Source organism: Coloeus monedula (genome assembly GCF_965178545.1).
Source record: "Coloeus monedula genome assembly, chromosome: 25".
Taxonomy (NCBI): domain Eukaryota; kingdom Metazoa; phylum Chordata; class Aves; order Passeriformes; family Corvidae; genus Coloeus; species Coloeus monedula.
Genome location: NC_138805.1, coordinates 4,715,658 through 4,857,399, shown reverse-complemented (window position 1 = coordinate 4,857,399; position 141,742 = coordinate 4,715,658). Strand labels below are relative to the sequence as shown.

Here is a 141,742-nt window from a genome sequence, read left to right as displayed (position 1 = left end):
AAACAGCTCTCATTTCCCTGCTGGAATCTTCCCAGCTAATTCCTGATGCAAAGCAAAGCAGATTCAAAACTTCCACTCGGAGCAGGGCTTCACACCCGGGGTCCCTCTGCCATTTTTATGAGTTACCTCACCTAATGAACAGATTCTGGGAGAGACAGAGAGCTCCCAGACAGGCAGGGAAGCCAAATTTGGAGGATTATTGATGAATTATTCAGCCCTCTCTGCCCATCACACTGACATGTGAGCAGGAGCTTAATGCCCTAAGGCACCATTTCATTGTGGGAGGATAGATCCTGGTTTATAATCAACATATTGCATAAATGCCCTTTATTTATGCGTGCAAAGCAATTTTTTCTGGGTCTCAGGCCTTAATCTCAAGTGTCTCCTGTTTGGGAACAAGAAATTAAGTTGTGTGTGAGGTTCATTTCCTATGGACCATGTCAAAAGCTCTTACGGAGCAAGGAAGCAGGAAAACTGCTTGGTTCATCACTTATTTATTTCTAATGAATGGGAGAGGAAAAATGCAGCAAGACAATCCAGGTGAAGTCGAAGGGAAAGGTTTTTAATGAGGAGTGAGGAAGGAGTTATCCAGGAGAGTCATTGAATCCCCTTGCAGGAGGTGTTGGATATCTATGATTCTGCTCCAGTGAAAGGCAGAGGGATGCAACTGCACAGGTCTAAGACAGAAAGGAAGAAAATTAAATTGCAGGTCAGCTGAGACAGTTGTGATGAAGATGTTCCAGAAGCATCGCTGAGCGTGGGAGCCGTCAGCCTTGGCAATGTGCAGATTCCCCAGCATGGATAAAACCTGCTTTAATTCCAGCCACAGGCACCTTGTCCTGCCCAGCCATCAGTGCTGAAGGTGACTTTCTGTTGAAAAGCAGAATGGGAGAGAAGAAGAGGGAGTTCAGCAGATCCTGGGAGGCTTCCCCCTCTCTCCTGTCCTTGGAGTTCAAGTTGCAGGTCCAGCAATCGCTTCAGGGACTGCTTCTCCCCTCAGCCAAATTAAATCTGCCCCAAAGCCTCCAGAAATTACAATAGCAATGCCTTAAAAAAAGCCAAACCGAATCTAAACCAAAGCACTGAATTTGTGTCACTTTTAGACCTGCAAGTGAGGAATTTAAAGCTGTTTGAAGTGCCCTGTTCCATCTCAGAAGGAGGGGAGTCAACCTTCCCCTCTTCCTGCCCTCCTAGATCCTGGACAAAGCTTCCCACATGCCACTAATCCAGCTTATGTTGCCCAGGGGACTCTTTTCCTGTCTCAGGAGGGACCCAGGGCTGTATTTTGATGCAGCCCCCTAAGTGCCCTGCAACACTTGGACTGGAAGGCTCTGTGTAAACGTTAACCACTGTCATTAATCGCTCTGTTGTGTCGCTGCTGACTTTTATGGGGCAGGCACTGCAGCCTGGAAAAACATCCCTGTACAGGGAAAATATCCCTGTACAGGGAAAATATCCCTGCTGGGGCTGAGCTGGAAGGCTGAGCAGGAGAGGGGGAATCAGGATCTGCAGCTGAGAGGGATGAAGGGAGGATGCTTTGGCAGAGGTAAGGGGAGAGGCCAGGCTGGATGCATCCGTGGGGCTGGGGCTGCACCAGGCAGTGCTTCCAGGAGCTGGAGTTTGCTGCAATAACTCCATCCCTGAGTGCAAACACGGCAGGGTTGGCCCTGAATACCAATGGGCTTCGTGGCTGTGTGGGCAGGCTGAGAAAAACCAGCCCCACCTTCACCTGCAAAAGTCGCCTCAGTCCCCAGCAGACACCACGGGCACTTGTGGTGACTTCCAGCTAAATTTTGGGCAAGAAGGTAAAACCAGGGGTGGGATACTTGGGTTTGAGGGATGAAGAAATGGTGCCACAGGGCAGGAGAGGGCAGGGTGCCCCATTCTAGGGGAGATACGGGACAGTGGGGCTGGGGGTGAAAAAATGAAGTGCAAGGGCCCTTTGGGGTGCAGAAGGCAGAGGGTCCCTGCCAGGCAGGCTGAAACAGAGAGTTTCAGGGAGTCACTACACGCTACCAAAGAGCTCTTCAGGATGCAGGTGAGCTGAACAAATGGAAATTGCGTGTGTCCAAGGCCGAGGAGAGTGTGACAGCTACAACTGCTTTTGGAGACAGCCCTTCCTGGCAGGCAGCTCCTCTGAGCTGCACAGCACGGAACAGTGGTGTGGCTGCATCCCTGTGCTCCCACCTCCTGTTGAAAAGGGGGTATGATCCCTGCAAAAAACCACAGCCACTTTTGTTTGTCTTGCCAACAGAGCTGGTAACAGATTAAAGGATTTATTCGAGGAGAAATGCTCTCACCCCTGGCAGTTTTAATAAACCAATAATCAAATAAAGAAGCAACTACAATAAATTAACATCTTTTACCAGAATCCAGGCAAGACTATCCTTTTAAAGCCATTGTCAGAGTTGTAACCGGTGAGACGAGGGAGGGAGGGGAGAAGAAGGAGCAGCAGAGGGGAAAAGCAGGGAAAAAAGGGAAAAAAAAGCGTTTAACCCTGGTTGTTAGACATGCGAATCCCACGTCTAATTTCCAGCGGCCTTACAGCGTGTGTGAGTGCTGATAAGGCCTGTGTGAAATTGCCAGCTCGGGCTGAGGCGTGGATGTGCCATAAACCATTTCTTTATTGAGCAGATAAAGGAGCGAGGCCGGCTGAGCATGACTGAGCCATTAAACTCTCCAGCCGAGCAGGAGGGGTGAAGAAAGACACCCACTGCCATTAGGAACACCATTAGTTAATGAGGAAGTGTGTGTGTGATCAGAGCGGGTTCTCACACACACACCTGGGCCCAGGTTCTGTGTGGGGGGAGCAGGATGTGGGGGGAAGGGCAGGAGGGGTGGCGGGGACACTGTGTGACCCCTTGGAGAGGTGTGCAAGGGACTGAGCGTGAGGAGCAGGTAAATAGGGAGAAATCCAGGTGCAAAGCACATTCCAGGGGAGTCTGTGAGGAGCTGGGGACTGGGCCAGGCAGTGCTGCTGCTGCTGCCTGCTGGAGCATCCCCCTGAGCTGGGCTGTGCTTTGGGTACTAAGATTTTTTCAGCTTTGCTGGGTGGTTTCCCAGTGTCTGGTGTGCTTCCTGAGCATGTTAGCCCCACAGTTTTGATCACAGAATTGTGGCATAGGATGGGATTGGATTGGAAGGGACCTTGAAGCCCATCTCCTTCCACCCCCTGGGACAGCTTCCACTAGACCAGGTTGCTCCAAGCCCCATCCAACCTGGCCTTGGACACTTCCAGGGATGGGGCAATGCCTGGCCACACTCACAATAAAGAAATTTTCCCCAGTATCTCATCTAAACCTGCTCTCCCTCATTTTGATGCTGCTTTACATGCAACTCTACCCCTGGTGCACTCACTGGTGATCAGTAGGATGAGGAGAAAGGGGAGAGATGTGCAGCCCTCAGGCTCTTCCAGCTATGGATTCCTCTCCTTTCCCAGCCACGGAAGGTCCCATCCCAGCTCCTGGCAGTGTCTAACGTGGCACCGTGTGGCAGACAGCTCCTGGCCCTGTGCTCACTGCTAATGGGAACAGCGCGCCGGGGAGCAGGGAATGAGCGGCCGCGGGGCTTGGGAACACTTGGGCTAGAGCAGACCAGTTAAATCAGAGCAGATGGCCACATTAGCCCTGCAAAAGAGCAGCCTCTCACTCTTCCCGCTCATCACAGGCCTCCCATCCAGTCTCAGCCTTCCAATTTTCTCGGCGAGCCTCTGACAGCTGCTCCAGGGGAAATTGCGCTGCCGGGGCACGAGGAGCAGAGCCCTCACCTACTTTTCATTACCCACGAGCACCAACTCCCTTTGTCTTCCAAAGCAATTTCATAGCCGGTGCACAAACACGGAGCCATCAAAGGAGCCTTTCACTGGGCTGGCACGGGAGACAATGGGAAGCAGATACACCTCCATCAACAAAGGGCTGCATTTCCATTTTGATAACAAATGTGCTGGCTCCCTGTCGAACACCAGCGTCTTGTTTTCCCTCTGTTTTCCCTCTCCTTCCCCCAGCCAGCCCCAGCATGCTGTGTACAATAGCACTTCCCTTCCCTCCCCTCGCCACTTGTCGTGCTGACAGATCTGATAGTCCTGTGTGCCACGCTCTGCCTTTCCTTCCAAACAGCAGAGAGACAGAAGAGCAGGCCTTGTTTTCTTCCCTTTCAGCGTTATCTCCCTCTTTCATGTCCTCATTACGATGCCACCGTGCTGATGGGACAGCAGAGATTTAGGAGCTGCCAGAAGGGTGTTTTCCTGTGTGTGCCCTTCTCCCTGAGTGTGTGCACTGGGGCATCCTCGCTCCAGAGCTGAGTGTGAGTTGTTATCTTAGCTGGATCTGAGGAGGGGAGGAAGGAGAGGGCTGCACTGGCACGGGGTTTCCAAGTGGCTGACACCTGCCAGGTACAGGGATGCTGTTCCTTTAGGATCCCTAAACATGGTCCTAACAAAGACAAGCTAGCATAATTAGGGGACTCCACCCATTTCTAAATTATTCACCTGTTTTACCGCCTCCCTAAAGTGATTATCTCAGGCAGATCTCAGCCATGTTGAGATGTTCAGCAGAAGATGAACAATGCTGGTCCCTCTTGCTTTGGCAAGACTGAGAGAACCAGGCACTGAGTTTCCACCCATCTCCCCACCTTGCCCAGTTGCTGCTGTGTGGTTGAGGTGTTTCCACCAAGACCAGCACCTTGTGCCTGTCTGTGCTGGTGACAAGGTGTTGGATGCTGTGTTAGAGGGGAATTATCAGGGACAGCCCCCCCAGTTCACTGCTGGCTCCCAGGCCCTGCAACATTCATGTCCCCACGGCCAGGGGAAATGTGAGCACATCCCCCTGGGAGCAGCTCCCAGCTGGGGTCTCCTGGCAGAGGAATCCATCAGAGTGAAACTCAAAGCCACTGGGGACAGGAGGAGGAGCACTGGGAAAAATTTTTCCCTGAGCACTCAGGCTCTAAAACAGCCCTGCTGTGGAGCAGCCCAGTGGGTCTCAGCCACTGGAATCCTGGAGAGGATTCCCAGGAGAGGCAGGAGAGGAACAAAGAGCTCCAGCTGCTTGTCCTCAGGGGCCCTCCGTGACAAAGCACTGGCCGAGCACAGCTCACTGCTGGGAGAGGATCTTGAAACGCGGCTGCAAAGACGTGACTCAGGTTCCTCCCTTTGCTGCTATCCAGTGGCAATCCAGGGAAGGGCTCCGGTTCCAGGAGCTGTCCAGAGCCCCGTGCCTCCCTCTCCTTTATCTCAGTCTCCCGTAACAAAACCGAGCAGTAGCAACTCCCTCTTGTGATGGGTGAACACCACAGGCACTCGCTGCTGGTCCTCACACATGGGTGGGCTTTACTCCCCAGAGGTTTTTAGGGTCATTATTTCATGCACCAACAACTGACAAAATGTTCAGCCACAGCAGAGGAGCAGTTTCCTTATCAGGCTGATCCTGGGAGGACGAGCAGGTGCCTGGGCTGCAGGACCTCCTGGTGCCGTGGCACGGAGCAGGGGCTGGGAGAGGAGCAGGGGTGAGAGCTGAGGCTGATCTGGAACAAAAAAAGAGAGAAAGGATGAAAGACAACCTAAGGAAACAGAGTGGGGTGTGAAGAGGATGAGGAAATACAGAGGAGACCTTTCTAAAGGAATGGAAAACAGAAAAGAAGCCTTGCATTCAGTGGATTGTTCACCCAGATCAAAATGCCAGCTAAATTAGGATATTATAGGTCACTGAACAGGGATTGCACAATGGCCGAGTCTCTAACAAAGGTTAAAACACGGAACAAAGACAAATAATGACACAACCCAGAGCCAGTGACCATAAACTCCAAACAAAAAGGAGGGCAGCACGCAGAGGATGTGAAAGCAGAAGAAATCGTTGTTTGCAATCAGTGCTCAGTGGGTCAGACTGAAAATAAAATGGCTTTGCAGAGCCAGCATCCGAGATGGGGACACAGAGACAGCTTTGACAAGGTCTTTCAATAAAATTAATACACTTCAAACGCTTGGTAGGAATGAAAACCCCGCATCAGCTCGCAGACAGACAGGAACATGTTTAAAATGTGCAATGTATGAATGTCAGAATGAAGGAAAGAAACCCTGGTTTCTCTGAGCTGCTCGGTACAGCTGTCTGGGAATTTTTCTGTGAAGTCTTTGGTTGGAAAATCACTATTTAGCTAAATTGAAGCTATTTGCAATGAAAAGGGCAGTTTTGCTAAACTTCTGGGTTTGAAAACATTCACAGAAAAGCACTGAAATGGTTGGATCATGGCAGTTCTTGCCTGGTATTCCAAGGAAATGGAGTTATGGGATCACACCACATATGGCATCCGTGAGAAAAGGCTTTTCTCTCCCCTCCTACAACTCCTGAACCCTCTGAGACATTTTGTTCAGCTGTGACAAAGGGACAGGGGGTCTCAGTGCTATTAAACTCTACAGCAGAGGGACTTATACCGTTGGGGAAGCTGCTGGGTTGTGACAGGAAACACCAGCACCCATTTTCAGGGCTGGTTCCTCTTTTCTGTCCCCCACTGCCCTGCTTTGGTCCCTGGGCTCTCACACCCTCCAGCTGGGCCCAGAATCTCAGAAATCCCTGCTTCCCCATATCTCATACAGAAACCATCCCTGCTCTCCCAGACAGGCAGCCCTCTAGGTGACTTTTGGGGTTGCTATGGCAGCAAAATTGATAACTCCCATCTAGAAAGGCAATTCGGTGTCGCGGAGGATGATCAGCAGCATCCATCACGCCCATACCCCATAGGTGCTGGGGTAAATGACCACCACAGCTGCTCAGCTGTGTTTTTCACAAGTCCTCGTGGCTCTGTGCTGTCACTTGGGCCATCCCAGCACGTGGAAAGTGAGTGAAAGACACAACATTCTTGCTTTGCCACAGATATTTTAGTTCCCCTCAGATGAGTCTCGGGAGAGGGTGGCTGCTGCTCTTTGGGGGGATGCTTTGGGTGCTGCGTGCTCTGACAGATGCTCCCTCAGCTCTGTATCTTGTTCTGCTGTGAGGCTGAGATAGCAAAGTCTTTGCCAGATTTCTTTAGGATCCTCTTTTTAATACCCCAGATCTGCCTGGCAGCCAGGGAGGTTGTACAAATCAGAGGAATGTGGGGATGCAGAGGATGGAAAAGGCAGGGCTTGTGGTCTGTGACATCAAACCAGTCTGTTATCTCTGCCTCCAGACTGAGGGCAGAGCTGGGAGTAATCCATCCTGCAGCTGTCTCCAGCAGCTGGCTTCAGATCTGAGCCTGACAGCTCTCCCTGCTGCTGCAGGGACAGAGACTTTGTCCCCTCAGGCTGTTCCTTTTCCCTGGCCCTTCCCACAGCCCCGGATCTGGGAGGCAAAGGTGTGAGCACATGGCAAAGCCGAGAGCACAGACTGGGTGTAAAACCTCCTGGCTCCAAGGGATTCAGGTGACAACAGCATGGGGAAGACCCTGTTACTGTTCCAGACATTTCCGGGGTCACCACATCCCACCTTCTTTTGTCACAATCATGTCCCTGTGAAGTAATGTTCAAATGTTCATTTTTGACAGTAGCGTTCAAAGCAAACACTGCTCCTTTCCCTTCCAAAATCCCAGGCAAAAGGACAATGATGAGATCCAGCTGCTTGTACTGCAGCACTTAATAAATGCTGACATTTTTACAGGGAACACCAAGTATTTTGTTGGTGTTAATATGACCCACACAGGGTTAACAAGACCCCCAAAATTGTTCCCTCACTGTGCAAAAAAGGGCAGATTTGCTCTTGCCTCTTATTTTATTATTGATTTTACCTGTCTTTTCCTTTGACTCTGAGATGCTGCAGCAGAGAGGGGATCAGCATTCCGCAGCCCTCAGACCTGGGGAGCCCCAGTGCCCATCCCTGGCATCAGGGCAATCAAAGCAGCCACTGCTGCTGAGCTCTGCTCTCCCTCCATTTCCCTTTTGACCTGCCTTTTTTCTATTTTGTTTTTAGGCTGTTTCTCAGAGCTCTCTGAGCTGCACATTTCCTCGGCTTTTATTGTAGTGGCTGAGGTAGCAATAGCAAGTGCAATTTTTGAGCTGTGTTTCATGGGTGGTTTAGAATAAAGCCCTGCATTAGCCTGAGCAGGCTCCAGAATGCTCTCAAAGCCACTGCTTGTCACACACACCGTGCCCTGCCTTCTGTCCCCTGCTCACAGGAGTGACACCGTTAGCAGGACTGGCCCAGGGCTGCCGTTTCCCACTCCCATCCTCTTCCTCAGTGGCCCTCCAAAGTGACAAAACAATTGTTTTGTTGCTCCAGTGATGGAGATGAAGGCTCCTGCTCTCCTGTGCTCCATCCCACGGGGGTGCCACACACCCAGGTCCCATGTGCCAGGTGCTACAGGGTCCCTCCAGTGAGGGCAAGAGCTCCAAATCATCATTTATCCCTCTGAGGATTTTCCAGCCTGCACCTCAGCCCTCCTTTCTGATGGAAGGATAAATAACCATGACAAGCTCCAGGATGCTAAGGGCAGGCTCTCCTTCCCTCCTAGGACTCATCCATGCAGCTGCTGTCACCTTGCCTGCATTAATCCCATGGCAGCCCAGCACACTGCTGCTCCAGCACTGCTCAATCTCTCCCTGGCTCACAGCTGTTTCTTCCCCGGTTGGAGCAGCTGGGATTTGCAGCTCCATAAAAGTCTCTGAGCACCCCCGGGGCCCCGGGCACCCTCATGAATACCAGCACTTGGTATGGAAGTGATCTGCCTGGGCAGGGCAGCAGGCACAGCCCCTGGGCTGCCACTGGTGTCTCTTGGCTGAGGGCACCTCATCCCTCGGGTGTCCCTGTCACCCTCACCATGGATTCGGATGGAAAAGCTTCACCCAGCACACGGGGATGAAGGGTGTCTGTCACAAGAGTCCAGGCACATGGCAGGCTGCAGAGGAGGGGATAACACAGCCCCCAGTCCCTACGTTCGCTGCCTGCCCACAGCCAAGCACAGCCCTGAGATGTTTCTCTGCCAGCCCTGCCGCTCTCCCGCTGTTCCCAACACGTCCAGCACAGCTCGTGCTGTTCCCAGTGACTCACTACCAAGATATCTGGTAAATACACAAAAATCCTCTGTCTCCCCGTGTTACCCTGAGCCTGGGGAAAAAAGCTCTGGGAGGGAACACTCCTTCCGACATGTCCTCTCCTGGCCACCGCACCCAGCTGCCTTCAGCAGCTCAGGTTCTTGAGTGGGTGAGCAGGGAAGGGTTTGCCCAGGACCTTATCAAAGCTGGAGTCAGGGAAGCAGTGAGGTCTGCACCTCACTGAATGGAGTTAGGAGGTGTGATGGTGCTGCTGGACAGCCGTGGTCTGCAGAAGGAAAAGTCTTGGGAGCAGAGGGAGAAGGCCTTTGTGTTGAGGAGCAGCAACAAAACTCAGATAAATGGCAAGGCCAGCTCTGTTCATGGCCTCGAAAGATCTCTGTGAAATTGAGACAGCTGGAAGACCTTGGTCCCAAAGCCATGGAGCCGTCCCAGAGGGCCGGTCCTGGTGTCAGAATGGTTTATCCAGGAACTCTGCCCGCCTCGGGATCAGGCAGCTGAGCTGAGATTAACTGGCCCCAGGGCTCCCTGTGCCCATTGCAACACCCCTGGCACCACACCTGCCTGCCTTGGCACCCGGAGCAGCAGGACAGGCTGTTGTTGGTGCCACCAGGTCACACATTTTGGCACCGAGATCGCTGGGTGTGCAAAAGGGGACCCACCAGCTGGAGAGGGGGTTTGGGCCAGATGGTGGCCAGGATTAGGGGTTTTTCAGGATGCATCAGAAACCTCGATGATCTAATATTGCTCCAGATGTGAAATGCCTTAATCCACAGGGAGGAGGTCTTTTTTTGGGGGGGAGGGACAGTTCCTGCCAAATCCCTTCCTGGAAAGGAATTCTCTTGCCTGGCAGGGGGTGGTGGTCTGGGAGTGCATTGAAAAATGACAGAACGTAGCTGGCTCACCACTCTTCCCTGGCAAGCCACACACAGAACCTCCCTGCACAGCAGCTCCCATTCCTTTCCACACAGCCGTTCGGGCTAAGAGATTTTTTTTTTTAAATGCCTTTATTACAGGGATTATTACCGTAAGTAGGTTAAACCATCATCGACAATGCCAGCCATCCTGAGGTGAAAAAAAATAGTGACTTGGAGGCTGGTGATTTCAAGCAGCTGCCCACCTCCCCTTCCAACCCCACTCTGACTAATTCAGACCTCAGGCAGATGCCTTTTGGCTATGATCTCCAACGCACACAGAAAGCCTTATAAACAACCACCATTGTCCCGAGATTGCCATCTCTGCCTCTCCGTTGTCACCCTCTCCCCGAGGCAGAGTCGGAGGCTCCCATTTGTGCTGAGGAGAAGCAGGGCAGGGCTGCATCTCCCCTCTCTGCTCTGCGCTTTCCTCCCTGTGCTCGTGGCTTTGCTGCAGCACAGGCACAGAGCTGTGCCCACCTCCTGCTCCCAAAGCGAAAGGCAGGGCTCAGGTTTGGGTATCTTCACTTCCCTCCTGCATGAATTGGCCCCTTTGATTTTTCCCTATTGATGTCACACCTGGATTGGGTTCATCTCCGTGTTCCTGAACACTCCCAAGTGAAGGAGGGTTTTACCATTTAGGAGAACACGTGCCTGAGCAGGGTTTGTAAATAAGGACTGAGAGCCTCAGCTGCACTTTGGCTTCCCAGCTGGACTCCCAGAGGATTTCCATGTGCCCCCCTGTGCCTGATGTGTCCCTGCAGCCCTCGGGACCTTCATGTCCCCTTTTAGGACAAAGTGTAGTGGAACACCAACCCCAAAAGATGGATGTTGAGGGAAACTGAATGTAAAATTCTGTACCTGAGCAGGGTGACAGCCAAACCCCTCCCTCCCAGATTATTTGTGAGTGATTAGGCTGGGGCAACATCCCTGTTACAGAGGGTTTTCTCTCTTAGATAACACACCCAGCCAGCCTCTATTCCAAATTAACTTTATTCCTTCTAGCCTGAGGGGCTTAACACAGATGGAGAGCCTGAATCTTTGCTCCCCCAACCCCAGACACCAAGGAGCTGGGAGGAGGATGGAGCTGGATTCTCCCTGTGTGAGGGCAGAGCTGCTCCTCCCAGCCTGATGGGGAAACACCAGTGCCAGGGGGTATTTTCCAAGAATAGATAAGGGAAGCAGAGCGTTTCCTGGAGCTGGTTTATGGTAGTTTTCACACTTACCAGCTGTTTGCACATGAAATTGTTTCACACGATTAGGCAGGTAACAGCACCTCTAAGCCCTGTGTCAAATATTATTACGCAATAAAATAAAACCCTGAGGGAAATCGTCTTGACACACACCCTGATTTACACCCTGCACCGTGAAGATAATTACATTTCAGTGTGATATATAAAAGGCAACAGAGGAAGCTGGTGGGGAAGGTACAGCTCTCTGCAGTACCTGCTCAGTCAGAAGTGTCTTGTTAGTAATTGTTTTACAGGAATCAAAACCACCGCTGGAACAAGGAGGGACTAACAGGCTGATCCCCAGGGTGGCTGTGAGGAGGGCTGGAATTAGGGCTGATGGGGGAAGACAGCTCTTGCTGAACAGGTAACAGGGAGGGGGAGCAGCCTGACCTTTTCCTGCCTCTTCATTTCCTAAACAAGTGTACGCCTCCTATTATTACAATTTTCTTGTCCCCACTCCCAACAAGAACAAAAACATGGCTGAGGGTGAAGCTGTAAATGCATTTGGAGGTGTATGAAGCTGGTAGAGAGAGGGGCCTGGAAGGATGGATTTGCTTGGGAGGGAGCTTAATGTCTCTGAAAAGGGAATGGATCCCTATTTGCTATTCCCTGTTCCCAGGAGAAGGGTGCTGGGCTGTGTGGAAGCTTTGTTCTCTGACCTGGGCACGGGAAGAAGTATTGGATTCAGTGGTCACTAGATCTTATCTTCAGCCCATCCTCACCTTGCCTGAGTGCAGAAAGATTTTCCTTCTTTCCCAGTTAAGGGGAAGGCACTTCATGGGGAAATCCCAGGAAGGAGTGAGATTTAACCTGCCACATTGCCCAAGTGCTCATGCTGTGAGTTCAAGAATTTTAATGTCTTTTTTCCTTCTCTTTCTTGGAGATTGGTGAGACCAATCCTTTCAGGAAGTGAAAAAGGGACCTGAAAGTCTCAGTCCTCACCTCCTTTCCTGGTAAGAGAAGTTGTGGCCTGCAAATGCAGCTGTGGAGGTCCGTGGAATTTGCAGGTGAAGCCTGGGATGGGGACAGTGGATAAAATGAGCAGAGGAGGCCGAAAACTGGGATTTACTGAATTGAGTTGAATTGAGCACTGACCCACCCTCACATTTGTGCCTTTCTGCTTGTCTGAGCAAAGGTGAAATCAGCACTTAGTGATTAGAAAAAGAAGAGAAGAGAAAGAAATTAATTACTCCTAACAAACTTTTAAGATCATGGGTTAGGCACTGCCTTCTGAAAAGTCTCCAAATCCCCTCGAACAGCCAGGTCCGTGCAGTGCACTTTACATGCGAGCAGAGTCTAATTCCCTGTCTGATAAAAGCAGAAGGAAAGATAAAAAAGCCGGCAGGCAAATAGGATTAATTGTGTGTCAGAGGTGCCTAATTAGAAAGAATGATGGACTGGAAGGCAACACACAGGAGGCACGAGCCAGCCCAAGCTGCTCTCAGTGGCCTCTTCTGTTTCCAGGAGCAGCAGCCCTGGGCAGTGTAACTGCTCCAGCATCAGCAAGTCCCTTTTTCCCATCTGTCCCCTCCATCAGGGATCTGGGAAGCCTTTCCCTGGTACTCCTCATGTGCCAGCGTGACGCCGGGACGATTTCATCCCATCCACATGTTTATTTACTCCATCTACCTTTCCCCTGAAAAATCAATGTGTTAAAGAACCCTTGTTCCTTCCCCCCTCTCCATTTCAGGGCCTGTCTTTCTGAGCCTTTTCTCCTGTGAGGATTTTGAGCAGCTGGACTGTTTGAGGCAAGTGTTTCTCCTCACTTTCAACCTCGGGGAACCTCGGAGTCCCTGGACACAGAGCTGGCTTCGTTAGGATTTCTCTCTGCCCAGAGATGGAGCCTGGGTTGCCATCCTAAATGGAAATAAATAGCCAGCAGTGTTGCACTGGAATTTTCCATAAAGAAGAGCAGCTGGAGGGGATCTGGTTATTACACGTGATGGGAGGGTGCCAGTCTCCTCTCCTGCTTGGAGGCTCAGAGAGCATGAGTGGGACTAATTTCATTTCACCTAAAGCATTCAGCGAATCCTTTTCACCATGTAAAATCCATTGCAGTTTTCTCATTAATCCTCCAAAGTACAGACACTTACTCCAGGCCTAATCCCACTCTGCTATTGTGTTTCTCTACTGCAGCCTTCCCTCATCAGCTTAACAAATTCCCTGATTTCAATGGAAGATCCAAAGCTGAACATGCCGGGCATAAAACTGAAACCGTCTCCCAAGGGCTGCTGCACCTTCCTCATTCCCCAGCCTGAGCGGGGATGAATCCTGAAAGAAGGCAGCAGAGGTGAAGGTCGTGAGCTGTGACATTCAAAAATTGCTACTCCGAGCCCGTGTCAGGTGAGACAAAAAAGTGTAACGCGTCCCAGGCAAATTGGAATTGATCGCAGCCGGGTTTGGGGGCCAGCTTGTCCCCTTCCCTTTGTGTCTCTTCTGGGAATGATCCCAGTTCATGAGGGGAAATAGATGGAAAGCCCGTGCTGGTGATAAGGCGCTGGATCTAATTAACAACTTTGTCAAAGGGCTTTGTTTCAGAGGCTCGGCTCCCCTGCCAGCACCGGCATCCATCAATGCTGAGCAGCCCTATCTATGCACAGATAGTGAGCAATGGCTCAGGAGCTGCTGCACCCCCAGCCCTTCTGCTGGACCAGCCGCCCCCTCAGACAGAGCTTCTGCCTCCAAAGACTTGGATTTCTTCTCACTTTTGTGCCTGCTTTCTCTCCTTGGTGTTCATTTTGCTGTCGTTCCCTCTTTCCACACAGACTCCCCGTTCCTCCTTCCCCTTTGCTATTGGGTCAGGATCGAGCTATTCCTTTCCCTCTGTGCATTACTCTGCCACCTCTAAAATGGGGAATGCTGACCCTTCCATCTGCTTGGGGTTCCTAAAGGAAAGGCTGAAAGATGGCTATAATATAATATTTTCATCTCCAACTGCTCGGCTTTGCTCACCCGTGTCATTTGAACAGCTGTTTCCTTAATTTACACCACGAAATCCCAGTGTTTTCTCCCAGTCCAGGCTGGGGGTCCCCTCTCCAGTGTGAGTGATAGCAGGGAAGTGTTGCTTTATCTGCTGGGTGATTCCCTAATCGGGGTGGGGTTTGCACAGAGGATTTCCAGCCAGGAAGAGCTCAGAATCTCCCTGCTCTGGGTGTCTGTCAAGTTCTAGGCTGCAAAGGGCCTTCTCTTCTCATATGGCTGTTCATCTACAAACCAGTGACTGCAAACACCTGCTGTTGCCACAAACCTGACCTTTCCCAGCTCTCCAACCTCTCACAGCCCACTCCTCATTCCATGGGGACCTCAGGTGACCTCCACAGCTCAGTTTTCCTCCTCCTCCTGGCCCTGATTTCACTCTGAGATGCACCTAACACCTCAGTAAGTTTCTGAGACACATCTGCCCTTAGACCCCCTTGACACAAATCCAGGCTGATGCCATTTGTTCTCTTCCCATTTAAAAGGTCTGATTCCCATGTAAATGTTTCATTTGCTTCCGAAATTACTTTGATCTCTTCTGAATTTTTTTATCTCTTTTTATTGCACTCTGTGATCATAATCCTGCTTTATGTCCTGCTATCTTTTGGAGAGGCCAAATGCCTGCGCTGCATTTTGTTTTTCAGGCTGGCATTTTCACTGTGCAATTGGCTACATGAGCACACTTCTGAGGGAGAGATTCACAGTGGAAATTAAGCATAAAAGATGAAATGCTTCTGTTGAGCTATGAGCTGTTGTGTTGTTTTGTTAAATTTTTAGGAGTATTTGGATGGAAATGGTCCCTTTTTTTGGTTTAGTTTTTACAAATCTTGGAGAAACTATGGCAGCCTTCTGGAATATGCAGGGAAGACTTGTCTGTTTTAATAAAAGTGAGAAGGGGAATCAAAATAAACCCGGAAACAGTGATAGATCCTCTAAAATTAGCAGCCTCACAAGCATCCTAGGAGAACTAACTTGGGAATGATGGTGTGACATGCACGGAAATGGCGGAGAGGCTTTTTGGTCTCCTCAGCCAAGCTCCAGGCACGATGTTGGGTGGAAAAGCAATATTCTGACTCGATCAAAGGTGTGATCTCCTCGGAGAACAACCTGCAGCACTGCCCTGAAGGAGCTCATGCTGTTTTGGGGAAATGGGCATTGTTGGCACAGAGCTTGAGCCAAGAGAAGAAATGTAAGGAGCAAAAGGGGTGGGAGGGGGAGTGTGAGTGAAAACCCAGGCTTGGAGGAGATGAGCAGGGAGCAGAAGGGAGGCTTTTGCTGTGGGAGAACAAGGTTCTCCATCTTCAGAGCATTCTGGTTTCTACAGTGAGCTCCCCCGGCTTCTGAACAGAAAGAAAACAGCAAGACCTGTCCATAAAGTCTGAAATTCCCAGCATTAATTTGTTGGTGCCTCACATTTCCATTCAGGATCTCCTGTGGTTTATTCTCTTCCATTAGTGAGCCCCTTCTGCTGCCTTGGGTTCAGGAGGGGTTTGCCCTGCAGTGCTGATGAGGTGGTGCCCATTCCATCTGCATCTGATCCCAGTGAGAGCTGCATTTCCACCCCCAGCCTCTGATCGGCTGGCCTTGAGGCACTCCTGGAACACAAAGCACAGGCCAGGCCTGGGGAATCCTAAAAGCAAAAGCCTGGCATGATCAAACCCTGCTACACTTCAATCCTGGCTGCCTGCAGATCTCCCAAAACAAAGTGCAGCCAACAAGACAATCGTGGCCTGAGACAGACGAGGCTGCCCCTGAGCACAGAGTTGGATGCTGATGCAACATTCAAAGAGAAATCACTTTTCCTCAGCCCCAGCTGGATAAAAATCCTCTGGCAGATGGGGCTTGGGCCAAACCCCTTTTTTCCCTTCACCCCCTCCTTATCCCTGCAGCAAGTGAGGTGTTTTCACTGCGAGTTCCAGAGTTATGGCTGTTATTAAGTTGGAATATTTTTATAGACTTCTCCACTTAGAATATACAGGCGTGTTTACACACACAGCCCTTTTGCTTTAATTTAGTCCTCTCCTTCCCTGCACCCCATCAAGTGACTTCTAATAAATGACCGAATAAATGCATTCAGATAATGCAGTAATGGAGAAAAATTCAGTGTCTAATGAAGAGATTGTTCCTACCCCGGGACTGTAAAGATGAATGATGGTGACTGTGGTTTGAAAACTCCTTTTAGTTTAAAATATTGCTCCTTTGTAAGGAAAAAAAGAAAGCACAAAGGGAAAAAAAAAAAACACCCAAACAATTCTGTATAGTTTTTACCAGTCAGGAGCTGCTTGCACACAGAACAGAAACTGTCGCAGCCAAAATTGCTTCATATATCATAGCCCAGCACCAGGCAGATAATGGCAAAGCCAGTTCTGATCAGAGACTGATTATTGCTCCATGCTCCGAGCACTGATGTGCAGACAACTGACTGCAGCTTGATTTCCTTGAACTGGATTGATCTTTGCAGGCTGAAATTAAGAATGTGATCACCCTGATGAGGTGCCGTCCTGAAGGAGAATTCCTAAAAGGAGCCAATCCTTCCTCTCTCACACTCAAATTTTCTGTTTGCAATAGGGTTGTCTCTTTTCTGTAGCTCTGGGTGCTTAAAGGGAAAAAAAAAGGCTTTTTGTCTTTACCTATTACTGGCAGACATCAAATTATCTCAAGATCATCTTGGACCTGATGGAAAGCTGTGCTCAGACCCGTTACCAGATTGCAGAAATAGGAGGCAGAGCAGAGGGGATTATGATGAGATCATTTAGTTTGGTGTCATTTTGCTCTCCCCCAGCTCATCCAACGTGATCCTGGAGCACCCACACTTTCTCAGGCTGTGTGTGTGTGTTTGCTGATCCCACAGAATGTCCCTTTTCCCAACATTTTTGTCATTGTTTCAAAACAGGGACATTTCCCACTGGTGCAGCACCAGCCAGGGACAATCACAGCACAAACAGTGATAAGAACAGCAACTAAATCCTGTCCACTACAAGAGCTGTGGCCACCTCTCCTCCTAATTTATTTTAGAGTCTCAGAAAGGACAGAAAGTTGGGAGAATCCTGTGTTTGCCCACATTTGCCAGTTCCCATGTGCCTGTTATTAACATTTCACTGCTGCAGAACAAGCTGGGAAAGGCATCCAGTGGCCAAAGGATCTGGATAAAGGAGCAAGCAAATAACACAACAAGGAAAGCCATGCACTGATGAATCCCCTGCTGCTCAGACAACAACAAGTCAAACTTCCACCTTTCATGGCTAAAGCAGCACATTAAAATTAATTGAATGAGCCTCAACGTCCATGAAAAGGATGTTCTGTGTCTGTTCATCTGGATCCTTGCTTCCCTCAGAGATGCTTTTTTTGTGTCATTAATCCAAATTCAGGCTGTAAATTCTCCTTGTTGTAAAGCACAGTGAGATGCAGACCCAGGATCTGCCAGAGTTTGTTACTGAGTTTGTAATGTGCAATTGTGGCAATGATTATAATATCAGCAACTGGATTTCATCTGTCCCCACACATCGAAACAGGCGAGCTGAAATGAGCAGTGACAGGAAAATGGTCTTGTTTGCACATAAATCCTTTAATAACTAGCAATTTCAGAAAGAGAAAAGTAGGAGAAAAAAGAAGTTGAAGGACAAAGAACTCATATATTAAATTCTACACTGAAGTTAAGTCTTAAAAACCGTATCATTAAGGCTTTCAACGTGCCTTGAAGAGTGGTAAAAGCAACCAAAAAGGGTTAATTCTCCCCCTAAATCTCTCATCCAGCGACCACTATTTGCATGCCTTTTAAGGCAGCCAGGAAATTACATTAATTTCTCTAATGTGTGCAGTGCCATAAGTTCTTTTTTTAATTACAATGATCAAAATATTGCTTAAAATTAAAGGCAGCTGCATTTGTTTCTGACGGATATCATAATTGCAATTGTAAATTGGGAAATGCAATGTTTCCTGGTGCTGCTGTGAGTAATGGCTCTGAAATCATTATAGATAGGTGGATATAAATAAACCAGGAGATCTGTGAAAATAGAGCAAAAGCAAGCTAAAAGGGTAATTAGCTGAGCGAATGGGAACAGAGGAATCTGGTGCTCAAACAAAAAAAATCTAAATATTCTGAGGAGCTCTGTGACTGTATTTGTATCATGTTGGGGGGAAAAAAATCCAAAAAGGAGAAAAAAAAAAAAACAAAACACAAAGAAAAAGAATGAATTTGAGCTCTGAAGGTTTTTTTTTTGCTGTCTTTCTAAATTGCTCTGCATGAGTGAGAACGGCGCAGAGCCTGATTCCTGCGGGCTTCTCCTACCCTTGGGCTTGACTGGGAGCATTGCTCTCATCTCCTGCTGATCCCTGCTTTTCCCTGAGGACCAGCAGGTGGAAAAGTGGATGGTCCTGGGGCTCTGAGGCTGCTGGTGATGAAAAGCCAAGTCACATCTTTAAACCAGCTCAGGGGAGGATCAGCTCCCTCTTTTCAGGGCATGTGAAGCCATTTTCAGGCTCCTTGCCTCAGGCCCATCCCAACCCAGGATGCTGCTGCCCTCCCGGAGAGGGATGGAGCTGTGGAAGAGCTGAAAGTGCTCGGAAAAAGCCCTGGAGCAGCCAGCAAGGTGCAGCTGAGCCCTTTGTGTGTGCCTAAAAGCCCTTCCAGAACCAGAGCCAACTCAGGATGGGTGGAAATCCAGAGGAATGCGCTGCCCATCAGTTTGGGTGTTTTAGGGAAAAGAAAAATGAAGTTTTCTGGATCTGAGGCCCGGGCAGCTGGGAAATGGCCAGCTCAGCAGCAACATTTATCAGCAGGCCCTGAGATATAACAGGCAATCACACTCCAGCTGGTTTCCCATCAATAAGCAGGGATGGAATATTAGTAACAATTCCGTGGGATTTGGAAGGCAAACACTGGAAAAAAGGGAAAAAAAAGAGCAGTTGCAAATGGGAGAGCTCAGCCTGGGCTCCCTGCTCTGCTAAACTCCCTTCTCCAACAGCTCCAGGTGGTGCTGCCATGCTGGGAATGGTGGAATGGACGGATGAGTCAGGGAGGAGACAAACAGATGGAAAAGGGGAGCAGTCGACAGCTGTACAAACCCCTGGAACATCCCCAGATGGAGCAGCTGACCACGGGGCTGGAATTGTTCCTAGCACAGGCAGGACACAGACATCCAACACTGGCTTGAGGATACCTCCTAGAGATAAAATTAGAGGCACAGGAAACAGAAGAAAAAGATTAAAAATAAAAATTATTATTAATTATAATAAAAAAAAAAAAAGAAGTGGAGCTCTGGTGCTCTGGGGCAGCCCGAACTTGGCTTTCAGTGTTGTGCCCACAAAATCTGCAAGCACAAGTAGAGCTGAAGTCATGGAACATCTGCTGAAGAAATGCATGTCCTTGCATGTGTGAGAAGGCACTTGGAGCCTAATTGGAGCTAAACCAAGCACCAGAATTTGACTATCCGGGCAAAATTCTGAGAAAAGCCAGTCCATCCCATAAAATTACCAAGAAACACCTTCCCTCTGCTCTGGGCAAGAGCGGAAGCCTGGAGACTTCTCAGGCTTCATTAAAGATGTGGGGATCATTATTTTCCTTCTTCAGCTCGTAGAATCACCTCCTGAAAGGATCTTTTGGCAGCCAGAAAGGAGCCTAACAAGGACAGTGACCGATGGGAGGGCCTTTGTGGGTTCTATAAACACTATTGATTTTCACATTCACAGAGAAATGAATTAGATGCCAATTGTGTATGAACTGAGCCCCTGTCTCCTGTACTGTGAGAACAGAGCTGCAAAACACTGGGTGCCCCCGAGGAAAGGAAAGGTTGGGAAGGGAGGGAGGGAGTGCAGATGTGGGATTGAAAAGGTTCTCTCCAGTGTAGTCCCCTGCTACTGTCAGCCAGTGCCTCAGGAAAGGCCATTTCCCAGCTAATCAGGCTGATGTAAAACCATGAGGAAATGGATTTAAACTCCATGATCAAACCTGGTTGCTGTCTAATCTCAGAATTCCTACCTAAAGGGGACCAGAAGAGAGAGAAAATGGTGGCTACTGAGTGAATAAAGTGAGAATGGGCCTCTCTCTGCTCCTCAGGACCTGCACAAATCCAGCTGTACATTTACACCCTCGTGCTTGACAGATGGCAAAATAGACAAGCAGGCATCATCTCTGTGCCAGTCACAAGGAGCTCACCCTCCCAGGGCTTCAAATCTACTGTTCCAGACAGTCCTGCACCTCTGGGAGCTGCAGGGATGTGGAGGTCGCAGGCAATGACAGGATGCTGTGACCCCAGAGCCGTGACAAATGACACGGCCCCGTGTCACAGAGCTCTGTCTCCTGCTCTAACCCATCATCACCACGACAGAGAAGAGCTCAGACCCTGGAGATGGGGCTGGTTTAATCTCCTGCAGGGCTGTAACGACTCTGAACCCCATGTCTAACATCACTCAGCGTGACTACTTAATTACAGTAATTAGGGAGCGTGGTAGGAACCTGAGCAGTGTGAGAAGGAGGGACTGCACTCAGGACACGGATTCCGTGTCGGTCAGGTCCATTAGGAAGCGATCCTGCCCATCCCTTCCAGCTCCTGGGCTCAGTCTGGGACTGGGGAACCCTGTCTGCTGAGGAGCCCGAGGCAGGGCATGTGCAGCTTCTCCTTGTTCCTCCTTCCCTGCCATTCCCAGCTCGGTTTCCACTCTCCAAAAGTGGTGGAACATCACTCCTGGCTGCTCTTGAGGAGTAGGGCAGGTGCTGGTTAAGTAGAGAGGTGTCCCTGCGAGGGGAGGAGGTGACACCATCACCCAGAGAGTGGAAGTGCTCATCACCTCCGGGTCTCAGGGAGTGCAGGTGGGATAAACCCTCCAGCTGGCAAAAGGCACGTGGCAGACTGGCACTTGCCACTGCTGTCACCCCAAAGGCATGGCCAGGATGGCCTTTCCAGCCCATGGCACTCGGAGGGAGTGGTTGGACACCCCTGAAATAGGTGTGAGGTCGCTCTGGAGAACATCTCACTCCTATTTCAGCCTCCTGAGTGCGTTGCCTTAGCTCAGGCAGAAAATCCTCTGTGTCCTGTGCTGAGAGTGACTTCCAGAGGCTCAGGGCAGCTCTGCACCAGACATGGAGCTGGATCTCCTGAGCTACCAACCCTTCCCCACATCCCGCTGCACCTTGGATCACCCTGCCTCAAGCACTCCCTCGGCTGCTCCCGCTCTGCTCGTCACACCTGGTGTCCCCTGAACTGTAACAAACCACATTTCACACCAGCAGCGCTGACCTTTCCAGTGCTCCTGGGGTTCAGAGACACCCCCCTGCCTGCTGTGACACCCCTGAGGTGGCACACACGACTTTGGTCGCACTTCAGCAGGTGCTGCTGAGCGTGGCCAAGGCAGACACGGGTTAGAACCTGCCCCCAGCCAGGACAGAAATAATCCTGACCCCACAACACTGCATCGAGGAAGAACCCTGGCTCTGACTTAATGAACCGTAAATTCCAGCTTAATGAGTTTTATGCTGAGGAGAATAATTAATGTAATTAGTAGTGATATGAAAATGATGGCACTTGAGCCTGGATTATGAGGGGGAGGGGAGGCTGGGGGTGGGAGGCAGCTTGGAGAAAGTTCATTCCGTCTATGGTGCTGTTCCCCCAGAGGAGCAGGGCTGGATGCATTCTTGGCAGCCTTTAAAACCTCACCTCCCATCTGCCATAAAGTGGAAGAAAATAGAGCATGACAGTAGAGGGGAAAAAAAAGAAAATAAAGAGCTCAGCCTGCCCTGTTTGCAGCTGGGATGTGAAATCTTCAGTGCAGCCCTTTCCTGTGCTGGCTTTGAATCTGCAGCTCCCCCGCCCCACTCTGAACATCCTCCACCCTCCATGGGGACTCTATTTTAGTTCTAGGAGAAAATATCTTTATGAAGGTGATTAGGTGGTAAAACAGCAGCTCTTCACCTTACACTTCATAAGTACCAATTTACTTATCCTGCGTAAGTGTTTTGATAGGTTTGATATACTTAGTGCAGTCCAAGAGCTGTACTTTAGTTTTACACATATGAATAGATGCATAAATTCCTGTACAACCCTAAAATGACCCAGCAGGAAGTTTTCTGTTCTGAGTGTGGCACTGATCAGACATCCAGCACTGGAGAAAGGGACCACAAAACTCAGCGCTGACCCTGACAGCCATGAGGAAATAAAAAAGGAGCCAGAATGGATGTGTTTCCCAGTGCCCCTGTTGGAGTGGGCACCTTTCACCTGTGCATGGTGTTTCTGATGCCCCACTGGGGCTTTGGGTGGCTTTTCAGCTCAGATGTACCACGTTTAGATGGGCATTGGTGGCAGTCTGTGGGCAAATGTGTTAAAAACTGCCATGGAGGAAGTAAATCCAGACTCTTTTCCCCTTTCTGGGAAGGAAGCACAGTCCTGGGGGGAGATGCCAGGTTCCAGAAATACAGGATGAACTCGTCTTTGTGCAGACTGAGGGGAGCATTGCCAGCACTCTGCTCCCACCATCCTGTGTGATATCCTGGCCCTGAGGAGAATTGTGTCTCTCCTTGATATTTCTGAGAAACAGCCCAGAGAAACACCGGAGTTCTCAGCAGAATTGTGTCAGCTTCTCTCCCACATCCCAATAAACCCTTCCCAGTAATGACCAGCTTTGGCCACTGCTGGTGCAGGCTGCACTCAGACCCTTTCACCCTCCCTCCATGAACCCCCACCCCGTCCCTCTGCCATTTGCTACCCCAAATCCGTGGCTAAATTGTTCCAAAAGGCCTTTATCCAGAGGCAGAGGCTCCATCCTTGTGCAGTGCAGCTTTGTTGTTAAGAAATATCCTGGGGCTTTTTCGCTCTCAGAGTTAATGCTAAAAATTCCATCAATAAACGGTTTATTGATCAATTGTGTCTGATAGGGAACCTCCTGAGGAGCTTCTGATGTACTCAGGGACCATTCCCCCCTCAGTGCAGGTTCAGTGTCCCCCTGCCTCTGGAACCAGGGCTGAGTGCCTGCACAAGGAAATCAGGCCACTGGCATCAGAAGTGGGCTGGAGAGGAGGAGGAACCCCCCTTTTCTTTCCCTGAATAGCTGCTGGCCCCGAGGACCGGCTGTTTGTGACTGATTCTGTCCCACCCACGTGCAGGGGGAGGCTGGGAGGAGGATTCCCAAACAAAATGAAGTGAGATTGGCATCTCTTGAGCATCCTAATTGCTCTGGGGGCAGAGCCAGGGCAGGAAAGTGCAGCAGAAATCGCCTTGGAGGTTGCTGAACCCTGCTCCTCTGCTTACCTGTGAGTCCTGTGTCCCCTGTGCTGCAGGCAGGGAGGGATGCAACAGGAAAAGTGGGATATTCCAGTCCTGAGGAGCCTCTGGAACAGGCAGCAACCCCTGGGAGAAGGCAGGAGTACATTTTGGGGGGTGTGGGTACGTTTTGGGGGGTGAAGTGCAAGGGATGAGGGATGTGGGGGATAACTCAGCAAGAAGCCAGCCCTAGGAGCAAGGCAGACATCAAACACCCCCCACAGGTCCCACAGGCAGGACAGGAGTTGCTGTAACTCTTCAGCTCACTTTTATTTAAGTTCTGTGATCAGTCTTTTCCATCTGCAAGAGCTCTGGTGTCAGTGCCACCAACACTTGGAACAGAAACCGTGACATTTCACCCTGGTAACAGGAAGAACAGCTTCATCTTAGAGGTCTTTTCAACCTAAACGCCTCTCTAACCTACAATACCAGTTCCTCCCATGCACTGCCAGCCCACTGGATCCCACTCCAGCAGTTTCCAGTTGGACTCGTTCAGCAATGAGCTGGATGGCTCAGCCTCCAGAGCAGGGACCTTTTAAAGTCAATTGGTGCCATGCCAGCAGAAGAACACCTCCCCTTGGCCCTGATTTCAGCACCTGCAGCTCCCCCTGGGCATGGGCAGCCTTATCCTGGAGCAAAGTGAGGATCAAGCCCGTGGCAGCAGGAGCAGGGAAGTTTGGAAGGAGCCATTGGGCAAATGCTGTGCGACCGTAGGGAAAGGGAGCGAGGAATAAGAGCCCTGAATCAGAACCATTTCCAAGCACAGATTTGTAAAACCAAAACAGTGGACTCATTATTTCTTACTTCAGGGTTTTCCTGCAGGGTTTTCCCCCTTTTCCTAGGGTGCAAAGGAACTTGGTGGCATGTGGCCAGTCCCTCTTGCCATTTTTTTGAGATCAACCCAGCTCTTCAGGAGAGGCAAAGAGAACCAAGCCATTCTTAGACTAAATACACGTGCTGGCACAAGTCAAACTGCTGCTTTGAGCTGAGGCTTCTCCTGCCTTTTACCTTTTTAAGGAGGATTGAAATCCTTTTGCTTTGCTGCAAGCCCAGTAAAACCCTTTGTGGCAGACTTCTGTGGGCAGCTCAGATTCAAAGCTGCTCAAGGCAAGCAGAGTTTCTCTATAATGCTGCAGTTTGTATCCCTGCCTTCCCCTTCCTCGTCAAAGGATCGTCGTCCCAGACATGGGCAGCAGAGAAAACCACCTGCAACGTGTTCTCTGCCTCCTCTGGCAAGCAACCATTTTGTCTGGCTTCTTTCCTCTTGTATCTGAAGACCTGAACATATTCCACTTCTCATTTAAATTCCTGGATCTGTCTGAAACTGCATCAGGTGAAGGCTCCAAATCAGACCACAGCACAGGCAGCACTCTGCTATTCCAGGCATGCAGGTAGGGAAGTTTGGAATGGATTCTTCCTTGCTTTTTCCTCATGGTCAGTGGTGCTGGGTTGATCCCAGGATGTCAGAGACCTGTGAGTTTTCCAGCACCTCCCCACATTTCCAAAGAGAGGGTGCAAAGGCAGATTTGGCAGACTTCAGCGTGGGGTGAGTGTGATGGCTGTGCCTTCAGTTCAGAGCACGCCCAGTTTCCATCTCTGTGGTAACCAGAAAGTACCCAAGGTGTGTTGGGGAGAAAACCAGAGGGAAAAATGCATTGTCTGAATAGAGACATGGAGCACTGGAGTCCTTTGGTGTGAGGGAACGACCGGCTGAGTCCTGCGGAGACTGGCAGAGGAAATGTGAATCCAAATGGTTCCAGAAAGGGTTGCATCAGTCAGGACTGACAGGATGGGATTGAAAAGTCATGTGGAGTGCTCTAAGGCTGTGTCCTGATGACACTCCCCTGATCCTTTGGGAATGAGAGTGCTCTGTGCACCGGCATGTGGCAAAGCTGCTGTGCCCATTTCAGCTTGGCCAAAAAATGCATCGAAAATGCCCCTTCATCCACTCCTCAGCCAGACAAGCACCCCCAGGCCGCTCAGCTGATGCACCCACCTGTCATTTCGTGGGAGGTCACCTCCCAGCAGGAGAACACCTCTCCAGGTGCAGCAATTCCCCCCACAAACCTTGTCCTTGTGACCAGCCACCGTCCTGTCTCGAGCGCAAAGTGGCAGCGTGCACTGGGGAAGGGGTGGGAAGGGCTGGGCGTGTTTTTTGCCATTCAGGGGCCAGGGGATCCATGCATGAGGTGTCATCCCCCACAGGGCTGTGCTGCACGAGTGACCAGAGCAGAAACTCCTCTCCCTCGTCCAGATGTGTTTGTCAGCCTGCAGGGAATCCACGAGGTAGAGCGACACAGATGCGCTGCTGTGGGGAGGAGGAGGAGGGACAGGCAGGGTGAGGCTGGAGGCGATGGGGACACAGAAAGGGCAGAGAACAACCAGAGCTGCTGAGATCCAGATACACAGAAATAAACGGGTGCCTCAGTCTGGGTGGCAGGGCAGGAGCTGGGCTGGGACATCTGTGTGGTCACACCTCCCCTGGCAGGGGGCTGTCACCTGCTGGGAGTTTCATTTCTCACGTGCATGAGCAGCACTGACAGGTTTTGGTGCCTGGGCAGCGGGATAACGGCGTGGTGCCCACCTCTCCCTCCCACATGCCCTTAGCTCGAGCATCCTCACGTTTTGCAGAGGGATTTTGATGTCTGCAGAATGCCAAACTCCCAGCCTGAGCCAAAGGAAAGGAAATGCCTTCTGGCCACAAAGCTTTATCCCCTTGTTCAGAACCATTCCAGCCGTCACCTCTTCCATGCCATGGGTGGAACGGATGGAAGTTATCCCTGAAGCCAAGCTCTTAGGCAGGATGTTCATTCCTTGTCCTCCTCTTCCTCTTCTTTGTTTTTATACACATTGTAGTGGACATCAATATTTATTTTTTGTTTTCCTCTAATACAAGTGAACACAAATGTGATGTGGAGATAAATTCCCTTCTCTAAAACACTTTGTGGTCACAGGAATGTACACGTTTGGATTTACACACCCACACACATTCCAATATCAAAAAAAGGTGTAGTCCCAAAACTAAGATGCTTTTATAAAAGTTAAAAGGCCAGATTCCTCTGTTGGCTTTTATCCTTCATTAAGAGCAAGGAGATTACCTGAAATCCTGATTTATTCTTCATATTCTGCCTGAGTTAATTTTAAAATTCCAATCAACAGATGCAAGGAAGAGAGGGGGGGAAAAGCTCGTGGGGAGCCACGTTAGGCTTTGAAAGGAAAATTAGAGCGAATGTTTTCCTTTATAATTATTTTCTCCTTTGGGTTTCAGGTTATCAGACCTGTTATTTAAAGGATGGTTTCTCCAAATGTGTTGACTCCAAAATATGTCCCCTTTAAAAGAGTCAATCCAAGAGATTGGGAGTGGGAGCAGGAAGGGAAAAGGAACAAAACAAACCACCTAAACCAAGTCCTGATCTCTATTTTGGGGTTGGTTTTGAGCATCTTTCATTATAAGCATCTTATGATTTGGTTCAGCAATCTTGGCTGTTTAGCTCTTCACAACGGGGATTTGCTATCCCCACTTCCGAGGGGGAAAAGGAGCCAGGGGTTAAAAAAAAAAAGAAAAGAAAGAAAAAGCCACAGGCTCAGATGTGAGCGCTGGCTGTGCTGTAAAACCTCACACAAGCTGGAGCGAGGGCTGTGAAGAACCCACACCCGGCTACTCCGGTGCAAAGAGGGCGGGGATGGACACAGGGGAAAAACCTACGGACACTGGAGCGGGTTGGGCACATCCCATCCACCACGGGGCAGCTGTCACCCACAGACACATGCACACACAGAGCCAGGAGGAGAAAAGAAAGATGCAGGTACTGGAGGAGACGTGGGAGAAGGCAGAGTGTTCCCTTGAGCATTAGCAAGCCAGGCAGACGCTTTGAACTAATCATGGCAATTGCACCCGGATTTAAAATCAATCGATAAAATGAGCAATGGCAAAGGGAGGGTGGCTGGAAGGCCTTGGTTGTTGAGCGACAGGAGAGGTGAAAATCATGAGTTTCTTCCTTTTTTTTTTTGCTGTGTTGACACTTTACACATACTGTTCCTTAGGACAGATGTAAGGAGCCCGGGAGCCGGGAGGTGGGCAGCAGAAGGAGATGTCGGAATGGTGAGGATAAAGATCTTGTGGGAGGTCTGACAAGGGGGCATAGACATGAGGGATCTTCTCCAGATATCGATCTTCATGTGAGTAACAGCGGGTCAGGTAATCACTCGCATTCGATATCTCTGAGTGACACTTTCCAAAGTTCTGCAAGTAGAGACAAAAGTCAACGGGTGAAAACTCCGGGATCACCGGCCAGAAAACACACACAGCTCTTCAGTTCCTTGCTGAGACACACGGAGAGCAAGCAGGGTGGAATATTAAACAGATTACCGAGCTCACTGCTTCAGGAAAATGGAAACCCAGGTGATAAATCCTCACACTGCAAAGTTTTGGTCTGACTCCCTGAAATATCCGGATTGTTGATGAATATGGATGGACGGGGCACGGTTTGTCCCTTGTCTGTAAATACTCTGCTCTCTGGACAAAACAAGCAGCCAGCCAAGGAAGGGCAGTTTATTTTCACACTTTCTAACTCTTTCCACACCTGACTTTTGGAAAAGCAGTGCTTGAAAGTGTCATTAATCTCAGCCAGCCCCCTGCTTTTCCATTTAAAGGGCACCTGTGTCCTACCGGGGACTTGGCATGCAAAATAAGGTTACTGTGTCTGATGTTTACATGGGAGACAGGAGTGCTCGGCTTTACGTGTGTGAACAGCTCCCCGAGAAGCCTCGGGGCCGGTTTTGTGAGTCAAATCAACTGCAGAGAACATAAAACCACTTTCAAACCAGAGGCTGCTCTGTCGGGCCCGTGATTTTGCCGGGGTGTGTGTGGGTGCTTCGCTCTCCTGGGGTCGAGGGAGCATCACTCCCACAGCCCAGGGCTGCGGCTCCCCAGAGGGTGGCAGCAGATGGGAAGGATTCCTCCCTACTCCCAGACCCTTTCCTGCTTTGGAAACCCTGCAGGATGACCCAAGCAGGACGGACATTTAGCGAGGCTGTTTTTAAAGCCAACCTGCGCTCAGGGGTGCTCAGCCGGAGATAATTTCTTCTCCAAGAGGGAGCAAACAGCGCTGGAAAACACTTGGATGCCTGTGGTTTGAGCGGGGGCTGTTTGAAGCAAGCAACTTGCCCTTGAGTCCTTCCTTGTTGCCTTTCAAAATCCCAGGAACAGTCATTTTAGTGGAAAGGACAAGGGTCTGGCCCTCAGGAGGAACAGCCGGAAGGAACAGAACAGCCCACTCGGGTCATCTGCTGCCAGCTCCTGGATGAATATTTCACCAGGATCTTGGAAAAAAAAAAAACCCTATAGAAAACAAGGTGTTGAGAATAATTTATTGATGGCTCAGGCCGCTGGGAGAGGAATGAAGGCAATTTTGGGAACAGCTTGGCTGAGCCCAGTGAGGGAAATTTTGCCTAAGCCCCAGGGAAACAGCAGCAGTGCTGAGGTCAACCTCATTTTCATTTCCCTTCCACTGGCAAAACTGTTTATCCTACAGAATGAGCTTTTAAAAGTCAGTAGTGGAACTGCTGTGCTGGTCTCCTAAATTTGGGAGGGCCATTCCCACAGCTTTGTCCACTTCAGCCTTTTAATTGCCAAGTGAAAATGTGGACAAGTGCAGCATTACAGCTCTTTAACTGGAGGAACCCAAGGCAGGGGCCATGAAAAAGCCCCACTAACTCTACCTCAACCTTAAATAAATGTTTGCTGTTCTTCTGATGGCCCCAGCTGATAAAAAGAGATAAAAAAGGGCTCACAGACAGGGAGAATGGGAGGTGCAAAGCCCTCTCCCTGTACAATCTACTCTCAAAAACTCTCACACTCAACAAAACCCTTTTCCACACCTGCGAGGGGGAAAAACTGTATTTAGCCTTGCTCTCCTCCTGCTTTATAGAGATCATTAATTTTCTGCGTTAAGCTAAGCTGAAAGGGAAGTTGTCTTAATTACAGAAATTTAGTGAGACAAAGCAGGCGAAGGGGGTTTCTTGTAATTTGTTACCAATTAAGTGGGAGGGGAGGTTTATGTGCTTTTTGAGCGTGCCAGAGAAAAGCCGAGGATGTGATAGTGCTGTGTGCAGGTCTCATGGACAGAAAGGTCTCCTAGGAGAGAGACCCCTGGGTGTGATCAGGGGGCAGCAAGAGGGGTTGTCAGACGCTCTTTATGGGCTGGCTGTGACAATATGCTGGGTCAGGAGAGTGTTTTTCTTCCTGCTTATCTCCCAGTTCATGTGGCCACGAGACAGGAGCCCGTGAAGCATTGCCAAAGACACCAAGTGCAGTTCTGTCAGCCCTTCTGTTTGCACAGGTGAGGGCAAACAAATCCTTCTTTTCTTGCTGGCCCCTGTTTTGCGCTCACTCCTCACAGGTGGGGGCAGCTGGAGAATGTCAGGGCCAAAGGAAGGGAATTCCCTGTCTCCTTTTACCTTTCCTCAGCACCTGAACCAGGAGCTGCTCTGCTCCTGCTTTGTTCCCTGAACTCATTTCTAAGTGGCAAAAGGGAGGAGAACAAAACCAGCCTGGTGTTTTTTAACATATTTAGCAGCCGGTGCCCTTTGACTTCCTTCCCCAGTCCCACTGTGACTTTTCCCCAATCTAATTTATCTTTAACGAAGTTTGAAATTAAATTAGGGATAATGAACTAATTAAATTGAACTGGCACACGATTCTACCACCTTCCCCCACCTGACTTCTCCCAATTGCCTTCGTCTCCAGCATGACTCCATGCAATTCTTCATTATCTGGGTTACACCCTCCCCTCTCAGTTTTATTTCCAAGAGCTTGATTAAAGGGGATGTCAGCAATCTATCCATTTCAGACAGCCTGGCAGATTACCTTTAAACAGGCTTTATTTGATTGAATTAGGGAGCTTTCATTTCTGCCATGACTTACCCTCAACCCTTCTCCATCCCTCCACACCCAATTCCATCTTTTCTCCTGTTTGCAGAACAACTCTTTGGGTAACAGGAGGTGTGCAGCAGCTGACCATGTCCTGTACTTTTAATCATCTCAGAATAATGAGTTCTTACTGGTCTGAAAGTGAAAAACTCCTTCTCAGTGACCCGAGCATTTCTCTGCTGTGTTTTTTGGGAAATCTGAAGATTTTACAGGTGAGAGTTGGATGGGTAATGGTTTTTTCTCTGCTTGGCCAAGCTCAAGGCAAACACATTTTTGCACTCATGGAATGTGCTCACCTGTGTTTTCCTGGCTGGGAAAAGGCCCTGCTGCTCAAAACCCCTGAAATTTTGGGCTGCTACTACCCTGACCCTCCTCAGCTGCTGGTTTTGAATTTTGGGATGCAGCAGCACAGGCTGATGGCCAGGAAGAAGCAGCTCTGTTGAGTGACAGCCACACAAAGCTGCTGTCCCACTGTGGAGCAGCCAGTGCAGGGGCTGTAGGTGTTGGGGGACAGAAAATACACTGGGAACCCAAAAAAGCAGCATTTCCTCATGGTGTTGGGAGCCTCACATCCTCTCCTCCCCTGGGTCTGAACTCCCCACTCGGGGCATTCAAGCTGGTTTTCCACTTCCAAGCATGGCCATGACTTTAGGTATCCCTGGGCATGTTCCTGCTCTGTTTGATGCTCTATCTGTGAGGGAGTTCTTGGATAATCCCCATCCTGAGTGAAGAACAAACACTGATGTGTCAGGGATGAGCAGGAACCAGTGATCCTGAGCTTGGGCTTCTGTGAGGACAAAACTGAGGGCACGTGGGACAGAGGGACTCACCCCTGGGTTCAGGAAATAAAAAGATGGAGCTGAAATTCCCAAAATACAGAGCAAGAACCTATGAAGAAGGGTGCATTCAGACACATGCAAGTATTAATTATGCAGAAAACTTGCTCAGAACGTTGCATTCCTTCTCACAGCATGCTTCTCTCTTCCCCTGCTGCCTCTGGTACGTACCTGGTCTGTGTTCCTACAGCACCTCACACCATCAATCACCCCAAACATTTCCCTCCTCGCTGTTTCTCTCCCAAATCCTCCTCTCCACCCTTTTGGAGTCAAGGCAGGGCTGATATCCTCATTTAAAAATGGGAAACTAATAAGGGGCCACCTCTTTGCTTTACTTCTGCAATTTGGAAATGGGAACCTGAACTCTGGTCACTGATTTGTTGTGCTCCTGATCCAAGTCTGATGGTTTCCAGCTATTCTTGCTGCAACAGGGACAAGAAATTCCCAAGCAAAACCGAGAGCCAGAGTGTGGGGAGGTGAAGGGGGAGGAAATAATTAAAAAAGCATCAAAAAAATTGAAATTGCCCTGATCTGTGGTGTGTCTTAGCAGGGAGATTACACCTTCAAAGCGCCATATGACTGGCTTTATTTTTACTTCAGAGAGACTGGGAGGATTTCCAAATTTGGATTTGGAGGATTACTGTCCTTTTGCTGACAATAAAATTCCCCTCCCTGGGGAGGACGAGGCGAGACCTCCCAAGATGGATTAGGGAGCTCTTGCCTTGTTTGGAGCAGTGGGAGCAGCCCAAGAATCTGTTGGGAACGGGAGGTGAGGACATGAAGGAGAGTGGCTGGTTCAACCACCCCTTCCTCAGGGCTGGAATTCTCATCTGAGACAGGATGCAGGAGGCTGGAAGTGCCTGGGAGCTGCCCAGCCCCTCTGTCCAGTGACAAACAGCCCCCCACACGCAAATGGAGAGAAGGAAAAACCAAACCAGTCCAAAACTTACTGTCCACTCTCGCTCGTTACGTCTACGAAGACCTTGATCCTCATTCTGGGAGCAGGAGTGGGTGAGACACCGCAAGAGAGAGAGGTTACGGATCTGCTCCGGCCGGGGCTGCTGCAGACACTCACCTAGGAGGGCTTCAGCTACGGCAGGGGAACTACAGGGCTGCTTCCAGCACGGGAAAACCAGGGAAACAGGGATAGAGGCAAACCGGAGCAGCCCCCTGCACACGTGGCACCCGGGGGTGTGTGTGCTGCACCCTCACCCACCGAGTTCCTCATCTCAGGGACACCCTCAGCAACAGGATTGTCCAGGGGGCTTTGTAGAAATGCCATTTTCCTCCTGCTTATCCTCGTTTCCTTCCTTCCCTTTATCTTCTCCAAGCTGTCCCTTTCCAGCCCCAAGCTGCCGCTTCTCTTGAGCCTCGTTTGGTCTACCTGGGGTGACCAGGAGGGATTCAGGGACCTGCAAAGCACCTCTACATTTGCCATCTGCCTTTTCTCTTCCCCTTTACACCCACAGCCCCTTCCTGCTGCTGGAAAGGCAGCAAAATAAAGGGGAAGGAGCAAGGCAGAACCTGGAGTCACCACAGCTTCGGGAATACGCGGGAGTGACGGAGAGCTGGAGCCAAGGAGAGGGGTACCAGTGGCATTTCCTTGGCCAAAAACTCTTCTCATCATCCAGCAAAGGTGGGAAAGGAGAGATGTCTCCCTTTCGGGGACCTGGTGGCTTTAACAACTGAGAAAAAGCTGTGATTATGGGGCAAGGGAATGTAGGAAGAGCTGAAGTCACCCCTTTCGACTAAAAAACCAGCATTCAAAGGGTCACTGGAGATGGTCCAGAAAAACCAACTGAGCCCTAATCACTCCCTGCCACAGGACCTGAGCTTGAAAAAGTTTGGTCACACTTGATCAGGAGAACAGGGCTCAGTGTGGGTCTAGTTTTGAGAAGGAGAACACCAAGGGAAACAATCTCTCTCCCAAGCACCCAAACTTGCCGCCTGCACCAAGGCCACGCCACGCCAGCCCTGTTCCTGTCGCATGCAGTCGCTCTCTGCCTGCCTCTTATCCAGAGTCTCTCAGCTGCAGGAACCTTTAGGTGTTCCCATATTCTCTCACATCCTCTCCCACCTTGTTCTTTCACACATGCACATATGCTCCGTCTTCTCTACAGTTACTTCCACATGCACACAAGCTCTTTTTTTTTTTAATTTCCCCTTTCCACCAGCCCCCTTTTCCTTTCCCTCCCCTCCTTGTCCTGGCCTGGAAAAGCCCTCTTAGCATCTCTGACTCCTGATTCCTCACAGGTGCTGCAGAAATTCCCCGAACCAGAGCAGGAACTTCCAACCCACCTGGAGCCGGGGGCAAACCCCTGCTCTGACACGAAGCCATGAACCCTCTGCCCCTCTCACACATGCCTGGCTGCAGGAAGCGAAGGGAAACACAGAGAAAAGAGCATGCAGAGAGACAAGGCAAGGCAAAGGCATTCCTGGCAGCACCCCCAAACACCAGGGCAGTGGAGAGAGAGACAGAGCAGGCAGGGAGGGACAGACGGGACGCAGAGGGAGCGCTCCACAGGGAGGGAGGAATCCAGGGAGAGGGCAGCGGTGACTTTGAGGGGTGCAGTGAGGAAGGCAGAGTGCCATGTGTACCTTGAGGCCAGAACTGAGGGGAAAGGGCCTAGAGTGACATGCGCTAGCGTAAGTTGGGCTGGATGGTTGCATACTCGACTAGGTCTCCGCCAGCATGGATGGAGGTCCGAGGGCTGGGTGACGCGGCCAGAGCGGACGTGTCCAGCTCTGCATACTGGACATCACAGTCCTTGTTGCCAGGGTTCTGGAGAGAAGAGAGCAGCAAGGCGGTGGGGGGACACGAGGGAGGAGTCGGGGGGAGGTGGGGAGTGAGGACAGAGGGTCCGTGCAGATGGTGAGGGGTGAGACAGGACACGGGGGGTGAAGGGGAAGAAAGAAGAAAAGGGTGAGGAGGGAGAGGAGGAGGAAGAAAAAACGGTTAAAAAGAGGGAGGTAGGGAGGTAATGAATAATCAGTCAGGTAAAATCCCAAATCAAAGCAAAAGTCCCGAAGGCACTGCTCCCCCAAATGCAGAGCTGAGTGACCCAGCCCCGGCTGGCAGCACTCCCAGCCACTGCCCCTTCCCTGGGGCTGCTCCCAGCAGCATCTCGCTGCTCTCGTCTTCCACTGAACCCCTCTGGGATCAGCATTCTCCTTAGCTGGGGCTGGATCAGTGAATTCAGACCTTATTACGCACCTGAGCTCTCTGTTTTGACCCAAGAATTTGGGATTCATTGCAAACTCAGGTTTGGGGACATGAGTGAAAATCATTGGTTTGAGTTTGGGGGTTTGGGAAGGAGATACCAGGAGGGAATGGCTTTAGAGCCAGAACTCCAAAGGCACGGCCACAGGGCAATGACACTGCTTGGCCACCACAGCTGTTTTGCACCGGTGTGGGGACTGTGGAGTTCTGAAGCGCCTCTTTTAACAGGAGGCTTGGCTGCACAGCTTGGCACTGCAGATTAACTCTGCAGCACGGTTTTGTCATTGTAACACGGCCTAAGAGATGCTGAAAGCATCCTCCTTTGGCATGGAAATATTTCTGGGTGTTCCTTCCCTAAGCAGGCTTATCAGCAAGAACTGCATGAATGGAGTATTATCCAATTTGTCTGATCATTCCTAGCCGGGCATGCTTCATGCAAATACTAACGGGAGAAGCCTGGAAGGCAGGATGGCCCAGAGAGCTCGTGGCTCCGTGGGGAATACGGATCACCAGGAGGAGCCTCGGTGCCACACACCCACGGTGTGAGGGGGATCCTGGCTTCTTGCCCCGTGGAGTTTCTTTAATCCTCACTTTTAGGGCTGGTTTCGGTGCCAGCATTAGCCAGGCATCTGCTGAGCCTCTCTGAGAGGAGAGAGTTGTCTCATCCAAACAAAACAGCTTTCCAGGCTCTCTCTCCCCTTTCCAAAATGGCTGCACCACATGGCAATGATGCAAAAGGCGTTTAATTTGAAAGTGTTTTTCTCCTCTTTGTTTGGAAGTGTCCTCAGCCACCCACCAGCTGTGGCTGAGCCGTTTTCAGAAGTTTATAGCCCTGTGATGAGCTGGTTGAGTGCCTGCTGCTGGAAGGGGTTGTTCAGTCAGTGATTATCCCTGCCTGCTGCGCTGGCCTGTGCCAGGGCTCGGCTCTCTGATCCTGCCCCTCAGCCACGGGGATGAGGGGAATGATGGGGAACGGGGCTGCAGCAGCATTCCCAGTGCTCAGCAAAGCTGGAGGCTGGAGGAGCAGAGGGCTGGAGGTCACCTCTGCCCTGCCCTTGGTGGCCAGATGGCAGTGGCGTGTTATTGGCATGAAAGCTGCGCGTCCTATGGAGCCTCTGCCTCGTGTCTGGACCCAGAGCTTGGCCATTTAGGAATATCAGCAATGCCAGCTCCAGTCTCAGACCTAAACCTAGGCCCTGCAGAGCTCTTTCCCCCTGAATTTTGTATCTCAGTACCTCCCCTGCTCCTGGAGAAAGGCAGACTAAATCTCACCTCCTCACTCCTATCCTGTCTACTTTGCCTCACTCCTCTCCCGCTTTCTCCCCACAGGAGGTGTTTTCTCCATGGATTTCTCTCCCTTTCTCCCACTCTTGGGCTCCCTCCTGCTCCTTGCTGCCTGTTGAGAGCAGAATTTATTACAATATCAATAATGTGCCTTGTATACAAGGCCCGGCACTGCCTCACGCAAGCGCTCGGTGTAAATCAGCGCCATCGGCACCCCGGTAATTGCCCTGCAAACCCAGAGGAATTATTTTGCTGTCTGCAGCAATGAAACTTCCCCTTCTACCTGTGCAAATGGGCCCTGCTGACACGGACACTCATCACAGCTCTGCTCCTCCACTCACTCCTGCCTCCACCTCTCTCTGGCTCTTGCTGCCTCTCACACACGCCCGGAGCATCCACCTGACACGAAAGCACAGGCAGAGCACACCTGCCTGCACCCACACACCTCAAACACACTCTCCATCCCCTTCCTGCTCTGATATCCTCGCTGTTACGCCAAAATTGCTCCAAGAAATCACTGCAGGCAGCCCCCCCACCCCTACACGCACTCCTGCAGCCTCAGTGTCCACGCCGCTGTCCTCGGGCGTTTTGGGGCTGTCAGCTCTGTGCTGGCTTTCCCACAGCCTGCAACACCTGAAAATACATATTCATTCCCAGTTCTGCTCCCTCCTGCAGGTATCCTGACCCTGCTGACGTGCCCCAGCCTCTCCCTTTGTCCTGGTCCCCTGCCAGCACACGTCCACACACACGTCCCTGCACACCCTCTCTGGAGGTTCCTCCTCCACCTGCCTCTTTTATTTTCTCCTGGCACCTCTCCCATTCCCCCCCTCCCTCGCTCTTTTCCATCTCTAATCACTCCCTGACTCCCGTTCTAGTGCTGTGAAATCGCCAACCCCAGGCAGTGCCTTTCATGCCGCCTCGTGATAAATCTGGTTTATCCCAAATTACGAGGTTTTGCACAATTCATTTAAAGCTGAGTGCACCCTCCCCGTTTTCCTGCAGAATCCGCTCCCTTCCACTCTCATCTTCTTCACTCCCCTCCCAAGCCAAATCTCCGGATGAAATACAGGCAGAACAAGAATATCCTGCCCTTCTGCTGTGCCTTTCCCTCTCAAGGATCCCAGAACCATGGATACCCCAGAGCAGCCGCCTGCATCTGCATTTTGGGCACGGTGGGAGCAGGGCTGTGCCAAAGCGAGCCTGGCAGAGACCAGGGATGTGCTTCCCTCCTCATCCTCCAGCTGACCCAGCCCTCGGGTGAAGGATTGGGCAGCTCTCGCTCCATCCCGTGGTGCTGGTTTGGTAACCACCACCATCCCTACTGCTGTTCCCTGGAGGTTCCCACTCCTCAGACTCCATGGAGGCTTCTGCAGTGAAAAAGGGGTGAAAAAAGTGATGCAGGTCACTTTTTTCCTTGCAGGGAGGAAAGCAAAGCTTGTTCCTTTGCAAAGCGTGGCCGGGCAACACCACCCACCCCTGGCCTGGCTGTGGCAGCGTGTCCTGCCTGTGTGATCTGGGAAGAATCCAGCCAAATCAGCATTCCTTGGCAGCCAAGGACACCCTTCTCTCCCTTGCCAGTCCCAAACTGGAACAGCCAGCTGCCTGCCCAAAGGATGCAGTGGTTTAGCAAGGAATGGGAGCAAGCTTCATCCTGCTGCTGTGGCAGAGAGCCAGAGCACGGCACAGGTACGTGATGGGCGAGCCTGACATGCTCCTGGCCAAGCTGACCAGGGACAGGGCTCATCCACAGCTGTGCCAGGCCCGTGCCAAGAGCTGTGGCAGCAGCTGGAGTGCCCCAGACACCACATCCTCACTGCAGAGCCAGTTCTTCGTGGGCCAAATGAAACGAGAGCTCCACAGTCCATCACCTCCTGGCTGAATCCATGGGTGAGGAGCAGCCAGTGCCAGGTGTGGGACATGGAAATGCATCTTCTCCGGCCAGGACTGGGAGCAGCAAACTCTGTTCCCATGGTTACAGAGCAGCAACCCATCAGGCCCCATCTCACATCACTAACTCTGCCACTTAATTAACTGACTGCTCGTTATTTCCCAAAATGAGCTCCTCCATCCCCCTGCTTGCCTGAAATTCAGCTTCCAGATGCTTTCCAAGCAGTTGTCTTGCTCCAACATCCTGCGTTTCATTTAAAACTCAGCAAGGATTAGAAAGAGCTGGGGACCAGCCCCAGGACTGAGGGAGGGCTCCAAGGGGGAGTTTTCCCTTAGGGATGAGGTAAATAGGATCACATCCACCCGGCTCAGCACAGAGCTGGGGCTTTTGATTTCCAATGCCCTCGGCACCTGCCTCACTGCAGACTCGTGCCAGCTAAAGGGCACTGGGCCCTGTCCTTCCATTATCTGCACAGGAACACACCTGGCAGGGTCACACCGGGGTGAACTGGGTTGTAATTAGTGGTGTTCATAAAAAATTACTCCGGTCTGGGCTGATGTTTATACACCTTTCTCCAGCCAGGGAGTTGACGCTGCTGAAGCACCAGGCTGGGCGTGCAGTGCTCTGAACTCCTTGTGAGGAGGAGTTTGGGAGAGACCTGAAGGATTTTCACTGGGATATCTTGTCTCCTATGGATAAAAAGACAGAGCATCCCCATGCCACAGGGTGAGGGAGGGAAAGGATATTGTCCAAGGCCTGGGAGGAGGATGGTTTTCTGGTTTCTCATCAAAAAACCACTCAGATCTTACCTGTTTTCTGTTCCCTGTGCCTTTGCATCTCACATTGCCTCACTCCTTGCAAACCAGCCTTTCCCATGTGACTGCCAGCATCTCCTCCTGACCCTTAATCTCTCCCTGCTGCTGCTGCCTCACATTAACATCTCCCCATCTGAGGCTGAACAAATCCACACACCAGAAAAACAAAAAAAAAAGGGTTTAAAGAACTTGTTGTCAAGTGAGAGTCAAACGCTGGCACACTCTGCCCTGCAGATAATTGCTTTGTGAAGCTCTCACTGCTGCTTCCCGCAGCTGCAAACTCTAACAGGGGCTCCTTGCAGGAGGTGAGGAGTGGCCAGGGTGGGGTAGATGGCTCTCAGGTAGAGAATTTGGGGTGGGCAGGGCGTTTTACTGAGGGATGAGCCGTAAAGGCACAGCTCTGGGACCTATGGACAGCTGAGATCAGAGCGTGGAGGCTGCTTTCCTCCAGGACAGGGCAGTCCTGGGCTGTGGATGGTGGGGATCTTTCTCTTTTAGGGTGAGAGGTCCTGTGAGCCAGGTGGGGCTGGGGTGAGGTGCCACCCTCGGTCCTTACCACTTTGTCACTGTAGGGAGAGGGCTCAGGGGCTGCCATGTCATAGTAGGGAGTCTGCAGAGGGAACTTCTGGATCTCCTCCTCGTGTTTCATGTTGTCCAAGTGAACAACCTGGAGGGGAGAGAAGAGGGATGAGAAGAGCCAGGGTTATCCTCTGGCACAGCTTGGGGCAGCCTCGGCTTCAGGTGCCACCACAGCTGAACGCCAACCCGTTCAGAATTCAATATCCACAGAAGGGGCGCAGCAGAATCCAAGGTACAGCTTTCAATTAGTGCCAGACTCTGGGAATTCTGGGGGGACAAGTCACAGAGTCACTGAACCATAGAACAGTTTGGGTTGGAAGGGACCTTAAAGATAATTTAGTCCCAACCTCCCACTAGACCAAGTTGCTCAGAGCCCCATCCAACCTGGCCTTGAAAAATCCGTACTTTCTGCCCCTCAAACTCACGCCAGGGACTTCTTTGCTCTTGCAACCCCCATTTCCCAAAATCCAAGCACTGTGGACACTGCTTGGAATCAGATTTCCATGCCAGAGGCAGGAATTTGCAGGTTTTTACCTGGATGTCTTCTGGAGTCAGGTGGCTTTTCATGTCCTGTTTCCTCTTTGGTGGAGGGGCAGGTTTGTGGGACGGAGGCAGGTCAATCCTGCAGGGAAAGAAGAGGCTGCTGAGCAGAAAGCAGGAGAAAAGGTTCTGCTGCTTTGATGTGCCCAAGGGTCTGATGGTGTTTGTCACCAAAGTGCCAAGACAATCACATAGATTATCCTCAGGCAGCCCCCCGTGCCCTTTGTCTCACCCCAGTTAGAATTGTTAATGGAAATAAACTCCCTCCTAGCATTCTGTGCCTATTCCAGGCAGATCCCCATGCCAGGCTGCAGATCCCGAGGGTGCAGCTGGGATACCTGCTTGGGAATGGCTCCACATCATCCCATGGCACGTGGTTTGTGCTGTGGCTGGGAGGTGCCAGAAAGTGGTAACGAGGCAATGCCAGCCCCAGACTGGCAGTTTATCTGGGATGGTAGCCCTGCCATGGGCTTCCCAGTAGGAATCTGAATCCTCCTCATGGGCATGCTCTGCCAGGCAGGGACATCCATCCCTGACCCTCGCCAAGGATCGGCTTTTACCCCAGAGCATAGGGATTGGCAGCCACGATAATCCCAGCCTAGAGACTGTCTCTGCACATTCTGTTCACATGCACAGATGTGTCTAATCCTTTTACAAAACTTATTAAAACCCTGATCCACTAATTAGCTGGCTGCCCCCCTCCCTCCTCTCCGTGCAGACTCTGACGGGGATGGGCGCCTTCCCTTGGATTCCAGCGTGGGACCGGAATGTGCTGGTGGCAGGGAGGGCAGAACAGGTCCCCGGGGCTCTGTAGAACATTGACTTCATGGCTCTACAGAAAAGAAATGCTATTACCTTCGGGATCAGCCTCCACAATAGAGGCAGCACCTCTGCAGAGCAGGGCACGGCTGTGTTTCTATTCTCAGCTGAAGTGGCTCTTCCCCGAGCCTGGTGGAGGGCCATTGTGGGAAGTGGATTGTCAGAATGCATCTCCATCACAGGCCTGCTGCTGTTGATGCAATTTCACCTTGTGGTACAATTTTTTATTTGTTTGTTTGTGTGCCTTTCTGCATCTCCTGCCGCTCCCCTGCTCCTCTCCCCAGCCTCTCCCGCTATCCTCCAGTGCCCTCTCTCAAATGGGATTAAATGGAGCACAAAATGTGCCCAAGGTGTAACAGCAATGAGGTGGGGGGTGGGGAACATAAAAGCAACCTCTGGGTGCTGGGCTTTCCGTGCGTCCCCTGTGAAGTGGGAAGGGAGGGAGGGAGGGGGTGAGGAGCTGGTGACAAGACAGAGCTGCTCAGCAGAGCCCAGGGTGAATGCTGCTGAAGAGGTTCCTGCTGCATAAAGTGACATCCACACCACTCAGTTCCCTGCTGGGATCTCTGCTGCCCTGTGCTGGGCAGAGCAAAGCAAGTCCTGCCCAAGAGGAGCCCCTGTGGTGGCCTCTGTCCCTGCCATGGCCTGAGTTTGTGTCACCCATAGGTCCAAATCTGCAATGCTGGTGGATGTGAACCCATTCCAGACTCTTTGGGGTGCATTCAGAGGAGCTCAGGGTCTATCAGAGACCCCTTTCTGATGGCAGGATGTGATTCAGTCTCACTCAGGAGCCTGAAGGCATTGAGAAAGGAGGAACAGGATTCTCTTTACGCATGGAAGGGACAGTGGCACTGAGCCTCTGCCCCAAGGACGTGCCACAGCAAACCCAGCACCTGGGGGGCATCCCTGTGATGGAGAGAGCAGGATGGGAAGCACCAGGAAGCCCCAAGGAAGGGAAGCAGATCAGAGGAACGAGACAGAAACAGCAGGAAAACGTTTTGCTGCCAGGTATTCCCCTTGTGCAGGTAGAGGAAGGGCCAGAGGTGCTGTCCCCCAGCCCCACAGCACCACCACCTCGGTGGGCAGGGATTCTGCTACTCACAGGTCGTTGTCAGTCCCGGAGCGGTTCTTCTGCTGCCGCCTGTAGACGATGATGACGGTGACGGCCACGCCGATGATGAAGACGGCGGCAATGACGCCTCCCACGATCCCAATGATGCCTCCGGGGGCACTCTGAGGTAGTGGCTTGTCTGCAACACACGGGGAAGCACAGGGGAGAGGGTTAGAGCACCAGGAAATCCAGCTGGTACCACCAGGGATTCCAGGAGCAGAGGTGAGGATGAATTCCGAAGCTTTCCCGAGTGTCCCTGTCTGGCAGCTCCATGGAGGGAGCCAGATCCTGTTGAAACGCAGAGCTCAGAGCTCAAGAACAGAAATTGTGGCTACAATTGTGTCTCCAAGAGTTAAACGCTTCCTCACTCTGCTCTGCAATTTCATCTTCAGGTGTTTATTCCTGGATCCGCTTTTCTGCCTTTGTTCAGGCCTCAAAGGAAGAAGGGTTTAGGGAATAAAGGTGCTTCCAAGCATTCATGTGGACCTGCTGCTTGATACTGTTGAAGTATTTTGAAAGCCTTCTGCTGGGCTTTGTCACAGCATCCTCACTGAACTCCTGGAATGTTCTTAAAATGAGCTAAGGAGCAATGCTCAATTTATTGAGGTGGAACAAGGGTTTGCACACCCCAACTCATTCCAAAAATGATGTCCTGAGCGCAGGATTTAGGGGCAGGAGGGAGATAGACCCAATCTTGTATTTCATGCCCTGCTCTGTGACCTGGGCCAGTTCCTTGGTGACAAACACCGGCCTCATCCAAAGGAAAGCCATCCCGTGGGCCCGATGGGAAAGCGCTTTGAAACCTGCGATAAAAGGATTTAATTTGCTCTACCTTCCAACCTAATTAAACTTGAAAACTAGCTAATTGGTACTTTGTACTTACAACTCCGGCAGTGATGAAAGGAGGAGATAATTGGGATGGAGGAAGAAGAAGGAGGAGGACGAAAAGATATTCAGGGGAGGGGGGCAAGACAGGGATGAGGGAACAAGGGGCTTTGTAGAACTCGTCTGTCACATCTAATTTTTGTACTTTTCTTAATGCCCTGGCTACTGGCTGCTCTTGGAGACCAGATTGGGCTCATGGACCTTATTCTGCAACAATTATGGCTTTGGCTACCACAGTGAGAGCCAGCATCTCCCCTAAACTACCCATCCCCAAGGCCTCGGAATTAGGCCCACTTTCCTGTGCAAAGTGATAAAACAAAATGAGTGTGGCTATAAAACATCTGCACACATTCCCAAACCACACAGGACAACGAATACAGGACTTTTCAGGGTGAAAAACCTGCCTTTTACTCCCACTTCCCCTCCACGGATCCAGCACTCGCTTCTCGCCCTGTGCCGGGTGCAATGGCAAAAGGGCTGTGCTGGATCATTTCCAAGAGAGTATTCCCAGATCTCCCCTCCCAGCCAGCCTTCCCCAGCTCTCAGATTTGCTGCTGCCATCCAGGAGTGAACTGAGGTGTGCAAACCTCTCCCTGGGAAGCTCCCCCTGCTCTGGTCGATCCCGAGCCGCAGCGCGGAGCTCTGCCGCGGTGGCTGTGTGGGTACAAAGCACCGCAGCTCCCAGCGCTGCTGCTGAGGAATTCTCCCCAGGAATTGCTCTGACCCCGACGCCCCATCCTTTTTCCCACACCGTGCTGCTTTTCTCGTGCCAAACTGTGCCACCCTGGAGCACCCATCGCTCAGCATCCACCCCCGCCCTCGCCCGGTCCGTAATGAAGAGCTCCGAGCTGTGTGTCTTTGGTGGCAGCGTGCTGGAGTCATCAGAACTCACGGTGGCAGCCACTTTTCTTCCTCTTCCCTCCTCCATAAGCCACACCACCTTGTAAATAATATTGGTGCCTCCAGACAGCTCCCTCAGAGCTGACACGCAGCCATCCAAACCCCCTGGCCCAGCGTTCGGGGTTGTGGCTGTAAAGAATGTCCCAGTCACAGTGGCTGGGGCATTTCCGTGATGGATTGGCCCCTAATGGCTCTGGGGATGGCAGGGACTGAGCAGAGAAGGAGCAGAGAACATCAGCCTCCTGCTGCCACTGTAAATCGGGTGTGTGCAGGGGAGTGAGAGGAGAAAGAAGGAAAGGAATTAAATAAAATGGATCTCCAGGAGCTCAGGTGAGGCTGGGTGATAGCGGGAAGGGGCTGAGAAAATGCAGAGAGGGGGAAATATGGCAGAAGAGGGAGAGGTAAATATGGGGCAGTGGGTGAAGACAGTGAGGGGAGGAGGAGAATAAGGAATGAAGGAGCACAAGGAGAACTGCAGGTGCTTTGGGCTGCTGTGAGAGCCCCTCCTCCTTTTCAGTCTCTCTGCATGAACATCCCGGTGTCAGAGCCCATCCCAGGGCTGTGTGGCCTTGTAGGGGCAAGAACCAAACCCTGGGACAACAAACCCTGCCCCTGCAGGTGCGGCTCTCCTCACTGAGGACAGTCTGAGCCACCCAAAAGCGTTGCAGGGGTCCAGGCAGGGAGATGTGAGAGGTGACAGGGCAAGAAGAGGAAACCCCAGGAGATGGGGAAGATAAATGAGAGAAGAAAGTCCCAAGAGAGCAAGAAAATGCAAAGATTAGAAGAAAATGAGGAGTAGAGAGAAACCTTCTTTTATGCTTGCTCTTCCCTCTTTCTTTTATTTTTTTTTTTCCTTTTTAACCTATTTTTTCATCTATATCCCCTGTTTATTTCCTCCTGGGGAAGAGCTGTGGTTGGTACAGTTTGGAGGGCACCACCAGGGCTTTTCTGGAAGTCAGGGTGGCTGCAAGAAGGGGCGTTTCAAGTCAAAGAGGAGAACACCAGGAAGGCCTCAGGAGATGCCCACAAGTGCCAGCTGAGGATTCAGTTCCACTGACAGGGCTTTTGGGCAGCCCTGGGAAGATGTTTGCAAGGCTCGTGAATCAGGATCAGAATAAATTGGCAGGACAGCTCAGGGGCCTCCAGACGGGAGTGGGAAAAGGCTCTGCCAATTAAGAATGCAAACCCCCGTGCTCTGTGTCACGCTTGAATAATTTAAAACTCTCCAAAAAAACCCCAAACCCCACAACTTTGTATGAAGCAGTTGGCAGTGAGGCAGGTACCAGAGAACCCAGAGGGGCTCAGCAAACAGCTCAGCCTTATCTGGATGTCTGAGGGCTGCTGGGAAACTCCTCGTTCCTGCTGGAAGCTGAATTAATTCACAGTATTACAATTAAGGAGAAAAGAAGGGCGTCCCACCCCCAGTCTCTTTCAGAGCTGTTTTGTTCATTACTTTGTTCTCCCACGGCTCTTCTGGAGATGGAGGCAGACCCGGGAAGGGAGGGAAGTGGTTATCTCTCCACGATGCATCATTCCCAGTCACCTGATGGCGTGTGCGTGCCTCTCCAAAAGGAGCCGCCAGCAGAGGAAGATCTTTGCACCAACCAGCCCCACTAAAACGTTCTGTGAGGTGCTGATACCGCGATTCACCAGCCCCAGAGCTCAGTTAAGCCACATTCCAACGCTGCCAGTTGCTCCCAGCTCCCAGAGAATGAGGGATGCCCGCTGGACACGGATGTGCGTCCCGGCGGGATGCGGTCACGGCACAGAGCTAAAGGCGATGACAAACCCTTTGTCCCAACAGCCCAAACAGCCCCGGGGCTGGTGGCTGTGGCTGTGACTCGCTGCCAAGAACCAGGGCAGCGTTTCCCGGCGGAGAGACAAAGGGACAGAGCCATCCCCACGCGGTGACACGGTGCAGCTGCGGGGAGCAGCCGTCAGTAATCACCGAAGCACAGCGGGACAAGCAGCTTGCGGGAGAGCCAGAGAGATGTTCCCCAAGGCAGCGTGCAGCCAGGCAGAGATGGATCCACTGGAAAGCATCCAGGGAAGGGTATGGCACAGCGGGAATGACTCACTGGCTCTTGGTGTGGAGGAATTTGTGAAAGGAAAGGAGAGATGGGCGTCACAGTTTTGGAAATGAGGTCTCTTCCCTCAGAGCTGCTGGAGTGGCTGGGACGTTTACTGGGACGTTTACTGGGACATTTGCTGGGACATTGGGGGCGTGAAGAAGCCTGGCTGTTCCTGGGATCAGAACTTGGGAATGGGATATGCTACATCCCCACCAAGGCTCTGGGCCTGTCTAGGATTGGTTTTGTAAAGCTGGGCTCAGACAGCTCATTCTGCACTTGGTGCACCCACAGTGACATCCTGAGCAGGTGGGGAGGAGCAGAGCCGTGGGATGGGGTCTGGGCAGGCAGGAAGGCTCCATCTGGGAGAGAGGACTGGGTCTCTGACATTTTCTCTGTTCTGAGTGTCTGCCATGAATTCAGCAGCCCCAAGGAGAGCCTGAGCTCTCTCTCATTGCTGAGGCGCTGACCAGCATCCCCCAGGTGAATCTGGAAGCTGGGCCAGTCTCAGGGCTGATTTACAGCAGCTGTGAGTGGAGCTAATTTGCTCCAAGAGAGCTGCACACCCTTGTCCTGTCTTTGCCCCCTCCTAAATCCAACCTGATCCCTCTCTGCTTCCCAGCAAACCACCACACAGCACACAACACCTCTGATAAAGATCTGTCTGCACCCATAGCCAATTCCAAAGCAAGGTTCCCTTCCCATTTATCACCTCCCCACACCGAGCAAATCCCCATCTATTTTATGGCTGGCTGAGGCACTCAGCAAGGGCCTGCCTTGCTCACAGCCACGTTGCAGAGCCACGGGAAGGGATTGTGATCCTTCTCTTCTGTGCTGGCAGCTCCGAAGCTCCTGGAGCAGCCAGCCTTGCTGGATTTAGTGTAACCTCGGTGCTCCATCCATCCCTGCTCACAGTATTTACAGCAAAGCACCCTGTCCCTGTGCAGTGCCAGCCCGAATTAAGCCTGTCCCCAACCTGGATTGTCACCCTGACCTGCTGGAAGGAGTCTTTGCCGGACTCTTTCCGCCTGCTGCTCCTTTGAGCGAGACAATGAGCTCAGATGATGCATATTTATAATACACCCCACCTGACACATTCCAGGGAGCCTGAGACAAGTTCACAGAGCTAAATTAAACCGAGTTGAAAAGCTTGGCAGAACAAATACTTCCCCGGTTTGGTTCTGAAGGCAGGAGCAGGATTGGCTAATTTGAGACACGCTCCAGTAGAACACACACCCCCAGGCACAAGCTGGTCCCCAGCCGTGCTGTGATGCCTTTTGTTTGCAAAGGGTTAATGGAAAGCTGCTCCCAGGAGAGCCCGAGCCGAGCTGGTGGAGCTGATAGGCCAAAAGGGAGGATAAACAGCAGGGCTGGCAAGGCACTGGGGGTTTTAAAGGGATCTGAAGTCTGAGGGAGGAGAGGTGGGGTGGGTTTCTCTGGGGGCCGCTCTCTGGGCTGTGCATGTTCAGTGAATCCCTTCCAGGGACAGCCAAGCAGCCAGAGGATAAAAGGGATTAAGGAGGTCAAGACTCTGCTGGGAAAGCTGCTCCAGTGGCACTGGACCATGAGTGTGTGAGGCTGAAGAGCCTTCAGCAGCAGCATTCCCTGGGTCCAAAAATCCTCACAGCCCTTGCTTTGGTCCTGGTTTGAAGCAAAGAGGAAAACGGGAACAGAGCAGCTCATTCTGCTCCTACCCAGGCCCCCTCAGACCCTGCTCCAGCTCAAACCTTGCCTCACTGCAGGGAGGTGAGCAGGCTGCACTTGACAGGGCGATTCTGCCCTGTGCAAGCACAAACCCACACTCCACGGGGTTTGCAGCAGCACTTCCCCCCTCTGGATCCAGACCCAGCTCTGCCACCAAGTGCTGCTCGTCTGGGGAGAGACACAGGGGCAGCTGGACCTCAGCTCAGGGAAGGTGAATTATTTGGTTAGGAAAGGTGGCTGGCAGGGTTTTCTGAGCAGGAGGAGTGTCTGGGCTTCACCTGGAGAGAAAAGCATCATGTTAATGATTCCCATGCGAATTGTGCGGCCCCAGCAGACTTCTACTCATGCTCAGGGGGAAGGTTTTCACCTGGGCAGGGTCTTTTTGATGTGATTTTCAGATTTATAATTAAGAAAGCTCAGCTATGGGACACACAGACCTCGAATAATTTACCAAGTTAGCAATGTACACACAGACATCCATCAACATCTTGATTTAACACATCCTTAAGGCTTTTAACTTCCAGGAGGTCCTGGAGAAAGGGATGCTATCTGCTGTCTGTTCCACTGATAGACAACAACATCTTCATTTACCACATCCTTAAAACTTGTTATTTCCAGGATGTCCTTGGCTGGGGGATGCTGCCTGTTCCCCTGATTAGGTCTCCTTTCTTCCTGATTAGGCTTGAAAGCCTACAAAGATCTGACAGCAAGGAACATCCTGACTCGAGATAATCTTGACCTATTCCACATTTTGCAGCACAGCCAGCTAAAGGTTAAACACCAAAATGAAGGCAGAGCTGCTTCTTCTGCCTCCATGCCCTGATATAAGTCAAATGGAATTTTCAGAGCCATCACAGCCTCTCCCATTGGGGTGTTTGTTGATGTAACTCTCACTTACACAATCAGCCACCACACAGGCGAGTGCCAAGGCATGGCTGCGATCCTGAAAATGCCTCATGTCCCTGGAAATCCCCCTCTGCACAGGCTGGGCCCCCAAAATGTGCTGCTCACCTCCCACATGGTGCTGCTGGTCCCTGCAAAGGGGTGCTGGGAGTGTCCTGGTTTTACTGTGTGTGATGGGGACAAAAAACAGTGTCCCCAAGGGTGGTTAAAATAATTCCCCTGAGCCCTGTGCATTGTCCTTTCTCTCCCTCCCACAAGCAGGGATGCCTCTATGCCCTCTCTAATTCCCCTCCACTGAAGCCCAGGAATCTGGGTATCCCCTGGGCCCTCAGCTCGTTCCCAGCACGGCCACCCCCCTGTCTGGGTACTGATCACAGCATCCCTTGAAGATCCCTGACCACTTTCCTTCCCTCTGTCATTTTTGCCAGCCCAACTGCACTTTGAGGCTTTTCAAGCCACTCTCCAGCCTCTGATGAGGTTTTGGGAGAGCCTGGAAGCGTGGTGAGTGGATCCAGCCCTCCCTGGGGTGCCTGCTTTGAAGTGGACACTGGGATGTGCTTGGCTTTAGCGGGGATTTCACACACATTCCAGCCAGGGAATGGCTTTGCCATGCAAGGCTCTGTCCAGTTGTGACCAGTTTGTCCCTCTCCTCTCCTCCCCTGCAGGAAGCACCATCCTTGGTCAAATAACATCTGGTTAAAGAGCTGCTGGCCGCAAAAACATGTCTGGAATGTGGCCCTAGCCCCCGGTGACCTCCCTTTTTGTGCTGCCAGTGGCCACTGACAAGGATGGGGTTTGGCTGCAGCAGTGGGAGCAGGGTGTTAACCCCATGGGATCCAGCAGGGATGAGGATTCTGCAGAATTCTTGTGGGAGCTCCAACAGAGATTCCTCTGCCTGGGCTGGTTTTTCTTCTCTGTGCCACTGTAGCAAAGAGGGGGCAAACATGACCTTGCTGCCACTAATCCACCCCAACCCCCCCTGCCCTCTCCGCACCTCGCTTGGCCAACCCCACAGACCCCCCTGCCTCCCACAGCCAGGGCCTTGCAGGATGGGGAGCACCCCAGCCTGTTCTGGGGGAGAAGATGAGCCCTGGAGAAGAAGGGAAATGTTCTCTGGTGTTTCCTCTTCCTCACAGCCCTTAATTTTAGTTCTGCTTCATTTCCTTGCAGCTTGGCAGAGTAATGAACAATCAAATCCCTTTAGTAATTTATTTCTTCTGCCGCACAGTTTCGAGGAGGTGATGACACTTGAAATTGCCTCTCCTGGAAGGATGGAGGGGCCGGATCCTGCAGCCCATTACACCAGAGCGTGCCTGTCCTGCTCTCAGCAGCCTGCCCAGAGCACAGCGTGCTCCCAAACCCGTGTTCAGCCACAGATCCAGCCCGGCTCCCTCGATGAGTCCATTAAGGTCACGCTGTTACAAGCAGCCACCAGATGAATTCTGTCAGATAGAAGGCCCAGGAACTGCAGCTCAGACTCTCATCATTTGTGTTAATAGAGTTAATTTGCTCAACAATCGCCAGCAGCACTCCTGGGAACGTCTCACTCTGCCTGGCCGTGTGCCCCGGGCCGTGTTTGTCTCCCGTTGCCGTCGGGGTGTTTACAGCACCGGGCAGCTGTGTCCTGGATGTCTCCAAAGGATGAGCTCACCTCCCGTTCGCATCCGGGCGGAGGCACCCAGGGGATGCAGGGCAGGGTGAGGAGGAGCTGCTCTGCTTCCCTGCCACCTGGCCAGAAGCGCAGGGACAGGGGACAGTCCTCCTGCTGTCCCCTGGCAGCTGCAGCAGCAGGGAGGGCTCCAGGCTGCTCCTCACACCCCCTTCCTTCTCTCTTCTCCCCAAATCCCCTGAGAGCTGCAGCAATCCAGACTCTGCAGCCTCCTGGAGCAGGGAGGGAGCTGCCAGGTGTGAGAGGATGGAGCTGCTGGATGCTCCTGTGGCTCTGACCTGCTGCCTCCCCTCCTGACCCCCCACACCTTCCAGGACTCTCACTGCCCCTGCCCTGGTGCCCCCAGCTGTCCCCACCCAATCCTGCTCCAGGAGAGTGACCTGATGCAGAAAACAACTCAGACTTCACATTCCCGACCCTTTTCCTGATGTCTCCCTCCCGTTAAGGGCATTGGAAGGCGCCTCACGCACCTCCCCACCTCCCCTCACCTAATGAGCCTCACTCAGCGGGGTGTTTGTCAGCTCAGACACAGGGAGCTTCCCCCTTCTCCAGAATGGATCGAATGGAAAAGCAGGAAAGGGAGCAATCAGTCAGCAGGACAGAGAAGCTGACGGACAGGCCCTGGGTACAAAAGCCAGGCTTACCCTGGGGATACAGCAGGAATAAACAACATCCCTGCACCGTTCATAGGCACTCCAGCAGGTGGACACGGTCAAGAGGGCTGCAATGATTCAGAAAAGGCAGAAGATTTGAATAACTGCTCATGATCTGTCTCTGGAGACCGGCACACATTTGTTCGTGGCTTCTGAGACGACAAAACAATTTCCCTGTGTTTGAGGATGACAAGGCTGAGGAGCTCGCTGGACACCATCTCCTTGGATACTCCACTTATTACGAGCAAACAGAGGGGCTGGAAGACTCAGCTGAGGAGATTCCTAACTCACTGCTGTTGGTTTTTTACTATTTGTTAAAATAGTTAAATTTGAGAAGGTTAAATTCTGGCAGAATGGAGGAGGGCACAGAGAATGACTTGAATCCTACGGGGTGATGTCCTGGCACCACAGAAAATGCAAACACAGGCTCCAGTTAATAAAGAATTAAAAGGCAGGAATATAATCAATGCCAGTCTAAAGGTTCATGGGAAATGGGCCTTGTCAGTCAAACACAATGTCACTTTTTGCCTACTAAACCAGTCAAGTCATCAAAGCGAGCGTAGAGATGGGATGGAAAATAGATTTAGAATGACTGACAGGATTTGGGAGTGGAACACAGAGGCTGCCAGAGCTGCTCAGTCAAAAGGTCACTCCCCAACCCAGAACAAACCCTCCCCATCTCTAAATCTCCTTCTCCCCACCCCAATCCTCTGCTGGGTGGCAGCCTCTGGGCTCAGCTGGGTGCCAGGAGAGGGGAGGTGACCCCTCTGTGACACAGGCCCTTGAGGAAAGGACATCCTGGGGATGGGACCGGGGTCTCAGGGCCTCTGTGGAGGGTGCAGAGCTGCCTGTGCACATCCCTCCTTTTGGGGACAGGCTCCAACACCCTCCTCTTCGCCTCCCCCTGTTCTGTTGCTCAGGTAACACTTTTAAGGTAGGTCCTCCAAGCAAATTTTTAGGTCAGCTATAATTGGGGAAGCTCACACGGAGCTATAAAACACCCGTTAATGTGCTGGAACTATCTAGTTAAATGCCAATTATAAAACCCCATAAGCTCCTCAACTCAAATATATTAATAACATAATTAAACATTTATTGCTTATGCAAATTAAAAGTTCAGTTAATCGGACGTCAGCGAAACCCCAGGAAGTGACCGTTTAAGTAACTAATTTCTATTTAATTACGATTCCTCCCCGTTGCAAAGCCCCCCATGCCATTATTCCTGGGCAGTGTTTACTCGAGCCATTCCGACTTGGCATTCCCACCCCATCCCCATTCCATTCATAACCCCAGACAGCTGCAGCATTCAGAGCACAGCTGGCAGCAGCTGGGCTGGGCACACTGGGGCAATTATGGACCTTGGGACGGGCGTTTCAGGGTGGGATCAGCTCCCTGGGTGGACAGAGCTGTGTGCCAGCAGAGAGACTGTCCATTGTTATGGGGACATGGTCACTGGAAGGACTGGGAGCTGCAGCAGGACAGTGGGATGAGGCTGGAAATGAGGCATTGATCCCTCGAGGAGTGGAGGAATTTCCCCCGGCGAGCGGAGCCATAAGGATGGACTCCCTCCTCCCCTCCCTCCCTCCCTCCACGCCACGGGCAATCAGTTAAACCTGACAGGTGTGAAGCTGGCAAATTTCTTTTCCAAACAGTGAGGAAATCAGGCTGGCAGGAGTTTGGCAGGGACAGGGGGAAAAGGGAGAGATGGAAACATTCCCTCACCCTCCCTCCATGGGGTGAGCAGTGGCTCGGGGTGGGCGGAGGGAGGGAAGGTGCACCTGGGACTGAGGGGTGGCAGGAAAAGGACTTGAAAACCAGGAAAAAGTGAATCCCCCTCCTCTCACAACTCCCTTTGATCCATTAGGATTTGATCCCTAATCACCTCCCTGGATTTTAGCCAGCGCTGAGCTCCCCAGCAAACCACAGGACAGTGTCTTCTGCACAGAGGCAGACAAACACCATTTACTGCTCACATTCAAGCCATTTTCCTCCCCAAACTCCAAACCATTCAGACAAAACCCTCTGCCTGCTTCCTACCAGGACCTGGGTCTGGTCCAGCAGTTGTGAAATCTGTGGAGGAGGGAGCGTCCCTAACTCACCTTGAGCCGGGCTTAGTCACATCAGGCCACATGCACCTCGGCTGCCGAGGTGAAGGGAGCAGCTCGGATGGCAGGTATCCATAAATCACTGCCTTTCAATAACTCGGCCCCTGGAGGGTGATACAACATTTTTAACCTACATTTCAGGTGGAAATATCAGCCTGGCTCTCTGATTTCTGCTCGCTAGGATGTGAAATTCCAGCAGTGCAACACGCATCCATTTTTTATTCTTTTTTTACAGGCTGAGCCTTGTTCTGTGAATGCTCTCTAAAGCCAGGCTGCATCTAAACATGTCTTGGGAAGGCTGTGAAATGCCTTGTTTGGAGGAGGATGAGGAGGAGGAGGAGGAGGAGGAGGAGGAGGAGGAGGAGGAGGAGGAGGAGGAGGAGGAGGAGGAGGAGGAGGAGAGAACCAGCCCCCCTCGCCTTCTGCCAGGCACCACTGAGGGCATCTGAGGCTCAACAGCACTTCTGGTGTCACAGGTCCCTCAGCTGGAATCCATTTGCATAAAGCAATTTCCTCCAACAAATATGTTCATACAAATCAAACTGGAGATTGCAAATAATTTGAAAATGAAAAAATAAAAAAACCACCAACTCTAATCAAACATATTTGTTGCTACAAGTAATTCAGCCTGCACCGGGAGTTTCTCTTGGTTCCATTTATCCAGCAGTAGCTGGAGGAGATTTAATGGGCTGTGTGTGACCTTGAGTGCTCTGAGCTGAACTGGAGCAGGACTTGCCTCTCACCTCACAAGGAATTTGGGATTGAGGGTCACATATTTCAGTGACCTGACCTGTTTCCAGTGCCCCTTCCCTGGTTTAACATCTCCCAGTCCCTGCCTTTCCCTCAGTCTGCTGGAGCCCTTTGGCTCCTGCACTTCCAGTTCTGATCCTGTGGATCCCTGGGAGATCCCCCTGGTTTTGGGTGTTGTGCAAGGTGTTAATCCCAGGTCTGTGCTGGGAATATCGGGCAGGTTCCCTGGAAATTCCCTGACTACCCTGGGCAGTCTCTCCCTCACCACAAATCATTCTCCAACTCCTTTGTACGGGCAGAAGTAAAACCCCATCGCACCCAGGAGAGCTGATGGCGTGCCCAGGATGGGACCCTGGCTCTGCACCTCCACCAGGGACATTCCAGCCCTGAATTCATCTCCCAGTTCCAGGGAGCCAAATCCCACTCTGCTCTGGCCCACACTCGGCACTGAGCACACACCAGCCACAAACCTCTGCCTCATCTCCTCCTGCCCTGATCCCGCTCCTGCCTCGCCCCTCTGCCGCTGCTCAGGGCTCTGCAGCCCCTTTTGGGGCCAGCAGGGCTCTCCTGCGGGGCTGTGGCTTGGAGAAGGGATCCAAGCCACGCTGCCATGTTTCCATGGGCTGCAGGCACCTCTGGCACTCCCACACCCCCAACGCGTTTCTGTTTGGTTCCAGAGAAACCCAATCCTTGGGGGCACTGCCTGGGGGGCTGCTCCTGCTGCCTTCAGCCCCCTGCAACCTGAGCTGCTGAGAAGAGGCCCCAGGCCATGGGTTTTATCCATCATCGCTGAACTCTTAAGGCCTGGCCTGGGAAATCGGAGCAGCATTTCCCAGGGGTTCATCCCAGCCAAGACAGCCCCTCCTGTCCTTCTTCCCATCTTAGCCCCAGCTCCCCAGTGCTCCTTTTGTCCCTCCCCACCCCCAAACTTGGCTGCAGTGGCTGAGGCAGCTGCTGGGAGCTGGTTCTGTAGGAGCCGTGGTCGCTCCTGAAGGAAAGCTGCACTTCCAGCACTCGCCATGGCTAACGGGGAAATGAGAGGGGGAAAATAGGAGGAGAGATGGACACAGCCCAGAGAGTGCTCACAACTCCCCATGTCCCCTTAAAGCCTGGCTTTTCCTCCTCTTTCACAAGGAAAGGATTCCCAGTGCTCTCTCCAATGCCTCCCAAAGCAGAATGACTGAGACCTGGCTCCGTGAGCAGCACAGGGGCTGGAGGATTCTCCTGCCAGGCTGCACACAGGGCACTGATCACCACCCTGGTCCCGGCCTCCTGCTGCTCTGGCACAAGCCCCAGGGACCAAACCATTCCCTCCCAGCCTAATTCTGAACACTTCCCACTCCCTCCAGCTCATGGAGATCAGCTCAAGTCCGAATTTGGGTCAGCATCCCTCTCCCTCCGTGATGGGGAACACTGGGGTTTGGGTCAGATTTAGGTTCAGGCCTCCAGCACATCACCCACGTGCTCAAGTTGGGTGCAAAACCCCCTTCCCAGGGAGTATCCTGCTTCCCCAGGGCAATGGCAGAGGGTCTGCTGGGCTCAGTGCAGGGACAGCACGAACGCTCCCTCTGATCTCCCGCCTGCCTTGTCCCTCCCTCCCTGACAAAAGCCCGGCCTTGATCTCTGGGAACAAGGATTCCTTTGTAGCATCCGTGCACAGGCAGGGAGCTGGGGAAAGGAAAGGCAAAGTGTCCTTCCCAGGGCAGGGAGCAGTGACAGGGACGCGGGGATGTGCCGTGGCTCCGCTCACCCTGAGCCCCCCTGAGCCTGCAGAGGGTTTGGAAGCACCATTGCCATGGCAGGCACGTGTGGCACTGGAAAACATCCTCCTGTGTCCCTCCTGTGTCCCTGACACCAGCTAATTCCACATTTCTAGGGAAATATTGACATTTTCCCAATAGCCTGTCCCATCTGCTGCAGCCAGCAGTGAGAACTTCCTCAGCCACAGACACTCGGCCTCACTCTTCACAGATTTTTGGATGGATTTTTCTGCCCTGTTTTTCTAACCATTTATTTTTTTTAGCTCAGGTTAGCTTTGGGCCTCAGCCAAGCAATTTCACTGTTTACATCAACAAAAGGAAGAGCTTCCAGCCTCCTTTAGCCTATCCTGAATCTGCTGTCCAAGAATTCCACACAAAACCACCACACCAGTGGCAAACCCACTCGTTCCCAGTCCACCTTCTCCAGCTCATTGCTGTTCTGGAAATCTCTCAACCCTTAACCTTCAGCCTTCACCTGCAAGCAACTCCCATTCCAAAATACAAATACAAATATTTGGAATTTCCAAAAAATACAGCGTATCCTGGGATATTTCCAACCCAAACCATTGGAGAGCAGGTGCCATTCCTGCTGCTGTGACTCCCCTCACAGCTCTCAGTCACTGAGTGCATGACGACGCAGCCACAGATGCACCAAAAAGGAGAAGGTCTCTTTTTTTAAAATTCTTTATTTATAAAAAAGTACATTTTTTTTTCCACAGCTGAGCCACTATTTGTTTTTTGTACAAGTAAAAGGAAGGGTGATGCAACACCCTACCCACACAAATTATAACCATGAAAATACCCCCCCCCCCCACCCCAGGACTCCAAATGAACAAATTACAAAGGATGGAAAACAACAACCAAAAAAAAAAAAACCAAACAAACAACCAAAAAAAAACCAAAAAAACCAAACCAAAATCATAAAAGTCCATTACATAATTATTATTATTATTTTTAATTTTTGTTTTTTACAAAAGCACTTACAACACAGATTACAAAAAAAAAAAAAAAGAGAAAAAAAAGAAAAGAAGTGGGGTTGGGGTTGGTTGTTTGTCTGTCTGCAGTTTTAATTCCACAATGATCATTACAGCCAGAGGACGAAGAAAAAGAGAGAAAATCACTGGAGCTGAGGAATCATGTTTTAAAAAAAGAGAAAGGCCAAAGAAAAGAAAATCCAGATCCTCAGCGAGAGTCCCTCCACCAACACCAGCGTCTGCTAGCGGAGGATCTGACTCCGTGTGCTCCTTACATTCACCCCCGGGGAATCACATGGGGAAAATCTCCCTGGTCCCAAATCCAAGCTCAGCCTCCTCTCTAAGGCTTGGCTTTCCTTCCCTTGCTGATGGGCTGAGCCCCACCTGCTCTCCCCCAGCCCCTCTGCCCTTGGTCCCCCACCCCTGGGGTGAGTTTGGGGGTGATGGGGAGGGACCCGAGACCTTCACAGCCTCCCCTGTCCCAAGGAGTGCCCTGCTTCTCCCAAGGAAAAGCTCAAACCCACAGCAGATTTCCTTGGGTGTGAAGGGGATGGGAGGAGGGCAGTGAGCGCAGGGTGGGGAGGGTGAGGTGCTGCTTCACACCTCAGAAAAAAGGGACAGGCAGCAGCCACACGGTGCTGGCAGTGTCCCCTGTCCCCACAGCCCGCACAGACCCAAAACTTCACTGGTGGAGGCAAACTTAAAAGTGGATTTGAACCTGCTGGCAACCCGGGATCCCCCTGTTTCCACACTGGGAAGCCTCAGAGCCTGCAGGAATGACACATCTGACCCCCACAAGGGCAGTGGGGTTTTCCCCCCCACCTCATCGGGTACCCAAACCCCCAAAAATCTGCGTGTGCGTGGCAAAGGGGAACGGCCAAGCAGGGCAGCAGCCCCCGTTCCAATCTCACTCCCTTCTCTAATCGCCTCGAGATCAATCTTTGGAATCTCTCTCTCCCTGACCCGCCGTGATTTTTGCTGAACTGTTGTTGTGTTTCTTTTTCACTCAACATCAGGAAAATGGCTCCCTTTGTCCCTCAAGTCTTTGCAATCAATTTGGTGCAACCATCTCAGTTTAGTTGATTTATTTCACGTGGAAATCTTCAGGTTGTTTTTTCCTTAATTTATTTTCTCCCCCCCCCTGCTTGAATGAAAATGATTTAACAGGGGGAGAAAAAACAACAAACCTGGTAATTAAATAAGGGAAAATAACATCACTAGGGTGAATTGCAATGAATAATCCTGGAGTTAAGCCCCAGCAGGGAAAGAGCTGCGGTGTCTTTGTACATAAAGCATGGGCTCGTTGTGGGTTGTGACACGGATATATTTGCTTGCACAGCTCCCTGAATTCACACCGGGAAGGACATGGGGGATTGGCCCAAATTCACCTGAATTTCGGGTCGCTGACCTCTCTCTCACTGCCTGCTCAGCTTCCCCACCCACCCTGAGGTACCAGAAGCTTTGCCATCCAGGATGAGGGCTGGGAAAAGGAAAAGCACCATGCTGATGTCTCTGCTCCCTGGCAAAACCCAGCGCAGGGATCCCTCCTGGACAATGATCCCTCGGAGGGAGGAGATGAGGCACTGACACCCAGCCCTGAGCCATGTGAAGGCAGAGAAGCAGCCCAGGCACAGCCAGTGGGGCAAACCAGTTTGGGACTGGTGTGAGATGGGACATTTCCTGGGGAGCAGCTGCTCCCTAGCACCGAGGTGGAGGGGAGGAGGCCCCTGGACAGCTTCCCTCTCCCAACTGGAAGCTCCCACTCCTTTGCCAGGTCCCACAGGGGCATTTTCCACCTCCTTAGCACCTCTGATGCCAGGGGGGTGGAGAAGCAGGGGATTTTTCACTCGAGGCAGCCTGAGGGTCCCAGAGAGGTGGCCCGGCCTGGGAGCTCATGTGTGGCACTCCAGCCTGACAGAATCTGCCCACTGAGGGACACTGGGGCACAAAGGGACAAGTGACACCATCACCAGAGCACAGAACAGCCCGGGCTGGCCCTGCTGGTGGGCCCTGCACGGTCCCAGCACATTCCCCTCCTGCAGAAGCTCCTGGGAGCAGGAGCTCCTGGGAGCAGGATGCAGGTGATTCTTCACTTTGGCCTCTCTCCTGAGCTCAGCCCTGCACGCAGGGAGGGACAGATCTCACTTTCTGCTGGATGATGGTGGAAAATCTCATCTAATTCCCTTCAAGGGCCCCCTCAGAGCAATTCAACCCAGAGAAGGCAGCGATGCTATTACTGGACCCAAACAGCCCTCAGATGAAGCATCAATCTGATTTTCTTCCCCCACACTTCTTTTTTCTTCCACCTTGCTATGGATTAATGGCTAATCACTCAGCTAATTACCACCCCAAGAGTCTCTTGGCCATCTAGCTGACCTTGCAAGGGACAGCAAGAAGCAAATGACGGAGCAGAGGTGGCATTTCTCCGTGGCTGTGGCGATAATTGCACCAGGGGAGCAATGCTGGAGAGCTCAAGGATGAGAGCAATGCAGCACTGAACCTTGAACTCGCAGGGTGCCTCGCTGCTGTGCCAGGCAATGCTGTCTAAGGACCTTCCACTCCAAGCTCTGGATGAAAAATGATCATTTGACCCCTTTTTGGAACCACTCTGAGGAGGTAAGTGGCTGAGCTAAGTCCTGATTTTGGGCTGGTGCAGTACTGGGCAGGAAGAAGTGCTGCAGCAGGAAGGGAACCGTGCACAGGCTTTAGCTTGGAAATTCCACATTGCTCCACTCTCTCCTTTCCTTTCCCTGGATCCCACTGGCTTTTTGAGCCCCCACGAAGTGGGCAGTGTGTGAACAGGCAATAAATAAGCCAAGGAAGCTACAGCTCAAAAAATGACACCTTCAAAGGCGAAGTAATAACTCCCAAAGCAGATTTCTTAGGGTTCCTTCAGTCATCCCTGAACTTGGGGACAGCCACACCATCCTGAACTCTCCCAGGCCTTCTGCCCCATTGGCTTTGCACCTTTGCTCTTCAGGACACAGAGCTGTGGGGTCAGGGTGGTGGGAATCTGCCAGACCTGAGCAGTGGCCCCTGCCTGCACGTGAAGAATCCCTGCCGGACCCCGCAGGTTTTATAAAAGGTTGTTTTCTTCCAAAGCCACCTCCTCCCAGGGTGCTGGGGGAAATCTGCAGGGGAAGGTCTGTGCCACTGATCTCACTCTGTGCCTGCTGATGACCACCCAGAATTTGGCGTTGCAGGCACTGTCACCGTCCTGCTCGGAGCCTGGTTGTGGGATCCAGATCTGAAGGATTATTCACTTCAGAGATGGACTTTGTTGGGAATTCTCCCTGCACCACACACTGTGCAGGCTCTGCCCTGATCCAGATTACAGGCTCTCCCTCTGGGGAATCAAAGCCCTTTGTGTGCTGCTCTCCCAAGGCACTGCAGGGAAGTCATTCCCACCCCTAATCATCAGTAATCAGAGATTTGGAGAGATGTTAAGAGGTTTTATTTCCTTTACTGGGGGGGTTCTTGCTAGCAGGGTGCTCCCGGTGGCAGCAGACAGACCTGGGACGGTTCAGCCTAAGGGATCCCGAGGGAATCTCTGCCTACCCTGGCTCTGAGAGGACACTGAGCAGCCTTCCTGTGGCATGTGGCTGTTGTGCCAGAAGCCAGGAAGCCTGAGGGGCTGGCAGGAACCGCGGAGAGATTACAGCCCTACAATTGGATTGCCCACTGCCCTACCCCACTAATGCAATCACAGCAAACTGGGCATGGCTCAGGCTGAGCTCCCCAAGGTCTGCACCGAGCACCTCACGGGGAAGGAAAGCTTTGGAGGCTGCCTGGATCAGAGATCTGACCTTGACTCATCCGTGTGGGTCTCCCTCTGCACCCTCCTCCCTTCTGCAGCAGGATCGCCGCTGTGGAACAAAACCCAGCGGGTAAGGCAGGAGGAGAATTAGTCCTGCTGTTTTTAGATGTGCATGATAATACAAAAAAACTGGGGATTTCTTTTCAAACAAAAGATTTATTTATACATCAAATTAAAAAAAAAAATATATAACCCACAAGAAGAAAAATAAGCCCCAACCCAGTGAATCTAATTTGGAGATGGTCGGTGTGAGACAGAGGGCCCTGAAGTCTGGAATCCCATTTATCCACAGAGCAGAGATAGCAGCAATCCAAACCTCCCCAGCACAACGCCGTGGCTCAAGGCAAGGAGGGTGAGATCAATACCCCAAGCTCAATCCCTCCTACCCTGTCTGCCAAGCCCGTGCTCAGGAGAGGGATGTGATATTGGAAAAGTGGCAATCAATGCCAGCTATGTGGTGCAGCCACGGGCTGGGGTTGTTGCTAGGGGAGAGAGAGAGAGAGAGAGAGAGAAAGAGGGAGAGAGAAGCACCCCCGTGCTCTGACCAGAATAAAAAACAAAGTGTAAACACATGACAATTAAGTCTTAGTGGTATAATAAAATAAACCTCGGGGGCTGGTCCTGCCCTGGCAGGGTGTGCAGAGCAGAGCTGAAGGCAGTGAATGTGTGGAAGCAAAGTGTCCTCAGTTGGTCCCTTCCCCAGTGGATGTGCCCTGGTGAACTGCTCTGTGGCTGGTACCAGCGACAACAACAGCAACAAGAACAAAAAGAGCCAGCCTTTCTCTGAGCCATCACAGGGGGAAAAATGTCAGCAATAAATACTCCTTTTCTTTCTTTTAAAAGCACACTCAAACAAAGACAGAAAAATGAAAAGCCAGGTGATAATAAATTGTAGGAGGAAAATGGCAGTTTTGTTTCCCTGCTCTGCTATCAGCCCCTGCACCTGGGGTTTGGTCTAGGGCTATTTTTCCCCCCTTTCTCCTCATTTTCATTTCATTGAGTCATTAAAAACCGGGTGTGAATCTCTCCAGGTGTGCAGCAGGCAATGGGAATGTCACCCAGACCCCACTGGAAAAAAAAAGTAATTAGGGGAAAAAAAACCCCAAAATCCATTCACCTGATAATGGCACCTATGTTTCCATTGCCATAAACTCTCCTGGCCCCTGTCCTATGGACAGCCCACCTGCCCCCCTCCCAAGGTTAAAAAACAAACAGAGAAGACAACATACAAACAAATTTCCAGTGTTTCAGGGGGGTGGGAGTGGGAGGAGGGAGCCTCGGGGAGGGAAGGGCACTCTGAGACATGAAGACACAAACAGAGTGTAATATACAGGCTGGGCAACAGTCGTTAAAGCAAAGAGTAACACCTAAGCCACCGACCAATACAAACACCACAGAAGGGGACGAAAGTCGTCGAAGAGAGAAATTAAAAAGCCAAACCAAAAACCGAGAGAAAATAATTACCCGACCTCCCACCCTCCCGCACGAGCCCCACCCCAAAAAAAATGATCCGTAAGCAAAGCCTGCCGCCCTCCCTCCCCGCTCACCCCCCAGCCCCACCCGATCCTGCTGGGAGCATCCGAAAAGTCTGTGCGGGGCCGGCCGGGGCGTGCGTGGGTGTGCCGGGAGGGCCGCGGGGGAGGGAGGGCACCGCTCGTGAGCGTGTTTTTTGTGAGCGTGAGCGTGAGTGAGTGTGAGTGTAGCGCAGGGGCGTGGAGCTACACGTACCACTCCTTTTTGGAAATAAAAGACCCGTCGTTCTGCGACACCATGTTCTCGGCCAGGTCGAGCTGCTCGGGGTCGTACTGGAAGCCGAGTGTCCTCTCGTCGTAAGGTTCGGGGTGGGCCTTGCCCTCGTCGACGGTGAAGTAAGGCCTCTTGGCATCCTCCTCGTAGGCTTTGGGGACGCCCAGCTTGCGCTCGCCTCCCGCGTCCTCGTCCTCGTCCTCGTAGGTGCTGCTGCCCAAGGGGCCCGGCTTCTTCTCGTCGTCCGAGTCGTCGGGGTACTGGAGGTTCTGGGCCATGGGGGGGTGGTGCTGTGGGATGCCAGCCTTGCTGTAGCCGTTGCCGTACACGTGCTTCTTTGTGCTGTAGTCACCCTTGAAGGTGTGACGCCGGCGCCGGAGTACCACAAAGAGCACCACGGCCACCACCAGGACCAGCGAGACGCCTCCCACTATGCCCCCAATCACCGGTGTGGGGATGTTCGGCTGCACCATGGATTTGTGATCATCGATTGGAGACGGGGTGTAGGGAAATTCTGGGTAGGAAAAGACAGATGGAAGGGGGAACAGTGTCAAACCATGCGGAAACGCGCCCTCCCTCCATGCTTTCATTGCCAGTTTGGGGGGAGTGAGGGGGTGGGAAGATGAGGGTAAGGAACAGGGAAGGGAAAAACTGGGGAAAGGGCAAGAGGGGCGTCCTCACAGGGGTCAGCTCTGCCTCAGCGAGGGGAAGGTGCCGTGCCAAGCTGGCCAAGCCTCATGCAGGAGCCCAGCAGGCTGGAAGCAGTGATCTCCCCTCCCCAGCCCTCCGGGTGTCTCCAGGCGTGCTCAGATCCCACCAGCCCCGTGGCTTGAGTCCAGACGCGCTCCGTGTTACCGGGTGACAAAATTCCAGTTCCAGTTTCCCAGAGAGTGCTCCTGGTGAGGAGCAAGACCCCAAACCCCGGCCGAGGGTGGGCACCGAGCTGCTCACAGGAGATGCCACGCTGGACCCACCAGCTCTGCATCCCTCTCCTCACATCCCAGCCCAGATGAGAACCAGTTGGGGCCAGAAGGCAGCAGCACCTTGTGATCCTCCACCCACAGGTGCCCTGTGGCTGCTCAGAGCCCTGCTGGCTCCTGACCCCGTGTGCTGACCCTGCAGCACAAGGACACAGCCCTCCCACTGCTCCTTTCCCTTCCCTGGCCAGCACAGTGCCACTCCTTCTGCTAATCTTGCTCCTATAGTTACCCTGACCTATTTAAAAAAATAAATAAATAACTCAAAAAGAGGCAGAGAAAAGAGATGAGAAAGCAGCTCTCTCCTCTTTCATGCAGTTCAACACCTACACTTTGGCACAGATAAAGTTTGAGGCAGGACTTCAGTCAACCTTGCTGGGCACAGTTACAGCCCCTGGCCAAGCTCAGAGCCTGTTGAACACCCGTGTCCAGCAGGTATCAACACCACATGGTTGTCTCAGCCCTTCACCTGCCTCCCAGTTCAGGCAGCAGGCACCTGGTTAATGCCCGGTGGCAGCCTTGTCTTTGCACGTGAGACCTCTCCCAGTGCTCCTCCCACCTCCAAGGCCTGGCTGCCAGCCCTGGAGCTTCCTGGCCTTCACTTTTCCCCCCAGCAGCCAAGGAGAGGTGCAGACCCAGCAGCAGAGTGCAGCCAGGGTGGGGTGATGGGGAAAGGGGGGCTCGAAGGCAGCAGATTCCAAAGGGATGTGAGGCATGGCTGCTGCCCACCCCCTTCCATGTCCCTGCTGGCAGGAGTGGGGTTCCTGCAGCACGGCTTAGCCCAGACACTGAAGAGAGAAAAGAGCTTCCCCCAAGTGAAGGCACTGAAACAGCTGCAGGTTTTGGACAAGGGCGCTGAATTCGAGCAATTGCTGGCCTGAGCCATAAATGTTCTGGGTTTTTTTGTGCCTGAAAGATGATTAATTCCTGCCTTTCGTGAAACATCAACCCAACAACAGCGTCTTGGTTTCTGCAGTGCTGACTTGCCTGGAGCGAAGCCTTCTGAGGCTGAACCCACACAGAGAGCAGCCCACTGGGCAGAGTGGGCTGGGGGACAGATGGAGGGGCCCTGCTGGAGCCAGAATGAGGAGCAAGATGCTGTGCAGGCAGGAGACAGCATTTTATTCCCAAAGACAGCCCTAGAGAAGCAGCAAGGGCATGTCTTGCAGCTTGGGGAGCTGGGGCTGGGTTGTGGAAAGCCAAAGCCACATGTTGCATCAAGAGAAGGCTGTCCCAGCCAGCTGGTTCATGCAGAACCTCTCTGCAGGGACACCAGGGACAGTCACGTCCATCCCCTCGTAGTCCTGCCTGCTGAGGGCTCAGCTTCAGCCACACAACATCCACATTGTTCCCTCTACCCCTGCCTAAGCCACCTCCCCGGGGCTGCTCCTCGCTGTTGCAGCCTCTGTGGTGCCCAGTTCCCAAAGCAGGGGAGCACCTGGAGGCTGAGAGGGAGCAGGGGAAGCCCAGCAAGCTGGCTCAGGCCCCAGGGGCTCAGTTTTTCATTCTCCCAGAGCTCTGAAGCCTCCTCACACCCTGCTGTTCCCTACAGCAGGGCTGACTCAGTGCTTGGCCCCACAGGTCCCCAAACCCACCCTGCAAAGAGCCAGACGGGGTGTGCAGATCCCTCAAACCACACTGGTCCCTCTGCCTCCCAGCTCTGGAGAGCACATCTGACAGGGGAGGGCTGTGCCTGATTTCTAAAGGAGCTTGGCCCACTTTCCTGCTAAAAGCCTCATTAATAGTCCAGGTTGGACGCCTGAAGTGAAAGGGGGATGTTTTCCTACCTTTCTCAGGAGATAATTTATTTTTTCCCTGCTCTTTGTGCTGCCCACCCTTGCGGTAGCCCTCGCCACCCCCGTGCCACGCCCTGGCACTGCCAACGCCACGGACACGAGCAGGAGCACATCCATCCATCCATCCATCCATCCATCCATCCATCCATCCATCCATCCATCCGTCCATCCATCCATCTGTCCCTGGTGCATTTCACACATCGCTCAGGCAAGGAACTGTTTTCTCCCCGCATCCCATCCCCATCCTCCTCGCCGTGGCCCTGTTCCCATGCCAGAGAAAACAAACCCAGACTGTGGGAAGGGAGGCAGAAGAAAGACAGGGGGAAGATCGCCCGCCAGCAGCCCCAAATCACCCCCTCCTCACCCACAGAGCTTCCTCCCTCCTCATCCTCCCTCCAGAGCCGGGACAGGGGAGGCTCTGGGGAAGGTGGGTGACCCTGCCGGGGGGGTGGTCAGTGTCCGGAGAGGAGAGGGTCCGGCCACTCCAGAGCCCGGCACTGCCACTGGATGGCGGCACAGACCGGCGCTGGCTCCGGAGCAGGGTGGGCACTGCTGCGACCCTCGGGATGCGCCGGGGTGTGAGTGGTGTTCCCAGCCTTGTGCCAAGGTGCCTCGGCACTGGCAGGTGGTGAGCGGGGACCAGCCTGTCACCTGTCCCCACATCCAGGTCCATTAACCACCAGGCCACCTGCCAGCCCCACAAATTGGGATCCACCCCTCTGCCCACCCTGTTTCACGTGCGGGGTGCAAACGGAGCAGCCCCAGGGAGAGAGAGGGGGAAGTGTGGGAAAAGGATCCCCTTTTTTTTGTGTCCAAGGGGGGGCGTGAAATTTCTGGGAACCGGTGCGATGCCTGAGCGTGCTCAGGGGCCCCACGTGAAAAATCCATTAGGAAGAGTCTGGAGAGAATTAAAGCCGCTGTGAAAAGCGGCCTGGAGAAACAGGAGACAGCGGAGCCGAGGGAGGGGGAACAAGCCAGGCTTTAATGCCAGCATGAAAAGCCTCCCCCCGCCTGCCACCCCCCAGCCCTTATAAAAAGAGGGAGTGCTGTATGAATAGGAATTAAAGCAGCAACACTATCTGCCCGTGCCCGCCTCTGCCAGCTGTTGCATTCAGCCCAGCTTCCTGTCCCCGTGCCAGCAGCCGGACCTCAGGGACGGCAGCTGGGAGAGCAGGGAGGCAGGAGGTTACCCCGGGCTCAGCTTGGCACCTGGCCCAGCCCACAGGTTCTCTTTGATCCCTTTGCAAGGCTCTGGGCATCTCCTGACATCTCCCTGCAGCACCCCAGGGCTCAACAAACATCCCCAAACCTTCCCCATCACAGGAGTGGCCTCAAAAGTACAGGTTTTAAAAAAATCCCATCTTTCTCTTAATGGCTGTTTTCCAGTGAAAATGAGGCGCATGCAAATCATCCCAGCTGCCCATCAATCCTTGATCTGCTGCTTTTTGAACCTGCTGGCCCATTTTAGTGCTACCTGACAGAACAAGCTGAAATTATCCCTATCAGGAAGCTCCTGGAGAAGGCTGGAGTGGGATCCTTGGTAGAGGTGGGAGCTAAACCTCATTAGACATCAGAGAACCCTGAGGGACAGGAGGCTGCTCCCAGGGGCAGGAAGGGCCCTGATCAGAAAAAGAGTATTTTTAGACACCCAGTAATTCCTCTGTGATATGCAGATCCACAGGAAACCAGCTTCCAAAAGCCCTTCTGCTCATCTGCTGGGATATTTTAAAAGACTTCCTGTGGACATGTTTTTCCTTTAAGGCCCATTACCATCCTTTTCCCCTCAGTCCTAAGGACCAAGGAAAAACCCAGCACCAGCCCAAATTCTCCCTGTAGCCATGGGCACTGAGGAAAATGTCAAACCCCATCAGGAATTACCTGCTGGACATGTGGCAGCCCAGCCTCTTCCAGGAAGGCTCTGGATTTCCTTCTACCTTGGAAAACCAAACACCCACTGCAATGTGAGCAGCAGCTCCAGGGAGGAACAGGAACCTGAATTCCAACGTATTCATGGGGCTTCCCAGTTCCCAGATGGCCTCAGCAAACACAGCAGTGACCCCGTGGGGTTTGTTTAGGAGCCAGATTGCTGATGGCAAACTTTCCCTGCCGGAACAGCCCATGCCAAATTGTCCCAGGACTTTGCCCCCGTGTAAAGTTGTGTACACGAGGGGAGATAAGGAGAAACCTCGGAACAAAGCTGCAATTTGAGAATCCCAGAGCACTGCTGACCTCCTCCCTCCCCCTTGCACCTCTGCACATCCATCTCCAGCTTTCCAAGGGATCCTGCTTTCCTCTCCCTCCCAGGGCTTCCTGAAGTGCAGCCGGGGATGGAAAAACCACTGGCAACTAATCCAGAAGTTCAGCAGCTGCCGCTGGCGTTTCAGAGTGTGACGGCTTCCAGGCCAGATGCCAAACGTGTCTTAGGTTTTAATCTCTCTCTCAGGTCACCTATCCCCTGTCAATCAAGCCCTGCACCCGCGGGGGCCGCTGGCACAGATGCCACCAGACAGGATGCACAGCCACTCTGGAAGACCAGCAGCAGCCAGATCCCCCCCTCTGGGCTTGCTCCTCTTTGGCCCCCCTGGGTCTACATCCTCCCACCTCGATCTGCCCAGCTTTGGGAGCACCTGCTGCAGGGCTTGGGATTTAAGACTTCCCGGAAAGAGCTTTCCTGAGCCCGGTGCTGCGTGGCAGCGGCTCCAGAGAGCCCCACGGGCTGTTTGCAGTGACCTTGCTGGGACGAGAGCGCTGCTGGTGTGTAAATAACTCCCTGCTGGAAGCCAAGCAAGCGGGGGGGTCAGCAACCCCTGCCAGCTTCTCCTCCCCCCCAGCCTGTAGCACATCCAAGGCCAGGGCTGCAGAGCTGCAGGCACAGGCTCTCCCTGCTCCCCCAGCTCTGTGAGTCTCCTTCAAAGGTCCATTTTCCATTTTTTTCCCCTTTCTCCTTGTGCTTCTTCTGGCTGGAGCCAGTGCACAAGTGGGGGAATGACTCCTACACAGGGCCAGGGCACGGCCATGCTCTGCTGCACCCAGAAAAGCACATGTTCCTCAATCCATGCACATTCCCACATGCAAATGCTTTATTGCTGCATGGACACATGGCTGTGCATGCAGGGCATCCCTGTGCATGCAGGTTTGGGAAAACCATTTCCACGGCCAGGATGAAAACTGGGAGTCACAGGTGTGAATATCCATTGGGATCACACACATGTGAATGTCCATGGGCAGGATTTAAATAGGATCACACGTGTGAATGTCCATGGGCAGGATACAAATGGGATCAGCCATGTGAATGTCCATGGGCAGGATACAAATGGGATCAGCCATGTGAATATCCATGGGCAGGACACAAATGGAATCACACCTGTCAATGTCCATGGGCAGGATACAAATGGGATCACACATGTGAATGTCCATGGGCAGGATACAAATGGGATCAGCCATGTGAATGTCCATGGGCAGGATACAAATGGGATCAGCCATGTGAATGTCCATGGGCAGGATACAAATGGGATCACACATGTGAATGTCCATGGGCAGGATACAAATGGGATCAGCCATGTGAATGTCCATGGGCAGGATACAAATGGGATCAGCCATGTGAATGTCCATGGGCAGGATACAAATGGGATCACACATGTGAATGTCCATGGGCAGCTCTCTGTGCAGAACCACCCCACATGTGCTGTCCATAAGCACAGCCTTTTATTCTGTCACGCACCCGCCTGTAATAAATAGTTACATGTCACACTACGTGGCTTGCCTGCGACTGACAAAGGTCCTGCAAGGCAGGAGAAGCTATTATGGGAACAGATTGCTGGAATAAAATATTAAATTTCCACTTATCAATCTCTTTAATGCGCCATAACTCTCATAGAAGCATTCAGCCTTCTCCCTCTGAACAAATTGCCCTCCCCATCAGGGGGCTGAACCAGTCCCGCTCTCTTCCTCTCTGGGGGTTGGAGGGAAGATTTTGGGTGGCAAAAAGAGGGAGAACAGGGAGACAGAAAGGGGAAAAGCTGCTGCAGGGTTTTCTCTGCATCAGCCTTCCGTGTTGTTTTTTTCCTCCCAAGGCTGGCTGCTCACTAGATTGAACTCCATTTATTGCATGCAGCTCTTGAAAGAGGTTTCGTGGTCCACTGACAATCCCTAAATTGCCTGCAAGACCCAAACAAATGTACCTGTAATAGCTGAGCAAGGAGGGCTGAGCCCTCCCCAGCACCGGCCTAATCGCTCCTTAGGGAGAGCTGGATAAACATATTCAGATCCCATGAATTATTAAAGGATTTCTTCTTTTTTATGTGGTGCAGGCCTGGCCTGTGGGGTTGGCTGTTAATCCCTCCTAGCAGGGCAGCTGTAGGTGTGCCCTTCATTCCCCCTTATTTAACCTCAGCCCCACAGCCGGGACCTTTGGGAACCAGCTGAGATTACAGGCAGGCAGACACCAACCCAGCCCAACCCCAGAGCTCCTGCCAGCCCCCACCTCCTTGGCCAGCCCTGCCCTGATGGAGCGTGAGAACCATGCTCTACCCATCCTCTGAAAGACCACCAGGAAAAGAGACAATTGCAAATCCCAGAGGGGGAACCCCCAGCCCCTTGTCCCTAGAGGAGCCTGTGCCTGTGCAGGTGAGCTGGTGCAGCCACCTGCAGTGCCACTGTGCTGCTGAGACACACCAAAAATGGGCAGGAAATGTGAAGAAAGGGCTGTGCCTGGTGTCCTGACACCACAAATGATATGGGGTGGTTGGACAGGCAGAATGACAGCAAGGAAGGGACACAGAGGCTATGCAGGAATGGGAAGTGAAAGCCTGTTACTCCCAAAGTTTCCTTCAATCCCTATTCCACCTCCTTCTCTGCAACTGAGCTTAGAGGTTTTTAAGCTCTGCTCACTGCTTCCAACACGCCCCAGCATCCTGGACACTGCATGGGACGGATTTCTACTGCTAAAGGGAGTCAGCTCAGTTTGTACCGGGCACTGCCCCAGGGACACTGAGGTGACAACTCCCCTGGAATGGCCAGCAGCTGATTTTGGCCATGACCTTGCCCTGATTTTGGGTGGTTGGGCAGGGCTGGGCACAAAGAGCTTTGTTCTTCCAGTGCCTTTGGCTGGCAAAAGAAACAGCCCCCAGAGAAAAGCCTGTACCAGGAACAACTCAGCAGGCAAGGATCCAGGACAGGAGGTGTGAATTAAAGGCCTGCTACAGTGATAATGATCATAAATAAATGCCGGGTAATTAGCATCTAATTAGCACATCCCATCCATTGACCTCCAAGCACTTGGATAGAGGAAGACTGGCCTGGTTTACCCACCGTACAGAGAGGGGAGCTGAGGTGCTGAGGGTGCCAAACACAGAGTTATTGCTAATTTAGCTGCCCCAGACTCAGCTCTACGCTTGCTCAGCATTTACCACCAGAGAAAGCTGGTGCAGGGGGCTGGAGTTTCATCACTCTCAGATCAGACAACTCCCCATGGAGCAGGGTGGCAGGAGAGGCTCTGATCGCCTTGGGCTGGACAGCAGGGAGAGGTAACAGCCCTGGGAGCCTGTTCTGTATCCCCCACGCCTTGGAAGCCCCCAGTGCACCTCATTCGCCTCACTGCCCATCCTGTCTGGGGTGTTTGCAGCCCAGAGCTCGCTGCAGTGTGGCAGTGCTCCACCCCACTGCTCCAAGAGGCACTTCCAGCCCTCCTGAGACCCACAAGTCACTGCCAGATAACCCAGATTGCTCCTTTTACCCCAAAGAAATGGGATAAATGTCCCTTTCCTCCTCTCAAAGCACCCACAGCCACTTTTCCTTCTTGGTGATGCCTCACAATGTCACTCTGACTTTCAGAAATCAGGCTATTGCCATTTGTTATTTCTCCTCTTTAAGCTATTTCTTGACATGACTTTCTCTCCCTGGCACTACCTCGGCTTACCCACAGGTCTTTCCCTCTCTCCTGTGGCCACACTGCTTTGCAGGCCATCAGACATCACAGCATCCCTTCCCACTGCCTGCATCCCGGGATGTTATTCCTTCCTGGAGCCCAGACAAAGCTCCTCAAATGCTCACAGGAATCCATGGCAGGCAGGTGAGTGACTCCACAGACCAACACTGGAAGGAGCTCAAGTGAAGAATCATGAGAATGCCCAGCACCAGAAACACCAAACACCTTCCTGAGCAAGGGACTCATCCATCTCCTGCCTTTCTGGCAGTCCACATCCTCATCCCACCCCTACCCTGATCAATCAATATCTCCCTGCCGTGTCTTTGCTGTTAATACAGCAACGATCTCTCTGAATCCAAAGCAGAAGACGAGGGGGGAACAAATAGAATTGGTGTAAGAAAGGAAAAGACCACAAGAGGAAAGGAGAAAAAGAACCCAGGGCAAACCAGTGCAACACCAGTACAAAGCCAAGAACTCCACTGCCCCCTTTGCACCACGAGATTCCCACCCCTGAGAGGAGACACTGGTGATTGAGGAGATGGAATTGAGTGGTAGCTGTAAACTGCTCACACCCTTTTCTCCCTCCCCACCTCCTTTTCCACGTTCCAGAGCAGCCAGGGGCTGTCCTACCTGTGACATTGACTTCCACCAAGCCCGAGCGTGTCCCGATGGCGTTGGTGGCCTCGCAGACGTAGGTGCCGGCCACGCTGTAGGACACGGGCCCTTTGAAGTAGATGGTGTTGTTCTGGATTTCCACACTCCCTGGCAGGGTCCCGTTTGGCCTGGGGGGGACAAAGACCATGGTTGACCCCAGAGGTGACACCCAGCAGGTCAACAAGTGTTGCAGAGGTGACACCAGCGTGCTGGGTCTGTGCTTGCCCTTGGGCAAGGTCCAGAAGCTGGAAAATTTCCATTAATGCAAGCAGGAAAGGGACACAACCTGACCCTGTTTTACCCCAATTTCCTGCCCATTTAACTCTCCTGACCAGCCAGTGTTAATTCCAACTCGAACTCGTGGAGAGCAGTGTTGATTTAGAGCCCTGCCCATGTCAGAACAGTCAGGTAAGTGCGAAACTGGAATAATGCAAACCTGAACCCGGAGATACAGAAAATAAATGAACAAAGGCAGATGAAAAAATAAAAAAAAAAAGCCCCTGTGTGTTAGGAAAAGACACACATGGCCTGGTTATTCTTAATTACTGAAGCAAAGCAAAGTAATTACTTCTCTTAGGCAATTAAAAATTACTCAAGTAATTCCTTCCCCTCCTCCCAACCCAAATGTGCACATATTGTCAGCAATTTGTAAGAAACAAAAGGGAATAACGGGGGTATAATTAGGACTGTAAAGAAGTGCCTAAATGCACGTATTTTGCCTGTCTACATACACACATATGTACAGAAAACACAGCTTTTCCAGCTGCATCAAGCCAATGATCCCAGAGCTGATGGAAAAACACCTTAACCTGGTCCTACAGAGCCCTGAACCTACAGAGACTAGGGCACATCTCAAAAGGGTGGTGTGGGATGCTCCAGGAGGCTGCTGCCTCCTCTGACAGCTCCCCCAACTGCTGCTCATCTCCATCCAAATGGGAGGAGAGGAAAAGCACAGCTGGGTTTTACATTCCAGGCAGGAGCAAAACATCAGCAGCCCCCAGGAAGGGGAGGAGGTACAGAAATAGCCTCAAGTGGCCTCTCTTCTGCATTGGGCGAATCTTTGCTTTCCTGGAAATGTGAGGAGCCCAGAGAGCCCCTCAGAGTTTGAGTCAAACTGGCAGAACCAACATATGGAGAGAGCTGGCGATGGAGAACTAGGAAAAAAGGCAAGAAAAACAATCCTCTTCAGACTTTCACTGTGAACATTTTGATCTGGGAAGTGGAATGAGAGAGAATGTACTCCTTGCAAAGCCATGTTGAGAGCCTCTCTCCTGATGACAAATGCCGGCTGAAAAGAAGAAAGGATCCATTTGATCTTCCTCTTTTAAAGCTACACGAGTGCTTACAGAGAAGAAAGAGCAGCAGAGAGAACCACATCAGGTTGCATCAATTCCCCACCTGGCTCCCCAGACACCCCTCACTCACTTTTCAAGTCCCTTTAGTGTGTTCAGCCAAAAGCTGGAAACCTGGAGGACAAGGAATTGTTGCTGTTTAATGTCAGTCACGTGGGGGGCTGCTGGAGCTGATTTCCAGGGAAAAGGTGTTCACACACAGACAAATTTTGTGCTATTTGTGCCCCTTCAAAGCAGGGAAATCCTGGGTTCTTTTCCAGCTCTGCTCCTGAGGCACCTGGTGGTGCTGGGCACATTAATCACCTTGTCACATCTCAGCTGCCTCACGTCACCAGGGCAGAATATTATCCCAGTGAGGTGAGAATGGGAAGTTTTCCCTGGATGTTGAGGCTGCACTGTGCTTGCAGCCACCTTCAGCACAGGCACGGGCTGTGCCTTGGAGTGACACTGCTGACACTAATGGGACTGGGCCCTAAGTGACCAGAGGGTGAGCGAGGTGTCTGCAGAGCCTCCTAGTCCCTGTTGGGAGGTGACATGTGCTGCTGGCAGCGGGGCTCTGGGGACACTTACAGCTTCCACTCATAGGTGTGAGCTGGGGGGTTGGCATCAGATTTGCAGATCAGCTTCACATCCTTGCGGTTCAGGAACCAGTTGCCATCGAAGCCCTCGATGGTGACTTCTGGCTCATCTGCAGGGGTGGGGGTGAAAAGGGAGGAGAGCAGGAGGGGAAAAGGAGGGGAAAGGGGTGTGGGAAAGGAAAGGGGAGACAATTAAGTGGGAAGAGATGAGGCGGCAGGGGTGAAAAAAGGAAAGCAATTGCAAGGAGGGAAAGATGACAGGACAAGGAATGTGAGGGAGGGCAGTGAGAGAGAAGGGGGCAAAAAGGGACATGGCAGAGGCCGAGAAGGTAAGAAAAAGAGAAAACCCACGATTATTCCAGAGGATCCCTTCAGTTTCCACTCTCAAAAACAAGACAGCAGCCCCTCAGCAGCCCGACACCTCCCCTCACAAACCCCTCTTCTCCCAGAGTGCATCCCCCACCCTGCCCCGAGCAGGGAGCCCTCCCAGCCGTGCCCAGGCCCCCTTACACTGCACGTTGAGGGTGATGCTGTCGGTGAACCTCTCCAGCTGGTAGTTGACCACGCACATGAGCTGCTGCCGGTGCGCCTCGCGGCTCGGCACCAGCCGGTACCGGCTGATCACCGTGATGGTGCCGTTGCTGTTCCGGATCTCCTGGAACTCCGCTTCCCCTTTCAGCTTCGTGTCCCAGGTGACGGTGCTGGGGGGTTTCCCGTTGGAGGAGGTGCAGGTGGCTACCAGGATCTTTTCTGTCCTGCCAGACTTGGCAATAAGCGGCCTCTTGGTGCCCTCCATCCAGTTCGTGGGCTTGGCTGCAGGAGAGTGCAGGGAGGAGGAGGAGGAGAAAAGGGTGCAAAGGGATGGTTAGAAAAGCAGCGCTGCTCTGCTCGCTACCTCCCAAGAGCCATCTAACACCACTGAGGCTGTGACAGAGCTTGTGGTGAGTCCAGAGCTGTGCTAATTGCCAGCAATAATTCCCATGCAATAATTGCTTTATGGCAGTGCCTATGCACCTTGCACCATCTACCTGATCATTTATGGGGAAACAATGGTGGAGGTGCCCTAAATGCACAGATACATGGAAAGTCAACCCCTTCCTCCCAGAGGTTTTCATCCCTGTGTTAGAAAGGAACTGAAACTGGAGAGAAAATGGACTCATGTAGACCTTGGGTGGGGTCTGTTCACTCACAACTCTGAGCACCAGGGACAACCTCTGCTGTCTTTTTCCTCTTGACAGCCCCCAGCTCTTTAAAATTCACCACTCCCACAGGGAACTGGTCACTGTTCCTGCACCTGCATCAGGAGTGTAGGTGGAAGGAAAAGGGGAACTGAGACCTGGAAAGAAGGAGAGGTGTGACAGCTCAGCTGTCTCCGAATCACCTGCCCTGGGTTCCCTGCTCTTCACCTCTTCCCAGTCAATTTAAAAATCCATCACAGGTACAATGTACACCCAAAATTCACCTTTGCCCTGAGCTCCCAGGATGTGAATCTCAGATCTGTTGGACCGGAGGTTCACCCTACAGAGCCTTACCCAGCACGGTGAGGTTCAGCTGCCCTTCCCGGTTGCCGGTTGGGAAAGTGGCAAACTCACAGATGTAAACCCCCTCATCCTCCAGCTCCAGCCGGGACAGCTGGATGGTGCCATCCTTGAAGGAAGGGTTCCGGAAAGTCACCCGCTCCTTGTAGGGGGACAGGATGGACACGCCCATGGCGGGGTTGTAGATGGCCACATTCTGCTTGGTGCCGTTGGTGGCCTTCTGCCACGTCACCTGCGTGATCTTCACGATGGGCAGCGGGTTGGTGAAGCTGCAGTGCAGCACCACGTCCGTGCCGATGAACCCCGAGACGGTGTCATTGACCAAGACAGTCTGAGCTTGCAGCCCTGCAACGAAACAGGGACACGTGAACATTCGTCTGCTCCCCAGGAGCATCAGGCTCATCAATCCCTCTATTTATTCCACTTGCTTCTTCTTGGCATGGCTGATACAAGAGCGGTTTGTGGCTACAGGCACCTTCTGCATCCACCCGGTCATAAACACCTTCTTCCCGCTATGAGCAGTCCAGCCTAGGGCTCATCACCACCCAAAGGCACAAGACTGGATCAATAACACCTCCCTCCCTTTTGTCTCCAGCTCCAGGTGACACTGAATCATGGTAAATAGGCAGGGCATGTGTGTCTGCAGGCATGTGAAAGCCCTGATGTTTATCAGCACCGCACATCCCAGCACATGCTAACACACACTGAGACTTCCATTTAATCCCACTGGAGCTGCAGCAGTAATTAAAGGAGCTGCAAAGGCTCAGCCCTCATTTCAGGGCAGCGATAATTCCCATCCGAGATTGGCTTTAAGGCACTGCCTCTACACCTTGCACCATCTCCCTGTATCACCCAGATCGTTTCTGTGGCCTTCTTATAACCCCAGAAGTGGCTGAATTTAGGAACCTTCCACCTTGATTCTGTGGAAGGTGCTCGTGAAAAGTGGGAGCTGCAGTTCATGACAGCTGTTGTGTCTCAGTTGATTCCTCCCCTGACAGATGGAGAAAAACATCTCCCACCAGTCTGACCCTGAAATTCATCTTTGCTGCCACTGTGTCTTTTCCTAATCTTTGTGTTTAGAGATAATGCTCTGGTAATTATGCAGCCAGTATTTGTATGATAAATACAATAGAGAGGCAAGGTGGTGAGAACAAGAAAAGCGGGTTTTGCTCCCTGCTTCTGGGAGAATCTGCAATTGGATGGATTCTGGGAGCCTGGGAGGAAAGGAAAGAAAGGGATAATAAAAAAAAAGAAACATGCACAGAGTGAGGAACATGAAAGAGTAATGGGAGAGAGAGGGGCTGGGGAAAGAAAAATGCATAGCAAGAGAAACTAGACAGCACCTCCTAAAAGAAATGTCACCCTACTCTGTTCTTCCAGGGATGAATGGCTCCCTGTCCAAGGCCAAAATGAACTCCTCAGTGCTGCTCCCCCTGGCAGATGTGCCCTGGGATTTCTCCAAGAGTCTCCTTCCTGCAGTTTCACACACACACAAGTGCAGGCAGACAAAACTCTTCTCCACCCACCCACACATACTCCATGTTGCCCCCTCACTCCCTGCCTGCTGTTCCCAGCCTTATCCTAATCCCTACATCTCATCCACGCCTCTTCTGTCTCCCTTCTCCTTCCTGTGACCCTGAGGACAAGCCCCAACAACCCAGGCCGGCCACGAGACGCCACCAGCTGACCACAGCCATCAGCAGTTCCGACCGAAACTCGGCCTCCAGAGCTTTGTGTGAACTTGCCCCCTGTTCCCCGAGCCAAGCCCCACACCCCAGCACTGCAGCTGGGTGCTCAGGAATGTTCTCCAGAGCTTCTTACAGCCACAGCAAAGCGCTGGTGCCCTCATGAGCCTGCACACACGAAGCCACCACGTCCTCTGGGGCTGGCAGGGTGCACCTTTCCCCTCCCAGCACAGCCAGGGCCATTTTCCCCATGGTTTTCCCTCCACAAAGCAGAGGGTAGGGATGTTCCCGCTCTGAAAAAGTCACATCTGGATGGTGTTTCCCCTCTGGAGAAGAATGTCCCAACAGCAGGACATAATGAAGGACTTTTCTGCCACCAGTGCCCACAACATCCTCCCTGATGAAACGAGGGCACAGGCTGGGTTTAGATGAGGCCATGCTGGGATCTGAGGGCAGAACGGGTGGATAGGGAGGGGGGAGATGTCTCCACCATGCTTTGCAGCATATGCTGCTCCTTCCACCCCGGAGGGGAGCGAGCATTGCCCACACCCAAGGTGAGGAACGGCTTTGCCAAGCAGTCTGGCTCAGAAGGCTCCAGAGCCTCCCAGAGCGTGTGGGGGCTTGCTGGAGAGCACTTCCATCACGTAGCCAGGGCCTCGGGAACGGCCCAGCCCGGCTGTGGGTGTGCTCAGCACGCCCTCCTTCTCCAGGGCCGGGGGAGCGGAGTCATCAGCGCCTCTTCCACCGTGGGCTCGTGCCCCCAGCGGGGCCTCCCGGGGCTGGGGCACTGGCAGAGCTGGCTCTGCTCCCCACAAGCTGCCTGACCCCCCACGGGCCCAGCGGGGCCCTTTGAACCGGCATTTCCACGCCCCAACAAAGAGGCCCCGTCCGCCACCGCAGGAAGTCACGGCCCAGCATCTCCTCGTGGTGCCAGGGGAGCAGAAGAGAGGGCAAACTGCAGAGAGGAGGGGGTGGAAGCCACCAGCTTCTCCTCAGGGTCACCCCTGCAGGGCTGGCAGTCCCTTGGGGGGCATCTGGATGAGCACTGCCAGGCCGAAGGCCTCCACTGATGGGCAACCAAGATGTGCCCCTCAAAGGAAGATAAAGTCAATCAGCCTCCAGCCATTCCAGCAGGGAATGTGATGGATAGCCCAGGAGAGGTCAATCCGACCCCTCACTCCATCCATCATTACTGTGCCCTTCCTTTACGCTGTGATTTCCCTGCAAATTAATGAACTGATCTTTTTAAAAATCAAGTTATTTATCTTAACCTTGAGCAGCAGCAACAATTCCCAGTCCTACCCTCCCCCTGCCATGGGATCCACGCATCAATGCAGACTGGACTTGGATATAAACTGGAGAAAAAGTGGATTTTGGAGCTGATAAACCTGATCCGGAACCCAGAATGGTCCTGCAGAACCCTCCTGTGCCCAGGTGTAACGAGCCAGACTTTTGGCCACGGAAAAAGCTGGTGCCAGTTGAGTGAGGACTGCTTGCCAACAACCAAATGCTGCCAAAGCTGGGATTCAGGTCCTTACATGCAGCAGCTTTAACAAAAACACATTCCAAACCTTCTCGAGGCTCTGGGGAAAAAGGGGGAAAGAAAAAAAAAAAAAAAAAGCACTGGGCAGAAGAAATAACAAAACAAAACAAACAAAAAAATACCCTGAAAAACCCCAAACACTGCGTGGAAATCGCGTTTCCTTTCCAGGTGACTGAACAACTCTTTTGCAAGACAGGAAAAACTCTTTCTGTTCCACTCATCCAAGCCTTAAATCAGGAGAGTAACGCACCCGTTCTGCTCCAGGAGCACCCACACTCAACGCAGTGATGAGGAAGGGAGACAGATGGAGGAAAGGGGTTTGGGAAGTTGCTGGATCAGCCTCCCATCCTAAATCAGAAGCCAGAGGGCAAACTTGGCTGCTGCCACGCTCTGGGGAGCACTTGTTTGCAAGGTGACTGAGCTGGGCTGGCGGGCCTTCCCTCGCCCCGTTACAAACTCAATAATTCATCAGGGCAAATGCATAGATAATTGATGGCAATGAGCATGCACGGCTGGCAGAGGAGGAGAAAATAAAATCACTAATCAGCCTCTGGAGAGGTTTGAACATATTCAACTGGATGTGTGTGTGAGTGTGAAGTGCTGGGATCCGCCGTGTTTCTGCTTTGCTGAACGATCCGTGTGGTTGGTAGGGCAGGGAAAAGGCTTGGGATGAATCCTGCTGTTTTCACACCCCGTGCCAAATCTCCCAGTGCCCACCAATCCATGCTGACACCCCCCACGGGCAGCCAGCACCCGAGCAAGGATTAGCTGGATAGGTTGCAGCTTGCCCACTTGCATTTTATTCATTAGTTTTGTGGTGTTATTTTTTGTGAGGGACCAAAAGGGCCCAGCCATGTGCCAAAGACATGTTGGTGCCAAGGCCTCATTAGTGGAGGCCTTGGAGATCCTACTCCTCCACCTTGGCCTCTGAAGTGGTTTGTGTTGATGCCTTTCCCCACGATCCCAACTCCAGATATCCCGCGAGGCCTCGGGGGCACTGTGCAGAGCTTGGGGTGCCCTGAGGCACAGGGGCTGGGGAGGAAGGTCTGCACTCCCTGGGTGTCAGGGGCATGGGGGACGGAGCAGAAGTGGCAGGTGGTGGCTCTTGGACCTGAAAACCCTTTCTCCTAAAAGCCCAGGAGGTGCTGTTCCAGCGAGGCTCCCACACTTGCAAATCAGGTTCTTGCTCCCCCATATAGAAAGCTCTGGGAATGATCTGCAGGCTCTGGGTGAGCTCTGTCACAACCTCCCTCAATGCCTCTTTGTTAACAGCCCTGTGAACTCCACTCTGCTTTGCACAACCTTGCCTCTGCTGAGCCTCTCACCGATTTCTCTCCCTCCTGTTCCCTGATACTCATCTCCCCCCAAGGGCACTGAAACAGCCCTTGGCACGAGTGTGATGAGCCACCCTTCGGTGTGGCAATATCATGACTGATGCAGATGTCACAGGGATTGCTCCTGATAGCCTTAGTCACAGCAGCCAGGATCTTACAGAAGGGTAGATCAATGCATCACACTTCAACCCGCAAAAACTCCCACAAAAAGCACCTGATTTTGTGACAGCACCGTGGCCACGGGCAATGATGTCTCATCCATGGTCCCATGGGTCTCACAGACCCTGAACATTTTCCATGAAGGAAAAGTGGGATGGAACAGGAGCCCAAAACTTTCCAAAGTGGCACCTAAAAATTTCTCTCCTGGTGTTTCTGAACTCATCTTTACAGTGGAAAACAAGGTCTGAAACGCAACTCCTGTGGGGCAGAGCGCAGGTGGCCTCCAACAGCCCAAGGGGACATCCCAGGTGTGTCAGGCAGGGTGGGAAACATAGGAAAGAAGATCCTAAATCCCAGCAGGGGAATTTCAGGTGGCAAGAAGCAAAGGTGTGAGGTGGCGCTTGGCCAAGAGGCTGGGGTTAGTACTTCTGCTCCTGCCAGGGAGGCTTTGCATTGATTGCCAGGCATTTAAATCAGGATTCTGCTGCTCTTCCAAGAGCACAGGGCCTGCCTCACCCTGCTGGCAGCCCGCTGCAATGGAGGAGTGGTCTCCAGTGAGTCAGTGGGCCCCAGTGAGTCACCTCCAGGCCCTTCCTGTGGCAAAAGACTTTCACTGGAGGTCTCTCCGTCATCACTGATTCACTCCTGCAGAGCTTGAGCACCACAGGGATTGTAAAACTTGAGTTTCCAACACAAGGGGAGGGGGAGCCTTAGCAGGAAGATGAGAGAGATGTGGCAAGATTATAGCTCCAGGTGACATGGCTGCACATGAAAGGCCTGAGATAACACTGGGATGGGGTGGGGGCACCCCAAGAGAGAAACTACACGCCCAGGCATCCCTTCCCCCTTCCCAGCGGGAGCTGGGAGAGATTTATGGGAGCTGTCGGGAAATGGCAGCGCTGCACAATGGCCCGCCTGGCCCTCAGCCAAATAAATCCCTCTCAAACAAGAAAGGACTGGGCTTGGCTTTGGCTTGCAAATGGGAAACACAGGGGCCTGTCCTCGAGGTCACTGGTTCAGACCCAGATCCAGCCCAGGCAGCAGAGCAGAGATGATTTTACCCCAGGACCAGTCAATGGCTGGTATCGAGTGAGGTCTCCAGCCAGCCCTTCATTGGCTGCCTTGGGATAAAGCCTTCTCCTGCCTGTGCAGCATTTCCTCTTTGGATAAATGGAGCACAAAGCAGCCTCAGGAGCCCCTTGAGTGAAAGCTCTTCCCCACAGGGCCTGATCCATCGATGCTCCACTTGCTCCCTGTTACCCTTTGGGAAGTCTGGTCACTGAGCCACCGCTGGGATTTACACACGGGCCCTGAGCAAGAGCAAGGCCATGCTGGTCCCAGAGTTCCTCGTAGAAAGAGGGGAAACAAAAGCAGAGGCCAGGGTGGGATGGGCCTCACATGGAAGAGACAGAGATGACCACCAGACTAGACCACGAGTTTTCCAACTTTGCAAACATCCCCAGCTGCATCCAGCCAGGAAAAGGGCTGCAGACCAGAGGAGTGGGATGGGAACAGCAGCCTGCCTCTGCTCCCAGCTCTCCCTCCCTGCCGTTCCTGCCCTGGCTTTCTCACAGCTGCTTTGCTTCACCCCCCAAGTCACAGGGAGGGGAACATGCCCCATGGCAAAAGCAGGGAGGCTGGCAGAGCAGGGCTCCTGCAGAAAGAGCTGACACAGCACTGGGAAAGGCCTTCCTGCAATAAAGCTTGGAAAGCCCATGCTCAGCAACAAAGCACAAAGCTCCCCGTCCCCGCCGCGCAGTGCCCGGCCCGCCCCAGCCGCACGTCAGCTAATCCTGGGATCCAGCTGCCAGTTCCCACACACCTGAGCACACACCAGGCTGCCCTGTGCCCTGCCTGACGTGCCCCAGTGCTGGGCACTTGGCCCATTTTCCCCTCTCCTTTTGGCTGGACGTGACTCCAGCTCATTCCTCAGCTCTTTTCCCACTGTGGGCTCTTGCTCACACCTGTCCAGTGCCCGGCTTCACAACTCCCATCTCTTTTCTCCTGCAATTTCCACGTCACGTCTCCTTCTGCCCCCACTGCCTGTCTCCAGGACTTCCTCTCCAGCTGGTCAATGCTTGTGCCTTTCTTTGATTTGCCCTTCTTCCATTGTAGCCTTAACAATCTTCCCACCCCTCTTGTGCCTCTACACCATCCGCACCACACCCCAGCCCCCTCACTCGCCTCTTCCCATCCCCAGCCACTATTCCACCAGCGAGTATGTCCAGGATCACAATTCTGCGCTAGGAAAAGCAGGCAGCTGGCCAGGCAAATACAAAGAACCAAAAATCCAAGACTCTCCTCTCTGGAATCATCTCGTTGCCTGCCAGCAAGGAAAAAACCAAGGTCTTTTTGCTTACCAATTCTAACCTGTAAGCAAAAGAAAGGGGACCACAAGCAGAGCCAATGCTTATTTGGTGGTTGGGTGGGGAAGAAAAGCTGGAAAATCAAGTGTGGAGGAAGGGAAAGAAGCTGGAGCTTTGAGAAGAGGAAAGCTAATTAAGCTGAGACTGTCCTGAGACCTTATCTTGATGGGCTGAGTCCCCAAATGCACACAAGTGTTTTTTCTCACTGCCTCTTTCTTGGGCTTCCTTGATGCCTTGGATGTTGTTCAAAGAGTTCTGGTCCAGTGCTAAATCTCCTCGCTATTAGAGCTCTCCAGGTGCTAAGGAGGAGGGATTTAATCAGGAGCTGTGAAGAGGGGATCAAGATAGTCACCCATGGAGAGCATCCTTTCCGAAATGAGGGAACTTGAGACTGAAGAGTTTCAATAAAAACAAAAATAAACTTGATAGCACAGAAAAAATGAGAGACCATCAGATCCTTCCTTCCCTCGCTGGTCTGTGGGCTCGGAGCTGGAGCAGGAAATGGGGGAGCTCTCAGGGCTGGAGCAGGGAATGACTCACTCGCCTCCACAATGGGAACGGGACAAAGCCGAAACTCTGCTGACTCAGGCGTGACTTCAGCGCCTGGGTTAATAACTGGCAGCCTCCTCTGGCTGCCCCCACCAGCCAGTTCCCTCTGTCCCCACTCAAACCAAGCCTCTTTCATCAGGCTAGATGCCCAATCACAGGAAATTATCAAAGATCCAAACGCTGCTCCTCTGTCAAAACATGGTGAAAAATGCATCCCTGCCAAACCATGCTTGTGCTGGCCAGCCCCGTAATTGTCATGGAGAAGATCAAAACTCCTGCTTTCCTACGGTTGAAATGCACGTTTAACAGTCACAGCTTTCTGCCTGTGGTTTTGCTTTCCTCCCATTATCTCTCAGGATATAACATACTGCTGGTATCTCACTATGTCCCGAAGTTAAAAAGAAATGTTTCCTCCTCTGGCAAGCGGGAATGCCACACTCTGTTCTTCTGTAACTTGTTTCAAAAGATAGAAACGAGCAAGTTTTTTTGTAACCAGGAAAGTGTGATACAAGTTCTGGTGGCTGACAAGTAGGAAAGAGCTTTGCAAACAAGACAAATGCAAACATGGCACCAACAGATGCAATGGACAGACACCCTTCGCTGGCTCCCTGCCTGTGATTTCTCTTTTAATGTGTTTTTATCTTGCCCTAGAGATATCTCTGCCGAGGAGTGGGGAAGGCTCAGACCTCCCAACTCTCTCTGGGTTGTTTAAGGATTCCTGCCCATGAACAACAGCCCAGAAAGAACAGTGAGTACAAATAACCCCAAATTCAGTGTCCTGCCTGATTTCCAGCCTGCTGCTGCTCAGCTCTCTTATCATCAAGCCCCTGTGCAAGGAATTTCTACAAATTTCACCTCTTCCCAGGTTTATGATCTCCACAGAACAGAGGCAGACACAGCTCCAGTCCTACCTGGGCCCCATCTGCAGGAATCACTCTGCATATTTATGGCAAAAGCTTTGCATCTTCAAAAGGCTTTTCAAACAGCAACTAATTAATCCTCCAACACCCTGAGAGGCAGGAAAGCCTTATTACCTCTGCTTTCAGGGGTGGGGAAATCAGAGGTGCTGAATGACAAAGAGATGTGCCCAAGGCCACCCAGGCATGCACTGGCAATCTCACTCACTGGTTAGAGGTGGGGATCTGCATGGGATGGTGGCAATTCTCACCTGAGGAAGCAGGGATGGAGGCATCTGTGGGGAGGCCCCACAGCCCCACCCACCACCCATGCAAATGGCAAAGTCACCTCATTTCCATGGCTGAAGAAACCCAGGGGGATGAAGTGGAAAATCCATTTAATCCAGAGCCTGGAAACCTAAACATTGCCCAGTCAAGAGCTCCACTAAAGGTTCCCAAAATGTGGCTCACGTTCTTCCCAGCCATGAGCGAACTGCTTGCAACCAAATCGCTGAGATTTTATGTTAAGAACATGCCAGAAATTAGGAGAGGCTTTGAGGCTGGGGGTGAGTGTCCCATTCACCCTCTGAGCAAAGCCAGCCCCACATTTCTGAAATATTCCACATACTGAAAAAGAGTGGGGTTAGATTAGATTTTAGGAAGAATTTCTTTACTGTGAGGGTGGTAAACCACTGGCACAGGGTGCCCAGAGAAGCTGTGGCTGCCCCATCCCTGGAAGTGACCATGGACACGTTGGACAGGGCTTGGAGCAGCCTGGGATAGGGAAGGTGTCCCCGTGCATGGCAGGGGGTAAAATGGGATGAGCTTTGAGATCCTTTCAGCCCAACCCATTCTGTGACCCCCATGCTGGGTGGAGATGAGCTCTCAGATCCATTAAGGTCCCAGCCTCCACCCAGGCTGTCTGGGAATGATTGCCGAGCTCAGAGGGGCCTTCGAGAGCCAGGACTGTAAACAAGTGACAAGACCACCCATTAAAGGCAGCCTGAGCATGGGAAGGGGGGAGGAAGGCAGGGAGGGAGGGTCAGAGCCCAGCAGGGAGACCTCCCACCACGGGTCACACTCCCTGCCCCATCCTCCGGGGTGCCTGGGCTCTGCTCTCCTGGGAGACCAACACAGGCACAGCCACTCTTCCCTGCCCAGAAGGGTGAGGGCTGTCAGCAAGGGCTCAGAGAGACACACAGCTTCAGCCCAGAGCAGACGGCAAGGCAGGAGGAGCAGGGAATTCTGCAGAAAAAAAAGAGGATTTGTCCTGCAGAGAGGAGTTCACAAACACCCATTTCCCTTTGGACACCTCTCAGTGGGAGCATTACTCCTGCCGAGTTAACTGGGGACTCAGACTGGAAAGCTGTGTCTCCTTAGCGATTGTAATTCAATGAGGGACACAAGTGAACTTCCAGGAAGAGAAATTAAAGGTTTCTCCATGTCTGATTATCCCATTCTCCAACAAGGTGGCTTTGTGCTTCCAGGTAGCCCCAGGGAGGAGCTGGGTTGTGCTACAACACTCGGGGGAATTCGATGACAAATGTCCCTCAGGAGGGAATGACACCAGTGCTGAGTGACACCAGTGCTGAGTGACACCAGTGCTGAGTGCCTCAGTGCCCGGGGACAAAGGTGTTCCTTCAAACACAACCATTGACACTGGGCTGCTTTTGGGAGCCTCTCTCAGGGTATTTCACTTTTATCCCAAATCTGCCTGAGCAGGAAGGTTGGGATCGCAACAGCTCTGACAGGCCTGAATCCCTGTGGCAGGCTGGAATCCCCTACTGCTCCCCAAGACTTGGTTCATGAGAGACAAGCCAGGACCAAAATCAGCTCCCCGTGGAGATCCATGAACAGGCAGCAGGATGAAGCAAGCCAAGAGCCAACACCCCACTCCCAGCCTCGTGCTGGAGAAACCAGGCCTGGATCCTGAGGGTTAAACAGCTCAGCTGGCCTTAATTGACAGATTTTATCGACTTTCATTGTGATTCCATTGACTTTTGTTCAACTACATCAGCACCAGGCTCCGTGTTTCCTTCTCAGGGAGCAACAAGCCACGTGCTGAAGGATGTGGATGCCGGATGGATTTTCCTGTGCCACTGGGGAGAGCTCCAGTGAGTCACCCTGGTCTTCCAAAGACCAGGAGGTCAACTGCTCTCAGGGGACTCCTGTGTGCTTTGCCCCAGCTCAGACTGGGGGCTGCCACAAAAATGGAAAGCATGCGATGAAAAAATAACCGGAGCTGGTGGAAAATTTTCCAGCACAGCATATTTTCCTGATGGAAAGTGTCACTTAGTCCAAGCCAAAACCATCCATTGGAACGTGCTGATTTTGGCAAAATTCGATTTGTAAAAAAAAAAAAAAAAGCCCTTTTGATAAGTTTGAAATGGTTTTTCCTTGTGGAGTCTCATTTCTTTTAGATGGATTTATGGTAAAACACCGACCAGGACTGCAGCCAGGATGGGATGCTTTGGTTGCCATGGAATGGGGACATTTTGGATGATGCCAGGCCGAAGTTTTCTTTTGAAATTTCCTTTCTGTGGAAGACTTCAACTGACAGCCTCAAAGCAGAAGGAGAACTCCCTCTGAAACGCCCAAATCCCCACTCTGCCAGCCCATCCTGCGTTAGTCATCCCCACAGCTGACCTTTCCAACAGCTCTCACCCCCAAACACAAATCACCTCCCTGAGACTCTCCCCACCTTCATTTTCCACATTTTCTGGGCTCTGATCCATCTGGATTCATCCTTCTCTGGGTCTCATCCCACCCAGTGCCTGGGTTAGGAGTTTTCTGGGGGCTTGGGCCAGCCCTCCAAGCTGTGTGGGACCCACAGCCCCGCTCCAGCACCTCTCCCTCTGGATTCCCTGTCTATTCCTCCTTCCTGACAGACGGATTTGCTCCCACCCTGCACCTGCCTGGCGTGCCCACCTCCTCCTCCTCCGTCTGCTGCTTGTGCCTTTCCACTCTCTAACAACTCCAGGGGAGGCTGGCTGAGAGAACTCCTGTTCCTTTCTTTTTGGGGGCAAAAAAGAGGGAGAGAGAGAGAACACAAACCAGACTCTTACATTTTTTAGCAGACATGACAATATGGACACAGTTCCTGCAGAACATTGTGCATATTTTAAGAAAAACTTTACCCCAAAAATGTCAGCCAGCTCCCCTGGTGGGAGGAAGAATGAAGGAATGAAAGGGTCCTCCAGGGTCCCAGCAGAACTTTTATCTTGGAAAAGCTGGAAACTCCTGAGCACCTCCCCCAGTACAGCACCCTGCTGGCCTGCTGCCTCCCCCAAGGGCTGGAGCGAGGAGGGATGCTCCCAAATAGCACATTTCCCACAGGAGCAGCCCTGTCCTCCACCAGGGGAGTGCCCAGGATAGGAGAAATGGCTCTGGAGACAAACTGCTGGAGGCAGAAGCAGGGAGGCCTGGAGGGGAAATGGGATGGGCTTTGCCCAGAGAGGTTGTGGACTCTCCATCCCTGGAAGGGTCCAAGGCCAGGTTGGGTGGGACTTAGGGGAAGGTGTCCCTGCCTGTGGCAGGGTGTGGAATTTAAGGTCCCTTCCAAGCCAAACCATGCTGCGATTCCATGCCTTCACCTTCCATGTCAGGACCATCACCCAGGTGAGGAGGCAGAAAGAATCCCTGGCAGACAAGAACTCCTCCACAGAAGGGTGGGACCAGCCTGGCTGTGGCTCCCCTTGGTGCTCCACCACCTCTGGACGTGGCAGCTGGGCTTGGGTTGCTCACAGGCTGCACAGTGTCACTTGTTTGTCACCTCTGCTTGAGCTAAGAGCTGCTCAGAACCACCTTTACTTGTTGCTTAGGGACCAGAGTGACAGATAGAACACAGCTGGGTGCTTGGCTACCTAAGGAGATGCATGGGAGGATATAAATAGCTAGTGGCAAGGGAAAAGAGGACAAAAAGTCCCATTTCCAATCTGGTAAAAAAACTGACCAGAATAGTAGTGGAGGAAGACTTCCAGAAATAACCACGTGGGTATTAAATGAATGGAAAATGAATTAAAGGAAAAGAGAAGACAGGGAAAAGAGATTAAAAGGAGCTTCTGAACTTGTTTGAACAGTAACTGTCCCATCCTGGAAAAAGAGTTAATGTCACCTGGGTGCCACAAACAGTTACTGGAGGTACCTTCAGAGTGACAGGTAGCAGTGGAGAAGAAAGATAAGTATGTAGATAAATGTCATTAACCCCCGTTAGTGCAGGGCTTAGAGAGTTCATAGGCTCCACCTTCAGTGAAGGGTGGAGGTCTCAGGGGCTGTGTCTGCCTTGTTTGTAAAAACTCTGAGAGGAGGCAGCTAAATAAAGCAAAAGTTTCTTCCAGGCTTGAGAACCTCCTGTTTCTGATGCTGTCCCAACACCAGGGCCGTGACACTCACAGGGAACTCTCAGCAGATCCACAGAGTGGGGAGCAGATCAGTCCAGGAGTGCCAGGGTGGGTTCTGCATCTGAGGACTCCCTGTGCCCTGCCCCGGCGAAACACAGCGATGGAGCAAACAGAACACAGAGGATGAGAAGGATGTGCCCCAAAGGGAAAGGAAGAGCTTTCATTTCAGGGAGGGACACACCTTCCTCAGGAGAGATCCCATCAGAGAGAAACAACAGCCCTGAAAAGGAAAATAACAGGCTCTTCTCAGGGCGAGCTGAGAGGGAGCCCAGTGTGATCCCCACGGCTATCCAGGCTCAACAAACACCGAGAAAAGGACTGGGAGACTTTGCTGTGGATGTCCCCAAGCGAAGGCCTCAGACAGGGAAGCAACACAAAGCCCAAGAGGAAGTTTACAGTTGTCCTCAGAAAAGTCAGTGTGACCTTTCCTCTCAGAGCTTCCACATCCCCTGGGAAAGCACAACAACTCATCTGCAAGTCTGCACAGCGCCCTTTGGGAGTTGGAACCTCGGGCCTGACAACTCAGTAGCAAAGTGTGAATCCAAAGTAATTGCACTGTTTGCTCTGGGAATACTCCAGATACACTTGGCATAACAGAATTCTCTCACTGTAGGATCTACAAACCCCCTGTTCTCTCACATCCCTAGGATTTGTTTTTTCTCTTCTCCCATGCCTTCTTTCTTTCCATTGCCCCGATTTTAGAAAAAGGCATTTGAGTTTCTGCCTTCACTCCCTGCCTGTGTAATGAAATCTTTTTATCCTCCAAACCTGCCCTGCAGAGAGGGGTTTCTCTGGAGCAGGCAGTGAGGGGAGGGTCCCTTGGGCATGAAGACAAACGATCTGCAGGCAGCAGTTGGGGCTGCAGGGTTAAGCCGTTTTAATTACCTGCAAGCAGAGCACCAGCCAAGGAATGGCCGATGTGTAAAGCAAGCCCTGCTGTCCCAGCGGGGCTGGGATGTCTCACCAGGCTCCTGCTGATCCTCTGTTAGATTAAATTCTTCGGTGAGAGCTGCCCTACGGTTTTATGGCAGCAGGGATAACTTCCCTGCACCCACGATCGGGTTGGGGCAATGCCTGTGATCCCAGAGCAGCACAACTGCAAACCTCCCGCCTGGACAGCAGCACTGCAAAGCCCAAGGAACTTCAGCAGGGTTTGAAGGTGATGCTTTTCCATTCCTAACACTGCAGAGAGGCAGATCCCTGGTCTCTATCCGTCCCCATCCTACCAAGCCCTTCCCAACTCCCAGCAGTTCCCCCTGGTCCCCTCATACCCCTTCATGTTCCTCAGGTGCCCACAGCAAACCCACGGGAAGGAAGGTGGCGTTTGGGTGTGTTTATATGTGGGCAGAGGGAAGGGAAGGAACAGATCTTTCCCAAGGGACTCCGATGGGAGTCAGGGCTGAGCAGCTCTTCCCCGCACAGGAACGGCCATTTGGGTCACCCTGGCTTTGTGTGAAGGCATTGAGGCTACGCCAGGGCTCCTTCCCACCAGGAATGTGCCAAACTGTGCTGTCACAAACTGCTGCACGTGCCTAACTCCCCTCTGCCTCCTTCCCAAGCACTCCACAGGGCACTTCAAGGTGACCCAGGGAATCCTGTCCCCTCTGCTGCACAGACCTTCTTGGTTCCCTGCCTCCATCCCTTCTCCTCCCGTGCCTGCAGGTACTGGGAAAGCCACAGCTTGGTCCCATGGGGCTCAGGGTCCCCTTTCCTTCCATTTCCCTTGCCCTGGCGCACGGGAAGCCACACCCTGACCTCTTCCAGCTCCGACTTGCTTTCCCAAATTGGGCCGGTTTTGGGCAGGACGTGCTGGGACCTGCCACCTCCCCGCCAAGCCTTTGAAGGCGGCCACGTAGGCAGCTGCACCCGCAGACCCAGCCCGCAGACTTTCGTGTGGAGCAGCCACAAACCCGTGAGTCACCTGGCTCCAGCCTGGGAAGGCTCCTGTTCCCTCTCCCGGTGGGACAGACAGGCCCAGGACAACAGGACTCCCTTCCCAATAAGTTCTGTGCCGGGTTTGGGAGCAGGATCTTGGACCTCAGGGTGGGAGAAGGGCAGGCCTTTGTGCAGCCTGCTGTGAGAAGGGGGAAAGGGGCAAGGGACAGGGATTCCTGGTGCCACAGCAGATAACCAGAGCAGATGACTCCCTGCAGGGCAAGCCCCAGGTCAGGGAGGTCTGGTGTTCTCCAGCCTCAGCAAAGGAATCTGCCTGCTTGGGGGATTCTTCCTGCTCAGCACTGACCCACTTCCCCTTTCCCAGAGAGCCCCTCTCCCCCTCAAACCCATTTTCATCCCATTCATCCGCTCTCCTCCCCTCAGTTCTCTCCAAGGAGGGCTGAGGGTGAGCTGAGCCACCTGAGCAGCAGGGCCCAGAGCAGGGTGTGTGCGCAGGGAACATTTTGGGGAAGAGGAAACACGTGCTTTATTCCAAGTGCACATGGCTGCTCGGAACAAAACGCTCCTGGATTTCCGGCTCCAAATCCCCCACCAAGGCCATGTTCTCAGCCAAGGGGACAATGAAGACCTGACATAAACAATCCTGTAGGATCAGCACATGGATACCCAGCCTGCCCCCACCGCTGCCTTGCCTCCCCCTCAGCCCAGCTGAGGCCAGCAAGACACAATGTGTAATTAGGTTAATGAGCTAAGCACAGATTTTAATTGGGATTCCCCGATTTACTGGTCTATCTCCTCCTTTTGTTTTACTGCTAGTGCAGGTTCCTAAAAGCTGCCCTTGCTAAAGGCCTTGATATCAGAAAGGTCTTACAGATCTTTAATTGTATTTAATCATCGAGGTAATTAATGATCCTTGAGCAAGATGGAGATTGCATCTAGAGTAGTTCCAGTCCTGCCCTTCAGCATCTGTTGTGTCTGGGCACAGGAATTCTGCAGGCATGCAGGAGAGGGGTTCACACAGAGCGAGACAAAAGGATGGAAGAGAGAGGAGAGCGGTGGGAAGAGAAGGGATTGGGGGGGAAAAAGCACATTTAAAATGGAACAGGAGCTGAGTAGAAGAGAGGGAAGCAGGGAAAGGGAGACAATGCCATTCCTTCTCCTCACAGACAGGAGCCATTTCATTCCAGAGCCCGGAGTGCTGGCCCAGGGGGGATGGTGTTCCCTGTGTCCCCAAACTGGACAGCCTTGACCAGCACTCAGTGCTCAGACAACCCCCACGAGACAACCACCCGCTCCTGCTGTTCCCCTTTTCCACTCCTTGCTTCCCTCTGGCATCGTTTCACACCCCTTTTTTTTTCTCAGGAAGAACATTCCCAAAGTTCAAAACCTTGAGCAGGAACACGGGAGAGGGGGAGTGATGGGCAGCAAGTCCCAGCACGTCCCCTCTCTCCCAGGCCACAAACTGTGCACCTCCCATCGCTGCTGCCAACCCCTCCGCTTCTCCCAGAGCACAAACAAAGCCTGTCCAACCAGAAACGGGGCTGCCTGCTCTGACTTGCCCCAGAAAGGCAGATTTAGTGAGAAATGTCACAGGCAAAGCAGCAGGGACGTGGAATTGGTCCTTGTTGCTTGGGACGTACCAGAGCTGTCCTGAGCGCAGGGATGTGCGAGCAGGGAGCTGGAGAGGGCTGTGCTGGCTTGTTGAGGAATGTCCCCTGGCTCCCAGCCCCAGTGACAAGGGTTGGTGCAGTGCAGGAAAAGCACTGCCCTCCCCTCCTCCAGCCCCAGCAAGGCTGAGCACAGGACAGTTGCACAAATTGCATGTGAAGCAGTGTGGCCTGGTAGTGGGGTGATATTTGGGACTGCACAAATCCTCCCCAAAGGAAAAATCCAGCTGCCACAGCAGGTCCACCCTTCTCATTCCTATTCTGGCGGGCTCTCTGTGCTAAAGCACGAGTGAAAGGCCCTGGCGTGGTGCTGCAGTGAGCCTGCTTTTATTCTGTCGCTGTAAATGAGCCCCAGCGTGGCTCCAGATTGGACCCAGATAAGCTCTGTGAGTTGGGACTTGCACAGAGGAGTTGTTGGGTTGGGCTGGCATTTCCAGCTGCCCATAAACTGAGCTCCTTGAGCTTGGGGCAGCCTGGAGTCAGGGTTAAGGGTTGGGGGCAGAGTTCCCTTCCAGATACTGAAAGCCCAGTTTTTCCTGGAAATCTGGGGCTCTGTTACCATGGGAAAGGCACTGTGCAGAGCCAGTCCTGACTGGGAATCTGCCCCTTCCCACTCTGGAACAAGCTGCCTTCCCAGGCAGGTTTCAGCTTGCTTGGGCCGTCAGCTTGGTGGATCTCATTTCTCGTGGTTTTTTCGCCTTTATTGCCTCCCTATCTGCCCCAGGCCTTGAGAAAGGGCTGCCTCCTCCTTTAGAGCATTAGCAACCCTGCCAATTCTCCCCACTTGGAATATTTCATGCACAGGCCCTTCTTTCTCCCACGCTCCCTCTGCATCCACCTTCCCCATCCCACGTCCGGCCGTGGCTCCTGTGGCAGCTGGTGCCTCCAGGTGCTGGCATTCAGGTGGTGTCCCTGCTCCCTGGGCTTCATCCCTCCAGCCACAGCGCAACCGGGAACGCGAGATGGGAGATGCTGGGAGAGGCAGAGCGCCAGGAGCTGCAGAGGAAGCAGTGACACCCAAAATCGGGGGACACAGAGCGACCCAGCACAGAGGGACCAGGAGGGGAGGAAGTCACAGGCCTGTCCACAGGGGAAAAGGGGCACTGCAGTGGGGAATAAAAGGGCTGGAAATTGGGAAAGCCCAGCTACAGATGCTGGGTTCGGTCGTGCTCCCACAAAACCCTCCCGCTGGCAGAGCAGGGTCCAGCCTCCCTCCCAAGGCTGATCCCCACAGCCCCTGATCCTGGGAATGGCTAAGCTGATTGCAACAGCCCCGGAGATCTGCATCGAGCCTCTCCTCCTTCCCAGCACACCAGATCAGGCCGCCTGATTGTGTCATTTATTCCCCCGTAAACAGAGCAGCTGAAGGAGAAACCCAGCCCAGAAATGAGAAACTTTCCTGGAGACGCAGCTGGGCCAGGCAGGAGGAGCAGAGCAGGGATGAGGCTCCCTGGCCTGACCTCACTTGTGCTGGAGCTGCCTTGGGCTGGAGGCACAGCAACATCATCTGCAACCCAGTGCCCGGCTGGCAGAGACCCCTGGGGGGTCCATCCCACCCCACAGGACCCTCCAAAAACACCCACAGCTCTGGAGGAGAACACAGCCAGCCCTTGTGCTTCAGGGCAGCAGCTGATCCTGGCTTGCCACATCAGGGAGGAGCTGCCCCTTCCAGGCATGTTCCCTACTGTCCATTCTTCCCTGCTGCCACTACCAAGCACTTTCCCTGGGCTGAAAGGCAGGCCCGAGGTCCAAAGCCAAAATCTGCAGCAGTGGGGCTCAAATCCTGCTGCCTGCTTGCAGAGATTGTGTTATATCCCACCCGGGAGCGACTTCCAAGTGCTCACACCCTCCTGTGGGGGTGCAGGCTGCTGGACTCCATTATTCCTGTGGATCCCTTCCAGCTTTGGATATTCTGTGACTCCATGACTGCTTTGCAGCGTGACTTGGTGAGCAGCCACAGCTGGGATCTCACAGAGGCACTGAAAACTGTCCCACTGTCACCAGGCCACCATGTCCTGCGGTGGAGGAGATGCTGGGCCATCCTGAGGAGCAGGGGAGGAGCAGGGGCTGGGCTCCCCTCTTTGCTAACCTCGCCCTGTGCCACAGCTCGGTGCTCAGAGCCCCAGCTCCCCTCCAGCTGTTTTGGGGAGCTCCCCCCCGGCCAGGGCTGCCCCAAGGGGGGCTCGGGGTTGTTCCTGGAGCTGCTCAGCCTGGCTGTGGTGCCAGCTCCCAGGGGCTGGCGTGAGAGGGAGGCAGGCTGTGCTGGAGCTGCTTGCCGAGGGTGATTCCCCTCTCGCGTGTCAAGGGCAGCCAGCAAAGCACTGGCTCCCCTTGTGTCTCTCAGCTCTGCCTTCCCAGGAGGAAGGGGAACAGGCAGAGTGGCAGGCTCAGAGACAGCACAGAGACACCTGACTCACAGTTCCTATGTCTTCTCCTTGTCTCCCACCCTCCACACCACCTCTGGCTCTGCTTTTCTGGCACCTCTGCACACAACAGCATCGCTCTGCTGTGCCAGGAGGAGCAGCCTGACAAATCCACAGCAGCGAAACTCAGCGTACAGGGAGCCGGGGGTGCGGGAGGGGGAGGGCTGGGGGGGCTCACTTGGCCCTGTCACACTGCACAAACACTTCCCTGTCACCCCTGCCTCGAAAGCTCTGCACTTCACAAACACGAATGTAAAGACATCCGGCAACTGGAAGCACCACGACAGGAGTTTTTAGCCACAAAACAGCAAAAAGCCCCCACTGTCCTTGCCTGGCACTTCCAGATGAAGAAGGATCAGGCTGAAGCATGCACAAAGCTTGTTTGAAAACTCCTCTTGATCCACTGCCTTTGTTTTTTTTACAGAGGTAGAAACAGAGCAGAAGACCTTGAGGGAGGCAGAGAAGTCACTGGCTGAATCCACAGCCTATGAAACCTTGCCAAGTCACTGAGAAACCTCTGAACCACTGCTCAAATAGATTTTAAATGGAGTCTCAGGCCTTCCTATGCTGAGGGTGATGAAGAATATAATGAACCGAGAGCTTTTCAATGCACACATTGAGGATAAATGGCTTTTTCATTGATAATGCCAGGAGCTGCAGCCAGGGGATTCATCAGCATGTTTTGGCACCTCTCAGGACTGCAGGGTTCTGCCCATGCTTGTGTCAAGTGACACTTTAACAGAAACAGGAGTGCAAAAGGAGTGCAAGGACTCACAGCAGCTCAAAGAACCACAGAGGCGGCTGCCAGAATTCAGCTCTCAGAGTCCACCTGTGGAGAGCAACTCCTGCAGTGCAGGCAGCAGCTCCCAGCCAGGTTGTTTGGCTTGGATTGTCCTCTGCAACACCACAGCTGCCGTCCCAGAAGAAGCTCCAGGCTGGGAATCACCCGCAGTGAGCACAGGAGATGATGGTTCAGCTTCAGCCCAGTCATCCCTGCCCTGTCTCATCCCCAGCCCTGTCTCATCCCCAGCCCTGTCCATCCTGCCTGTGTGTTCTGCTCCTCATTCCCCTCAGGAAGCTCTTCCCAGCCTTGCCGTCACAGTTCTGTGGCTCTTGGGACCGTGCGGGAACCCAGGCACGGAGATGAATCTTGGAGAGACAGTAATTACTTCTGTCAGATTAATAAATTAATAAATCTCCCATTTATTCTCCAGATTTAATTTCCAATCCTTGCGTTTTCTCTTCCTGTCACACAAACACACCATGAAAAAATGTGGGAATGCACAAGAGGAGCAGGAAAGGGGAGAAGGCTCCAAGAAAGGCCCACCTTCCCCACTGTGAAGCTGTTTAGCATCTTCAAGCCACTGAAACGGCTCCTAAAGTTGCAGAAAGGTGAGAGGAGCAGGAGAAACTCTGCCTGCACAACGAGCACCCCCCTTGATAGAAAAACCCAGCTCGGTGCAGACATCTTCATCTTGGCTCTCTGTCTGCACTCACTGCAGAGTCAATGAAGAGAAATTCCTAATTCAGGCACTGTGCATAAGAAATCCACTTCGGGCTGGATAAATCCGAGCCTGGAAGTGCCCATTTATTTCCTTGGACATGAGGGAGTCTGGATGATTGGCTCTGTATTCCCCTTCGGTGTCAAAGCAGGGCCTTGCAGGGAACTGTCTCAGAGAAACTGAGCCTTTCGCACTGATCTGGACAAGAGGGAGAGCTCTGCTCATCCAGAGGCTTCCCCAACCACTGCTAAAATCTCATGTTCAGGAGACCTCAGCCTCTGTCTTCTCAAGGAGCTGCTGAGCTGGAGAACCCATTTCAGGAGAGCCTTTTCTCCTCAGAAATGACTTCTGAAATGCTGCTCTCCTTAGAGGGTCTTAACCAGGCCAGCCACAAGGGGAACATCAGCAGAACCTGTCTCCTCCTCCTTGGCACCACTGGTTCTTGCCCAAATTTCGGAGCAGAGCATCTGTCTTTCCCCTTCTCCCTTTGCAAACTCCCCCTCTGTGACAAGTGACACCGGCTGCCGATCAGATTTCGGACTCATCACTTAAAGATGATGCATTTTGGCCCAGTGCTCAGTCCAGCCTTTGTAAAATGACACTTGGTCCCACCCCCTCCAGCCCTCCTGGACCAGTCTGAGGCAGAGGCAGTGGAAGCCCAGCTGGGTTTGTTGCAGGGGAGGAGGCGCTGCAAGGACCTGCCCCCGTTTCCCAGCTCAGCGGAGCTCAAGCGGAGCATCCATGTAGAAATGATAGGAAGGGGAGGAAAATTAGGATCCTACTGTGGGCCATCAGGTCTTTTCCATTCCTTTCCCAGTCACACATCCCTGGATGACCCTGGATTCCCTGCCTCGCTTGCAATTTCTTGCTGGCAAGCACGCAGGTAGGAGGATGAGAGGCTTCTTGCCAAAAAAATAGGTGGTGAGAGCAGGAATAAGAGCAGGGACATCAGAGAAGACAACAGAACCAACCTCTCCTGCTCAAAGCATTCCTCTCCTGTGCATCCCAGACAGCAGGACGCTCACCTGTGCGGGTGCAGGGCTAAGGCAGCGCTTTTCCTTGTTATTTTGGGGAAGCAGAAGGAAAATCCCCCAAGGATGGCCGCAACCCACGGCCATATTCCGGGCACAGAAGGTAAAAAAAAAAAAAAAAAAAAAAGCCAGAACAAAAGGCAGCAGCGGCTCCCTGCCCCCTCCCTGCAGATGTCCGCGGGCTGCTGCCTAATCCGCCCGGGCAGCCAGGCAGCAGTGTCACCCCGCGGGGGGACAGCCCTGTCCCCTCCCCAGCGCCCCGCACAAAGGGGGGGTCAGCGGGGCCGGGGGTGGCTCACCCCCGCTCCGCCGGGAGCAGGAACAAAGCGCCGGGGCCGGGAATTCAGCGCAACCAACAGCATTTCCATGCTAATGAGCGCTCCCGGTTCCATCCTGCCGCCCGTGGCAAATTGGAGCGAAAATCCGGGCTTGAGAGGATGCAACTTTTATGTCCGATGAGCGTCGCTGGGCTCCAACACCAATCCTCTCCCTCGGTTTATTTTTAATTGACTCCTACTAAGCCGGAGTGCATTTTCATCCGTTCCAAATGGAGCAGCTGTTGAAACTGAAAATCAGCAGCAGAAAGTGCGGACGTTTCTATTTTGCGGTGTTCGCTCCTCAGCGCTCCATTTCCAAACCTCAGCAGCCTGCCCAGAACAAAGGATGCCTCGGCGCAGAGCATTAACCCCATCCTGAAACCTCCGAATCCCCATCCTTGCAACTCTCACATTCCACCCTGAAACCCTCACATTCCACCCTGAAACCCTCACATTCCATTCCGAAACCCTCACATTCCGCCCTGAAACCCCTGCATTCTCATCCTGCATATCCCCATCCTGCACTCCTGACACCCTCATCCTGTAACCCTCACATCCCCACCCTGTACCCATTATATCCTCATCCTGCTACCCCTACACCCCCAAACTGCAGCCCCTGCATCCCAGTCCTCCATCCCTCACCTCCCCATCCTGCACCCCTCACATCCCATCCTGCATCTCTCATATCCCCATTTTGCAAAATCTGCACCCCATCCTGCATCCCTGCGCTCCCATCTTGCATTCCTCACATCCCCATCCTTCGCTCCTCACATCCTCATCCTGCACCCTTCACATCCCCACCCTTCAATCCCTGCATCCCCATCCTGCAACTCCTGCACCTCCATCTTGCATCCCTTCCATCCTCATCCTTCAAAACCTGCACCCCCAGCCTGTATCGTTCACATCCCCATCCTGCAGTGCCAAGGTCTCTGGGTTATTATCTCTCCCTGGATCCTGCCCCGAGTGTCACCAGCATGGTGACAACGTGCAGTGCAAGGTGAGCTGGAAAAGCTGTCCCCAGGCAGGGAGTGCTTTAATCAACAGGGTCAGCACCAAGGTCTGACCAACTGACCAGCACACAAACCCCAGCACCTCAGAAACAAGCCCTGGCAAGGCTCTGCCCCCTGGAGTGGACAGCTGGACTCCAGGAGCTCATCCCAAGGCTGGGATTTAGCAGGCAGGATGTTGGGATCAGGCACCAGAGCTGACAAGCTGGGGCTTGGTCCTGCTCACAAATAAGCCGTGCCCTCCTCCACAAGGCAAACACCAGCTGGCCACGCCGTGGCCATCCTGCTGCTTAGTCCCAAGGGATAATAATCCAGAGACCTGGCACCACAGAATCCACTGGACAACCCTGGGGATTGCCAAATCCCTGCACCAAGCCAGAGTCAACATGGAAATGCTGCAAATGGGAGCACCTGGGATGCAGCCGGGGAGCTGGGACAGGGTCCCTCCAGCGGGGATTGAGCTCCGGGGATTGGCTGGCTCTGAGGACACTCAGAATTCACTCCCTGCAAAGAGGGGGAACAGCCAGTTCCTAGGGCTGTGTGCCAGTGTTTTTGCAGGTAGCCTGGCCATGGAGTCCAGCTGCAGGTGCCTGCTGGAGAGGTTTCTGTACGTGGCAAGAATTGCTAATGGGGGAATAAAAGCTCAGCCTCCCTCCCTGAGGAGTTTGCAACAGGGTTTCTACAGGAGCAGTTATCCAGGGCCTGGATCCATAATCCCAACAGAGCCAGAGGGAAGCTAGATCCTGGTGTAGGAAGGATATCCCTCTCTCCTTGTCTTCCTTGGAGGGCAGAATCCAAACCCCAAGAAGGAGCAGGAGGAGGGGCAGTGGATGCAGGTAACACTTTGCTGGCACATGTCTGCAGGGCTTCCTCTGTAAATAATATTTCACAGCAGAGCCATGCTGAGTGCCAGTCAGTTCAGGTGCTCTGGCATTTATTAGGTTTGCTGGGAGCTGAGGTGCTCAGAAAACCTGACCAGTGTGCTCCAATCTTGAAACAACTCATTAATTAAAAGCTGACCCTGAGCTTATTTTTTTTGAAGGTCTGTCCCTAGCTCTAAACCCCGAAAAAGCCATTTTTATCTTTTGCCAACCAAACAAATCCAGCTTCAGACCTCTGATTAAATATTAACAACTTTGCACAGACCACAAGCAAGCTCCACAGCTATTTATTGCTCCAAAGGCAGCTGCAGCAAGAAACACAGAACAAAACAAACAAAAACCAGCCAGGAACAAACGGTGTCATCCACATCAACAAGTTTCCCTTGTATGCTTGAGTCAGCTCGGAGCCAGGGGGCATTTCAAGCACGATTCACTGAGCTCAGAGCTCGGGGACCTGGTGCTGTCAGAGCTCTCCCAGCCCCAATGCCTCCCAGCACCCCTTTGTGGAGTGCTCCATGGGCTGGTGACGTCAGTGGTCCTCACTTTGGATCTCACTGCAAAACCCCTGTGATGCCTGAAGAGCTGGGGGAGGGTGAACTGGTGCCTGGCTGGATTTATCACCCTTTCATCCCCGTTTCCAAGCCCAGTTTGGGGCTGGCAGAGGCCTGGCAGTGACACTTAGGGACACAGAGATGAGATGAGGGTGTGCAGGAGGCACTGAGCCCACCAGCAGCCAATGGTCAGTGTTCGTCCCTGTGCAGGGCCAAGTGTGGGACACCGCTGGAACCAAGGTCAAAACAACATCCCCATGCCCAAATTCCCCAGTGTGACCCCCCCTTTGTACCCCCCACGCATCCAGGAAGGCTTTTCCCCAGTATAGCTCAACCCCCTGGAGCGACAGGACAAAAGGGGATTGTTCCCCACCTTACTCCTAATCATGACTGGAAAGAAGGAAGCAGCTGTGCCTGTGTTTGGGCACTGAGCCAGGCTGGGATCCCCCTCCCCACCTGATTTCCAGGCACGGCCTCAGGTTTCTGACGCACAGGATCAAATAACCCATCACTCAGGGCAAGATATTATCCCCTATTACCAATTCCATGCAAACAGCTCTGCTCTTCCCAGGATTAAAAGCCAATTAAAGAACCTTGCTTTTCAAGGGGAGAGGAAGCTGAGAGGAGAGGTTTTTGTGGGGTTTTTGTTGGTGTCTGGCAGGTAGGAAATATCCCCCATAAGGGCTATCGATGAGTTCTTTTCAGATCACATTGATTTTGCTCAGAACCATTTGGGACTTGTGTCTCCAGAGGAAAAAGTGAAACACAGAGAGGACAACAACAAAATCCCCACAAGCCATGTCCTAAAAAGGAACCAGAAAGAAATTTTATTTGCAGGAGGATCAATGGTGTTTGCTGAAGTCAGCAATTGGTGTTTTGGGTTTCAAAGCTTTCTCAGGGCAAGGGAGCCTTACTCTCAAGGTGAAGAGCAAGCTCATAAATCTGGGAGAAGCTTCAAGCCCAGAATCTGCTGATTCCCCACTGCAGGGAGGGCAGAGCCAACAGGAAAAGGGCATTCGCTCTGCAAGCAAGAAGCAGGATGAGCGCTTGTAAATCGCTGGTCACAAGGGAACAGGTGACATTCAGCCCCGCTGCACTCAGAGCTGGGATAAAGGGGAACACCAAGGTGACTTTAAGCCAGCTCTGCACTCACAAGGGCCATGGCAGCACCTGGTTCCTCCTCTCAGCTCCCAGCACAAGCCTCAGGTCTGATGCTGGGAAAACAAGGCCTGCTCCTGGCCCCAAAGCCTAAAATCACGGAATGGGTTGGAAGGGAACTTAGAGATCAACTTCCCACTCCCCTGCCATGTACAGGGACAACTTCCAGGTTGTTCCAAGCCCTATCCAATCTGAAATGCCTCGTGCACTGGGAGCAGACGTGTCCAGAGATGTGTCCAGGGCAGGGGAAAAACCGGAGATGGGAAAATCTCCGGCTGGGACTGCAGCCAGCACAGCCAGACTCCACCACAAAAATGCACAGAGAGAACCCACCCCATTGATCCCGCTTCCCCAGATTTAGGAGGAACAAACAAAAAGCCTCATCATCAAAAATCCCCAGCCTGCCTTTGCAGCCTGTGTCCTACCCAGAATGGCCCCTGGGTTTAGGGTCACAGGATCACTAGGGTTGGAAGAGACCTTCACGATCACTGAGTCCAATCTTTGCACCAAGACCCCCTTATCACTAAACCACAGAGCTTCCCCCAGCCTGCTCCTGTTGCCCCCCTGCCTCTCCCAGGCTCACGCTGCTCCCAGCCCCAGTACCACCAGCTTGGAACCAGCTCCTGCCAGCCCTGCCACTGAGAGCAGCCTTGTGGTGCCAGGGGAAGGGGGACCAGGGGTGTTGAGCTCTCGCCAGCAGGTGTTTAGCACACCCACCCACCTCAACAGGCAGGTAGGTGACCCCTCAAGGTCCCCTGCAACCTGAATTATCTTCTGTTCCTACCAGGATGCTAAACCAGCACAAAAACATGTCTGTCTCTCTGTCAATCTGTCACTTCGCGTTCGCTTCATTCTCGTCTGTCAAACGTTACCACAGATCTCACTGTCAACAAGCAGATATTTATTTGTTGTTTCCTCTTTTGTTTGATTTTTTTTCCAGGCCATTTCCACTGGAGATACACCCAGGCAGGCAGAGCCATACGCACACAAATAGCAGGGCACCATTTTCACTCTATTCCAGGCTTTTTTTACTGGAAAGACTGGGAGTAACTCACTCTGACAAGTGACTCTTTGCATTAAAACCAAGCTGCCAGGCTCCTCTTGGCTGCACACCTGGGCAAGGTGAGGGCATCTGGGCTGGGCAGAGATGATCTTTATAAGGTCCTTGCAGCCCAAACCAGTCTGGGATTCCATGGGAATGGCTCCAGGGCTGGGGGAGAGGCAGAGCCCCCTGTCAGAGCATCCTCACTGCCTGTGGCCATGCCAGAGGGGCAGGAGAGCCCTGAACAGCTCCAGACCTCACCTGCACAGCCCCAACCCTCACTTGCACAGCCCAAACCCTCACCTGAACAGCTCCAGACCTCACCTGCACAGCCCCAAACCCTCACCTGGCTGCTGCCACACACGTGGATGAGAGACCCAGCCTGGGAAAGGTGGAGAGCAGGAGGAGCCTGGGGACAGAAGAGCCCTGAGGGGGACACAGGGAGGAGCCAGAAGGATCCCCTCCCTCTCCCCTTCATTTCCGCCGTGGATAAAAAAAAAAGGAACACTTTTCCTGCCTGGATGTTTTTTCCCGGCGTCCCCGGCCCATCTCAAGCCACCCCCATCACCACGGCAACGGGCCGAAGGAACAGATGGGCCTGGCAGCCAAATCCCGCTTCGAGGCAAATGCTCAGGGCCACACGCCTTGGGGACAGCGAGGTCACCCCCCTGGCACCCCTTCCCTCGTCCTCCCGCCGTGGCGAGGCCTCGGTGGCTCCTCGGGGTGTCCTTGCAGGAAGAAGGGACATGGCTCCCCTCCCAAGGGGCCTGAACCGTCTGAGATCCGCCTGGGCTCGCCTGGCTGTGGGAAAATCCACATTTTCTCAGACATCTGGAGCATCTCTCTGCCCGCCTCCAGCAAACCTCACCCCTAAACCAGGGCATTGCACAACAGGACGGGCACAGGGGACAGAATTCCCATCCCTGCAGTGAGTGGGCACGGGGCTCAGCTGCCCCAGCCTCACTGTCTTTCCCAGATGGATTCATCCGACCAGACTGGGATGAGGAGCGGGGTGGGTGAAGATAAAACTCAGCCACTAATCTCCCTGTGGATTAACCATCCACGTGAGGCCGTGGTGTGGGGCTTTGGAGCAGGCAAACAACAGCTGAGCCCTCCTGGAGATCCCAAAGCTCCTCTGGAATATCTGAGAGGAGCAGCCAGGCCTGTCCTGGGCACCCAGAGAGAAGAGGGTGTTCTTTCACCTCATCTTTCTTTCACCTCATCTTTCACCTCCTCTTTCCTCACCGTGTTTGCAGAGGGAGCTGCAAACCTGATGCAGCTTGTTGTGCTCAGCCCCAGAACTGGTTCCCTTTTTGGGGGAAAGCAGCAAGTGTGAAGCTACACTTCAAAGCCTCCAAAGCTGTCTGGGCCTGCACAGGTGAAGGGCTCTCTGTGGGGAAACACAGGCTGAAGGCATCGAGAAACTCTGCTGCAAGAAAAGGAAAAATAAAAAGACATGGCTGTTCCTTTAGGAACTTCAGCACAGGCTGTCTCAGCTGCTTGTGCCCATTTTCTCCTAAAAAACCCAAAGCAACACTTGCTCTCCAGAGCCAGTTTTGGAGCTGTTACCACCATTATCCCAACATCCTTCTCTCCACACAAATCCCTGTGGATCGTGGCTGAGTTCTGCAGCCCTGTCCCCATTCCCACAGGGGCCAGACAGCTGCTTTCCTTGCCCAAGGAGTCCCCAGGAGATTCTGGGACTGGGAAGCAGCGTTTCTCAGGGCTCAGGAGCCAGAGGGGGCTGAGGACAGGCAGCAGGGTGGGAGATGATGGCGCTGGGAGGCTGCAGGGAGTGGGGAGCCGAACCCCTCCTGCCTTCCTTTCCCTTCCCTTCCCCTCCCTTCCCTGCCAGGCTGCTCCCTGCCCATGGCCCTGGCACACTCTCAGGGGTGCTGGGTGCTGGCCTGGGGGCCCAGCCTGGCCCAACCGGCTCCCAGCCCACACCCGTGGGAAGCTCAGGAGCCCGTCCTGCCTCTCAGGTGTGGCCCTTGGCCCGCGGGCTCCCGCTTGGAGGGAGCTCCTCTGCCAGCTTGGATGCGGCTGCCGCTGCTGGAGAGGGAAGGGCAGCTCTGCCAGGGAGGGCAAAGCCTCCCGGGGTGGATGGCAGCACCAGCACCCCTTTGGGGGGCTTCCTCTCCTTCACAGGGGGATCTTTTTTCCTGCTGGTGTCTGGAATCCCAGGGCTTTTCTCTGCAGAACAGGTTGGGTGCAGGAGCAGCCGTGCCCGCGTCCCACGCGCCAGTACAGCCCAGCCTGCCCCACACCCTCCCCCTGCCCCGAGAGCCCACCTCCTTCCTTCCCTCTGCTCCCTTTCCCGGATCAAAGCTGCCTCCCCTCCCTGTATTGCAAACATTATTCAGCTCTGAGATAAGAAGCTCTCCAGCAGCACTTTATGAATCCCACAGGAGGCAGAAAGAAGCAGAGTGAAAGGGCTTAGCGTGGCCAGGACAGAGACTAATGTTCCATGAAACACCTTTGCAAAAGAGAGCCACGTCTTTTTCCCAGAAAGTCTCCTGGGAAGCTTGGGTAATAATTAACAATTATCGAACTTTAAACCCTCCATCTCTCTCTCTGTGTCCTGACCAGGATTTTGTAATAACTCCCCCAGTCTGGAACACTCCCAGCCTGGGGTGCTGGGGTGCACTGGGGCTGCAGGGTGAGGAGGAGGAGGAGGATGCAGACAGACTCCGTGGGCAGGCAGGACGCAGCTGCTGATTCTGCCGCTTCCCTGCTTCTCTACTGAGCTTGGATGTGAACCTCCCTTCCTTCCTCCAATGAATCCTGCAGCTCCTTTGGCCACAGAATGAAGTGGCTCTTTGTGGTTCTTCCCAGGGAAGTTTCTCCCAGCCTTGGAATGCCATAGACTCTTGCATATGGCTGAAATCGTCATCTACCCAGGAGAGAGACTGGAGAGCTTTTCTAGCACACAGACACTTGTTTAAACCCATCTGCTGTCTGAGCAGCCACAATCAGTGCCATGTGAGGCTCACACTGGGACAAGTTGGGTGGCTCAGAGGGCCTGGGCTCCATCACGACCTGGTGGAAGGACCACAGAGGTTTGGAAGTGCTCGCTCATGCAATAAAGGGTGCTTCTGTTATCTGCATCCTGCCACAGGGCAACTCAAGTGTCAGGAATCCTGTTCACAGCCACGTAGGGAGCTTCTGGGAAATCAAAACACGTTGCAGGTGTCGGGAGACTCCCACTGCTGTCATGGCAGGACATCCTTCCTGCCTCAGCACCCACGGCAGACCCAAGGACAGGACACGACGTGAACCCCTGTCACAGTCATCCCTGGTGCATTGTCCAGCAAAGAGGCTGGGTGTGGGTGGGAAGGCAGCGGGGCTGTGCAGAGATGTCCAGCCCACACCTCTCACCCATGTGCAACCCCTCTTCTGGAAACCAGAGGTGACCCAAATGCAAAACCAGCAGACTGAGAAATCAAGAGACCTTTGAATTCAAGCGAGCAGGGAAGCCAAAGGGCCATGTTCCCCCGATTCCATGAACATCCCACACCCAGAGCAGGCAGAAACTGGGCCCAGTGTTTGCACTGACAGAATATTTGTACACAGATCCATGCAAAAGCATTCCCTGCCTTCTAAACTCCCTGGGCAAGGAGCTGCCTGCCTCTGAAGAGAGGTCAAATAAAGGGGAGTCACCTTTCCCTGTGCTCCTGCTTGGATCAGGGAGGATCAGGTGTGCAAGGCACCCTGCAGACACAGAGCAGAGAGGGACAGCTCCGGCAGCTCCTGACAAGGAAAGGCACACAGAGGTGAAGTGAGCTGGCCAAGGATATTCCAGGGAGCTTGTGGCAAAGCCAGGAAATGCTGCCAGCCCTTCTGAGCTCAGCCTGCCTTTGCCATCACCTCCAGGCCATTCTTTCCCTGTAAGTAAAAGCTGATTCACGCCTGGTAGGAGTCGGTGTGAGGCAGCAGATATTCCCATTTCCAGTGAGGTACTGTAAGGTACTCCACAGGCACGGCAGCATTTGAAATGTCAAGAATACAAAAAAAATATGTACTTAAAGAGAATGATTTGAGCCTTTTATTTCCAAAGTGAGTTTAGAGGCAGTGAAAGGTCTCAGATCAATACCAGCAGAACTGCAAATTGGAGTCCTCCCCTTTGCCACAGAGAGGGTACAGCTGAGACAGCATCTGCACCAACAGCCTGCCCACAGCCCCTGCCAGCCTGCCTCAGCTCTGACCTTGAGGAGTTGCCTTCAAGTGGGAGAGGGAAACTCCCCCTTCCCTTGCAGCCCTGGGCTTTTGTTCCCCGGCTGTTGATTTATTTAACTTGGGTACATTCTGTCTAGGGAAGAACCCAAGTCTTGATAAACTCACCCCACGTGCACACCAAGGAGAAGCCTGCTTCATCCTGCATGTGGAGAGAAATCCCACTGGTGTTTTGCAGCACAGATTTTGAGGTAAATCCGGAAGACAGCTTAAGTACCAGGCTGGCTGTGGCATTTTGGAAGGTGAGATGCAGTTGCCTGCTCAAGTGCTCCATGATAAACAGGCTTTTCTTCCCCTCCCCTGCCCCACAGCTGTCCCTGTGCTCGGCCCCATGCCCCAGGGACCCCTGGAAAGGCTGTCCCCATCCAAAGCTGGGATCAATACAGCTGTCAGGCTCTGGCCACATTACCCCTGCTAATTGGAATTACAACAGGCAGACTGCAGCTTTCACTCCATCTCTCTGTCGCTTGTCATAATGTAATCAAAATCTCTCTCTCTTTATCACCGAGCGTGACGGGAGCAGAGGCGGCCACGAGACTACAGATTCCTTCAGAGCTCACTGGGGGCTGGGGAGCTTTGCCACAGGGCTGGGAAAAGAACCCCTCACTGCCAAAACTCCAGCTTTGGGATGAGCAGGATAACGGGAGAGAGATGGGGACGTGGGGTGCAGCACCGGGGTGAGAGCAGAGGCAGCCACAGGTTGGTTGTGGAGGTGTGCAGAGCCCAGCAAGGAGCCTCCCTCCTCTTCCTCGCTGCCTCCTGCCATCCCAGGCTCCTGCCTCCCCTCAGGCACAGGTTCCCACCTGCTGCCAGAGCTAGAAGTGAGCTGGGGATCACTGGAAAAGGCACGAGGCAGCGTGGCATGGGCACGGGGCACTGAGCAGCACTCAGAGCAAAGCTCTGTGCTCACCCAGGAGCCCGGGCATGTCTCGCTCCCCCCTGCTCCGAGGGCTCGGCCAATTTACGGACCCAGGGTGATCCAACCTGGGCAAATGGAGCAGCATCTGTGATTTGTTGGTCATTATTAAACAGCACTAGTGCAGGGCTGGATTACCCAGAGGGAAGGAGCAGCAGCCTGGACGTACCCAGCTCCCCCGAGAGTGGCCATAAACAAAACTTAAATAATTAGAGTGCTTGGGTGGAGATGCAGCCGCTAAGTATTCTTAGGCTCGCACAAATAAAGGAAATAAATTCTTGGAAGGTGCCAGGCTGGATGGGGCAGAGGGAGGCTCATTTTCCAGATCACTTGAGAGCAGCCATTATAAATCTCAGTGAAAGATGCACCTCCCCAGGCTGGCGATATTTTTAAACTCCGAGAGAGAGAGAGAGAGGGGGGAGAGAAAAAACACATTTTAGTATTTACACCACAGGCAAAATGGGTATTTAAAAATCAGGGTACATTTTCCAAAGTCTGTTCCTGCCACGCCAACAAATAAAGAATTTTCTTTCTATAGTGTGCTAGCTGGCAATATTAGCCCCAGAGAATTCGCTGCTACCACCATCATTCTGTTGTGAGCTGAGAAATCAAACTCCCAGAAGGACTGGGGGAGTCAGGGGATAAAGGTTCTTTCACTGGCAAATCGCTACTCCAGCTCCCAACTGAATCAGCAGCAAACGCAAATCCTTGGAATCCTGAGGGGTGACTCCTGCCCTGTCCCTGCTGGCTCGGTGTCTGGGATGATGTCCCAGGGGACTGTCCCAGCCAAGATGAGGCCACCTGAGCTCTGGAGCAGGGAATCCATGGATCGGCATGGGCGGGATCACCAGGGCAGTTTTCCTTCCCGATCCTTTGCTGTGCTCCGGCTGGTCAGTGCTGCCCGCCCTGCACAGGGGCTGGGTTTTGGGTGAACATCCATCGTCAGGAGCTGACTGATCTCGGGCTGAATGAGGCTGCAGGTGACAGGATGTGAGAGCTCCCAGCCTGGCTCTCCTGGAGAACCCCAACTAAGAACTGCCAGGGCACTGCCTTTCCCTGCACCCACTGCAGCCTCCCTGTTCCTCAGCCCTGCTCCTCGTTCCCTCCTCAGGCACAGAGAACATTCCCTCTTTTACAAGCTCCGCTCTGTTCAAGCCTTTCTCCCTCCCTCCCACTCCTCCCCAGGGCTGCTGCCATCCTCCCAAAGGATCCCTCCTATCAAAGGGATACATGAGCACACCCATCAGGCATCACAGCATCCAGAAAATCCCCAAACAAGCCTCCTCCGAAGATCAGAGCACGCTGTAATCACTCCCTGTGCGAGGAGATCCCAACGAGCCCTCCCCCCCCCACTCGCCGAACCTGAGCACGAGGTAAATTTGGCAAAGCTCAGCCCCATCGCTGGGAAAAGTTTCTCCATAAAACTCACACACACACAGCTCCTGGCCTCTCCTGCTCCCACGGCAGCACCCAGATATTGGGGGGCTGAACTGGAGTAAAGAGATCCAAGGCTGCCCTTTCCCTCAGCACCTTGCACACGAAAATAAACTCACCATTCCCAAGTAAAATATCCAGCACTCCATCGAGCCTAGCAGAGCCAAGAGGGTCCTGTATCCAATGGAAACTGGCAGCTGATATGAATTACAGCATGGTGGGGATGCTGCTATGCAACACATCCCTGATCCTCAGCGGCCATAAATGGGCACAGCCTTGGTTCTCGCCCGTATCCAGAGATGCCCCTCCCTCCAGCATGGTCCCCAGACACTCTGCTGGTGCAGCTGACCAGGGGAAGAGCCCAAAGAGGCCGAGGAATGAGCAGCTTGTGCAGCTGTGCACCACCAAATCTGCTGCTGCCTCCTGTTCCAGCCCTTAAAACAACACTGCTGCTCACACTGCCTTGGCTCAGTGAGGGGACAGGCAAGAGCAAGGAAATACAACCCCACCAGAGTGGGGGAGATCATCTCCTTGTGTGCTCCGACCTGGATTATCCATCCTTAACATTTCCTCTAGTTTTGGCACCCCCAAGTTAGGATTGCCATCAGCGCTGGTGGGAACATGACTCTGGGTTTGCCTCCAAGGGGTCTCTGCTAACTGTGTAGCCCAAGAAAAGTCAGAGTAAAGCCCATTGGATGCCTCTTCCTAAGAAAAAGGTAGCCAGAGCTTGATGCAGCTAATTCTCCAGTGAAAAGTGTCCTCCTGGCTGCAGGCTTTGTGTGGTGTTAATTCTAGGAGACGTTTCAAGGCAAGGGGAACCTCCATCAGGGCCATGGCTTTGGGTGAAGGGTGAGTTATGACTCCACAGAACTGATAACTCATCACTGATAACTCATCTGGCACCAGGCTCGAGCTGAGCTGGCTCACGTTGGGCTGCTCAAGGACAGGGCAGGATTTATCCCTCCGTGGCTGCTCTCCCTGCCCTGAGTGCCACAGTTCCTCACACAGGACAGCGAAACCATCTCGTGTCAAGCTGCTCTGCACAGGAATCAGGAACAGTGGCAGAAACCCTGACCTTTTTCCTCCCCTACTTCTCCTATTAAACTCTCCCCTGGGCCTGTGACTTCTGCCCATCAGGGACCATTTGTAACCCTTGGTTTTGCCAGGACACTCAGCACATAACAACCTCTAATTACAGCCCTCTGCTCTTGAATCACACAGGCCTCTTGTACACATCAGCACCAGACCCTGAGTCCCCAGCCAGAACTCTGCCCCCAGACTGTGCCCTTGGGCTGTAAAAATGGCCAGTGGAAAGCTGCTCGAGCAGCATCTCCCTCGATCCAGAGGGTGTCCTGCCAGGGGATAAGAAATGAAACCTGGTTTTACCACATGTGAGAACCTCAGTGCAAGGAGCAGACACGAGGTGAAATCCAGCCACAGACACAACTGCAGAGCCTGCACTGCAGCAGCCTCGCTGCCTGGAGCCTCACAGAGCACAAGGCTGGTTCTGCTCTCAGGTGGCCACACAGCACCTCATTCCAGCCCCCTCCTGTCCCTCACAGACAGGCCTTGGTGCTGGGAATGGCTCTGGAAAGGCTGGATGTCAGCCCTGGCTGCGAGCTGCACGGACCCTCTGTCACTCCTGGCCGTGCCTCTGGATGCCTCTCTCCAGCACAGGGAGAGGGAGGCATGGATCTTCCAGGAGAGAAGCAAAATAGCCTCAAAATCAGCCTGATTACAGGGTTTCCCAGGTAGGGAGAGAACTGCTGCGAAGAGAGATGGAGGCTGAGCCCTCTTGCCTAACCAGGCTTGGGAGTACCTGCTGTCTCTCAGCCAGGTGGTCCATCTGGTGCCTGCCGCTGCTCCAAGGCAGGGATGTGATTTGCAGGTCCTGGACCGCATCTGGAGCATCCCTGCGTGGTCGGGAGCAGATGGAAGCACTTTGCTGTTTCCCGCAGCTAGAAAGGCAAATAGGCTGGGATGGAGGACAGAAAACCTCTTCATTTTGTCTTAACTCACAGGAAGGAGAATCACACTGATCCTAAGCTCCTCTCCCTGCACACCTGGAGGCTGAAGTGCTGTCCACCAGTCCCAGCTGGTCTGGCTCAGAGCCAGGGAGGGCAGGCCTGCAGCAGAGCAAGGCAGAGTTGGGTGGATAATGCTGAGAAATGCTTCCCTCTTGCATCACACCCAATAATGTCAAGGGAGGATTATAAACCTCCTGCAGGGACTGCTTTGAGGTGGGGGAATGGAGAAGAGATGGTTCATCAGGTTGGGTCAGTTCCTCCCACCCATCCCCAGCACCCCACAGAGCTGCTGACGTGTCGAGACCGCTGGCCAGGCCCTCTGTGCCTCCCTAACCTGGGCCTTCCTGTCCCCCCGGGCTGGGCACTGAAGCTGCCTCCCCTTCTCATGGCCAGGAGCTGCTGTTTGCCTGCCCTGGGACTGCAGCAATCAGCCCCAGACGGGACAAACACTCAATGGGCAGCAGGAGCTGAGCTCCCCACGTGTCCCCAGGTGCCCGTGGAGGCCGGGACGCAGCACGGAAAGGAACACAGTGCTGCAAAGGGCAGCAAATTTCCCTTCCCGTTTCTCCATGTGACAGAGAAGGGACTTTAAACCCAGTGTGGTGGCAGAGGAGAAACTCTCCTTCCTCCCATGAGTGGTGCTTCAGCATTTGAGCAGCTTGGTGAGGGTTTTTCTTCTGCTACAGAGCCAAAAGGTTCCCCTTGAAAACCCTGTGCGTGTGCCGGGATGCGCCTCAATCCAGCCCAGACTAATCCTTCCCTGGGAGAAGCCAAGGAAACTGCACCTGGGAGAACATCTATGGCTTAACAGCAGCCAGGAGGAAACGTGTCATGAGACATCTCGTTCCTTAGTTAAATAAATCTTCACCTGGAACGCTGCTGTGGGTTTGGGAGCCCTCGCTGCAGAGCTCGGAATTCTCCGTGCTGGGATGGCTGAGCGCCGGTAATTAACACAAAGAGGTGTCTCCAGTGCAAACTGGGTCCCTGCTCCAGTGGCTGGCAGCACCAGCTCACCCTTCAGCAGAGCTGCCCTGATTTAATCTGACGTTATTTGAAAAAGCAAGATCTCCAGGGGCTGTGAGATTGAGTACCTTTCTTTGTCCCTCCCTCATTTGTTTCTGCTTTTTTGCACTGATAAGCCTGGCTGGCCTGTGAAAGGGACTGAGCAAGAGCCATCAGCACCTCGGGCAAGGATGTTGCAAGACTCAAACCCTTTCTCAGCAGCCCTGAGGACTGTGGCCATCCTCCGGGAGCACTGGCCAACTCACCCCTGCAGCTCTCACACGCAGCCTGACTCCTGCTCTTCCAAAAATGTCTGGCTTGGAGCAAACCGGTCTGGTGGAAGGTGGCCCTGCCCAAGGCAGGGGGTTGGAACGAGATGATCTTTCAGGTGTCTTCCAACCCAAACCATTCTGGGTTCTGTGATTAAAACCCCTTTTTCCTGCAGTGCTTGCCCCCATCCCTGTCTGCTGGCAGGGCTGTGTAACTCCCCAGGGCGCTGGAGGTGGGACAGAGCCTCGGGGTGGCCACTTGCTGCCATCCCCCCAGGCTGTCCCCAGCCTGAGTGGCACTAGCAGAGGGCACGAGATGCCAGTGGCAGCCAGGCCTGGGAAGCAGGTCACACCAACCGGCTTTGCTGGTTCCCTCCGTGATTCAGCCGAGGTGTGAGCGCTGCTCAAAGGAGCCCTGTGGTGCCTCCCTTTAAACTTGGCTTTGTGGCTGGTCCAGCTGCGGCCCAGAGCAGGGGTGATGCAAGGAGAGATATGCCAGGCTCTGCCAGCATCTCCTCAGCCACCAGCTCATCCCAAGCACTGGATGTGCTGCTGGAAGTGCCCCTGCCCCTGGAATCTCCCTGCTCATGGCTCCGTGTGCACTGGGCCGGGAGCTCCTGCTTGATTAACGCTGCGGGTTCAGGGAGCAAACATCAACCAGGGCCCTCCCTGGCTGTGCCATGGGGCAGATACCCTCCTGCTCGTGGGCTGAGCTGCCTCTCCCCCAGCCTGGCGCCTCACCCACGCTGACACACTGTGGAGCTCCTCAATTCACGCCAGGGTAAAACCCGACCGGTCGGTTTAAGTGAGGTTTAATGAGAAAAAAACCAGCCAAAAACATGCTTTTGCTTCCTGAAATAGCCTGATGCTGCTGTTTCAGAGATTTTGGAGGAAGCAGGTGGCGGGGGAAGAAAAAATAACAACCAAGAGCTCAACCCAAAGGCTGAACAAGAGTCTGGCAACTTTTTTTGCATTTTGGAAGCTACTTTGGGATATTAAAGCAGCTCTAGAAAGTACAAGATGGAGCAGATCCTGCAGTGACACGCTTTGGCTATTCCCAGCACTCCAGAGAGCTGTCATACCTCCCCAAAATGAACCCTCCCTCCAGCTGCAGCCAAGTTTGACCTCAGCCCTGCAGGTCACCACGGCTCAGTCAATGCTCCTTTCAAGCGCCGTGGTGGAAAAGCCCCATGTCAAAGCAGCTCCAGCCACCTCTGCAGCTCTCCCCTGTGGAGCATCTCAAAGCACTTTGCAAAGTGTTCCCAGGCCCCTCTGGGAGATCAGGAGGTAGCCCAGCAATAGCAGAGAGGAATTTGTCTGCAGACAGCATTTGGGAACAGAGGCCCAGATGTGCAGAGGCAGGACCAGGCACAGATGATGCCTCTGCTCTCTGTGGCTGCGTCTCAAGCTGCAGGAACACCACGGCGGGGATAAACAGACAGATTGTTAAGACTTGTAAAGCATAAATTTAACTGCAAGTGTTCTTAACCTCTGCAGATCAGCAGGCTGGGATCTCTCCTCCCCTTCCCCCACAGCTTTCCAGTAACCCCTGTTGATATCAGTATCGTGAATGGAGCGTGAGTTGATACCTGGTTCCAAATGGATGGGCATGGAAGGCTGCAGGAACCATGAATTGAATCCGTTCTGGACGATTGAACTGCTCACATTAAAGATAATTTGTAAAGCAGATTTTTATACGAGACTCCTTACAGCTTTTACAGTGGTGGAACTTTTATTTCCTTACCAGAAAAAAAAAAAAAGCTAACATTATCTGAAGGGGAACAGAATGAAATGGCATTGATCAGCTGGACATGAAAGGTTTTCCAGAGAGCAGGCAGTGCTCTGATCTTTCTGGGGTGTTGGGTATGAAACCACATTTTCCAACAAGTCCACAGCTACTAATTCACTTAGAGGATCCTGAGTTTCCTCTCCCTGTTAAGCTTGTCTGTATTCAAAGCTTAAACACAGCTTTATATATCTGTATAGACACGATTTTGGCACGACGCAGTGTGAACTTGAGGAACTGCGTGCCTCAGGAAGGCATCCAGAGCTGGGGTCTGGTAAAGACTCTCTGCTTTGTGCAGCACTGTGCTGGTCCTTCCCTGCAGCTCTGGGTCCATCCACAGCCCACACAAGCACCCAAACAAATGAAATAAAGGAATGAATAAATAATATACAGGATCAGACACTCCTGCAGCTGTGGTGCATCCACCACTAAACTGGTCGGGTCGAGAGTCTCGCCCACGCAGGCTGCAGGGCACCGGTGCTCAGGGCCAGGGTTTGGGAAGGATTATCCTCCTGGAACACTGCGGAGCTGGCTGTACCCCGGCCTTGGCAAGGCACCACGAGATGCACCACTGGCTTACCCTGGCAGAGCTGTCAGTGGGACAGTGCAAGACAAACTGCCACGCTACTGCAGTGGCACAGACGAGGCTGCCTGACTGCTGGCAGCACAGCCCTGAGACCAGCCAAAAATAGGAGACGTGCGGGACGAAAAGTCTCTCTTGGCAGGACAAGGTGAGATGCCAGGCTGTGTCAGGATCACTGCGTGTCTCCTTGGTGAAAGCAATTCCCAGGGGAGCATAAAGTCCTTTCGGTTTCCCCAGCACAGTCACCACAGCATTACTGCATCTCCAGTGCCTTTCCCGGGGCTGTGGGGAGGAAGCACGGGGCTGCTGGGTGGAAGGACGAGAAAGAGGGAAGGCCGGCTGAAGAACGGCATGGAAAGTTCTGAGAGTCCTTGCGAGGAGCCGGAGCTCAGCCAGGCACCTGCCTGCAAGCACAGAGGAGCGCAGGGAGCCCGAGGCTGTCCCTTCCGTCACCTCTTTTTGCAATGCACAGCAGATCCCTTTGTCCTGGGAATACCGAGGTACACCCAGCCCTGCTTTCTCATCGCCCTGTTAACCTTTCCCCTCTCACAGCCTCCCCGGTTTCTGGATCACCACCCCCTCCCATTTCATCTCTGCCCTCATCCATTTTAACCAGACCATCCTGTCGCTGTGATCTGTTGATCGCCCATGTCCTGATGTTATCACCTCCCAGCGCCAGGGAACTCTGGGCCCTGGCATTGCTCTGATGGCCCAGAGCTCGCTCACTGCGGTCACATCTCAGAGTCACAGCCCAGCCAGCCTGGCTGCTCCTCTGGGACGCTGCCTCAGCCCCAATATCGGAGGAGTGGAGCAATTCCACGCTGCCTTCACCGCAACTTGTCTCCAGCTGCAGATCCCGGTGCTGCTGCGGGCACAGGCTGCCTCCCAGCCCTGCCCAAGGCTGGATCCACACATGTGCCCGCTGCCAGCCCTCCAGCCCCAGCCACCAGCAGCCGAGCCCCAAAAAGGCAAAAAACATCGGCTCTGTTTGCATCTCTCAGTTCATTCACAAGCTGTAAACGCAGACTGCCGATCCCCTTTCCATGGCTCCGACTCCCGGAAAGCCCTCCAGGATGGCATTAACCCGTTCTGCACTGGAGCAGAACAAATGAGTCCCCGCAGGGCACTCGCCAAAGTGGGTCACTCTCCCGCTTCCCAGCGCTGTGCTGGAGCCCGGGGCAGGACGGAGCCCCGGGAAGGGACACACGGACTGCTCTGCCACCGCCCGGATGGCTCCACCGAGCTGGGGAGAAGTCGATCCGCATCTTTGCCCATGTCCTCCTTTCCAGGGATGGATCAGAACCCAAGGGATGGATCGGAACCAAAGGGATGAATAACATGCCATCAGGCAGCCAAGCTCACAGGCAGTGAAAGGAAGCTCTGAAACCTGGGAGCGGTCCAGCCCCTCCGCAAAAGAGTCCGTGGGAAGTGTGTGTGGAGGGGAGCGGGGATTTTGGGGATGCTGGAGAGCCTAAACCCTCGATCTCTCCTCCCGAAACATCTGCGCTCCGTGCCCAGCCTCGTGGCTGCTGCCTTTCCGGGGAAGCCTGGCTGCTGCGCCTCGCTAGACGCTGCTCGATCCAAAAAGCAAACAAACGGCCTCAGCTCGCAGGGCTCCGGAGCCCGCTGCCTGCAGCTGCTTCCAAAACAAACGAGCGTGTTGTTCCGAGCCGAGCCGAAGCTGAAACCGGCCCCGAATCTCCCACCCTCGCACAGATGCTCCCACACCTGCTCCAGACCCGGGCGCACACCCCAAAACGCCGATCCCACCCTTCCCCGCCGCTCCGCAGCACTCCCCGCACCCCTTTTCCCCCACGGGCACCCCGCAAACCCCCTCGGGGGTCGGCTCCAGCCCCGCAGCGCCCCGGCGGAGCCCAGCGCCCTCCGGGGACCGGCTCACCTGGTAGGAGCGCGGCTGCCAGGATGCAAACTCCGATAGTCCAGCACGATGCACGGCAACTTGTCTGCAGCCGTGAAGCCATGAGAGTTCCTTAGGAGCGATGGGCAGGGGTCGGTCTGGCAGCGCCGCGGGGCCCCCCACCCTCCCAGCCCCCGGTGATGATCAAGTCTGCTTGAAAAAAAAATATTCAAAAAAAAAAAAAAAAAAAGGTCGTAGGTGCGTGAGGACAAAGAGCCGGCGGGAGGACGGGAGGGATCCGGGGGGAGCTCCGCACATCCGCGGGGCGCGGGGCCCCTCTGGGCGGGCGCGGGGCGCTCCGGCCGCGGGGCAGCGCGGGCGCTTCCTTCCGCAGAGCCCGGGCGAGTGGCGAGGGAAGGGGGGGGAAAAATGCGATTTGAAAAAAAAAAAAAAAAAAAATTAAAAAAATCAACCAAAAGAAACCCCAGACAAAAAAGAAAGAGGGTAGGCAAAACAAATAAAGAGCAGCGAGGCAGAGCCCTCCGCGGGCTGCGGCGGTGCCGTGGCTCCGGCGGCGGGGCTCGGCAGCCCCCGCCCGCTGCCCGCCCTGCGCTGGGGCCCCGGCGGCGCTCAGGCGGTGCCGGTGCGGGGCCGGGCGCGGCGCTCCATGGCCGGGCGGGGGGCGCGGGGCCGGGCCGGCCGCGGGGCGGGGGTGCCCGGGTGCGGTGCCCGGGTGCGGTGCCCGGTGCGGGGCTCGGCGGCCGCGCTCGCACTCACGCACACACTCGCGGGCGGGGCCTGCCCCGTGATGTCAGCGCTCGGCGGAAGGAGGGCGCAGCGTTAACCCTTCGCCCGGCGGCTCGGCGGGGATGCGCGCCGAGGGCGGGACGGGTGGCCGGGCTCGCCGCCCGCCCCTCCGGATGTTGGCAGCTGGCGGCAGCTGGGCTTTGTTCGCGGTGTCCGGCTCGCCGCGCGGCCCAGGGCGCCTCGCTGTGGGTTGGCGGAGGTGCTCCTGCCTCGGCACCCGGGGCTTGTGCACTTGAGGTTGTTCCCGAATTCCTTTCGGACGCCGGAGCGCCCGGGCCGCGGCTCTGGCGCTGCCCGACACTCACCTCCCAGACAGAACATATTTTTTACCCTGTACGATGTGAAATACGTGGAACCTAAACTGACAATCCTAAACGCCTGGGACGTGGATAGCGCAGCGTTTTCCTGGGGCCTGCTGAAAGAAGGAGCTTGTCCTGGCCACCCTCTGTGCGCGCTGATAAGCGAGGGGATTCAGAACCGGCACAAGAGCTGATGTGCTGGAGGAGGGGGCAGCGGCTTCGCTGCGCTTTGTGGCAGCCTTTATTATGTGGACACAGACACAGCCTTTGTGGATCTCTCGCCAAGGAGGTGTTCAGCCTGCTAATGCCGGCTCCTGAGCTGCCCTGGCCTCGGCAAGGATGCTGAACCCCAAACAAAGATGTGAACAACAGTGACAACAACCAACAACAAAGTCATGTTGAATTCAAGCTCCATTAGAACAACACAGGAACAAATCAATGCCTGGCAGGCAGAAAAGGACGGAATCAGTGGGGAAGGATACCACACATAGTGGGAAAGGGAAAGGGGGGGCAGCAGGCAGCTATAAAAAGATACCCCTAAGGACCCCTATAGCAGTCTCCTCCTCCTTTTAATTCCTTTAGAAGTTAATTCCTGTTCAAGGGAAGGATGGGCAGCTCTGTAACAAAGCGGATTAGCCAGATACAAGGTTTGTTCCGAAATAACAAAAGTTATTGCGTAGTAATGAGGTTTTGTTAATAGATTCACAGACTGTGAGGCCGCTGGGATTCCTTTGGACATCCTGCCTGTGGAGCTGAGGCTGCTGAACTGATGATTTCTGCCTCCTGCCTCCTCTGTGAAGGTGCAAACCTGATCTTAGGAGCACAACCCCTGTCTTTGTGGACAGGCAGGCTATGGGGAGTTCCCAGCATCCTTGTTGCTGGTTGATTTTCCTGCCCGTGGAGTGTTTATCTGTCTAATTTCAGTTTTAATCCATAAAATCTCATTATTTCCTTTCCCAACTCCATTAAAGAGATACGTCCGATGAGACACTGCTCCCCTGGGCAGGTGTCTCGGAGTTACCATGGAGTTCCCCACATGAACAAGTTTCAGCTTACGTTATTGCCAGTGTTACATTCCCCCTTCTCCTGTTTCTTGATGTCCCTGAGATCTGTGGGGCAGCCGCACCTCAACACTCCTCCTTCAAGCTTCCTGCATTTCAGGTGACATTTCAGCCTGGGGGGAAATTCACATTTCCCTTCAAGAACCTGGGGAGATTTGATAGAGCCTTGGGGCCTTGGCCTCCCAAATCACAGACCTCAACCATGTGAGACAAAAATGTAAATCCATTTAGCAGCAGCAGCAGCAGCAGCAGCAGTGGACCATTAGCCCTGGTGCATCAGGCCTGACTTACTGAGCCAGAATGTATTATTTTCATGATCCTGCACAAAGCAAAACCCATCACATTTGGCACAGTTCTGGCTGTTAACTTCTAAGATTTATTACACGGTGCCATGGGGCCCCTGTTCTGCAGCGTTTTGTGAGTCCAAAATTTCCGTGAAGCCCAAGGGAGCTTGTGCATGAGCAGGAGAGGCAGGAGCAGAATGCTTTGGTTTGGCAGTTTTTTGTTATTTCTAGGGGAGGACGAGCATAATATGTAACATATTTAATTGCATCATACTTTTTTTTTTTTTTTTGTAAATTCGGGGAGGTCGCTGTGTGCATGTCCTCTGAGGGGCTGCAGGAGCTGCCTTCTGCTTTGCTAGATCGGCTGGTTTAGCCCATTTTTTACTTCCCTGTTCCACCCCTCGCAGCAATGTGTTCCTGAAGCTCATCCCAGCCAGGGATGTGGAGGAGGAGCCCTGACTGTGGTGCCTGCAGTATTGGGGCAGGGGATTTCAAGGTTCCACTCTCCCACGAAAATAACTTGTAGTACTGCAATATTTACCCTCTCTTGGGTTTTAGGGCTGGTAAAAGTCTCATTTTAGGTGGCAAGTAGCCACCAAAACAGAGATCCAAAGCCCTTCCTGTGCACCCCTGTGAAATCTGGTTTAGGCACAGACACTGGAAGCGGTGCAGGAACTTGGCTGACACTTACATAAGTTGTCACGCCAATATCGTTCCTGAAAATTGCCATTAGAGCATGAAACAACATTTGGCTGGGGAAAAAAAAAAAGAAAAAAGCAAAACCAACAGGCTTGCAGTGTTTTGTCCGCCCAGCATTTCGGCTGTTCCGCCGGCTCCGGGGTTTTCTGCTGATGCTGCCGTGTGAGGTAACGTCTCCTCAGCAACCTGCTGGAGTGGGCCCTCCCCAAACCCTTCCCACTGGAAAACGTGGTCTTTTGGCAGCCAGCAGGAGTTGGGATGGGGTTGGTGAGGGTTCTGCACTGGCACAACTCCTCTGGATGGGATCTTTCCCGGCGAGCTGATGCACATCCTTCCCCAGGGTGGAACAGTTCCTGGAGTCAGGCTTGTCCAAATCTTTCTAAAGCAGCTCCTGTCTGCTGTGGAATGAGCACAAGAACAGGGCTGGGCTGATGGATGGCCCTCAGGGGAGCCAGGAATTCCCCCAGTGTCCTCCCAAGCAGTGGCCTCTTCCCAGTGGCTCCCTGCCACTTGAAAGGCTCAGTGGGAATGGACACCTTTAGGAGTTTTTTACAGTTATGACTACCAGAAAGTCTTGGAAGGAGGGGAGGAGGAGGGGGGAAGGGATTGCTCTTGAAAGCATTCCTCGGTGGGGTTTTTCAGCTGCTTTTGTTTGCTGCAGAGCCCACAGCAGAGAGCTGTCACTCCGAGCATGGAGCGCGTTTGACACTCCCGTCTCCGCTGTGTACCTGGTGTGTATTTGCTGCAGTGCTGATTACATTAACTCCTGTGTTTATAAACATTTGGAATCAGTGCAGAAGGCTGTGCTCAACGGAATTTTAAAGCCGGCATCGGTTTTATTTTTGCTTTTTCATCTGTAAACACACACGATGCGTCTGCGGCGCGGCCAACAATGGGGGATCAGGGGTGCAAAGGGCTTCCTGAGCTGATTCCGTGCTTGGCTTCACTTCTGAGCCCTCCTGGTCCAGCCTCCCACATGAAGCCACACGTACACACCACATATGCACTGCGCAGACAGCTCACGCTCCCTCAGACCTCCGTGCACCACCCTATTTTAAAAGGCAATTCAGCACTGAGAGCCGCTCCTGCCCTGCTGCTCTCTGGATAGCGCCAGCAGCTGGAGGAGGAATTTAAGTTTTAAGCTGGAGGAGAAAATTGCCTCCCAGTTAATGGGAGCTGATGCGAGCTGCGAGCAGCAGTGGGGGTTTTCTGAGCCCCTCTGCGGAAGGGTTTGTAAGAGCCTCGCTGCGGTGCTGTCTGAGTGCCTTAACCCTGGCAATCCCCACAGCACCCCCTTGTGAGGCAGGAATTAAACCGTAATCCTCGTTATACATGGAGAAAAGAAGCCCGGGGAGATTAGGAATCCCAGCCTCGCAGGAAGCAGGATGAGTTCTGCTACGGATTTCCAGTGGAAAGCGGCTGGAATGGCAAGGCTGGTGGGCTTGGGAGGACCCAGGGTTTGGAAATGCCCTACAAGGGCTGGAGTGAGCGGCTTTCAATCCAGCCAGCCACATGCTGGGGGAGGAATTTGGGCTGGAATTTGGGGTCTTGCACGGATAAGAGTGATGCAAACAGCAACTATGTCCTGCTCAGAACACTGCCCCGAGATTTGGCCAGCAGTGCTGGGCACTCCACTGCTTTGTGTGGGCTCTGTGTCAGCCTGTTCCCATCAGCAGAGGATAATTCCTTCATCAAAGCCGTGAAATGCCTCAGAGAAGGAGCTGTTGTCTTCCCTGAAGGAGCTGATATGGAAGAAGGGATTAAATGGCCTCTCTTACATGCACACAGAGCACTGGGGACGGTGTGTGCGTGTCCACAGAGGGCCAGAGCCAGGCAGGAGATGAGGCACAGCATCCACAGGGACCCTGTGGCACAGGGAAAGGGAAAACAGAGGAGAAATAAAGAATGAAATCAGCAGAAACACTTCAAAGGGCATTGCTGATGAGGTCCGGCAAGGGGAATTCTCTCTCAGCTCCGAGATCTGAACCGAGGCATGGGCAGAGCTCGTTCAGAGCCAGCAGTTCCTGTATTAGAAAATAGCATTTATTATTGAACAGCACTGTGCCCTGCCATCCCCAGGGCCTTGGCAGTGCCCATGCGTGGCAAGGAAGGCAGGACACAGAGTCCCAAACCAGCTCTCGGAGCAGCCTCCTGACGGAGGGCGTTAGGAGCTGCTGTGCAGCCATCCATGAGGGAGAAGTCGCAGAGAGGATTTCTCCTGCCCTGGAAATTCACTGACACGCTCTGCTTCGGATTTGAATTGGGATCAGGGCTTGCTGCAAGTTTACAAGTGGAAATAAGCCCTTTGCTTTTAGTGGTTGGACAAACAGGCTTCTCTTCCTGCATAAGCTCTTTGGGGCCTGATCTCTGGGTCACAGGGGAGGTTTGAGGGCCTGTCTCATTTGCAGGCTGTCACGGTGGTGGCAGAGAGGGTGAATTTGTTGCTGTGGCAGCAGAGCTGCTGTGAACTGGGAGCTGTGCTCCTGCAGCCATCCCAAATGTGAGGGGCATGTTGCCATCAGCAGGGTGAAGCCACTGTCACCCTCTGGAGTCCTTGAAGCTGGACCAGATCCATGTCAAAGTGTAATTCTGCAGCAACTCCAGTGCCAGAGCCAGGAATTTTTGGTGTAGTCCTGGAATGGCTTGAGCACAATCACTGCTGTGAACACGGAGCAGCCCCAGGCACAGGAATTTGCCATTGTTCCTGCCTCAGCAAAGATTATCTCTTATCTCTCCTGCTTCCAGCCATGTCAATAATTTCTGGCTGTCCCATAAAAACCAGGACCCTCTGCCCCCATCTGCCAGGCCAGGTGGGCAGCATCCGAGCGGGACACAGGAATCAGCACCTCCCAGAGATGTTGATTGATCATCCCCGAGGCTGTCAGCTTTAATGCTTGATAAACAGAGATGTGAATTCTAAAGGCTGAGTTTACCTTGTCTGCATCCCTGCATCTCCTGTGGAGGTTTGCTGTGCACGTTCCTCCACCAGCCCAGGACGGGAAGGGGTTTTACTCTGAACAATGCAGGGTGAGCCCAGAGTAATCCCCCTCCCAGCCTGTTTTGTAAATGCCAACTGGGCCTGCCTGATGTCTATTCAGAGGGATTTTGCTGCAGTCTGAGGAGTTAGCAATGGGAATTTGGAGGGGCTCCAAGGGGAATGTTTCTGTCAGCCTGGAGTGGCTGCAGAGGGGCAGCGGGAGGAGGTGACTGCTCTGTCCCAGAGGACAAACCTCTCCTCATGGGCCGGTTCCCTCCTCCTGGCTCATTGTGGGACAGTTGTTCTCCTCCATCCATGAGTTTCTGCCTTCTTCTGCAGATGCTGGAGGGAGGAGGTCACCTAGGAACTCAGGAGACCTTTCCAAAGCCTTTGCCCATCTCCCTGGGAGAGCTGCTGGCGTGGCAGTGAGGATGAGCACTCGTCCTCATGGCAAGACTCCCCATACTTTCAGCCAGCCAAAGAAAGAGGCTCTGCTCCTAATTCCTCTTTGCTGTTTGGGTTTGTTTGTGATGGAAAAAAATACTGGAAAAAAACCAGTGGATCAATGGTACTTTAGAGCCTTCCCATGAGCAGAAGGGATTCATGCAGGCTTTTCATTTTGGGGACCCAATTTTATTTGCCCTCCCTCCTAAGTGTGACTCTGTTTCCATGTGCCACGAGCCCCTGCCACCCCGGGCACCCACGAAGAGCTGTAAAGTGACTTTAATGAGTCATCTCTTGGCGAGCGGGGACAAAAAATGTCACATTAAATTTCTGCTTGCAAATTTTTCAAATGCGTGGCTCCGGCTCTCTGACACAAACTGAGCTCACAGTGGAAACTGTCTGCAGGGCTGTGTTTTCCATGAGGTTTTGGGGGGATTTGGTGACGTTTCTGGGTCCCAAACCCCTTTTTCATGGGGGTCAGCTAAGCCAGCATCTACACAGAGTTTGGTGGTGGTAAAATTCAATGTTTTCTACAGGTTTGTGGCAAAGAGGAAACTTTTAGCAGCAGGAAGAGACCCCTGAGTTCAGCCTGTATTTTTGACACCTTTTTTCCCATGGAATTTTCTGCGTTCAAGGCCAGGTTGGGCTCAGTTACATTTTATTTTACCCTGATAGGAACAACTGGGACAAGAATTCAGATCTCCCAATGCCTCTGTGACATCTCTTCTAGCTCTCCAGATTTGGGGCTGAGCCTTCACGATCTCCTGCCTCAGTTTACCACCAAACATGGGACGTTTGGAGGCCAAAACCCCTTCAGTCATTTAACCCAGAGCTGGGATAAATGAGTAACTGGTTTCCATCCGGAGCATTATGGGGAAATTGGACTTGTGTGGAGGTGAAGTGTGGGAGATGGATAATGGCAGGGACAAGCTGTTAAGGGCTTTTTGTCCTTCTGTGGGCAGCAAAAGTCTCTTTTCTCTTTCCAGATAACCTGAGAGGAGCAGGGCTGTGGGCTCACTCCATTTGTCAAGTGATTCTTTCAAATGTATTTAAATACTTTTACAGCCTCTGTTAATGAAACTTTGGTGACCCCGGGGCTCCTGAGGGAATCCATCTGCATCTAAGTGATGGAAAATGAACTCGTTAATGGCCAGGCCCTGCTTAGTCAATATATGATATCGATCCCTGGTGATGAAGGGCTGGATGGGAAGGGGCTTGGCTAAATGGGCTTTATCCTGGGGATGAGCAGGGATGGGTGGGCAGTGATTGATGAAGGGCTGGGAAAACGCCTCATTTTCCCTGCTCACTGCAGGGATTTAGGAGGACCTGGCAGACTGAGGAACTGGTGCCTGAAGGACACGAGGAAGGAAGGGCTGGTTAGGATGTGATTGCAATCTCTCTGCTGTGCCTGTGCACCGCCTGGCACCGGGGGTCTCCTCTCCCGGCTTTGCCAGAAACTGGATGTCCCAGTTTCCCCTCTGTGAAGGAGAGATGCCTCTCCCAAACCTGGGTCACAGCAACACCCAGCAAATCCGATTTCCTCTTGTCACAGCTGATTCAGCACGGGCAGGGAGATTAGATATGGATAAGGCAGGAGACAAAGGCTGGCAGTTCCAGAAAGCCATGGAAAGCTGTGCTCTGGGGGCCTGGATCCCCTGGGGAGTGCTCTGAAGGGCTCTGGAATGTCTCTCATCACCTGACGGGAGTTATTTTGGGGGAAGGGCTTGTCCTGGTCTTGCTTTTGGGCTAACAAACTCCCCTGAACTCTTCTTCCTGTTGCCCATCACTGAGGGAAACAGGGGAGAAAATCACACCTGGAAATTTGGGAATCTGCTGCAGGAAATGGGAATTCCCCGTGTGGCTGTGCAAACCCACTGCACTAAGGGAAAGGAATGAGGTGGGGGGGAGGATGACAGGTTAGAAAAGGGAAAAGGGAACAGAAGAGATATTTTGGTGCATTTTGGGTGCAATCCTCCTATAAACACTGGCAAAATCCGTGTTGGGTCTTTTAAGAGCACTGATCCAGCCTTTCATCTCTCCCACAGGGCAAAACACGGCCCAGGGAGCTGGGAACAGAGCCCCAGACAGAGTAAATTGGTCGTGTTGCACCACTTTCCACGGGATGATGCTGATTTTCATTACAGAGCAGCAGGGCCCAGCGAGATCAGAACAGCAGGGCTGGCTGGGCTTTGCTCAGGGTCCCTCTGCTCTGCCTCGGGGGATCCCCCTCATTTAAAGGGACTGTAGGAAGAAAAGGCAGGTTTGGAAAAGTCAGCAAAGCCTTTCTGGCTCTGAAGCAGCTTTGGAGGTCTGCAAAGGGCTTTGGGAGCTGCAGTGGGCAGAGCTGAGCGTTTTGTGGGGATGGGATGGTGCTGTGGCCTCCAGGGATTCCCACATCCCCTGGGCCACATCCTCAGCTGATAAAAGCTGTGAGAACAGAGCTGATTTATGGGCACGGAAGATCAGCTGCAGCAGGCCCACAGGGGAGCATTTGATGAACACTCTGCTCTCTCTCCTCTCTCTCCACTTGCCTTCAGTCACTGAAATCTGCTTCATTAACAAACTCTCCCTAATCACTGCTCCTGAGCAGCCGAGCACTCTGCCCACTGGGGCTCTGCGTGGAGCTCCTTCCCAAGGATTTTTCCAGCCAATATAACACACACTTTAATGACTTTGCTTCTCCTCAGCCAGTTGTTGGAGGACATGGAGCAGCAGCTCTGCACAGTGGCTGAATGTTAGCTGTGAATCTGCTGACATCCTGAGCAACCAGACATCTTCCTTCCCTGGAAAGGGGTGGTCTTTCAGCTGAAAAAAAAAGGAAATTTGAGTCAGGGAGTTGGGAACAACCTGAGGTGATGCTTCAGCTTTTAGGCATGTCACGGAAAAAGTACAAGGGTCTTAAAGGATTTCAATTTTGGGTCTTCAAAAGAAAAACTCTTCCAAAAAATGCAGTTTTCCCCTGATCTGGAAACGATTAGACTGTGGCTTTGCCGTGAGGGAGGGAAAGATGGGCATGGAAAAGAGCAGGTTCAGGCCTGGAATGATGCTCAGGATCTGTCGATGCTGGGCCTGCACCCCTCTCTCTCCCCACAGGTGACAGAGCCCCTCTCCCAGCCCTGGATCCGACATGCAGAGCATCACAGGAGCTGTTCTATTCCCATCCTGGCGTGGAGCCATCTGTGTGAGACGTCAGCGTCTCCCCCTCACCGCCCCTTCCAGCAGCGCCTTTGCCGTGGGGAGCAGAGCAGCCCAGCCAGCCTCACATCCCGTGGGTGGCTTGTTTTCCACCCTTCCCACCCTCCCGGTGATGAGGAGGCCTATTTTTCTCCCCTTCCATGCACAGAAATAGCTCGCGCTTGTCGTAAATCACCTCGGCTGCAGATGGTGAGTCACTGGTTGATCAAAGGCGAGACCCTTTTCTGGGTCTGGGAGGAAGAGTGGATGCTTCAATAAATCATTAGGAATCAGCAGCAAAGAGCTTCCCTTGGGTCTGAGGAGAAAACCTCGCCACCCCCTCCTTTGTCCCCGTGCCCCTGGCGTAAATCACAGAATTTAGCGTCATGAGTGGGGACACCTGATTTAGGATCGCTGTCACAGCCACTCCTGGGCGCTGGGCAGGACTTTGCTGCCCCAACCATCAAATCTGGACAGCAGCAAGGGGACAGGCACTGTGGCTGAGGGGGATGGACGTGCCAGGAGCAGGGAATGAGGAGGGACAGAGTGTTGGCATGTGCCACTCACCGGCAGACAACGAGGGGAGAAACGCGGAGCCCGGGGGGATCAGCGTCAGCGGGGCACGGGGCATGACAGGAGCTGGCGTGGTGGTGACAGCGGCGGGCAGGCAGGGGAAGGTGAGGTGCCAGCCTGTGACAGAACTGCATCGGGATCCAGGATAACACCCCGGGCACCTGTGGCAGGATGGGAATGAGACCGGAAGCACCACGGCAGCGGAGAGAGGAGGAATCCCTCATCCTCCATCCTCCATCCCTCATCCCTCATCCCTCATCCCTCATCCCTCATCCCTCATCCCTCATGCCATTCCTCTGCCAGCCTCGTGGTTGCAGTGCCCTGCCCAGGAGAGAGAAGGGGTCACACGGGAGCAGAGGATGGTGCGAGAGCTGCCAGGGAGAAAGGAGAGACCCGGAGTTGTCCCTGTACCCTGAACTCTCCTTCCCTCTCCTTCCCTCTCCAGCCAGCCTCTCCGGGAAGGAAGAGAGATCAATGGCTCTTGAGGCAGAGACTCCGCCGAAAGCAGATGAAGGGTTTGCCATCTGTGAACAAGTTGTTCTGATTGAATTAGAGAACATTTAACATTTACAGATAATTAGAAACAGCCACACATTACAAAGGCGGCGCGGGGAAGGGGAGCTTTTGAAAGGCGATTGGAAGCTCCTCGACACATCAGCCAGGGGAGCTTTTCAGACACAACTTCTGAGCCTTTCCAAACGCTTTGAGCTCCTCACATCCCCACATCCCCAATCTCTCTCTGTCTCTCCCTTCTGTCCTCTCCATTACTTTTTGACTGCCTTTTGCCTTTTTCTCCCAGCCAGCCCTCAGCCAGCTCCTCTCTGGGAGGTTTTAGCAGGATTTCCTCTTTGGTCCCATGCTGGGCCGTCAGCTGTGAAGCAAAAGGGAAAGAAATTTGCTTTTCTGCTCCATTACTGTCACGATTCCTTTGGTCTGGAGTTGCGCTGTGCAGCCATGGGGAGGGACAGCCCTGAAGGCAGAGGCTCCTGTGCTATCCTGACCTCTGCAGGAGAGACCTGGACCTAAAGCTGGTTAGTGTTATTTTTTTTTCAAACTCTATTGCAGAGCAAGATAAATACCTTTATAATAGAAAAAATTAAAAAAAAAAAAGGTTGTAGATTTTAACAAATATTGTAAAATATGTAAAATACTCTCTTTTATGCTCAAAAATACATTCTCCTCTTTTTATCCTTGTGTTTATTTAATGTGTTTTTACATCAACAGTATTAAGAAAAGCACGTTTGCCATCCTTTTCTTTTGAGCACCAAAGAAACTCAAATTCCCCAAAACACAAAAAGAGATGATTTCCATCCCAAATTTCCTCTGAAAAAAAGAACTGGCATTTCTCAAGCAGCTCGAGCAGTAATTGCCTCACAGCAGCGCCGGTGATTTCCCTGCATCTGCTGCAGAGAGATACCCAAGGGGTGAAGCCGTAAAGCTGCAGCTGCCCTTTGCCTGGAAGGAGCCTCAGTGATGGGTTTTGGGCAGCAGATCCAAGGCTTGGCCTCTGCTCCCAGAGCCGTGGGCAATTCCAGGAGCAGAGCCACGGGATCCCAATGGGATTGCTGTGCCTCGCAGGAAAGAGAACCCAGCCAGGGAATGAATAGGTTCGTGTTTGCGTGCTGTCCTCTTATGAATGCCCAGAGAAGTTCTGAACGCCCCGGAGGTGCTCAAATCCAGGCTGGACAGAGCTTGGAGCAACCTGGGATAGTGGAAGGTGTCGCTGCCCATGGCAGGGGGTGGAACAAAACCATCTTGAAGCTCTCTTCCAACCCAACCCCACCCAACCCGTTCCTTGAGTCGATGAAATGGCAAATCAAGGTTTGTCCCATGGGTCCAGAAGATGTCAGAAATCCTGACGGGGACACTGACAGCGACACGGGCACAGCTCGCAGCCCATGCCTGTCCCCCCGCTGGCCAGGCCGTCCCCAGCAGCCGATGCTCAGGCCCCTGACAGACATCTAGTGGCATTTCCGATAACTACAGGCGCGCGTGGCTGGCACGGGGCGCCCGGGAACTGGGGGGCACGGGGGTAACACAGCAGTAAACATCAGCCCCCGGCCTGGGGAGCCCTAAACCCTCATCCTCTGCTCTGGCAGGAGGAAAGGGAGAGATCCGTGCTCCAGCAGCATTGCTTCTTGGAGAGCCGGGCTGGATCACTGCAGGCGAACACGGAACACCCCGTCCCGGTGCCACCGATACCGGCGGCTGGTGCCGGGCGCGGGCAGGGGATGGTGGGCACGGGCAGGGGATGGTGGGCAAGGGGAGGGGATGGTGGGCAAGGGCAGGAGATGGTGGGCACGGGAAGGGGATGGTGGGCAAGGAGAGGGGATGGTGGGCAAGGGGAGGGGATGGTGGGCACGGGAAGGGGATGGTGGGCAAGGGGAGGGGATGGTGGGCAAGGGGAGGGGATGGTGGGCAAGGAGAGGGGATGGTGGGCAAGGGGAGGGGATGGTGGGCAAGGGGAGGGGATGGTGGGCACGGGAAGGGGATGGTGGGCACGGGAAGGGGATGGTGGGCAAGGGCAGGGGATGGTGGGCCTGGGCAGAGGATGGTGGGCACGGGCAGGGGATGGTGGGCAAGGGCAGGGGATGGTGGGCAAGGGGAGGGGATGGTGGGCAAGGAGAGGGGATGGTGGGCAAGGGCAGGGGATGGTGGGCAAGGAGAGGGGATGGTGGGCAAGGGGAGGGGATGGTGGGCCTGGGTAGGGGATGGTGGGCACGGGCAGGGGATGGTGGGCCTGGGTAGGGGATGGTGGGCGCCGCATCCCCGCCGCGGGGCCGCTCCGCACGTGCCCGCACCCCGACTGGGAGCATGAGAAAATGCCTCCAAGGGGGTGTCAGACACAGTTACAGTGAAACACGATATTTATAACAAAGTGTGGGGGAAGGTGTCACATCACATTACGCTGATGCTCCGGCACCCGAGACGCGGGGACGGCGCTGCGGAGCGGGGATGCGGGGAGGGCCAGCAGGCAGCAGGAGGAGTTGGCTCTGCGAACGCTGATTCCTCGCTGGAGCCCGCCCCGAGCAGGGTTTTCCCGGGGCAGGAGAGGAGGGCAGGTCTCTCTGGGTGCTGGCACGGCCCGGCGGTGTCGGCGCTGGGAGCCACCGTGCCTGGCCCTGCTCTGCTTTCCCATGGGGGAAAATGAACTGCAGGTATCGCCGGTGACCTTAAACTCTGCTCCACTGTGGCTTTTCTGCTTGGGCATATCCCACCTGTGCATCAGCTGCCTTAGGAGCACAGCCTGGCTGATAAACCTCGCTTTACCAAGCTGAGATTAAACGCTGTAATCTTTTGAATAAACGGTTCTTTGGAGAAAGCTGTGTCCCTGCACGCAGCTGGCATTGCACAACTCCCTCCCTGGGGTCCGGGACTCTGAGAGTGCCCAGCTCTTCCCAAAGAAGCCAAGGGAAGGCCTCAGAGCTGCAGTTTCCCTGGATCCTGCGTGGTGGGAGCTCCTGCACACACACACTGCATTTCTATGCATTCATCTCCTGCTCCTTCCCCTGCCCTGGCAAGGGCACCGTGAGGCGGGGATGCAGCGCAGCCATCCCGGCCTTCCCTCGGGGCTGATTGCCCTGGAACAGCTTTGGGCAGCTGCCGTTCCCCCTCCTCCAACACGGGAGCATCTCCGGAGGGAGCAGCAGGCAGAGCTGCTGCTCGTCCCGTGAAGGTCTGGTGGCAGGTGAGGGCTGTCCCCACGGCGAATGGTTCTGTCCCCACGAGTCCAGGCTCAGGGGAATGTGCAGCTGAGCCCTTCCACCCCTCTCTGCTCTGCCCTGTGACTCACTCAAAGCCAGCCACGCTGCCCCACAGCCCCTCATGGGCCAGCTCAGCCTCTGCCCACCCCACACCAGCCCTGCTCTTCCCCCCGTTTCTCCCCTCCTGCAGTTCCCTTTTCGGGGGCTCAGCTGCCTGCAGGGATCAATGTTCTCTCCCAGGGTGGTTTGAGGTCAGTTTGAGCATCACAGCCCTGTCCAGAAGTGGAGACCTCATCACTGCTGGCGTGTCGGTGCCAGCTTTGATTCTCCTGTGAGTGCCACTGACTGCTCTCACTCGAGTGCCAGCGTGGGTCGGGGTGACCTTGGCCCCGTTGCCTGCCCTTCTGAGGCTGCTTCCAAGTGCCTGCAGCGCTGCAGCCACAGCGCCTGGGTGGGGATGGCAGCCGTGACTGCATGAAGGAGGCTGGGCTCTCCCTGGGAGGGGACATGCCCTGGGAAAGGCACCAGCTCCTGCCCGCTTTGCAAGGAGAAAGCAAATACTAATTTTCCCAGGGAAATGTGCACTTGACCTCAGCCTTAAGCAGAGCCAGCCCTGAGCTCTGTGAGGTTCCACTGTCAGTGGTGATCATCAGCAGGCAGAGGTGGCATCAGCACATTGATGTGAGAGGCCCTCGTTAGGTTGTCACTCAAGGCTGGGCTCCTTCACTCCCGGCATGAAAAAGAGCCAGGAAAAAAGAGGGATAAGAGCAAGGCTGGCATTTAAACCCCGGAGGGGAAAGGCTGGAGCACTCTGACAGGTCTGGTCTGTTGGTAGTGGTAGATTTTGGCTGCTTTGGGGAGGGAAAGGTGCTGGAAATGTTCAGGGAGAGCCTTTCAGGAGGTTGTAGACTGTGTGTTATTGTACAGGGGTGTGCCGGGGGCATTTTAGTTGTGTTACGTGCTCTGATAACACATCCCTGTTATTCCCATGGTCTGCATGGTCTGGATAACACATCCCTGTTATTTGAGAAGAGGAGTGCCCAGGCCAGCTGTGAGGGTTGCCGGAGTGTGACATTCCAGGGAAACCCATCCGCACAGAGAACATTTCCCAGAGGGATCAGAGAGGGACACAACGTTCAAGCACAGCCAGGGGCCCCTGCTGGCCCCTTGCACACCCCACAATGCGGGTGACAAGTGTGGTGACGGGGCTGCCTGAGCACAGACGTCACCTCTGAGGAGGAGTGGCTGTGTCACTGCCAGCTCTGTGTCACCGCAGAGCCCGGACACGGCACGCCTGACTCACTCAAAACTCAGCGCTGGCTCCAACGGCCCCAGTGTGGGGGTGACAGTGGGGGACACGTGTGTGCCCTCGGAGGCACTGGGTGTCCCTGTGCCAGCCCAGCCCTGCCTGGGCCCTGCCCACGGTCATGGCACGTCCAGCCGTGGATGTGGCCGCAGCTCCGCTCACTGCACAGTTGAAAGGAGCCCCGTCCCGCTCCACGCAGTGACTAAGGCAGCCTGGCATTTACCCAGGGTTTATTTGGACACTCCCGAGCCAGCTGCACACATTTTTTTCATTTGCTTTTTGTCTGACTTCATGCCCTTTTGGTGATTGCTTATAAACTCGGCGCGGAGAAGGGACCAACGCTCGCTGCTTCCAGGGGAAGGAGGCTCGTGCAGCATCCACCAGAGGCAGATGGACCAAGAGGGAAGCAAGCTGAGAGAGAGAAAAAAACCCCTCATGCATTATCTGTCCTGGAAATAGCGTGTTCTTTTTACCATTCCCTTTGATTGTTTAGGGAAAGATTCATCCTCTCCTTTCTCTGACAGCAGAGTTTGCAGTGCTCCTGTTAAGTTCAGGCCAGCCTGGATTAACTGTGCATCCTCAGTGTCTGATTAGCTCTGTTTGCTGTGTTTTTATTGACCTATGCAAGAAGAAAATCTAGGTCAGGCCAGGCTGATGAGGCTGGAGCTGGCTGTGTAATATAAATCAGTACAAACGAGGCCATCCAGCCGCTGAGCCATCAAATCACGCTCTGGGGTGGGTCAGCTCCGAAGTGTCCAGGGGACACAATTAGGAACTTTCCCAAGCTGTCAATCAGCCAGGAAACCTGGTTTGGAGGTGGAGGGCGGGCAGGGTTTTTTTAGGAGCTGCTCTATTGTTTCTGGGTGAGGGGCATTTTATCAGCGAGTGGCTGGAGCGCAGGGCTGGCTGCAAATAGAAACGGCCCCTGCCTGGCTGTGACTCCGTGTTTCTGTGCACAGAGGAGGGATGGAGACAGCTACAGGAAGCCTGCAGGGCTGAAATGAGTTTTTCTATGGAAGCAGGAGGGCAGGGCAGAATCTTTTACCTGGCTCCCTTGCTCATAGACCTCATTGATGGCTTTTGTCACGCACAGCCAAGGGGGAAGCAGTGGAGACCGTGTGCTCCTGGCAGTCCTGAATCTCCTCTAACATTGCCACTCCTGGTTTGGTTGGATCAGAGCAGGCATCAGCCTGTGACCCGACCTGCAGCTGTGTTAGTCACCCTGCTCTGGGGGGAAAGAGCAGGCGGCAATGGCTGTGACAGGCTGATTTCAGCTGCCTCATGAAACCCCTACACCGCTGGGAAAGCTCTTTGCAGGGAGACAAAGGTGTCTGGTGCTGGAAGTTTCCAGGCTGGGAAGCAGAGAGCAGCCTCAGCTGGTGCTGTCTGGGGTGTGTGATGTGCTGGGAGTGCGATGTCACACAGCATTAGCTTCACTTTCTGCGGGGCCCAGGCGCCGTGACAGCGCAGGGGACCGCAAAGGAGGGCACAGGGGAGCAGCACGGCCACACACAAGGGCCACTCCCCAAAGTGGGCACTCAGAGAGGGGGTGCTGTGGGCACAGAGGGCAGGGCAGGCTCTCCCTGCTGTCAGGATTCCCTGCAGGGCTGTCACAAGGCGTTGCTGGCTTGGCCTCAGCCCCGCAGAGCAGCCAGCGCAGGAGGCAAGCTCAGGTCAGCGTCACGTTGTGCTGCCAAGAGCCACACATGTGATGGCCAGGCAGCGCCCTGGCCACGGGGAGGTGGCCCTGGAGAAGGTCACCTGGGTGGGGAAGCTGGCTGGGATCTGCTTTTGGAGGAGCAAAGGTGTGGGCAGAGCAGGGCAGGGTGAGCTCAGCCCTGGGAACAGAGCAGGGAGTGTTCCGTGCCCTGAGAGGCAGAGCTCCTGCTGTCTGTGGGAATCTCACAGATGTCAGGCCTCAATGACCCTGCAGTCCTTTCCCACCTGGAGGGATCTGGAGGGACTTTGGAACGTATGGAGCAGGAGCACCTTCAGTGGGAGTGTCAGGAAATGCCCTGTTAGGAACAGGGACAGCCCAGCAGCATCTGTACAGCTACACCCCCAGGCACAGCAGTGTCCAGTGCTCTTCCTCAGGGGAAAACCTGGCCAGGAAAACAAGAGGAACATCAGCTTCTATGGAGAGAAAGAGAGAGAGACCTGCTGGAGAGGCAAGGTGTCCTCCAGCAAACCTGTGCAGCTGAGTTCCAAGGAGATGCTTCCTTGGGTGAAGCTGGTGGGATCCAGGAGCATCCCTGCAGCCCCCGGCGCTGCCCATCCTGCTGAGCGGAGCAGGCACCCGGGGTGAGCGATGGCCCTGCCTCCCCGAGGCATTGACATTCCCTGCGCACGCTGCTCCTGCCTCCCCTTCTTTATGGCTGTGATTTACTGACGTCACAGGCGCAGCATCACCGAATTGAATTTACGGGAGGCTGGATTTATGATTAGAGAAATGAACCCTTCGCCGCTTGGTGCCTCCCCCAGCCCCTTCTGTGTGCACCTCGCTCTGCTCTGCAGCACTCTGGCAGAGAGTCCCCATGGAAGACCCTAATTCCCAGAGGATAGCTGCTCCTCTGGAATGAAGGGATCAGGGAAAGGGTTCTGTGGGGACCTGGGCATCCAAAGTTCCCGGGTTCTGCCCACAGACCCACAAGCTGGCACTGCAGCCGCTCCATCAGGCTCCTGTCTGCTCGTTCCATGTTAACAGTCCTCTCCATAATGATGTATTCCTACTTCTGGGAGATTTCCAAAGCATTCCCAGCAGGTATTTCTCAGCCTCGCCATCCCCTGCCCCTCCCCTCCAAATTTCGCCCTCTCTCCAGCTGGATTATTGGATAAACTGCAAGACACAGAAGCCAAACAAAGGAGGAAGGGGAGCAGAAAGGAGAGGCACTTTACAGGTCACAAGCCAAACTCGCTACGGGACGCAGCTCCATGGCTGAGTTTGTGGCTGGGGCTGTTGGAATGACTCCATCCTCAGGAGCTAATTTGGGACGTCCTCTGCTCCCTGCCTGGGGAGGAAATGGCTCCTGTGCAGAAGGCACTTGTCTGTGACAGATCTCTTGTAAACAGCATAATAGCTCCGTGTCAGACACGCCGAGACATCTCTATCAGGTGCTCTGCCAAAGCCCCAGGGGAAGCTGGAGGACAGAGCGTGGTCAGCAGAGATTTTTCAGGCACAGGCTGGCTGAGATTCCGGCTGCAGGGAGCCCTGGCTCAGCCAAAGGCTGGGGCAGAGCGCTGGCTGCTCATGAACAAGGAGGTCTGTGTTGTACCTGCAGCATCACACACCCAGCTGGCTCTCAGCTGAGCAGCCTTGCTCAGGTATCCTCATCAGAGGCACTAAAGAAAAGATGGTATCAGAACCGGAGAGGGGAGGAGAGCAGGATGGAGAGAGGGTTGCCTGCTCTGAGGGAAGAGCCTTTTTTTTCCCCAAAATGAAAATCCTGTGGCTTTTCATCAATCATCAAAACCCATTTTTATCCAGGCTTAATCACAATGATTCATGTGGGCCTTTTAATATTTTTTCCTACTCCTGAACGTGTATTCACCACCCTTCCCTTTGTACCTACAGTCCCCAAAACCCGAGCTTCAGACTTAGATTGAAAGTGTTGCTGTATTTCTCTTTCTCTGGGATGTTGTTGAGTGAGGGGATCTGTCTTGCTTTCAATGAACCCTTTGGGGTTTCGCTTTCTGCTGGAGGCTGAAAGCAGAGCAATTTTTGTGGCCATCCGTGTTCCTCTGGTGATGAGATTTTTTCTCTCCAGCCTCTGAAAATCCACACCCCTGTGCCTGTGAGTCCATCCATTCATCCATCCATTCACTCATCTCCCCATTCCCATCCTTCCCTGCATCCCAGAGCAGCCCCTGGCTGTGCCGAGCCATCCCAAGCTGCAGAAATCCTGCTCGAGGTGGGGAAGCTGCAGCAGCAGAAGGAGCCTTTACAGCAAACAGTCTTTATTGATATTTTATTATGCTGTTTAGCAGGACCCTGGTGCCTGTAATAAAGCATTAAGGAAGTGTAGCAGCACATTCCCATTGATCCCGTTCAGTGCTGTGATATTTCTGGCAGGACCAGGTACAAAGAAAAGGAATAATTTTGCTCCCCTCCCCTGTGCTGAGTTGCTGATGGCAAAATGCCCCGGGAGCCGGAGGATTAATTAGATTTACTGTGACCCCCAACTGAATAATCACAAACCACATGGTAAAAAGAAGAGGCTTTGGGGTTTTTGATCTGTAGAACTGCACGGTGAGGGATCCGGAGAAATCCATGATGACTCAGGAGAGCTCAGATGTGCCCAGCCTGGCATTTCCTGGCTGAGGATGGAAATGCTTTGGGCTGGTCCAGGGAAGGGACGAGCTGGAAATCCCTCTGTGACAGAAGTATTTGAGGTTTTGTGTGCTCTGGGGGTTGCAGCTGCAGCCTGGCTGGGTTTCAGCACAGGGAACAGCCCCCTGAGCTCTGTACCTGGCAGGCACAGGTCCCTCTGTCCCCCAGGGTGACCCCAAACCACCTGTGCCAGCAGAAGGGAGCCACGTGAGCCCACCAGTGACAAACCCCGGTGCAGGTGCCTCCCACAGCCCTCCAGGGGACACCTGTGACCTTCCAGAGCTTATACAAAACCACAAACCAGAGGAGAACAGTGGAAAATGGTGGGAAAACGGTGAAAATGGTGCCAGTGGCTGAACGGACACAAACTGCCTGGCCACTGGCCCACAAGCCAGCCACACCAAGCGAGTGAAAACACTTTTGTTTCTTCCTCCCTGGTGCTTCCAGTGGCTCTGCCACGGCCAGGCTGGAGCAGGGACCCCATTCCTGCCCTGGCCCTGGGCCAGGTGTGTGCCCTGCAGGGACGGCAGCTGTGCCCCAGTGCCAGCAGCCGCGGGGGCTGTGCCTCTCCCGGCCCCTGGGGATGGGGGTTTGTGCTCCTGCTCTGCTTCACTGCTCCAGACAGGGCTCAGCAGTGCCGGGGATGCTGTTCCCAGGTGGATCCCAGCTCCTGAGCACCCGGCAGCCTCGCCTGGCCCTGTGTCCGCTGCTCCAGGTTAACCTGCACGCCCGGATCAGACACGAGGCCTTTCCAGAGGGGTGTTTGAGGAGGATTTAGCTCCGTTATCACCTGGACAGCTGCGGTTCCACACCCAGCCTGGTTAAATATTCGCAAGGGCAGGGAATCCTGCACAGTCCTGTCCCCATCCAGACCTCAGGGAACAACTCCAGCTGCCCTCCCAGTGCTGTCCTGCTGCTCACCAGCACAGGAATGACCCCTGGGGTCTGTTTGCTCCTCTACAAAACCCCTCCCCAGGCTCCTCATCTTCCTTTTCCTGTGAAAATCAGGGTAATAATCATAGTAACCCCTTGGATCGCTGGAAGGGGATGAATCATTAGCTCCAATAATGATCCCAGAGGTCTAAACTTCTCTTTTTGTGCATCGTGGCTCTCACATCGGTGTGAATGTGCTTCTTCCTCTTTCAGCACCCTCTGCACCCCCTCACTGTGACTGTGGGGACAATTAGTGGCTGTACTCTCCTGAGCAGTGTGTAAGGAGGGGGACAACTCCGTAATACCAGCCTGGGATTTGGGCTGGATTAATGAGCTGCTGCTTGCACAGCTCTCTGAAGCCTTAGACCTCTCCAAGAGCTGAGTGTTATCATTAAACAGTGATCCATTCGTTCTGAGCGTTGGCTACAGCCCCTCCAGAGCCTCTCTGGTGTCATTTCCCAGAGTGTCACAGGTTTGTCTCTGCTGTTCCAAAGACAAAATCCACATTTCTTTAAGGAGATGTGCAGCAAAATTGTCCATCTGCAGTGTGGGGTTGGTGATTAAACTCCTGGTAGCTGGGTTAGAACTGAGCTTAGCAGTCACAAGGGTATTAAAACCCAGAGTTTTCTGCTTCTGGGTCACCTGAGCACCAAAATTCCTGAGCAGGTTGTGTCCTTTATGGTGAAAACACAGCACCTTAAAGCGCTTTCCACTGGAATTTTATCTGACACCAAAATTGGGAAAAAACCTCCTCTCAACTGCACCAAAACTGGGAAGGAAACTCTTAGTTCAGAGCTCAAGGAAAGCTTTAATGCATCCAGCCTCGTGTTTGAGACCTGTCTGTGCCCCGCTGCTCCACCTGGGCAGTGTTTTAAGAGCAAAACCTGCTCCCAGGTGAGCTCCAAAGGGCAGCTTTTATTCCTGCAGCCCTCCTGGAGCTGCTGGTTCTCACTCCTGGGAAGAGCTCAGAGCCTCTGGCACTGCCATGCGCATGCAGGCACATATTTCTGTCTGGAATAGAGGTTTTATTCTTGTAAACATTGTATTTATTATTAAAAGAATACATATATATAGGCTGGCGAATTCATATTGCAGCAAAAAAAGTCATAAAGCTCCCACTAAAGAGGCAGGAAAATGCTGTGAGGAGAACAAAGCAGGAATTTATCACCGGGTTTGGGCAATCTTAAAGCCAGGCATGGCATTGTAAATAAAATACACAGTGCTCCTTTCACCACAAACGTGCCCTCAATCAGGGAAAAAAATACAAATAATGTGAGATCTGATCCGCTCCTCAATCAGGATGTGAGTTATGCTCAGGAATCAGAAAGATAAAAAATTGGGGTGATGTCTAAATCACTCAGGTCTTCAAATGCTGGGTCTTCAACTGCTGTTGGAGGGAGCAGCTTTGGGGATGAGCAAAGTGGGATGAGGAATTTGGAATGCCTCAAATGTGGAGGTTTAATCCCAGTTTTCTTAAATTCCAGCACCCCACAGGTGAAGGCAGCTGATACTGCTCATCTGTTTTGAACAATTTTGCCAAGTTCCCCACACAAAATATTTTATCCTTATGGGGTGATTTAACTCTTGCTCTGCTTGGTGCAGGATGAAAAATTCCAGGATGGGTTTAAACCCAGAATTTCGTGCCTGAGGTCCTTTTAAAGGGTCTTGGAGAGGGATTAAGAAAAGCAACGATCACTAATATCAGGCTTTAATTTACCACACTGGCTCCACGCTTGTGCTGGTGGATTTGTGGGGCCTGCAAATGGAGGTGAAAGCTTTGTAGGCACTAAAACCACGGTGGCAGTGACTTGTGGAGGTCCTGGCAGGGTGTAAAACAACGGGGAACTCCCTGGCTGGGGGAATTTCAACCCTGTTTTAAAACACAGACAAGGCAGAACCCAGCCCTGTGTGCCAGAACCTCCCAACGATGCCGCAATGCAGAATTATTTTGTGCCTTAATGCATCTGATAGTGCTCCAGAGCTATTTAAGTCCAGCTTAACTTGTTCTTGATCCCTTAATTATATCATTAGGGCCATTTCCAAATCAGTTCTGTAAAATATCTCGCTCCTGAGACTGGGGAGAGCCATTATCCAAGTTCTGATCCATTTCCCTGATAAGTCTGATTAAGTTTTAGTGAGGCGCTGCTTCCTCTGGGTGCTGAAGGGGCCAGAGAGTCTGTGCCTTTGGGTGACACCCTCTTCAGGTGACATTCAGGTGTCCTCCGTGGGGTTTTGGACACTCTGGGGATGTTTTGGTGGCTGTAGCAGCGTGGTGGGGGTAGCTCAGAGCGCGGCTGCTTTGTACAGATAATATTGGGGGGGTTTATCTACATTCGAACCCGTGTGCCGCGCGTTCAGGCGCTGCGCAGGCACCCAGGGGTGCGCGGGGTGCTCAGAGGGGCGGGCAGGTGAGGGAGGAGCAGCAGGAATGTCCTTCCATGCCTGGTACTACTGTAAAGCGGAAAGGACTCCACTACTAAAGAAGTAGTAAAGTAGGTACGTTTAATTCCAGCTGGGACGCACGGGGGGTCGCTCCTCCAAAACCGTGCGTGCCGACAGCTGCATTCAGCTCGGTATTTATCGGGTTACAAGTTCCATATTCATAATACGCCTATACATATTCATCACCTAGCCCCGCCCAGCCTCACTTCGTATTATAATGAACCCAAAAGTCATTTACATCCGCGTTGCGCTTGCGCAGTGTTGTTTGGTGTTTTTGGTAGGGGTCTTCTGAGGGTCTTGTTGATGAGGTCTGGAAGTCTTCCTCATCCTGAACTTTTCACCTTTCTCCCCTGGGCATGCTCTTTATACCCCTGGCCTTCGAGGCTGGTTTGAGCTAGTTCGCAGGATATCTGTCTGAGACTCCCCCTGGTTTTATCAGAGGTCTCTTATCTTTTCTTCCTGCCCTGGCATGCTGACCAAGCTGGAGGCATTGTTCCTGACAAACTAATTCTCCTGCTCCCCATCCCCCTGATTCAGTTCAGCTGGGGGCTCCGAGGGCACAGCAGCACTGGGCGCTCTGCCCCTCTGACCGGCGCTGGCAGAGCCCTGCGGGTTTCCCTGGTGCCCACCAGCCAGAGGATTCCGTCTCCAGCTGGAACGAGTCCTCGTGGCACCGCTGGGCAGTGCTGGCTCTCACCACCACGGTCCTTTGGCCTTTCCCCCTCAGCTCAGTGTTCCCCTGTGAGCACCCACGGGAACTTTCCCTTCCCAAATCCATCATCCATCTCCCGCCGCGGGGTCATTTATTAACCCGGACATGAGGCTGCGCCTTCCCTGCTCGGCCTCGGAGGCCCTGCCACACACGACGTGGTTTCCATACAAACGCAGCGAGCCCCCAAATCTCTTTATTTGAGGGGCAGGTGTAAAGCTTGGCAGGATAAACACGGCTCCATCAGGAGGGGAGAGCGGCCTGGCTGCTGCCTCTCAATCGCTGCTCCTGCGAGCTTTAATCATCCTGCTCTTTGTGTGCTGCAGAGGAGCCCTCGTGATCCAGCAGGACTTTGAAGCCTGGTGGTGGAAATGTAAATGGAATGAGGGTTTTTCTTGTGCCTGCTGCTGCCCTCCGTCCTTCCACAGGCCACAGAGATGCCAGCGCCGTGGCCTGAGCTGTGCCATGGCCTCCCTCTCTCCCCAGCGCCTTCCCTGGCAAACAAATAATAAAAACCAGGAGCCGAGCTGCCCCTGCTCGTCTCCAGATGTGCTGGGCCTACCGGGACACAAAATGTTCTCCTAATTACAAATAAAGACGCGGTTCAAAGGGAGAATTTTGCTGCTGGTTGGATTTTTTAGAGAAGCTCAGCTTGGCTTTTGAGAGGAGCAAGGTGTGTTCAGCCTGCTCTCTGTGGGTCTGCTGTGCTCCTCTAATCACTTTATTGTCCCCCTTCCTCACAGAGGGAGAGAATTCCCTGAGGTCTCATGTTCCCACAAGTCTCAGAAAATCACTTCTTTTGTCTCCAGTATTTATTTTTTTCTGCTGGAATTTGGTGACACCTCCCAGCATCCACAAACCCCTGGAGCTTAACTGAGCATTTCTGGGTGTTTGGGGAAAACAAACTCATCATCAGTAGAAGTAAATTTGCTGTTCCTGGAGAAAATTCTGAAGATTCAACAAAGGGTAAATTAAAATAACAATTTAAAAAGAGGGAAAACGCTCTTCCAGACTGCTCCATTGTGGGCTGTGTTTTATTTTGGATCCAGTGTAGATCCCAATGTGCCAACTCCAGCCTGGAAAGAGTCTCCAAAGCTGGTGGACTCCACAAATTGGGAGCGTGGCATCCTCTATCTGCAAGAGAATTGCAGATTTATGCCATTTAGTGCTTTCAAACAGCCACCGTGTCCTCAACCAGTGATGCGCTGCTGATGGAAAATGGCCTGGCATGGTGATTCCTGAATTTGATGGCTTGGAGGGAAGTTTGCTACTGGGCTGGGGAGATTCTGGGCTCAATTACAGAGCCTGTGTTATGAATTGAGCAGGTGAGGGGCTGTCTGGGCTGCCTGGTGGCTCCAGTCTCTCTGGAGGAGCAGCTGAGGTCAGCCCAAGTTCATTACTCTGCCAGCAGTTTATGATTTCTTTGTTATGGAGGTTCAATACCGATTGATTTTCAAATAAACTTTTTTTGGGAGCCCAATTTAATAAATTCACTTTATTGTTCGGGCTTTGATGTTATTTTCCATGTGATCAGCATAAAGCTTTTCCCTTGATTCCCCCACCACTGGTTTTTAGACCTTGAGGCTCTTCTCTCCCTTTCTCCTGATCAAAAGCTGGGCAAGGGCTGAAGCTCAGCTGAGGCTCAGGTCTAGGGGCCAGTTTTGAAGCTGTAATTCAGGATTTCAGCCAGCCCAACTCACTTCTTTTACCCGAGCCCATATCTTCCCAGGTATTTTTGGTTGGAATCAAGGAATTTCAAGTCTTTTTAATGAGTATTAACAGATGGGAAATTTCAAGTGCTTGAGTGTTTGCATCACAGTGCAATTTCAATAATAATTGTGGCCGATCCCCAGGGATGTGTGGGAATCAGCTTGGCAAAGAGGGATCTTCTCTGCTCATCCAAGCAAGGAAACTTTATCCACTTTGCAAACCTAAATGCGCTGGGAAACAGCAACTTCTGCCAGCCCTAAACACAGAAACCCGTCAGAACATCACTGGTGCGCTGTCAGAGGGAACTGGGCAGGGATTTGGGAATTCTGGAGGATCACAGGCAGCAGGATTGGTTCAGGGAGCTCCAGGTGAAAGCAATGTGGGCAGTCCTTGGCCATGCAGCTGATCCCATCAACTGGGACAATTAAGTTTCAAGTTTTCTCCTCAGACTTTTCCTTGGCAAGATGTTTTCTCCCATCCTCAATATAAATTTATCCAATCCATTAAAAATCACCTGCAGCTGCTACCAACCCTCTAGACCTTGCTTGGCATTGGAGCAGGTGGTTTTGGCTGTAACCACACCATGTTTTGGGCGTTCTTTCCCCAGGTGTCAGCAATTCTTTCCCCAGGTGTTTCCACTAAAGCCAAACGTCCCCAAATCCCCATCACCTGGGGCACCACCTCTGCAGGAGATTTATTGAGCAGCTCGAGCCTCTGCTCAGCTTTTGGCATGTTCTGCTTAAGCTGGAGCTTTCTGTTGGTTTTTTTGTTTGTTTGTGGTATTTTTTTGGGTACGTTTTTCAGTTTGTGGCTGCTTCTTGCTGGGGCTGTAGGGGCCAGGTGACTTTCCCCTCTGCTCTGCCTTCCTCGACCTTAGAGCTGCAGAATAAGGTAGGAAAACTTTCTGTTGCTGCTTTTTGTGCACCTCCCTCCAGCCTGGAGTGCCAGGGGAAGGAGGGAGAACCTCTCTGGGGGAGATGAGTGTGTTTTAAAGAGCAGGGATATCTGTCAGTGAGACAGCAGCTGCTCCGTAATTCATTTCCAGCTCTGCTGCCTCCTCCTCCTCCTCTCGGCCCAGAAATGTCGACACAGCGCTTTTCTCTCTCTCGGGCTGTTTATTGAGGGGGTTTTTAAAATGCTTTCAGTGTATTTAGGGGCTGTGTTGAGGAAAGGACAAAGAAAATTAGGGAAAACTCCGAGTCTGTGCAGCCCCGCACCCCTCCCTGGATTTGTCAGCGGTGGATGAGTTAATTTTACCCAGGCTGAGCCACAGGAGGCCTAAGGAGCATCGAGGGGAGCTGCTAAAATCCATCCAGCAGTGCCCATCTGTTGATTTGGCATTTGCAGCCTGTCCCTGTGCTCCTCGGGAAGGTCAGGCGGCTGCAGGGCACTGAGGGTGTCCCGGAGCGCGGCTCAGCAGCTTTTTTGGGAGCTGTGGGAAGCAGCCAGGCTGTCGTGGGGAAGGGCAGGGAAGAAATCGGTGGCTTTGGTTGAGTGTAAAACGTAAAAAAAAAAGGAGTTCTGGTATTCTCCATGAGCACCTGAGTCGCTCTGTGTAGCCAGAAGCATTCCCGAGGTTTTCCCCAGCTCCCGTTCCTGTCCCCGAGTCCTGTGTC

At 53.2% G+C, this 141,742-nt stretch overlaps 1 protein-coding gene across 1 annotated transcript; it reads right to left on the bottom strand.

The window, feature by feature from the left end:
* Window positions 1–27,407: 27,407 nt before the first annotated feature.
* NECTIN1 (nectin cell adhesion molecule 1) lies at window positions 27,408–114,836 on the bottom strand (the record flags this gene model as incomplete). Its single annotated transcript, XM_082296994.1, has 9 exons — window positions 114,720–114,836; window positions 74,157–74,507; window positions 73,135–73,437; window positions 72,617–72,734; window positions 70,671–70,822; window positions 41,398–41,545; window positions 39,471–39,558; window positions 38,914–39,024; window positions 27,408–27,626 (listed from the first exon to the last, which is right to left on the bottom strand). Exons 1-9 carry the CDS (start codon window positions 114,799–114,801, stop codon window positions 27,408–27,410), a joined length of 1,572 nt encoding a protein of 523 aa, XP_082153120.1. The 5' UTR covers window positions 114,802–114,836.
* Window positions 114,837–141,742: the final 26,906 nt, after the last annotated feature.